Genomic DNA, 107,158 nt, shown 5'->3' on the forward strand with positions numbered 1-107,158 from the left:
ATCAGTAGTTTGGGAAAAATTACAAAGCTTGTAAGAAACACAAAATGATGACTATCACATATGCATAAAGAACAGGTGAAATACTGATGAAAGCACCACCTGGATGATTTTAAATTAGCTTGCAGTGGGAGGAGGGGATCTTTTTCACGTTTTGATAGGTACTTTTTTAAGAAAAATAAACTTAGTCTATCAAGTATGAAGTCCAAATAGGGTATCATTTTTGAAATATATTGGAAAAGGTTCAAAAAATTTTTTTCTGCAGCTCTAGATGGAATAGATGACCCATAAGTGAATAAACTCTGCACAAAGCAATGGGGAAGAAAATAAAACCTATGTAAAGATACGTTTGTGTTTGTATTGTTTATTTTTTTCTGTGACTAGGAAACAAGACAGATACTCTGCGGCTGAACCAAATTATTTTAACAACTTTTTCTCTTTCCTCTAAATGCTGTGCATGTATCTGTTAGCTTGAGAAACCAAAGCAATCTTAATTTTAAGTGTCAACTTGATTGGGCCAGAAGGTGCCCAGATATTTGGTGAAACGGTATTTTAGATGTTCATGCAAGGGTGTTTTGGATGAGATTAACATTTGAATCAGTGGACTAAGTACATTGCCCTCGACCATGCAGACCGGCCACATCCAGTCAGCTGAAGGCCTAATACCCCAAAAAGGCTGAGTAAAAGGGAACTCATCCTGCCTGACTGCTTTTGGACTGAGATAATCAGCTTTTCCCTGCCTCCAGACTCAAACTGAAACATCAAATCTTCCTCGGTCTCAAGCCTACTAGCCTATGGACTGGAACTACACCATCTTGGGTCTCTAACATGCTTATTCACCCTGCAGACCTTGGGACTTTCCAACTTCCGTAATTGCATGAGCCAATTCCTTATAATAAGTCTATATCTATAGATATAAAATCTATATTATCTATTTTAATATATTAGATAGATTATACATACATAAATAATTTATTATAAATAAAACTATATAATATAGATAATATAGGTATAGATTTGTATGCCAATAGATAGATATAGATATCTTCTGCTGGTTCTTTTTCTCTGGAGAAACTAATACAGTCACAGTTGGTACAGTGGAAACCCTTAGGATGCCTCTTGTAAGTATCTTTTTTTTTATTTAAAGATTTTATTTATTTATTTTTTTATTTATTTATTTATTTATTTATTTATTTGACAGAGAGAGAGGGAACACAAGCAAGGGGAGTATGAGAGGGAAAAGCAGGCTTCCCACTGAGCAGGGAGCCCGATGTGGGGCTCGATCCCAGGACCCTGGGATCATGATCTGAGCTGAAGGCAGACACTTAACGGCTAAGCTACCCAGGCGCCCCTTGTCAGTATCTTTATAAAATACAATCTACTCTTCAGTCTCCGTGCAAAAAACAAACAAAAGCCAAACCAAAACCAACTAAAGTATTGAGAAAAAAATTGAATGGTTAAAAGGCCTATAATTAAGCTACACTCTAGGGAGGGACAATATATGAGAACTTAAAAAAGAAAACTTACCAGGAAATTTGATATAAGCCCAAATCACAATAGTCTATTTCATTTAAATTTGAGGGAGAGAAGTATTTCAGGACTTTCGTTCACAAAACCCAATGAATAAACGTTTAGTTATGGTGAGCGTACGAAGGTATGAGTATATACGGTATATTATTCACATCTCTTGGAAGGTACTTGGGATGATGTGCATTAAAAATGAAATATCCCTCCCTAGAAATCTTAAAATGTGCTCATTTCCATCCCACTATTTTGTAAAGTTTAATATAGATTCCCATCTTGATCTCAGGTATTTTCTTTCTAGTGGCGTTTTTGTACTTTGATAGTAAGAAAATTTGAAGCAAGGTGCACTTCTTGAGGGAAACAACAGATTGCAGTATTATTATGATTAACACTTTCCTTCATCTCTCTGCAGCACCGAGGCTCGATTTATGTAGCTTCCCACGTCCTTTGCACTTCCATTCCGTAGTTCTTCCTTAGGACGCTGGCCTGAGCACGAGCTCCGTAAAGTCAAGGTTCCTTCTGGTTGTGCTTGCCTTATGTCTTGGGCATTTAAAATAGTGTCCAGGGGCGCCTGGGTGGCACAGCGGTTAAGCGTCTGCCTTCGGCTCAGGGCGTGATCCTAGCGTTATGGGATCGAGCCCCACATCAGGCTCCTCCGCTATGAGCCTGCTTCTTCCTCTCCCACTCCCCCTGCTTGTGTTCCCTCTCTCGCTGGCTGTCTCTATCTCTGTCAAATAAATAAATAAAATCTTTAAAAAAATAAATAAATAAATAAATAAATAAATAAATAAATAAATAAATAATAAAATAAAATAAAATAGTGTCCAGACCTTGGGAAAAGATTAAAAAAAAATTATGGGTGCATAAGTGGCAAAATAGTGCACAAGCAAAATTCAGTAGCATCTGGTAAGGCAGACTTGTATTAGAAGATAGGACTTGAGTGAAATCTTAATTTGTGAAATTTTGCTACGCTATCTAAACCTTACAGGTAATATTAAGAGTCAGATAAGGGTCAGGTATTTCTAAATATACCTAAACCAATATACATTTTTTTTTATCAGAACCAATCAATGGGATCAGAGATCTTACTTAAGTGCAACTTTTTCTTTTTGGTAATATAGAACTTCCTTAAGAACAGAATCTCTGTTAACTTTTAAATATCAAACATGTCATACTTAACACCAAAAATTTAAGAAGATTTTTCAACAACTAGAATGCCAATTGTTTTTTATAGAACTTATGCACGTCTGTGGTAAGAACAAAAAAAAAAGTTTTTGAAATTGTGTGGTTTCAGAGCAGAGAGGAAGAAAGCAACAAACTTTAGAAGTTCCTCATTGCCCATCTTTTGTATAAATTTGCAGGTTTCAGCCATAATTTTTCACCTCGGTGGAAAAAGTAAAGATTTTTCCTCCTCTAGAATTATCGACCATGTAAAATATGTTAACAGTGTAAATGACTGAAACATTTAATTAAATTAGAGAGAAGTGCAAAATTTTTAAAAAATTAAAGTAAAAACTGCATGAGTGTGTCTGGTGGTTAGATGTTTGAGGTCTGGTATTTCCTACTGGTTATCTTGCTAAATCTTTTTTTAAATATGGTTCCTGAAGAATAATACAAAGAAAAATTCTAATGTCCACTTCTTACCTATTTATCTTTTAACCTCTTGAGTATCCAACTTCTTGGATCTCTTTATCTGCTTTCTTCATAGAGTGAGAGTCTCTTGTCTTGGTTTCTGTGTTTTTATTCCTCTTCAGTACAGCGCCTCCCTCCGTTTCATCATCTGTGTCTTGTAGAGAGGATATGCAGTTGCAATAATTCAATTGTGGATTTTGATTTATACTTTATCTCCTATCCTCTGGTAAATTAATTGACTAAAACCTCGTATGTAGTCAGGTCTTAGTGTGGTGCAATTTAAACGAAGATCTGTTTCCTCATTTGCAAGTTAAGGTGGAGTGGATCTTTAGTCAAGAAATACACCTGCCCCATTATTCCGACAAACCAGATCTCCTGCTAGTGTTTCTTATTTTATTTTATCTCACTTTATCTAATCTTATCTTATTTTTTAAAGTAATCTGTATGCCCAATGTGGGGCTCGAACTCATGACTCTGAGGTCCAGAGTCTCACGCTTTATCAGCTGAGCCAGTCAGGCACTGTCCCTCACCCCCACCAACCTCCTGCCCCTTGTGTTTCTTATTTTAGAAGCATGGCTGCACCACTTACTGAACTGCCTGGCCCCAAATGAGAATTTCAACCTCAGTTTCTTCCCTTCTGTCCCTTCTACCCCACAGCTAAGTAACCCCCAGTTCCTGTCTATTCTGTCTCCTAAATAACTCCTGAGTAAATCCATTTCTTTCCATCTCGTCTTATTTATTCCAGTCCATTTTCCACAAAAAGGCCACATTCATGAACCCTTACTGGAAACTCCCATCTCTTCCTCTCCTTATGTGAGAAAATAGAAACAAGCCCCAGAAGACCTTTTAGATTCTGGCTCCAGCTTTCCTCCTTCGTCCCAGATTTCTCCATCATTCTCCTCCCTGACCCCACCACTTTCTAGCTGTGATGCAGTTCTTTCAGCTCCTTGAACGGGCTCATTCTCTTGCACTTGTGCATTCGTTTTCTTACTTCCTGGCCTTTGCACATGCTTCCCGCTCCAACTAAAACACTCTTTTTCTCAACTCTTCCTCTGCCCAACTCCCAGTTATGCTTCGGAATTCACCCTCGATGTCATTTCCACTTGTGAATCTTAATGCAGTCTCCAAGGCAAGTTCTCTGAGGAACCCTATCTTGACCCATTCATAGTACTTACACACCATTTTATTTTTAAATGAGTCGCCCATCGTGCTGCTGTGTCTTACTAGGAGAAATATTTTGTTCACTATTTTGTCTCTTATACTTAACATTATACCTTACCATAATAAGCACTAATAAAACATGCTGGAATCGGTGAGCTCACGCATTTCCTTTTAGTATTATTATTTTGATTAGGTTGGGCCTTTCTCCCTTCTTGTTTTTTCTGTTTCTTCCACTTCCTTTTGTCAGAAAGTAACAAACCAGGCATTAGCCGAAGTGGTAAGGAAAATTATAATCAGTAATACGCTGCCACATAGAGAAGAGATCCAGTGTGAACTCACCTCAACTTGGATTTGTACAGAAGTGACTGGGCGTTTTAAAAGAAGAATGAGTGAATCGGGAAGAGAGTGAACACGGGCACAATAGAATCAGGGAAGTGGAAAATTACGAAGTGCGCTGGAAGGGTTGTTCCTTGTGAAACCCACCTGGGTTTGCAGACTGGCTCGTTGATGGAGGCGAAGCTCCGCTCCTCCAGCAGAGGCGGGGAGACAGGAGCGCCCTCTTCAGGTGTTAACTGGAACAAAGAGTACATTCTTTTGACAGCTTTGCGTTTTCTTAGGCCAACTTCAAGGGGGTGCTAACGTCATCCTGGGGATGTGGCCTTGAGCTTTTAGAAACTATGCTACTCTTTGTTTAAGCCTTTCTAGGCTTGATGATTAGGCAGGGGTGTGGGGGGGATGAGTGAAATAGGTGAGGAGGATGAAGGAGGGCACTTGGGATGAGCACCAGTGATGTATGGAAGTATTAAATTACTATATTGTACACCTGAAACTAATATCACACTGTATGTTAATCAATTGGAATTAAAATTAAAACTTAAGGTAGAAAAAAAATCTTTAGAGGCTAAGGCTCAGGCTTGTCGAGAAGAGAGGTCAGAGGAGTCTGGCTAGAGTTTGGTCAAGGAGGGTACCCTTGTCACCTCTTCGAGTACATCTAAAATTTCCTCTTTTTAATTTTTATTTTGCATTTGCTAACGTTATCATCCAATAGAATTGAAGCAAATTAAATGTATTAAATAAGCTTTGATTTTATTTATTTATTTATTTATTTAAAGATTTATTTATTTATTTTAGAGAGTGAGTGGGCAAGTATGGGAGGGGCAGAGGGAGAGGATCTCAAGCAGACTCCCCACTGAGTGTGGAGTCAGATGCAGGCCTCAATCTCATGACCTATGAGATAATGACCTGAGCTGAGATCACCAATCAACCCACTTAATCAACTGAGCCAACCAGGTGTCCCAAGCTTCAGTATATAACATTGGGGGATCTGGCTGGCTCAGTCGGTAGAGTGTGGGACACTTGATCTCAGGAGTCGTGAGTTCAAGCCCCACCTTGGGCAGAGAGATAACTTAAAAAAAAAAAAAACTTGATATAGAATATAAATTTAACACAGCTATATTAGCTTATACTGATTACACATGTAGAATTTGGAACTGAGAACATGTTGATATGAATTGGCACCAAGGCATTGATTTCTAACACTGATGCTATTTATTGCCCAACAATAGCTGCTTATGAACCAGGTTTATGAATATTCTTGAAAAGTCATTTTTGGCCACTTCTAGAGTGAGTCTCCTAGCTTTTGAAGTGAGCAGTCAGGTTCTCCCTTCTGCTCTTATCCTTCTCAGTCTACGGTAATGACTATGATCTTACATCTTACATTTCTGACATCAGAAGGACATGTCTTCATTATTTCACTAACAGAAACGAAGGTGATAAAACTTTCTTTATGGCAAGCATTTTTCCACTCCAAGCTCAGAGAAAGAAGTTTTAGGGAGCATGAAATAAATGTTATCAGTCACACCGAACAGACTCGTTAAGCCAAGAGTTTCTTTCTTTCTCTTATATTTATGGTCTTATCCTGATCAAGGACAAAATAATGTATGGACAAATTAAGCAGTTCAAGATCATTTTTTGAATATTTGATCCACTCACTAACTCATGTGGTTTATTACCTAGTACAGTTCTCCAATTCTCCTATCTAACTTTATTTTTTGGTTTATAAATAAAAATAGAAGGTTTTTCAGATAACTCAATTAATTTCTTACAGTTTTATTAATCTATCCCTCTTTATGATATGTCTAGTTGATATAACTCTATGGTCCAAGGTAATATTTTTAAACTCAATATAAAGAGCGATGTTGTAAAAACACCAAAGCTTTGTTCTTAAGAATGCCAGTCAGGGGGGAAGCTATGCATATATGGGGGCGAAGAATATATGAGAAATCTCTGTATCTCCCTCTCAGTCTTTCTGGGAACCCAAAACTGCCCTAACAGTCTTTAAAAAGAGGGAAAGAATGCCGGTTATATTACTTATATTCTGATACTGGGAGAAAGGGGAAATGGGCAGATGCTGGCTAATGGGTACAAACTTCCAGTTATAGGATGAATAAGTTCTCAGGACCTAATGTATAGGACAACGAGGACAGTAGCAAGACTGCACTGTATTCCTGAAAGTTACTAAGAGAGTAGATCTTAAATGTTCTCACCACACATACAAAAATGGCAATTGTGTGAGACGATAGAGATGTTAACTAATTCTATTATGGTAATCATTTCACAATATATATGTATATCAAATCACCATGTACACATCTTAAGCTTACACCTAGTTATATGTCGATTATATCTCAGCAAAGCTGGGGGAAGAAGGAATAATCTGTTTTATCTCTAAATTCAGATTGACAGTAAGGATATTGGAAAGGAGGTTGTGTTAAAAGAAAGGGAAGAAAGTGACAGATTTTTCAAGGCAACAAATACCTTCAAGTAAGTATCTTTATCATCCTTTGATTAAATATTTCAATAGCTTATGGACGCTACCATTCTATTTTTAGAGCACTGTTATTTTTGGAGGTAAATGCTTACTTTTCAGGAAGCAGGGAGAGTAATACCTTTAATATAAAAATTTACAGGACATTATATGGGTGGGATCTCACAGGTAAATTCAGGTAAAGAAAGAGCTCTTGTTTCTAGAGAAAGGGTTTGCTTTTGGAGAGCTTTCTTAGATGATAAATAGGCACTGAAAGGAAAATTCCTTTTGAAAAACCATCCCCGAATTATTTCTTATCAAATTCATTTAAAATTGGTTGCAAATTGCATGCAATCATACATATATCAGATGGCACTTAAAACAATTTGGGCTTAATAAGACTAGGGAAACAAACTGAGTTTATACATGCAAGAACAAGAATTTCCTTTAAAATCAAACAAAAAAGTCATATTTGAAATTACCACTAGAGGGCAGAAAATGGGGGAAAAGGAAAATAAGAACGGGTTTCTAGAATCAGAATTTTCAAGCTCTTGGAACCTCTGAAAACAACTGTAAAAATAACAAGAGTTAATATTTGTAAAGTGCCTACTATGTGCTGGCCAAATGTAAAGATTTCCATTTCGTAAGTGGGGAAACGGGTTAAACGATTAGTGCAAGGTCATGCAGTAAGTGAAACGTAGCACTGGATTCAAATCCAGACAATTGACCTCAAAGCCTTTCCATGGAATCACAACGTCTTTCCATGGATGACAAGCTCTTTCATTTGGATGTACTGTATTAAAAAGAAAAGCGTGTGCAATCGTCCTCTGAACTGTGAGAGGAAGCACGATCAATTTTCTAACTTGCTTCTACTGTGCTACCTGACAAACTAAGAATTTTGTGGGGGGGTCTCCTATACACACACTGGAAAATAAAAGTCTAAAAATGTGTTTTATTAATGCTGCAAAATGCCAGCACTCTGAAGTTTTCTGAGTCATCTGAGCTAACAAGCAGGACCTGTGCTGGTATCATTATTAACAGAAAGAGGAGCGGCATTAACCCAACAGAAGACCAGAGGCCCCAGCTTGTCCTTCAGCCACATTTGTGCCACGAGGGGGGGGAGGTGCAAATTAAAATAGAATGGGTGAGTCTTGATTGTTAAGACACAAACTCTCTAAAAAAAAAAAAAAAGGCACAAGCTCTCTGCACTCCATCCCATTTCTAAAGTCACCGGTTGAGCACAAGGTGGGACCTGAATTTTACCCTCTGACCCGGCACATATAACTAGTTAAGGTGGCTGATATTCTAGTACCAGTGCACGGAAAAAATCAGGAGACTGTCATCTCAGTGCTATCAAAGCAAGGCAGTCAACTGAAACCCAAAGTCAGCAGGACCAACGGACCAGACAGAATAAGGGTCTAAAATATGCATGGTTAATGTTTTCAAGAAAATGCTATCTTATTTTCAATTGAAATTCAATCAGACATTTTTGGAAGAATTTAGTAATTGTATTCAAAAACATATACAGAAGAATAAAGGCTCATGCATACTTAAGGCATTTTTATTTTTCAGAAAGAAAACAATGAAAACACATCCCGCTCGGTATGACATAGTACAAAGCCATATTAACAATAATAATAATTGTGGTAGTTGTCACAAACAGAGATTACAAAGCATAATGGAGAGCTCAGGAATATATATACGCACACACAATTATAAGTGTGTTGTATGGTATTGCTGAACTATAAGTGAGTACAGAAAAGTTGGATTATTTGGTCGATGGCATTGGGAAGATGATATAAATCCAAAAAATTACATTGGAGACATAACTTATATCATAAATAAGATACTCCAGAAACTGTAAACATGATAATAAAAAGTAAAATTACAAAAAGAAAAAAACTCAGGAGAATATATGCTTTATCTTGGAGTAGTGGAAAATCATAGTGATTAAAACTTTAGGAGGACAAACCACAAAGGAAAGACAAAAAAGTGAGACAGAGAGAAAATGGATTTAACTACATTAATTAAAACGCTACTTTACTGGACAAAAACCTAAGTTAATAAATAGTTGATGAGCTGGGAGAAGATATTTGCAATGCGTAAAATAAACAAGGGGTTGGCATCTAGAATATGCAAGGAATTCCTAAAAATCAAGATGGAAAAGATAGGAAATCCAGTTTAAAAAAGGGGCAAAGAAGATTAATAGACAATTTCCGTCCAGAGAAAACTGCATGGTTAAGAACTTGGGGAGAGTTGTTCAGTTTCCCTTATAAGCAAAGACAGGATGAAATTAACCATGAGATAGGACTTTACTGTGTGGCAAAATGTTGAGAGCTGGACATCACCAGGTATTAGTAAGGCAGTGGGAAAGGGGGTAAAATGTGTAACCACTGCAGAGAGCAAGGTGACTTTATAGAATAGAATTACTGCGTACAACTTGTATGCCGACTGTATTTCAATAAAAAAATTTTCTAACAAAAAAACGAATCCTGAAACCATGTATAACTTATGCTCTAGTGATTCCACGCTTGGGTGTTTCCCAGAGAACCTTCTATACAGATCCATAAGGTGACATGGATGAAGACATGTGTCCATGACTGCATTGTTTTGAAAGGAAGAAGTAAGTTAAACCTTGCTGTTCTTACCAAGAGGGTGAATAAGGAAGACGGCACAGCAGACCGGGACTACTGGTGCTGCAGACAGAAGCACTGAGCTCGGTGCATTTGAAGAACATGGAGAGATTTTTAAATAATGTTGACTGAAAACAGCAAAAAAACAACCAGACTGGTAGAATACAATCGTTTAGTTAAATTCAAGACACCTGTGCTCCCAAAATACAATTTGCAGAGTACAGGTAAGCTTGGGTATATTGGGCTTCACTTTATTGTGCTTTGCAGATACCAAGTTTTTATAAATTGAAGGTTTGTGGAAACCTTGTGTTGAGCAAATCTATCCAACAGATCCAACAGCGTTTGCTCACTTCCTGTCTCTGTGTCACGTTTTGGTGATTCTCGTAATATTTCACTTTTTCATTATGATAATGAAAATTCTGAAAAACAAATTGAAAAATTTGTTATAGTGATCTGTGATCACTGATTATGTCTCCCTGAAAACTCAGATGATGGTTAGCTTTTTTTTTTTTTTAGCAATAGAGTATTTTTTTAAGGCATATGCATTTTTTAAGACCGAATGCTATTGCACACTTAATAGATACGGTACAGTGTAAACATAATTTTATATGCACTGAGAAAGCAAAAACATTCCTTTACTCCTTTATCGTGGTGGTCTGCAGTGGAACCCTCAATGAGACCCAGGTGGGCCTGCAGAGGGGAGGAAAAACTGTTCTCCCTCTCCCTGTCTTCTTTTCATTGACCGGGGCCCTAGACATTAGACTAACAAAAGACAGAGTAACAGGAGAAACACAGAAGTCTATTAACCTGTGCATCCTGGTACTTACGGAAACACCCAGGGATGAGTGACTTGAAAGAGGTGGTTAGAAGTTGAATTTACACAGCATCTTAACAAAAAAGCCAATACATTTTTGGAGAAGTGACAAGACGAAAGAAAAAGACTTTGAGCTTCTGCGGCACAAATTGCGGGAAGGCAAATCTGTGGGGAAACTAATGGTAGATAAGACCTCATTGCGGAAGATTTGTGCTGTAGATTCCTCTGGTGCTGTCTTCAGGCTAATAAGGCCTTGAAGTTGTCCTCTGTGATTAACATCTTTTCTTCCTGGTAGAGAGGGTGAGGGGACACCTTTAGAAATTGATGTCCTGCTTTTAGGCAAATAGAGGGAAGGTGGAGAACTTTTCTTATATCTGCTTCTTCTCAACTTACCTTCAGCTCAAATAATCCTTATGTTAAAGTGGCGTATTTAGGAGTGACATATTCTGCTACCCTTCAAGGGATTATCTATGTATTTAAGAACAGATATTCCGCAGTGAGGTGGGAAATGTGAGGGGGGCAGGACCCAGAGATAAAAGGGAAAAGTAAATATAAACCAAGAGAAGGTCTTGTATGTACTGATAATACTTTCCAGAGTAAAATTTATTCAATTTCTAACAACTTAAGTTTAAAAAAAGAAAAGAAAAACACAACAGTTTGAAAAGAGGGATATGGAAAGTTCTAGAAGGAGAATTTTGTTTTTAACGTAAATTAAATTCACTTTTATATGAATGTTTATAAATATATATAATATTACTAATTTATTTTGGAAATTACTGTTGAGGAAGTACCTTGAAGAGGAATTTTTGTTGGGTATTTTAATTTAAAAATTTATGTTTGAGGTACTGGGCGGAAGGACCTTTGGATTATGAGATAGTTTGTATGGCTGTGGAAAGCCAGAGAGCATGGTAGACATGCTGGAGAAGTCTTTTCTACAGTGCAGTGTCTAAGTCAATATACTGACATCTGAATTACAAAAATTAACAAAATAAAACTGTAGGGGCCCAAGGCAGGCTGCCCCCAAATGCGCCACAATAGCATATTGATTATTATGAATCGAAGCTACTTGGGAAATAGCCAGTGCAAGGACATTCAGACTCTCCTCTGCCACCAGAAAACAGGAAATAAATCTCTCATATGAAAGGTACCCTTCACGTATTAAGCGGAAAACGGCATCCTTATCACCAAACGTAGGGACTTTAAAGCAGAGAAAGCTGTAGAAACAAACTTTGTTACTTTTTACTAATCTACTATCTCAGTCCAAATTCCACTTGGAATTCCTCACTAATGACAACTCCCACACTGTTTCCTTTATTCTGTCAAGTCCTCGCAAATTTACTGTCTCTTGGTCTAAAATGTATAAAAACTTGTTAATTTCTTTGGGTCTCAATTTCATCATTGGACCTGTGTGCATACATAGTAAAACTTTTTTTCACCTGCTTATCTGTCTCAGGTCAATCTAATTATTAAACCAGCTGAAAGAATGTTGTAGGGTAAAAGGAATTTTTCCCCTCCCCTACAAAATCAAAAGTAGAAAAAAAGGAAAGGGACTTATTCATAAAACAATGCAGAACATTTCAAAATCCTTGAGCTTTAAAGAGAAAAGAGTGGTATTCTTATTGTCTCTATAGGTCACCGTGAAGGACACAGTCTCCCTGTGATGGAAATATTGGTGAATATACATTTTTACATATATATATATATATATATTGCTCAAAGGATGCCAGTTACCTATACGCAAAACCATAAACATCCCCAAGTGATCGCTATTTTGTCTCCTCAGTGTTTTTATCTGTGAAGCAGAATTAGTCACATTCAAATGATTGGTGACTTCCAAGCCACTGAAAGTAAATGAAAAATGATATCACACTTTTGTCTATTATTGCACGTGGAACTAACAGACATTACTACCAGAGAAAATAGAAACCTTTATTTATCCTCCACCCAGTTTTAGAATTCAGTAGGCACATTCAAGCTGCCCAAGAAAGTGTAAAATATTTTTAGTCATTGTGCTATTTTTATGATTTTACTAAACTGTAATTTCTCAAAGATCTGAGATTTTATGACTCTTTTATGGAGATTGCTTATGTTTTTAAACTTTCCCGTTATCTGATTTTTACAACCTTGAAAGAACATATGCTTGTGAGGAGATGGTGTGTTTACTCTGCTGTGATAAAATGGAATTATGTAATATGTACATAGTCTATTTCACAGTTAGCTAGTTCAATTTTATTTTAGAAAATTGTCCCAGTTGTCCATTAATTAATTGACTAATCCAAGAAACACTTTATCACTTTACACATATGCAAATACATACTGAGCATTGGAAATTAAAAGTGCACACACACACACACACACACACACACTCACAATTTCCTGCCTTTGTAGAGCTTGTGGTCTAAAGGGATTTTCAGCTTTTAAATTGAACCAAAAGTCTACCTTCCTGTGACATTTTAATTGCTGATTCTATAGCAATGAATAGCAATCCAAAAAATAGCAATCCAATAGCAAATCCAAAAAAATTTATTACCTCTTCCACATGAGAGCTCCTTAAAAATCTTAAGAATCGGGGCGCCTGGGTGGCTCAGTTGGTTAAGCCTTCGGCTCAGGTCATGATCCCGGAGTTCCAGGATTGAGTCCCCCATCCACCTCCCCACTCAGCAGGGAGTCTGCTTCTCTCTCTGACCCTTCCCTCTCTCGTGCTCTCTCTCTCTCTCCCTTCCCTCTCTCGTGCTCTCTCTCTCTCTCTCACTCTCTCTTGCTCCCAAATAAATAAATAAAATCTTAAATAAATATCTTAAGAATCATCAGAATCTTCCTTATTTAGGTGTTATGCGTAAATCTTCAGATCACATTTCATTTTCTCCAAGACCCTCTTTAAATGCAGTACTCAGAACTGAATGTAGACACTGTCTGCCGAATATAGTAAACGGCTGATATGTATTCTTTTAAAAGAGCCTGGTATGTCAACGGTTTGTCACTCTTGTTTCCTCTATGCTGCACTACATTTTCCATTCCCTTTCTTGTATGCTAGGGTGGACCCCAGGGGAGATACCTGGGAGACTGGAAAGGCAGAGGGGAAGCAACAGCTCTTTCATAGCTCACACACATTGTTTCCGATCTGCTAAACCACCTCCTTGGGGTGAAACAGCATCTGGGTCTGCAACTGTTCTAGTTTGCCCTGGACCCAAGTTCTATTTCTTTTCCTCCTGAGTCAGGTGTTTGTTAGCTCTGTGACAAAGGACCCTGGGAATTTTGCAGGATACCCTTGTCGACAAGATCGAAGGCAAAAGCTGTAGCATGGTTTCGTGGCGTCCCTCCTGGGTTCTGGCTTGTGCTCGTGGGTTCCAGCTGTCCCTTGGTCTCCTCCACTTTGCATCCACCTTGTGTCCTTCATGCTTCAGCACTAGGAGCAGCCACAGTCGCCTCGCCACAGGTGCTTGACTGGCTCCCACAACTGCCCAATTCTCTGCAGCAAATTATATATATTTGCCTCCTAGTGATTCTGCTTTTCTTGAATGGATACAATTACTGTCTATTTAAGTTTTTATTATTTTCCTTTCAAAATTTTTTGTTTGTTTACTTATTTATTTATAGAGATGAGGGAGGGGCAGAGGGAGAGAGAGGATCTTCAAGCCGACTCCCTGGTGAGTGAGCAGCCTGATGCGGGTCTTGAGCTCACAACCCTGAGATCACGACCTGAGTCAAAACCAAGAGTTGGATGCTTAACCAACTAAGCCACCCAGGCACCCCAAAGTTTTTATTATACTCAAATTTAATTTTGAAATAATTCACACACACACACACATGCATGCACTGATATACTGGTTTATGAAGTGAGACATTACTGATCCACTTGACACTGGTACCCTTTTGCTCCCATCCATACTGCATTTGCATTGCTCCACATGCCCCCTCTCCCTTAGGTAACCACTATTCTGAATTGTATGCTTATCATTCCTTTGCCTTTCTTAATGTTCTAATGTATGCATTATTTAATTTTGTACATTTTTGAACCAAATAAATGGCATAACATTAGACAGCCATATGACAGTGACGCCTTCTAAAAGTTATTTTCTTAAATCTGTGTATCTTTTGTTAAAAAATATGATCTGGATAGCCGTCTTCCATCCCATAGTGTATGTTTCCCTTGTTCAGTTTGTTTACATTGATTTTAGACCATCAACCTAGACTGTTGACCTTCATTTGGGTCTTGGTTCAGCTCTCTAGCATATTAGATTTCTCACCTGCTGGGTTGCTTTCCCTCAAGTCTTGCTGAAAATATTTGCTATGTTTCCATTCAAATGATAAAAATATTAAGAGGAAAGGTTCAAGAACAGATTGCAGACACACATTACTATTAGCTTCACCTTAGTATGGCCTTCTAGTTTAATTTATAGGTTGCTTTGTTGTGTTAGCAAAGTGTTCTTAGCATTATTCTTATCATACTTGCTGTAATTGTTTATTTACTTACCACTCTCAACAGCTAGTCAATAATATCCTTGGCGAAGGGACAAAACCTAGTTCCATTTGTATTTTCTGTGCAAATCACAATTCTTGGTACTAAATAGGCACCCAGTAATTAAATTATCTACTGAATGTACCAGTTTCATTTAAAAGGATAAATAGGAATTCAAGAAATGAATAAGGTGGGAAAAGGTGTTTTAGGCAGTGGAAGCAATTAAGGGACAGGGTAAATGGAACAAAATTAGGGACAAGCTTGGTACTGTTAAGTTTCCTTTAGGGAATTTGTATTATAGAAACATAAATAGGAAAATAAGCCAATGATCAGACTGGGCCTGCAGCTGAAGCATCTCCGGAAGTTTCAATAACATACTATAGGAAAGTGAAAGTGGGGACCACTGACTTTTGAAAGCAATATCTTTATTTTAAAAGGTATAAAATGGGGGCTGCCTTTTCTGGTCTTATAGTTTGTTTTGAATAGTTTGGTATGACTTTTAAATGAGCTGGATAAACTGCCATGTTTTTCACTTGAAAAAGAAACTCAGAGCTATTTGAATATTTGCTTTTGTTCACTTAAGCAAGGATTTTTTGAGACTGATTTCTTCTTTTTTTTTATTATTTCTTTGTTTCTCTCTTCTACCTTGCACCAATGGGTTTTGTTCCTATGATATGCCTGAAGGGAGGGAGAGGACAGAGGAAGGAAAGTAGGGTGGGAAAGTGGAAAATGGAGGAGAAAGGGGGAGACGGATGGGCAGAAGGAAACAATTTGTAGGTTTTCCTCCCAAAGATTCTGATTCAGTGGGCTGAATTAGATGGTACTGTAAAACTGAGTTTGAGTTTGGAGACATTTCCAGAATCGATGGTGATGTGCAACTAGGTTTGAGAGCCATTGTTTAAGGGATAAGGTCATGGGCTGACAAACAAACAAACACACAAGCACAAAAAAAAATCATCTATGAGTCTAGTGTACACCAACGATCTGCTATTAGGATATTAGTGACGCCTATCGTTGCGACTGCATCAGCAAATACGGGCTCTGGTTCTGTCTCTGGATCATATTTTACTGCTCTCCCCTTGGGTCACCTGTAAATCAAACACCAGCAAATTGTCTGAGTTGACCCACGTTCAACAAATTGACCATTTCCTTGAAAAGATGTTGACATCTTAATTTCAGAGTTCCTCAATGGTGTTTTTTGAAATTAGAACAACTTTGAGTCAGTAAGACCTTCCAAATTATATTTCTATTGATTAATTTCTCCTCTGTATTAAATAGATTATAGGCTTAGAAATTCAATGGTATACATGAAGGAACTATATTAACAAGGGTTTTTGTAAGAAAAAGCAAATTGTGGAGGCTTGAAAATGATGCGTGGTAATGGCAGAAAGACTCTCACCAAAGTGGGGGGGGGAACCCTGAAAATTGGAAGCTCGCGTCCATTCAGCTTATTCTCACAGCAAGAATCACCGGGATATTGTTCCAAATTATTCCATAACAAAAGTTTAAAGATAGAAAAAGCCTAAGAAAAATAACTACACAAAATCTGAAGTCATAAAAAATTTTGCAGTCAATGCTGACTTGAATGCAATATAGAAGTATTAAAGGAGAACACTGTATACCCACAGTTCTGATTTTTAAACCAAATTCACTACAATTGAGGACACTGTTAAAATTGTACTTTCCTGCATTGGCCGTATTTTGAGACACCTTCATTTTCAGTGGTTTAAAATTATTTTCCAGTAAAATACTCACAAAAATCAACCACTCCTTCACAAACATGCAGTTTTCAAACTACAGTGCATTTTTTGTCTTGCCTTTTTTTTAGTATATGGCTTGATTTGAGAATGAGAGGGATTGAAATAAACTCAGGTTCGATCCTAGACTGGGAAAATTAGAGTTAAATGGAATAGCTACTGCTATTTGACAGGATTATGTTGCTATTTGACAGGATTATGTTGCTATTTTAACAACACTAGTCGGTTCACATCCAAAAAAGTTCTGGTGACTTCTAAGCTGTATGAATAGTTTCATATTTTAAAGAGCAATACACATCACGTTTTGCTTTTGCATAAAGAATTTGTACTTCCAGTCAAATATTTCTGACTTTTACGTTCACATTTTTGGGGATACAGACTTAAACTGAAAATTTTGTCATATATATGAGCTTGAAATAATATATATGAATATATATGCTATGTACATACCTATACAGGTGTGTATGTATATCTAGATATCTACATGTAGTTATATAGACGTGTGTGTGCGTGTGTGTGTGTGTGTGTGAGAGAGAGAGAGATTGAAAACAAAGTTATGTACCTTAAAGGCATATCATGTACTTCCATTCCAAGAGGGCACTAGTGTTTTGTTAACTCAGACTCTCTGAATATTCTTTCCCGCAAACAAAATAATCAAAATATTTTTAAAGTGTTTTATATGATTAATTATAATTCAGACTGATAGGAGATGTTATATAGAGAATAAGAAATAATACTGAAAGCTGTGTTCCAAAGGTATGAAATCACTGTAATATAGTATAATGTTGATGAAATTCAAATTTTAGAAAAACATTTGGCTCTAGGTGTCAAGTACACAATTACGGTGACTGCAGAATTGCTAACCCAGTCTAGTACTCATTCTAACGGAAATGTATACAAAGTCAGTGGCATAGCTGAAATCATGGAAGAAAGCGAATTCTACCTAGGACGTTCTTTAGTGATAAACTGGCAAGTGTTTATCTTCTTTTCCACCTTTCTCTTCCTTTGTGTTTAGATGTTACCCTTTCTTCCTGTTTATAGACTTGAGTTAATTACAGAGAAGTGAAACTGAAGGACAGGTGTCTAGAATTTCAGTTCCTTGAGGAGCAGTATCTGATCTCACATACTCCACTTCAAAGACAAAGGCTTTGTTGAAACAGGAAACAGGTAGTGTTGGGTCACCCGCGGGCCTAATCAGTTATCTGAAAGTACTCCAGAAATTGCCAAATACTATCGCTTTTAAAGTGAGCTGGGGCTGGGGTGCCTGGCTGGCTCTGTCGGTGGAGCATGTGACTCTGGATCTTGGGGTTGTGTGTTCCAACCCCATGTTGGGTGGAGAGATGATTTAAAAAATAAAATCTTTAAAAATAAATAAATAAATAGAGTTGGGGCTAATTAAAAAATTTTTGCTATATATTCAAAGAGCAATTTCTGATAATACTCTAAAGTGAAATGTTTGCTTAACTTTAAATGTTATCTTTATAGTTTCTAAAATTTTATTGTTATATAATCTTTATTGAAAACTATTTTGTAAAGAAATGACAGTATTTTTTATAAATAGTACACATAATAATTGTAAACTGTAGACAAATTTTCGCACTGCCAACCTATGAGGAAACTAGTCTTTCAAAATGTGTTCATTTTCAGTTTTGGAGAAAAAAGTTGAATAAGTACATGAGTGTGTGTGTGTGTGTGCATGTGCGTCCACAAGTGTCTACACGTGTATCCAAAATGTCTGTGCTTTTTTAATACTCACATTCATATACGTGACATGAATCATTCATCAGTGTATTTAACTCTATTCATGAGTAACTTTTGGGGTAACTGAATATGTTTCTTTAAGATCTCTTGACTCATATGTATACAGGAAAATAATTAAATATTGAGATACAATATGTATTTATTATATGTACACTTTAACCTCTTAAATTTGATAGATTACTATCAAATAATCTTCATTAATAAATTCTGGGTGAAAGAATGCATCACCTTTGAAATCAATATATGTAAACTATCTGTCCTCATCTGCACTTACACTGAAAATGATACAGAAGGAAGAAGGGGTAACCCTTGGATCATTTTCCTTTCAGTTCTTCCTTACTCATCAATAAGTTGAAGGTAGAGTGTTGGTGGAATGTGCATGTGTCAAGAAGCAAAATAAAAACAAAAGAATTACTTTTGTGCAACAGTTTCACTTACTTGATAAGAACCAAAAACAGGTGTGTATAAACTATGACATATGAATTGTGTCATTTCAGTGACTGCGTATGAATTACGTATCCTATATTTCCATCTAATCAGGTATTGAACAGTATAAAGATGAACAGTAAAATTCTTCCTAATAATTAATATCCTTTTCTTTACTTAGAACATTATATAACAAATAAAAAAGTAGGAGAAGTCAAGAGAGAGACCACAGAAGAAAGGTAAAAAGTTTATAGTTTAGTACTTGTAACAGAAATTCTTCCTGCTTTTTGAACAGGGACTTCACACTTACATTCTGCACTGGGTCCTGCATATTATGGAACTATCTTTGCCCGGTTTGTGGAGGCCCTGAAGAGGATATCACCATGGCATAGAGATCAGCGACACTGTCTTCCCGGTGCTTCCAGCCAGTGTTTTGACCATCCTCCCTGATTCCACTATGGTGGCAAACCCTTCCACATTCTCTCTGCCAGTGTGTTGGGGCACACTCACTCAGGCTCACACCATTTCCCTGGCCTGCCCTGTGTCTTTGCTTCAACAACAAAGGGACCAGCATTTCGAAAATGTTTTTTCAAAGCATCCCAAGACAATAGAGCTCTTCTCCTTTGGCTAAGGAGCCTGGCTGGGCTACAAACAGATGGAGAATGTAATTTGTCTCCTCAAAGGCCTGAACGATGCTGAGACTCTGGAAAGACTTGTTGTACACCTGGTCCTCCAAGGGCCCCCTGATGTGAATGAACTTGCTTTTCAAGCTGTCTCTGTGCCACTGACTTTGCTGATGGCTCTGTCTGTTCTTTCTATTTATGGTCCATGCAGAAATTTACTGCAGAAGCTATGAACTGAGATCTTTGTTGTTTGGATACTCACAAAGAAAGCTGAGAAAAGACAATAAACTCTATTTTCTTACCCAGATTTTTTAAGACTAATCCTGATCCATTTATATATTGCCCCAAATGCATCCCATGCCACTTTTTTTTTAAGTGGAGTCCTTATCTTTTATAATGATTTATTGGTGCTTTTTTATTTAATTTTTTAAATTCAATTGCTTTTATTTTTTTGAATTTTAATGATTTATTTATTTAACCCAGCATTTGTCTAAAAACATTATTTCAATGTTTAATCAAGTATAAAAAATATCATTATTTTTAAATTTAAATTCAATTAATTAACATATAATGTATTATTGGTTTCAGAGGTAAGGGTCAGTGATTCATCAGTCTTATACAATACCCACTGCTCATTACATCAAGTGCCCTCCTTAATGTCTATCATCCAGTACCCCAGCCCCCCAGCCCCCTCCCCTCCAACAACCCTCAGTTTGCTATGATTAAGAGTCTTTTATGGTTTGTCTCCCTCTCTGATTTTGTCTTGTTTTATTTTTTCCTCTCTTCCCTTATGATCCTTTGTTTTGTTTCTTAAATTCCACATATCAGTGAGATCATTTATGATAATTGTCTTTCTCTGATTGACTTATTTTGCTTAGCATAATACCCTCTAGTTCATCCACACTGTTGCAAATGACAAGATTTCATTTTTGATGGCTACATAATATTCCATTACATCTTCTTTATCCATTCATCTGTCAATGGACATCTGGGCTCTTTCCATAGTCTGGCTATTGTGGACATTGCTGGTATAAACAAAGGTTCAGGTGTCCCTTTGGATCACCACCGTTCTATCTTTGAGGTAAATACCGAGTAGGGCAATGGCTGTGTTGTAAGGTATCTCTATTTTTAACTTTTTGAGGAACTTCCATACTGTTTTCTAGAGTGGCTGTACCAGCTCGCATTCCCACCAACAATGTAGGAGGGTTCCCCTTTTTCTGCATCTTCCTCAGCATCTGTCGTTTCCTGATTGGTAAATTTTAGCCATTCGGACTGGTGTGAGATGGTATCTCATTGTGGTTTTGATTTGTATTTCCTTGATGTCAAGTGATGTGGAGCATTTTTTCATGTGTCTGTTGGCCATTTGGGTGTCTTCTTTGGAGAAATGTCTGTTCATGTCTTCTGCCCATTTCTTGATTGGATCATTTGTTCTTTGAGTGTTGAGTTTGATAATTTCTTAGAGATTTTGGATACTAGCCCTTTATCTGATATGTCATTTGCAAATATCTTCTCCCATTCTGTCAGTCGTCTTTTGGTTTTGTTGACTATTTTCCTTTGCTGTGCAAAAGCTTTTTATCTTGATGAAGTCCCAATAGTTCATTTTTGACTTTGTTTCCCTGAAGGCAAGGAAGAAGTTGCTGTGGCTGAGGTCAAAGAGGTTGCTGCCTGTGTTCTCCTCAAGGATTTTGATGGATTCCTGTCTCACATTTAGGTCTTTCACCCATTTTGAATCTATTTTTGTGTATGGTGTAAGGAAATGCTCCAGTTTCATTCTTCTGCATGTGGCTGTCCAGTTTCCCCAACATATTGGTGCTCTTTTAATATTAAGGATATTAGCTTTATAGATGATACACTGTATGTATTTTCTCCTAATATGTATTTTGCTTTTATTTTGTGGTGTCTTTCATCATGTATAAATTTTCTTTAAAATTTTATGTAGGGGCACCTGGGTGGTTCAGTCGTTAAGCGTCTGCCTTCAGCTCAGGTCATGATCCCAGGGTCCTGGGATCGAGCCCTGCATTGGGCTCCCTGCTCAGTGGGGAGCCTGCTTCTCCCTCTCCCACTCCCCCTGCTTGTGTTCCCTCTCTGTCTCTCTCTGTGTCAAATAAATAAATAAAATCTTTAAAAATAAAATAAAAATTTATGTAGTCAAAAATGTCAATCTTTTTCTGTATTTCTAAAGTCCTTTTCTATCCCTAAAATAATTTGTAAATATTTCTGTAGCTTTTTTTTCAATTTGTGTGATTTTCTACATCACGTCACTTTTTCAAAAAACTATTAAAAAGAGCCAAATAATTTAGTAAGGTGACCAGTTAGAAGATACTATATATGATAATACTTTTTTTTTTTTTGAAAAGCAAGCTGGTTTTTATTCTAAACAGTGCCAAGGTGGGGTGTGGTGTAGGGAGGGGTTCTCCTGTATCATACCGCAACGTTCAGCGGACAGAGCTGGGGCTTGGATAGACCACCCACTCCCAGCCCAAGCCTCTTGTCACCTGAGGGTCTGCATGTGCCGTGGAGGACCAGGGCCTTTGGGGGTGGGTGCGCAACCCCTCCCCTGAGTCACTAGGACCTCAGTGACCAACTCACCCCCCCAACCCCCCCGCAGCAGCAGTGACACACAACAGTGAGCCACAGCTACCAATGCCACTGCTGCCTGCTCTGTGGGGAAGCCCATGTGCTCCAGCTGCTGCAGCTGCAGAGGGGACAGTGGGCTTAGGCAGCCATAGTGGGCTCTCAGGACGCTGTGCAGGACCTTCACGAGTGAGACCTGGATCCCCTCTTGCAGCATCTAGTCATCTAGGGCTGCCCACAGTGGAGTCCCTGGGGAGAAGCTGGGCTAAGCCTAGGCAGGTTCCCCTCTGAGGAGCCCTCCCAGATCTGCAACACAGGCCCCAGGCCTGGTAGGTTCTAGCCTGAGCCTTCGCTGTGGGACCGGAGGCCATGGAAGGATGTCGAGGGGCAAGAGGCCTCACTCCAGCAAGATGGGGAATAAGCAGGCAGCTCAGCCAGGCCACCTGGGGTAGGAAGGAGTCAGAGTGGCCAGTACCCTGCCAGGGCCCTGCACAAGATACCTTCTTGCAGTGCTCACAGCTTCAGCTCAGAAAGCTCCAGCCACTGGAAGACTCCAGCTGCCTAGGCCAGGCCAGCAAGGAGGCCGCAGAATAGCTGCAGGAAGGGTGGCTCGGAGCTGCACAGGGGTGTCGAGCAGAGGGGCAGCTGTAGCAGCAGCCACAGTGATAGCATCCCCGGGGGAGGTTTAGGGTGGTAACCTCGCTCTGCCAGCATGACCAGGTAGACGGGCGTGGAGGCGTAGCCACCGGCTGCACTGGATACCTTGAGGCCGTCAGCAGCACACCTATTAGCCGAGCAGCCAAGCGGGAGCAGGGTAGAGGCATGCAGGAACTGCAGTGTGCCCAGCAGTCCAGTGTGGGTAGGAGCGGCAGGCTCAGGAGCAGGCCAGGTCAGGCCATGTAGCCCAGGGCGTGGGTTGTCAGCCAGTGAGCCTGCCAAGGGTCCAGCAGCAGCTCTGGGACCAGGGTAAGGCTAGGGCCAGTCCCTACCAGATATACGCTGCTCAGCGGCAGCGGTGGGATGGAGGAGGCAAGAGACAGCACCGGGGAGAGTAGGGGTGTGGGGGTGTGGGGGGTGCTCTGGCATGCATAGAGCGGCTGCAGGTGTCAAGGGTGGTCTTGGGGCTGTGTGCTTATTGAGAAGCTGGAAGACAGAAGGAGAACACAAGGATGGGGAAGATTCTTCTGAGTGTTAGCGAGCGGGGCGGGGAGGGGGGTCTCACTCTTTTTTTAATTTATAGAAATTACAAAATAAAAACATTAAAAAAATACCTTTAACAAAGATAAAAACAAAACAATGCTATGAATTACATGCTCGTGAATATATTTATTTATTTTAAAGACTTATTTATTCATTTGAGAGAGAGGAGAGATATAGCGTGAGTGGGGAAGGGGCAGAGGGAGAGGGAGAGAATTCTCAAACAGACTTGCCACTGAGCATGGCTCCCATGTGCGGCGCCATCCCAGGGTCATGACCTGAGCTGAAATCAAAAGTTGGTCATTTAACTGACTGAGCCAGCCAGGTGCCCCCTTATGAGTATATTTAATTAAAATCATATAAAATTTACATGAACGAAAAGTTAAAATTTCTAAAGACTCAATAAAATGGAGATAACAAAATAGAGAGGACTCAACATTACAAAGATGTCAACCCTCCCCAAATTAATCTATAAATTTGATGCAATTTCTATTTAAATTCTACTTTTAAAAGTAACTGATCATGAGAGGTTGATTCAAAAGAATCTGTTACGCACAAAAAGTTTTAGTAAGCTAGGAATAAAATTAACTTCCTATGTATAATTATGTGTATCTACCAAAAGGTATATGATCAGGTGTATATGACTAGCGCAAAGGTCCCCAAAAACCTTTGAGATAATCTTCAAGTAGGGGTGACTGGCTGGCTCAGTCAGTGGAGTATGTGACTCTTAATCTTGGGGCTGTAGGTTGGAGCCCCACGTTGGGTATAACCAAAAAATAAATCTTATTAAAAAAACTCAAGTGAAATTGGAAGTCAGGAAAGTCCTATGTATGTGCTCAGAGTGATTAAAATAAACTTTTAATCCCCACAATCTGGAACAAGAATAAACAGCTAAAGATCACCCAAAACCCAAGGAAAAGGTTTCCTATAGAACGAGAAACCAACAACAATCATATTTAACAGCAGAATACTATAGGATTTCTAATTAAAGTAAGAAAATAAATCACACTTTCATCGCTACTATTCAGTATGTTTTGATGAGTCTGAGATACTTTTTGTAATTTTTTTTCATCCTAGCATCTCCCTTCCTGTTCCCACATTTCCCCCTTTAATTTGATTTACCCTCTTGATCTTGAGGAGGACTTTCTTCAGTAGCTTGCTGCGAAAAAGTATGGATGGGAGATAAATTTTTAAAGATATTTCATACTTCAGCATGTTTTTACTCGGTCCTCATATTTACTTGACATTTCAACAGGGCCTACAACTCTAGGTTGGAAACATTTCCCTGAAAAATTTTGGGGGTGTTTCTCTTCTATTAAGAATGTCAAAGCCATTCTATTTTTTGACCAGTTCCATATCCCCTTCTATGGAACGTATAGGACTTTCTCCTTATCTACAGTGTTCTGAAATTTCACAGTGGTGTGCCTCAATATGCATCTATTTTCATCCAACTGGTGGAAACCTTCAGCTTGTATTTCCTTCAGTTTCAGTTAATTTCAGTTAATTTTTTAATTATTTCATTGTTGATTTCCTCCATTTTCTTTGTTCTGTCTTTCTATTATTTGGATATTGGGCCTCCTGGACTACTTAAATAATATTATCTTTTTTCTCTTCTTACAGCCATCTCTTTGTCCTTCTGCTTTACTTTCTGTGAGGTTTTCCTCAACTTTATTTTCCCAAACGTTTTTCATTTCCCTTATCATGTTATCAAATCTGATCTTTTCCCCCTTGAATGTTCTTTCTCATAATAGCTTGTTCTTTTCTCATAGATGTGATATCATTTCTTAATCTGAGGATTTTTATGTTAATTTTCTATTGAAATTTTTTTAAAAAAGATTTTATTTATTTATTTGACAGAGAGACAGCCAGCGAGAGAGGGAACACAGCAAGGGAGAGGGAGAGGAAGAAGCAGGCTCCCAGCGCAGGAGCCCGATGTGGGACTCGATCCCAGAATGCCAGGATCACGCCCTGAGCCGAAGGCAGACGCTTAACGACTACGCTACCCAGGCGCCCCTCTATTGAAATTTCTTATCTTTGTATAATTTTTACTAATAAGTTATGTTTCTTCTGTTTTGGTTTCTCTTTCCATATTAAATCTTTTTCTTGGGTATTTGGTGATCTTTTGTTATTTATTCTTGTTCATGACTGTAGGGATTAAAAGTTTATTTTAATCATTCTGTACAAATATATCAGGCTTTTCTGACTTTGAGATTCATTTGACAATAATCTTAAATGTTTTGGGGGACCCTTGGGCAGGTCACTTACACCTGAAAATATTCTTTCCATCTCCCATCTGGAGAGTAAGGGTAACAGCCAATTAGTAAAAAGATACAGGCTTTCAGCTATGGATTGAAAAAGTCATGGGACTAAAAGTTACAGCATAAGGAATGTAGTCAATGTATTATAATAGCCTTATGGTGACAGACAGTAGCTACTCTTGTTGTGAGCACAGCATAACGTATAGAGTTATGAAATCAGGATGTCGTACACCTGAAACTACTGTAACACTGTGGGGCAGCTACAGTTAAATTAAAAAAAAAATTAAAAAGCAAAGAAAAATAAAAAAGGGGGTTCTTAGCATCCAGCATTCAGTGCGGTGTGGACCCTGATCTTCCTGTTTTCGGAGAAGTGCCCAAGCCGCCAGCTAGACAGAGGCAGAACCAACTTGCACAGCCACACTGGGTCCTAATCAGGGCCAGACACATGGTTTAGTTCTCTATGGAGTCATCTTAAAATGAGTAATTTTTGAACAATGGATCTGCATTTTAGTTTTGCTCTGAGCCCCACAAATGAGGGGTCCAGTCCTGAGTACTCACACCCTCAACTCTACAGATCCAAGACTAAAGACCCTTCGTTTTCATCTCTTCAGTTTTCTCTGAGGGTGAGAGCAGGGCCTTTGCCCAACAACATACAATTCAGGTGGGGGTCCAGGCATCTGTTTCTAAATCAAGCTTCACACACTTCTCTTTATTCTAGCACTACTTTTCGCCCTTCCTTCCTTTCCCTCAAAAAGTAACTGTGCCTACATGTAGCTTTGCATGGGCGCCAAGGTCACAGTATATTGGAAGCTGATTTTTCTCTACCACTTCTGTATGTGCTGGCCACAAAATCCATAGAAAAGGCTGCTGTCTATGAGCGGTGGGATAGGGTCCTTCCCTGAGTGCTAAGCCTATGTTGTGTGTCCAGTAGAGTACTCTGGTGCTAGTGTGACTCTTCACAGTATTGTGGTATATGAGGGGAGGTTTCGGACCACTTGCACCTTTCTTTCTGGTGATCGCGTCCATTATAAGTTTTGCCAATACAATCTGTTCCTTAATCCATTAGAGTGACTTGGTAGCATTTATTCTGAGCTCCAAGGCACAAGGCAGAGCTCCAAATTGGATGCATTTTGCACGAAAGTACCTCCAGGAAAAAAACACGGCTATCGTGCAATCCATAACAATAGTAGCAATAACAACCAAATCACTACAACAGCCATCCACGTATTTTGTTTTATGGTTTGCAATCCTGCCAAAACATTTATTTTTATTTTTACAACCTTGGCAGACATGTACTATTTCCCTGTTGTATAGGAAAGGAAACCGAATTTTGGAGTGGTGGTTATTTCTAGATTCACAAAAAGATTAAATGGTAGTGCTGTGACTCAAAACCACTGCCTTCAAATATTCTTTCAACCAGTAAGAATCAGCAAGGCCATCTCATCCCCACACAGAGGCTTCTCTTTTTCATATACTATCTCCATTTTTGCTTATTTTCTACACGGAGAAGAACTAAACCTTCTGCCTTTCTCTTTTGGTCAAAAGTTCCTTAACAAACGAAACCTACATTTATTAACTAAACACTCTCCTCAGCAACCATTAATCTCCCAGAATGCATACAAGGCTGCTCTGTATCGGAACCCAAACCCAGAGTTACTACTGACTGATTTCGCCCATCTTCCAAAGGCATTCATATGGGGCGCCTGGGTGGTACAGCGGTTAAGCGTCTGCCTTCGGCTCAGGGCGTGATCCCGGCGTTATGGGATCGAGCCCCACATGAGGCTCCTCCGCTATGAGCCTGCTTCTTCCTCTCCCACTCCCCCTGCTTGTGTTCCCTCTCTCGCTGGCTGTCTCTATCTCTGTCAAATAAATAAATAAAGTCTTTAAAAAAAAAAAAAGGCATTCATAGAACACCTAACATGATGGGGATCCTAAGACAGAGTATGCCTTCTCTCCGCCAGTTTAATGGAAGAGAAACAATGACATCACTACAAATGGCCAAATATCTAGTTGTGGAGATGAATTAGTTTTATCTGACCTTTAATTCTCATTTTTTAAAAAATTAACAAAACAATTAACTTCATGGGAAGTAATACATTGGTTCTATTCTGAGATCAAACTGTGCAAAAAGTCAAATATTCAGATAAAAATTGAAACTTTTAAATCATTTATAGTGAAAAATGTTCTCCCTCACCATCTCCCCCCCAGCACTGGAAATGTTGAGGTAAAATTTTAGGAATCAGGGCTTTGACATCTCAAATTTGCCTTCTATAAATTGACTCATCTCTAAAATGTGAACATGAGCTGGATCTCTTGAGATTCAGTCCAGTATGACATCTATACTTCAGCCGGGCATATATTCAGATTATTTAATTTTCCTTCTTACTCATGGGTTTGGTTAGCCACTCCTCCCCATAATCTTAACTAAACATTGTCACTTCTTTGACATAGCTTGAAATATGAGAAACAGTCAGGAATATTAAACAAATAATAAATGAACAATTTATTTAAATGACTGGTTAGTTTATTGCCAAAAATCAAACATGACATAAAATTCTAAACTAAAAGATGGCTGAAAATGACAGGAAGATAAGTCATAATTATTACCATAAATTTACATAATAATTTTACATTTTTAGAGATTAACATTTATATTAACATAAATTTCAAACATAAAAAAGAGCAGAAAATACTAGAAGAAAACATAGGACGACTTTTTTTTTTTTTAAACAATGAAGGCTTTTCTAGGTATGACAAAAACAAAAGCTAATTTTTAAAAAGACTGGTTAATTTGACGACATAACAAATAATATTTGGTGATAATGTCACAAGGCAAAAGGCGTACTGGGAAAAGTTACTACCAAAAACTAAATAGACAGTGACAAATGATTGAAGCAGATTTGGATTCTTCGGACACCTCTCTCCTGGGCCTGCAGATGGCTGCCCTCTCTTTACGTCCTCACATGGCCTTTTCTCTGTGTGTGTGTGTGTGTGTGTGTGTGCTTCCTTTGGTGTTTCTTCCTTTTTTTTTTTTTTTTTTTTAATGTAGGCTCCATGCCCAGCGAAGAGCCCAACACGGGGCTTGAACTCACGACCCTGAAATCAAGACCTGAGCTGAGATCAAGAGTTGGATACTTAACCAACTGAAACCCCCAGGTGCCTCTCTTCTTCTTATAAGGGTACAATATTGGATTAGGTCCAAGACTAGTCATATTAGATTCTGGGCCTACCCACATGACCTCATTTACCTTAATTACCTCTTTAAAGACTTATCTTCAAATACAGTTACAATGGGAGCTACTGAGGGTTAGAGCTTCAATATATGCATTGGGTGGGGGGGGGATACAATTCATCCACTACATCTTTGATCTGGCAATGGCATCCTTTTCCCTCCTTCTCAACTTAATTCTGGGGCCAAGTGACCGTAGGGTATCAGGATCTGGTCTCTGATTCTTCACCTTTATGTCGAGATGCCCAGAGACTCGATTCAGTCACAGTGCTAGTTGTCACGCAGCAGAAGGTCTGTATACATTTTAAGCCATTTCTGCCTGGGTGGCAAGCGATCACTTGGCCCTATACCAAAGGGACTGCAAACGCAAAACTGTATTATAATAAATCCCTATGAAATGTATCCTTAACTCAACTTCCTTTTCGCAGGATCCCAAAAACGTTCACAGTATGCCATCTGACATGTGGGAAAGTGAGAGGCAAGAGCAGCTGGAGTAGAAATAAATGGTCATATTAAATAATTCCAGTTAAAATGTTTACTTTAGCAAGTTTTACAAAAACATATGTTAAATGAACATACTACTAGCTCCTGTCCCAGAGCCTTAGAATCTGCATCTGTACAAGTCAGGGATCCAACTTCCCCTTCCAATGAGACAGGCCTCTTTCCGGATTGAATGGGGTGTCTGCATTTGAAGCGAGTACATGCTGTATTAAGTTGGGGAGCATCTGCTTTCGTTTCAAAGACTAAGTATGAAGAAAGGTTGCCTGTCCTAGTGCGGAGGACTGGAGTGGATATTCAGGGCTTCCTGTTGTATTTTGACAACCTTCTATATTTGGGGAGATTTTCACATTACAAATCCTGCCTTTTCCCATCGAGGTCAGAGTTCTCTTGAAGCTAGCAGTCAGGCATGCGCTCTAGCCTTGGACACTCCCAGGGGAGGGAGACTGATTCGGAGAGGAGCAGAGGAGCAGAGCAGGGCTCCCATCTGGCTGGTGAAGGTGGCAGCAGGGATTGCAAGGGCCAGTGGCTGACCCGCAGGTAGCCTGAGGGATGGGGGCAGCTGGGGATGCAGGGCATTGAGAACCATCCTGTTTGATGGGGGAGGCATCAGCGGTATCTATATTTGGTGAGTTTACTGCATGAATCCTGGTGTCCCTGAAAGTTTATTCCTGAGTCTGTTTTATCAACAATCCCAAGTAGTACCTAATAACATTTAAGTGCTTATTTTTCTGCTAAAACTAGTCAGGCTGGATCTTGTTGTTGGCAACAACAATTGGACATGACATTTTCACATATAAAAAATGCTCACCCCAACTTACAATAAAACAAATACAAATTAAACTGTAAATGCATGCTGTTTGTCAACTGTCAGATTGACAAAGACAGACATTTTGATTTGTTGGCATTGATATATGGAAACAGGCCCTCTCATATATTACTGTTTGATATAATGTTTTCTTCAATAATAATTTTTTTAAATTAAATATTGCCTTCCATAAGAGGTAACCCACATGCACATTCCCATTCTTATTTCCACAGCTGTCTAGTACCCTGTCACACACTTTTCTCTCAACAACAGCTTATATCCTAAAAGAAAAAAACAAAGTTTTTACGGTATTATTCTACAAACACAAGTTTTAGGGAAAAAAGAAAAAAAATTATTTCCTAATTGATTCTCTAAAAAGTAAAAAACAGAGCACACAAGAAGTACTATTTTTTTTTTAAGATACTGCAGGAAATACAAAGACTTATAGAACTATTTGAGGTACTGCAAAGAGTTGTAATGGAGTTGGGAAAGAAGATATAATCACATAACAAGCTGAATACTAATAAAATATTTAAATGTAACTTGAAGCCAACAATGAAGATCACATCACAAGGCTATAAATTATTAATTGTCAAATTAATCCTGGGGACAGTATGAGTTCAGAGGAGCAGTGACACAAGCTACCCTAAAATTTAGTGGCTTAAAACAACAGTGTTATCTCCCAGACGTGTGGGCCAGGAGTTCGGGCAGGGCTCAGCTGGGCAACTCCCCTCTAAGGAGTATCAACTGGGATCACTGCGTGGTACTCAGCTAGGGCCTGGCCTTGCCTGAGGCTTCAAGAAGAGACTCACAAATCTAGCACCTTGCCGCTCTTTGGCCCCTCTGCATGTCATCTCACTGTTCCTGTCTCTCTATGTGGTTTGGGTTTCTCACGGCATGTTGATCTCAAGGTAGTTACACTTTTTTCCTGGCAGCTCTCTTGTAAGAACAAGGAGGAAGGAAGTGGGTGCTCTTGTGGTTTGCTTTAGGAAACTCACACAATGCTACTGTTGCGACATTTGTTAGGTCAGAGAGGTCACAGAGACCACCCAGCTTGAAGAGAGGAACCTCTTTCCCCCTCATGACGAGGACAGTGTCAACGTATTTGTGGCCATATTTAACTCACCATGCAAGGAAAGGTCAATTCGGACTGGAAAGGTCAGAAAAACCCATACAAGGAGGGTATCATATAAGCTGGTTTTAAAGATAAAAGATTAAGGGGCGCCTGGGTGGCTCAGTCGTTGAGTGTCTGCCTTTGGCTCAGGACCTGGGAATTAGTCTCAGCTTGGGCAAGTCACTTTTCCCTAATTCATGAACACATTGATTGGATGGAGAAGATGATTTTTCTTTAAATGAGGTCAGCTCATTTGAAGTAAAGTGAATTTGAGCTTATAGGACCAACTGGGGAAGGTTAGTCAATGTTTAGCTTGTTTGGGGAAGTGCTCACTGTTAAAACTCTGAAGGTATAAACAAATGATTGTAGTTAATCCTGAGACAGGGTGCAGGGCAGCGAGTTGGGTGTGATTTAGCAACCATTGGTCAGGCAATATGGGTTTAGCAAGTCTGGTTAAGGTCCTAAGAGAGTCCTGATGTAAAATGTTAATCCTACAGGGTCTCTAAAAAGGCTTTGTTCAGAAAGGGTTAATCATCATAACCATATTTTTTTCACTGAGAAGAGGCTTTCCTGAGATTTGTAGTTCATAGATAAACAGTTCTCTAGATTAGCGTGTGTGTGTGTGTGTGTGTGTGTGTGTGCGCACGCATGCATGTGCATACTTCTTGCAGTATCTGCAGCCTCTTCTGAACCCAGTGCCTGACACTTGGCAGATATTTAACATTAATTAGATATTACTATGCTTAATGAATTGTATTACTCATATTCTCTTAACACCAATTTAAATAATCTACATTCCTCTGAAATTGTCCCTTTATAATATTGAACCGGAAACAGGCATATTTTAGTAATACCTACCAATTAAAAATTAACCATTCCTCTGTGAAGTGAGCATAGCTCTTGTTTAGCACTTCAGCTTTCAAAATTTGTGTCTGGGATCTTTTAAAAGATTTATTTATTTATTTGTCAGAGGCAGAGGGAGGGAGAGAGAACACGAACAGGGGGAGTGGCAGGCAGAGGGAGAAGCAGGCTCCCCACCAAGCAGGGAGCCCATGCTGGACTCCATCCCAGGACCCTGGGATCATGACCTGAGCTGAAGGCAGATGCTTAACCAACTGAACCACCAGGCATCACTGTGTCTGACATTTTCTTTCAATTTTTTTTAAAGATTTTATTTATTTATTTGAAAGAGAGAGAGAGAGCAAGCTGGGAGGGGGCAGAGGGAGAGGGAAAAGCAGGCTCCCCTACTAAGCAGAGGGCCTGATGCAGGGCTCCATCCCAGGACCACGGGATCATGACCCCAGCAGAAGGCAGCTGCTTAACCAATTGAGCCACTCAGGCGCCCCTCAATTTTTTTTTTTTGACACTGGTATGTAATGAATTTATGAATATCAAACTTGGCATTCTAAGAACAAAGGAAGAGGGAACAAGACTTATGAGAAATGCTTTTAAAAAATATTTTAATGTTATAACACAGGGTGTTATAACACCCTGGAGAATCATCAGATCTTACTGCTCTTTTATGTTAGAACGGAGATTTCTCCTCCCCTCTCTGATAGCTTTTAGTTTTATTTGGTCGGGAGCACTGAAAATTGCGAGCTACAGCCTTGCGGGGTAGGAGACAGTATTATCTTAAACAGTGTTTAAGTTTGACAAAGGTCCGCAGGCTTGTGCCGTTTACACAGTTATCTACTTTCGGTAGTTTTTATTTCTTGACCTCTAGGTGGCTCCTTAAAAGCCGTTAGGCTAAGCAAACAATAGGAAAAGAAAAACAGACACCGTGGGGCCTTGGGGCTCTGAAACCTTAATCTAGAGAGAACCGGTTAAGCCTTCAGAGACTAGAGGGGAAGGTGTGTGCGTTTGGTACGGAGAGCAGAGAAAGAGTCGTCCAGGATGCAGGGCAGCTGGATAGCGCCTTCCACCTGCGCAAGCATAAATCTCCTTAATAACCCAGGGATGTCCCGGGGGAGCGGAAAAGTGTTCTCCTTCCTCTCATCTGTCCCATCGAAGTCAATAAGGGAACCCTGCCTCAGACGAACTGCAAAGGCAGATATAGATAGATAGATATCTACACACACACCCACCCACCCCCCCACCCCCCACACACACACGGAGTTTCAAGCTTTCCTGCAGGAGACGAGCTAGGCATCACCTGCCGCGTCTTAAGCAAGCTGGCGCCCAGACCTGCTCGCGCCGGGAGGGCGGAGGCAGGAGACGATGCGGCGCGGCGGTGGCTACTGCACATCCGGGCCCGCCCGCGGCGGCCAGCGTGCTGCATAATTGATGGAAGACGGGGCGCAGTCCTGGGTCGGCTTCGGGCGCAGAGAAAGCGTCTCAGGGGAGGAGGGCAGGCGGCCGGGCCCCTCCCACTCTGCTTTTTGTCGCGTGTCCCGCCCCCGGGCCAGGCAGCCAGCGCCGGGCCACCGGCGAGTGTGCGCAGAAACTTCGGTCACCGACGGCGGTGCGCGAGGACCGCTGCTGACCCGCCGGCGCCATGCGTGCCCTGCCTGACCTGCCGGGGCTCCGGGAGCCGCCGCCGCTGCTGCCGCGGCTGCTCCTCCTGTGCCTCCTCGCCGCGGTGCGCCGGAGCTGGGCGGACGGCAATACCACAGGTGCGAAGGCTGCAGTGCCGGGTTGCGGGGGACGGTGCGCAGGAAGGAACGCGCCAGGCTGGGTGCCCGTGGGCTGAGGGTTTGGCCGACGCGCCGGGGAAGGGTTGGTGGGGAGAGGCGCGGAGATGCTGGCGATGGTGGGTGGCGAGCGGCGGCCGCCTCCTCCCATTGGCCAGGCTTGGGTTGTCTAAGCTGGGCGAGGAGAGTGGAGTGGATGGGGCTCCTCCGCTCCAGGGATGGAATCTGGAGCGAAGAGCGCCCCGCGAGTCGGGGGCGTTGGTAGTAGGGCAGTGTCTGGGTGTTCCAAGGACGAGGGCGGCAGGGTGTGAGGGTGCGGGCGGGAACAAGGTAGCGACTTGGTTTCTGAAAAAGCGGCAGGGTTTCTGAAAGCCACATTCCCCAAGGCCAACTCCCTTCTCTTGAATCGATAGTAGGTTTAAATATCACCTCCCTGCCTGGCAGGTGGGTTGGCTTTGAGGATGTTTTTTTTAGAATTGAGTTGAAATAACAGCAAACCACAACCAACTAACGAAGCAAAGTCCACAACTCGTTGGATAATGTGTGTGTGTGTATCTTCTTTTACACCATGGTATTTGAAAGCGAATTTTTTGTGGTTTTGTTTTGATTGTTTAAGAAACTTTGAAAGAGGGATCTATGTGCAAAACATTACCAAAACCAACACCAAATTTGCCATTTTAGCTTCACCTGTTTATAATTACTTTTAATGTTCAAAGTATTTCATCCGATCTACTTTCTAATGCAGGTTTTTTTGTTAACATTTTCAACGTTTAGCAGCTAATTAGGACAGTAGACTGCCAATCAGGTTAGCAAATAGCGCCTATCAGCAACTAAAATTAAGATACTCTACACAAGATTTTCAGACTTTCATAGGAATTCACTTTTATGAACTTAGAATATGTAGAGTTTTTGTATCATAAAGATAGTAAGATAATCAAAGGATAAGATCATTCAGTTTTTACAACTGTCCTTTAAAAGGCCTAGGTGTTAACAACTTAGACAAAACATTTTGGGCTGCTTCAGTTCCTAAATTTCCTTGTCCCGTTTCCTGGCCACATGCCTCTTTTTCATTTATATTATTTACAAAGAATAAATTGGGGCTTTTCCTAGATTCACTTGGGGCTTGGGGCTATTCCTAGATTCACTCCTCTTTCACTTTACACTGTGGCAGCTCTGAGGACCATTGCATTCTGGGTGAATTCGACAACTGGGGTTCTCCCACTTGGCTCTATGTTGGAATTATCTGGGAGCTTTAACAACTGCTAGCTGGATCCTGTCCTCAGAATTTTGATTCAGTTGGCCTGGGATTTAGCCTGGAATTCAGGTATTGAAAGCTCCCTTGTGATTTTAATCACGTGATCCTAAGCAGGTTGAACACCATGCTTTAAAATTATAATGGCGTAGCGATTGCACTGCTGGGTTATTTATACTGTTGGTAGCAGGGAGTCAGGTTTAAATTGACATTCAGAGCAGACTTCTAAAGAGGAAAAAGGTAGGGAACAAATGAAAGTGGAATAAATGAACAAAGTTGTAAATAAATGGGATGATGTATGTAGTATGGCAAGTGTCTGTGTGTGTACACAATGTCAGTCTGGCCTCTTAGCTCCACTTAAGTTAAAATTGTAGAATGATGTGCTGTTTGAAAGGTATGAAGTTAGCACCTCATTTTAAGGCAGAACTAAAAATTGTGAAGCAACCCTACCTCATTTTATGGACTCTTTGTGGATCTCTGTGAGATTGTTTCCTCTTTGCTAAAGAGGCTGTTATGAAGTTTACTTGGTGTTTTTTTATCTAGGTCCTTTGAACTACTTGGAAATAGGTGTTCTCTAAGCCTAAGACTTTGGGCCAAATTTTAATAATAAAAATGGTTATAATTTATCATATGTACTATATAACCACTGTGTCCCAGGCATTGCACTGTGCAGTATATAACCCTATGGGTTAGCTTTTACTGTCCCTGACTTTCAGATGAGGACTTTGGAATTTAGGGAGATTAAATAATTGCCCAATATATAATTATTTAAGTAGTAGAGCAGGAAACTTAGCATTGTTCAGTCTGACTCCAACGCCTGTTTTCTTTATTTTTTTAGGTAAGCTCTGAGCCCAATATGGGGTTTGAACTCATGACCCTGAGAGGAAGGGTAGTTTGCTCTTCTAAGACAGCCAGATGCCCCCCCCCATTGCCTGTTTTCTTAAACACAATACTCAGTTGTCTGTCCGAGATAAGCTGGCTACGTCTATGAAAGTTTGGAACCACTGACCGAGCGTGGTGTATGGATCTAAATGCTTGATTGGAAGGGAAGGGCATACTAACACACTTGGAGTTCTAGAATAAATTTACGCACAGTCTTCGCCTTAATTCTTTTAAGCAATTTCAATTAAATAAGAAAGGTAAAGTAACTTTATAAAAGCAAATATTAGATAAATTGGAATATTTAAACATCATTATTATTACTCTTAAGTAGAATAAATTGAGGGAAGGGGTCATGTTTATTTTTTTAAAAATGTGTTTGCAGGGGAGTCATTTGAAATCACTTTTAGCTTCTAGAGAACATTGCTTATATACTCTCTTGATCAACCACCTTCCCTTCTAGAGACACTCCCCATCCCACATACACACACAGCACCTGCCTAGCAATAAATATTTGTGAGAAAAATATTATTCAAGTACCTACACGCTTTGACACTGTGTTAGTTTGTGCCTAAGTAGAAAACTTCAGCAGCGTTTAAGCAGTTTCAAGTCATTTAAATTGTTTAAAGGAACAGATTAACTATAGCCTTATCTTTAATGGAGTTGTATCTGATGCATCAAAATTGTGACCCTAAATTATCGTCACATTTAAAATTATATAAACGTTTGTTAAGAATTAGTTCAATTGGCTCTGCCTCTTCCTGTTCTTTTGTCCCCATCTCTTATTCCTGTCTCCTTCTCTTCCTTCTGGGAATCGGTCCTATAATCATTAGGTTGGGGAATGCAGGGAGGCAACCTCCCATGTTGGAGGAAGCCAGAGGGTCCCAGATCAGGGAATTAGAGGCTGAGCCCGGTCCGGAGGGCGTCCGGGTAGGGGAGTGGCCCCATGTGGAGTACTAGAGCTGAGCACAGTGAGGTGGGTCCTCCTACAGAGGTGGCACCTAGATCTCAGCCTCAGAGCTGAGCAGAGTGACAGCTTCTACATACGGGCAGCCCGACACTGTGGTGTCTCATCCTGATCGGGGGTGTCGGTTAGGCATGCAGAAGAGCAAGCAGTGAAGGATGTCGGAGCCTGAGTGAGTGTGGAAGACATTTCTTTGGGGTCAAGAGTGGCAGTGGCAATGGGAGATTAGATGCATACAGGGATACTGAGCAAATAAGTAAAGCTAGTAAGGGTTATAAGATTCGGGTTGTTCTCTACAAGAAGGAAATAAAGAAGGGGAAAACTAGAAAGAATCTTGTGCTGTTGGATTGCAATTGATAGCATTAGCATAAATTCATGATTTCAGATCTGTCATGATCTATTTTTCATGTCTATATCTATATAAACAGATATAAATGCGTATGTGTGTAAATATATGTATAATGCGTACATGTCATATATTTATATATACGTGCGTGTATATTGATACACGCACGTATTAGCTCTGCCCACTGAGGTGGAGCAGTGATTTCCCAATAGTGATGAGTCAGGTCTTGATCTTAATCTACATACCATTCTTTACTGATGGTAACTAGGACTTCCTGGAGAAATGGCTGATTTTATGAATAGGGAGGAGAAAGTGTAAGACAAGCCCTGAACCTCTTGTGCCAGAGAGCAATGAAGTGCTCAAAGAATGATGGGCCATGTCAAAAAGATACAAGAGTGAGAGGGCTTCCACTGGACAAATCTGGGACAAACTGATAATAATATAACATAATATATTATACATAAATAATAATACTAATGGACTTGTATCCATTAGTATCCACTGAATAATGCCCATTGAATAATACAGGTATTCATGAGTACATACTGATATAAATTAATTAAATGAATCAATTGAAAGTTTGATGAGGCACAAAATACTACATACGTTTGAAGTGAGTTCCCACAAAATTCATAAAGTAGTATTGATGAAAAGAGAAAAAGAACGACCTTATTGTGGAGAAACCTGGCAGACATGGCTTTAAACGAATGATCAAAGTAAAAACCATCAGCAAAGAGAGGAATAAAAATTATGGACCGTCTGATAGGATGTCATGAGAACACATCACCGTTGTGATATATTTGCCAAAGGTCTACTCCAAATCTAATTATATTGCAGCATAACCATACTGGAACTGTCCTGGTCCTAAGGGTCAAGTATGTGTAAAGCTGAGACAGAGCGAAGGAGAATAGAGGGGACATGAGGGCAGCGTGTAATTCTGAACTGCAGCCTTTGGCCGAAAAGTACATCTTTAGGACTTTTGTTGAAACTTCGATGAGGTGTGGGATGCAATGGTAATGCATAAATGTCAATTTCCCAACTTTAATGGCAGTGTTGGGGTGAAGTGGAGGGGTGGGTAGGCAATGTACAATCATGTTTTAGAGGGGAATGAGTCACCAGGTCAGCAGCTTATTCTCAGGTGGTTCGGGGAAGAATTCTTTATTCTGTACTCAAAATTCTTTTGTTTCAGATCTTTTGAAAAGAAGCAAGAAGAATTTCAACTCTTTCTGAGACAGCTTTATTTAACATAGACATTAAGCCATAATGAGAGTTGAGAAACTGTCATCAGTTTATACAATTAAGTACCATTTTCGAAAGGAGTATTTGTCCTCAAACAGATTATAAGTGTCGAGGCTGTTTGTCCTGGATTGTACTCTTTTGAAATTACTTTCGTATCATTGGCCTCCCATATTTCACAATATAATGTGACCCATAGAGATAAACAACTTAGGACACACACGGTGACATAGAAGAAAAAAAACCTGGGTGGCTCAGTCAGTGGAGTGTGCGACTCTTGATCTCGAGTTTGTGAGTTTGAGCCCCATGTTTGGTCTAGTAGAGATTACTTAAAATCCTAAAAAGAAAAGAAAAGAAAAAACCTCACAACGTTTTATTAAAAATAAAGCTCCCTAGGGGGCGCATGGGTGGTTCAGTTGGTTAAGTGTCTGCCTTTGGCTCAGGTCATGATCCCGGGAGTCCGGGGATCAAGTCCTGCCTTGGGCTCCCTGCTCAGCGGGGAGTCTGCTTCTCCCTCTGCCCTTCACCCTGCTCATGCTCTCTCTCACTCTCTCTCTCAAATAAATAAATAAAATCTTAAAAAAAAAAAGAAAGAAAGAAAGAAAAAAATGATGTGTGCTGGAGCCCTAGGTTCCCCTTATAAAAAGAACAAAACCCCCAAAAACCAAAAAACTACTCCCAATAAATATAGTCACTGTTCACGCAAAAATAAAAGATCTCAAATAATATATTGTCAGTGTAGAAATAATAGATGTTATCTTTGAAAATGGTGTTATTCTTTTAATTGAACATAACATTTTTCTACAATTTTTCAAGTCGTGATTATATCGTTACTAATGTATCTCTACCTCCAAGATAGAATCTTTTTTTATAGCCTTATAATGACATAGTTCTGAGATCCTGAAAGGGACTGCAGATATCTCATCTGATTGATCTTGAAGCCCAAAGTGCTTTCTTGATGTAGCAGAGCGTCTGGAGCTGGCTAATAGCTGTAACAGATTTCCTGGTTTGCATTTCAAAACTCCATCCAGCACTTAGTGCCTCTCCCTGAAAGGTCCTCAAAATAGGCCCCTGGTGGGAGGGTGTGGCCGGCAAAAAGGGTGGCCAGAAATGTTCTTGCTTTAAAATATCTACACCTACCGTATATAGAACAGGACCTTAGGGCCACAGGGCCATCTGAAGATTATTAAAAATCATCCCGTTGCAGTTAATCAGAACAGTTGTGGATGTACCTGCTTTGAAATCGGGGTTTCTTGACCTTGACATTATTGACATTTGGGGCTGGATGATTCTCTGTTGTGGGGGCTTGTCACTGCAGAACACTTAGCAGCATCTCTGGCCTCTCCTATGTAGTGACTGAGCTGTGTCTCCAAAAAAGTTGTGTTCGAGTCCTGACTGTTTGTACCCACGAAAGTGACCTTATTGGAAGGCAAGTTCTTTGCAAGTTAAAATGAGGTCATCCTAGATTAGGATAGACCCTTAACCCAAAGACTGTGGTCTTCATGAAAGAAACGAGAGGGAAATTTGGATACAGAGACAGACACTCAAAGGGAAGATGGCTGTGTAAAGATGGAGCCTGAGATGGGAGTGATGTGGCTTCCTACAAGCCAAGGAATGCCAAGGAGTGCTGGCAACCACCAAAAGCTAGGAGGAGGCAAGGAGGGATTCTTCCCTAGAGCCTTCAGAGGCGGCAAGGCCCTGCACCTTGATTTCGGGCTTCTGGCCTCCAGAGCTATGAGAGAATAAACTTCTGTTGTTTTAAGCTGCCACATTTGTGGTAATTGGTTATGACAGCCCTAGGAAACTACTGTAACCGATGAGATGCAAGTAGTAGCCTCCTCCAAGTTGAGACATCCAAACGTCTCCAGACATTCCTAAATGTCCTGGGGAGGGCAAACGTCAGCCCCAGTGGAGAACCACTGAACAGAATCTAAGTCTTATCAAAGAATAACCTAGTGGGTGAGACATCTGAAATACCCACAGTCTAGAAAGAGCAGAAATTCTAGTCAGACCTTTGGGGTTTTATTTTTTAAGAGTTTTATTTGGCCTAAGATTCACTGTTAACATATCTTAATGACTGTTTAGAGGTAGTTTGAAACAAGAGTTTTTATACCGCCCTTCAAAATGTATTTTATTGGAATAATCCTATTTCAAAGAAAAGATCAATTTGTTTATATTTCAATATGACCAAGGTTTAAAACCAGTTTTACAAGGCTTTGTAAAAGTGCACGCTGTTCTTGTTATTAGGCTTTTTAATTGTTCTTCAGGGGTTTTTTTTTGTTGTTGTTGTTGGTCTAAAAATGGCCTTTTTTTTTTTTTAAAGAGAGTATGCGTGCATGTGTGCAAGTGGAGTGGGGGAGGGGCAGGGAAAGAGGGAGAATCTTAAGCAGACTCCATGCCCAGCGCAGAGCCCCATGCAGGGCTCAGTCTCACAACCCTGAGATCATGACCTGAGCTGAAATCAAGAGTTGGGCACCTAACGGACTGAGCCACCCAGACGCCCCTAAAAATGGCCTTTTTGCCCAATGGTTTTCATTTTATGTAGAAAAAATATGAGCTTCCTGTTTGTTTTTTTAATCTGTCCCTGACTTAGAAAGTCTGACTTATTAATGTCCCCATCAGGAATTTATTTTCTTGCCAAACCTTCTTTTCTCTTTTCTTGACAAACTCTCTGTGTATTATAGTGTCTGGGAATCAATATAGCTTTATTCTCCCCTTCTCTTCTTTCTACTACTGCCATTGCAGATGGGATAGGAATACTGTATTCCTAGATTCCAGAAGTAGAACTCTAAAAGCACTTTTGATTAGAAATATTGGTAATTAGATACCTTAATGCTATTGTTTAGCCATATCATGGCTTAAATGGCTTTTACAATTTGCCATGGGATCTCATGGTTATATATAGCATTGCTTCCATGAGGAAATATATTCTGAATTCCAAACCTCTGTTTTATAAATAGTATATATTATCCATTCCTATAGTATTTTTGTCATTGGGCTCCACATTGATAATACTGTGTATCAGAATGCTAAAATTAAGATTTATTAAAAATATCGTTAATTATACATATTGGTAGCAGTCAGTGCATTATATGGAGGAGAGAGAAAAAGAGAGAGAATGATATTTATCCTAATAATAGCTTTTACTTACACCTTTCTCTAAATGAAGTCCAGACCCTTCCAAGATCATGAAATATAATGAAGATGTTTGGGGGGGGGGGTTGAGAGAAAATGCTTATTCTTAAAAAGAGGTGTGGTTGAACTTATTTTTGATTTAGAGAAAAGCAAATCTGAAGACCCAATGCAGTGTTCTACTGTTACTTACCCTCTTTTTTTCTTCCCAATTTACTTCAATTAAAATGCAGCTCCAGAATTAAATATGTAAAAATGCTACATTAATATTTTAAGTAGAAATTATAGCATGTTTATTTCTTTTAAAAATCTTAACAGCATGAATTATAAACCCATCTATCGATGTCTATTTTAAAATGTAATACGTGAAAGATATTTCAGTAGAGGCCATTTTGCTATTTCACACGAACTAATAATAGGTGAAGATTAGGTTGTTATTCAGCTCTTTGACGCAGCACGCTCATGCCCCATTGCCCCTGCAGAGGGAGAAAAATCTTTAATCTTTAGAAAAGCTGTTAGATGTTACTCTTTTATGTGGCATTTTTTCACTAACTGTAAAAGAAGGCCGGGTGGAAAGTTTCCCGCAATGATTAAGAGAGGGGTGAGCACGATAACTTGAGGAATGTGTGCTGTGATCTTGGCACCATCACTCAATACTAGACTCTTCTGATCCTTCCTCTTTTCTCCATGAAATGAAACCCCGAGTAACAAGTCAGAGGCAGAGCTTGGATTAAGGATCCCAAATTCCAGCCTCTCCATTTTGTGTTTTTTTTGGTGACTCAGCCTAATCCTTTTGGGGAAGTATTCAAACCACATGTGCCTGACTCTCCTGCCAGTTTCCTTTAAACACCAATCTCTGCCTCCTGCCACTTGCCCTCCTACAGAAAGCAATAAGGTTTACATTCCTACTTCTTTGATTAAAAAAAAAAAAAAATCTTGGCTAAGCAAAGAACTTCTCACTTTTACTCTTCTAACACCTTCTGTAGAGGGCCCTCCTTTTTCCTCTCCAGATGGGTGTACATTGCCTCTGGAAGGGGCTTTTCCCGAGGCAAAAAAAATTGCAAGAGTGATACATGTGCTTTTGCACTTGGGGCTTGTTCAGGGGAATCTGGAGCCTGATCACGATAAATGCTTTAGAGGGGATATGAAGTTAGGGGACAGGTGGTGGCCGATTTATGGATGTCTGTAGTTTTAATATATGGACTGGCCGCGGGAAGTGGTCATAACAGTTAGTATATTCTGGAGCTACCCAAACTTCCCTACTCTTGAAGCTTGGCTTTTCTTTTCCCTTCTATTCTGTCAGCTTCTGTAAGCTTAGATTTTGTCCAAGCCAAGTCCGGACCTGCCTTCTCTTGTGCTAATACAGGTAGGCTCTCCCAGCCAGTCCTGATACTGAGAAATGGCAAAATAACCCCAGCCTCTGAGCTCATCTCTGTGGCATTATCTCCGCCTCTGTTCCACCTCCAGAGTCTCTCAAAGATGTAAATCAGGCTTCGTCCTCCGCAGCTCACTTGCCAAGTTGGAAAATACACGGGCTAGTTATAGTCAATACTGTGAATGGGTGGCCCTCTGAAATTTTAATGACCCTCAATTACAAATTGTGGGCCTAAATCAATATTATTATGATCCATGTGGCCCTAAAGGGATCAAGTTTACCTAGCTTCATACTCTGTACCAGCATCAAGCATGTATCAGCTGCTCTCTGTATTCACCTATTTAAATGAAATAAGAAGAAGGAATAAAACACATTTTCAGCTTATGTCACTTTCTTATTGCTGTTGATAGTGTGAATACTGCTACTAATAATATGAATAAATGATATTAGGCCATCTCAAAGGATTATGGGGTTGTTTTAGGGATAAAGAGTGTGATGAGAACCCTCACAATTATAGTCAGCTCTGCAGGAGGCTAAGCCAAGAAAAGAGAACTCCCTAGCAAGGAAGCAAAGACATTAAAGCTTATGTTTTGCGAGTTTCCCAGAACGGATGATACAGAACAGCTCATTCCTTCCCATCCGCACCCTCCTGGCTTCCTATCTGTAAGTCAACAGCATCTGCTTTCATCTTCCAGAGATATTTCCTCTTAAATACAACTTCTAAGTGAGCTATGCCCAAGAATGGAAAAACAAATTTTTTTCATCAGAAAAAGAATGTTGATAGGAGCCTTTTTTGATTCTGTGTGTGTATGTGTTTGTGCACGTGTGCGTGCACGTGTGTGTGTATGAGAGAGAGAGAGAAAGAGAGAGAGAGACAGAGAGACAGAAAGAATATGAATGAATGAATGTTAGATGTGAGTGGAAGAAATGTTTTGTATTCTTGATAGCCCAATGAGAAACTCAGGGCATATTTTCCTGTGTAATCACTCTCAGAGGGTGGTACGATTTACATATTAAATTCGTTAAAGGATTACTTCATGAGAAAGTGCACTCCACCTTCCAAAGCTGCTTTAGAAGTGATCAAGCCTTTGGAACACGGCTTACTGGAGAGCGGGCTTCTGCTAGATAGATCTTTTTATTAGGCAATATTGTAAAAGTTGTGCATAAGCTGAGGCAACAAAGGTGATCATTAACTTTGATAATATTTTTCGTACATGTCAGAAAAGAACTGGAAATCTAATCTTGCACCAGGAGTGAGTTTCTGAGCAGAGTATTAAGAAAATGAAATTAAAAAAGGCTCAGGTTTAATTTAAATGGAATGAGAAAGTTTTAAGAGTGCAGCCAAGACTATAATCATAAGCCTTTCCCCTTTTCTGACTTATTTGATAGAGTCGGGGTAGTTTTTACGGGAGGAAAGTTCTGGTACCCCACAAAGAACAGTAGCCAATGTACAGAAGAAGGAGAAGAAGGAGAAGAAGGAGAAGGAGAAGAAGAAGAAGGAGAAGAAGAAGAAGAAGGAGAAGAAGAAGGAAGAAGAAGAAGGAGAAGAAGAAGTAGTAGTAGTTGTTTCGAGCAGAGTGGGAGGGAGGAAATGGAAACTTTTTTTTTCAATAAAGGTTTTGAAAAGATGAGAAGCAACAGAGGAGAACCAAAAGTCAGGTTGGTAGAGGGTTGCCTGGTGTGTAACTGAAGCTGAAAAATAAACAGCAGAAACTCTCACTGTGCATCCGTTTTTTCTTCTCTGTCCTAATTTTATGCCCTTTATTATGGTCTCTCTGTCTCTCTTTGTTTACTCATCTTCTTTCTGCCTCTTCGTGTCTGTCTTCTTTTTGGCACTCTTATCTCTTCTTCAGTGTCTTCCTTTATGTTTTATAAAGAAACTACAAATGGTAGGCTAAGACAATATTTTTTTAAAAGCTACTTGTAGATCAGTAGGGATTTTTCGGTAAAGAAAAGAACATAGAAAAAGTTGGAAATTTGGTCACATTTAATAGCCCAATATATTTCTGAATATCTGTGAATGTATGAGATCTAGTTCCTCGGAGATTCCTGAAAACGTTGTTTTTCATGAATTGTGTACAATATAGGATTTTAGCTGTTACAAACTAGCTTGTAGTCATTTCATCTTGATAATAATATGCAATCACGTTTTCTTTTTCTTACAGGTTCACCTCTTACAAGTCTACCCATCCGAGAAGAAATGATGACAAAATATTCTAACCTTTCCGTGGAGAGTCATAACATATCACTGACTGGTAAATGTGTTGCCTTTCAAATAATACAATGTCCCCAAAAGTTTTTATTTTTAAGTAAGCCATTGCATTTGCCTCATAAATTATTAATCCTTGCTCATGGTCTGGTGGGAGAAACACGCTAGTACCTCATAGAATTAGAACACAGTATGTGGGAATCTACTGCAATGAGGGCAGTGTGCTCTGTGTGCTGGGAAGGGGTGGCTGGCCAGACGTGGGAAGCCTAAGAAGGACTCTCTAGAAGAGGGGCACCTGACAAGAAAGGAGGGTTCATTTCGATTGGCAGATACTCCTGTGTTTTCATCAGTTCTTGCTGGTGCGTCCATTCAAATCTCCCTGCATCGAAGGGGGAATTTGTGTATCCACTGGAAGACCTTTAGGCAGGAAAATTAAAGATGCTATCAAATGAGTCGAGACAGTGCTATGGAAAAATAAGTAAAGCATTCTGTGCTGCAACTCAGCTCGGCTTTCTTTTTCACAGTTTTGGATTCCAGTAGTTCAAAAGTAATCTCAGATTTTTTAAATGAGTAAGAATAGTTGTCTATTTTAGGAACAATGTTACAGGTATAATTAGAATTTAAAATATTGTAAACGCATTTACTGAGCCAGTAACATGTTTTATCCAGTGATTTGTCCAGTCTTTAACTGTCCTTTAGTCTTAAGAACTGTTTCTGTCTTTCTGATAAGAATGAAAGGTATGCTCCCCCATCTCCCACCTGATACTGCACTGCCCTTTTTTGGTAGAACAATTTTTTACGATTTTGTACAACTGTTTGTTCTCAGTCCCTATTCCAATATTTGGAGTTTCTTCTTTTTTTTTTTTTTAAGATTTTATTTATTTATTTGACAGAGATAGAGACAGCCAACGAGAGAGGGAACACAAGCAGGGGGAGTGGGAGAGGAAGAAGCAGGCTCCCAGTGGAGAAGCCTGATGTGGGGCTCGATCCCATAACGCTGGGATCACGCCCTGAGCCTAAGGCAGATGCCCAACGACTGCGCCACCCAGGCGCCCCTGGAGTTTATTCTTGATTGTAAAAAGTAATTACAGGGTACCTGGGTGGCTCAGTTGGTTAAGCATCTGCCTTCAGCTCAAGTCATGATCCTGGGGTCCTGGGATTGAACCCCAAGTAGGGCTCCTTGCTCAGCAGGGAGTCTGCTTCTCCCTCTCTCTCTGCTCCTCCCCTCTGTTTGTGCTCTCTCTCTCTCTCTTTAAATAAATGAATAAAACCTTAAAAAAAAAAAAAAAGCACTTACAACACTCCTATGTTATTTTTTAAATTAATTTTATTTTTTCATTAATTGTATACCATATAGCTTTTTAGCTGTTACAGACTAGCTTGTAGTCATTTCATCTTGATAATAATATGCAATCACATACTCTTTCTTCTTACAGCTTCACCTCTTACAAGTCTACCGATCCAAGAAGAAATGACAACAAAATATTCTAACCTTTCCTTGGAGAGACATAAATTTAACGTATCACTGACTGGTAAATATGTTGCCTTTCAAATAATTTTTGAAGCCATGTTTTCATGTTCTTGTTATTGATTTCCTCTGTCAGATGAAATTTTTCTTTAAGAGCGATCCATTTGATAACATAAGTTTGCAAATCCTTTGGCTATCCAGGTAATGTTGGCAGCAGCACACCCCTGACGTACCCAGTAAGGACCCTGGGGAAAAAAGGGTTAGGTGTCCAGGAAGAGAGGAAAAATGTGGACATTTTAGTTGATATGGGGCTTGTTATTTACCTTAACCTGTTTGGAGGTTTAACTCCTAAGTACTCTTTTATTGTAATGCTACTATTAAAACCAGTATTCTTGCTGTTATGAAGAGACCAAGTATTCACAGTTGTCTGTTAGTTACCTTCTGCCTTAGCTTGATCAAACGTTAGTCAGGCTTTTTCTTCCTCCCAGGCCCCTGAACTTTGGTTTGCCCCAAAGCAAGCACTAATGCTTGACCCCCAATTAGTTTGTCCCATTTCCTCTCAAAAGTTCCTGCTAGCCTGCTTACCCCTCCCTATAAAAAGAAAGCATTTTCTGTTTGATTTTGAGATGCTTGCAGACAAATCCAAAGTTTGGAGGATCTTCCTTATTGCAATAGGTTTTTTGAATAAAATCTCTTCTTATATAAATCTGGATTTGTTTTTATTTGACGAAAGAAAAGATTTGACATGCATTTTGAAAGACTGGATTTCCAAGCTGCGGCCTACACGGTTGCATTTTCATGTAGTCTGTTGTTCTGATTGCCTTCCCATCAAAAAGTTTGGTCTTAGGAACTGCCTTCCAAAACATAGAAGTTAAATCTGAAGATATATTTATGCTTACGAGGAACCATAGGCTTTCTTCTTTCTGCTATCACTAGGATTTTTAATCTCCTTTATGAATGGAATGTTTTCATGTTGTCATATTATTGTTCACTTGAATTGCATATATTTCTGCATTGTCCTTACTATTTTCTCTTTCCCTCAGGCCCTTTTAGAAACTGGAGATGAAATGTTTCTTGTAGAGAGATTCAAGTATAATACAATAGTTGCACATTTTGGACCAGCATGACATTGGCCCAGTTCTTATTTACCAAGCATGCTAGAGACTGGGGGAACACAGGGTCCTGTGCCTGGGAGAAGGGGAAACATGACCTTTGGTTCATGGAAGCCGGGTTGTTTACTTATTTTATGTTTTTAAAATGTTGCTAGTTATTTACTTAACAGACACATGGGACGGACTTCATACAATGTTTATATTTCTAAATGTAACTTAATTTAGTCCTCATAACAACCCTGTGCAGTGGGTACTACTACTATTTGCAATTTGCAGATGAGGAAAAGGAGGCATAAAGAAATTAAGTGAACTGACCAAGGTCCCAGCTGATAAGTCAGAGCTTGGTTTTGAATCCAGGCGGTCTAACGCCAGGGGCCATGCTGTTACTCTTTATACATGCTGTCTTTCTTCATGCCCAATTAGTCATTTCCTTCAACAGCATTATTAAAACAATAATCTATTTTAAGGAAACTCAGATTATTTTTGAAACCATGTAAAAAGTTTCAGAAACAATGAAAACAAAACTATTTTAATTGCCTTATTCTTAAGTACGTTTGTCTTAGAAATTGCATTTGCAGAGACAATGAATATATTGGTGAAAGTATAATTGACTTGACTAAGAATAAAAGGGTTTTTTTTTTCTTTCTGTTATCACTGGGTTTTAAAACTCTTTTGATAATGGGCTTTTTTTTACATCACTGAACTACATTTCCTATTATCAGTATTTGAAATTCATTGCTTGCGTTATAGCAATTAGAGCGTCTCTTTATTGTTACTTTTATTTTTCTTTCTTTCGCTCTGCATATTATAGTGTTTGGTATCTCAATCAGTGTGTTATAGTTTAACCAAAGAGGTTAAAATCAAAACGTCAGTGGGCAGTTTTCTTGACCATCCTGGTAATGTTGGGGTAGGCCCTCCCAATGACAAATTTTATTTACCATGTTGAAATGTGAGCAGCTGGCCTAGTGAGGTCCTGGTGAGACAGGGAGTTACACACAGCAGTCACTGAAGGAAGAGATATTCAGATTAAGGTATTGAGTGAAATTTGGGAGGACTAATTAAGGTCAGGAAAGGTAGTCATGTTGCCTAGAGCCAGACAGGCGAGAGTTAAGACCTCTCAGACTCCAGCGCCAGGTACCTGGTCCATGACATTGAGAAAAAGGGTTAGGTGTTGAGGAAGAGAGAAAAAGAAGTGGGCTTTTTAGTTGAAAAAGAAAAAGAATAGTGAATCCCTTACATTTGGCTACTTGACACTTTGTGGCAGAGAAGAGCCTAGAAGGACTCCAAGGAGGTTCGGATGTGTATGATGTTTCTCAGAGGCAGACTACCAGTCATCACACCTTATGAAAAGACTGCCGATGTACAGAGGGGAAGAAAGTGAAAACTACCATTCACAGAGAGTAATGGAAGAGGGGTCCTCCATAGTGATATAAATGGCAGTAGCTGCAAGCCACTTTTGTTTTTCACCATGGTTTCTCAGTAGCAGAAATACTGTCCTCTTGAGCTGGGTGATTCTTTGTTGTGGGGGCTGCAGGGCTGTCTGGGGGCACTCACTGGAGGATGGTTAGTAGCATCCCTGGCCTCTACCTGCTAGATCTAAGTAGTTCTCACCAAGTTGTGATAGTGGAAAACCTCTCCACATATTACCACCCACATGTCCTCTGGGGAGGCAAAAACTATACCCAGTTGAGAACCATACATAAAGAATAGCTGTGTGACAGTTCCCCATCCCCTCAACATGAGAAGATGAATGATTTAATAATCACGTGGTCATTGGGGCACATTGGTTGAGTATCCGGACTGATTTCAGCTCAGGTCATGATCTCAGGGTTGTGAGATAGAGACCCCCATCAGGCTCCGTGCTGGGTGTGGAGCCTGCCTAAGATTGCTCTCTCCCCCTCCCTCTGCTCTCCCACTCATGCATGTCCATGCTCTCTCTCTCTCAAACAAAACAAAACAAAACAAAAACAGAAAAACCCAAAAAAACAAAAAGCCCAAAACAAAAAAATACATGGTTGTGAGCACTGAATCTCACCAAAAAGTTAGATGTTGGTGCTAAGTGGCCAGCACGGGACCTCCTAGGGAAACTGATCAGTTATAATCCCATTCCTTCCCTTGTCTGCTGCTTACAAATCTTCCTAGTCTTTAAGAATTAAGTCAAAATCTGCATCTTCAATAAGGTACATACAGAGAAGTACTACTCTCTCTGATATGTATTTAGCATTTTTAATTTATAAGTAAAAGTGAGTTGATGTTTAAAAATATTGAAACATTTTATTTCCAGTAATATAATTTAGAGAACCTGAAAATCCTCCTACCACACGTAGGAAATTTAAAATATTGCAAACGCTCTTTTAAATATATAACTATGTACACAAAAAGGCAGTTTTTGCTGACCAAAACTGGTGACCAGGCCTCACACCTGTGAATTGAAGTCCTGTTCGTGTTCCTTGTGTTTGTAGACAGGGCATCCCGAATTCTAAGAGCCACAGATCTAAGAAAAAGGCTTTGAATCTAGGCGAGGAGGGGAACAGGAACTGAAAGTCCCCAGAAACCTGATCTTTCCAGAAAACTGGAACTGAAAACCCCCAGAAGCTAATAAACACAGTGAAAAAGGTTTGACCTTGTAGGGGGGTGGGGTGGGGAACAACAGTGGGTCAGCACAAGGCCATGATAAGTTCGCTTCCTGGTTTTAGCTTTGTTCTGAATCAAAAACAAAGACTCCCCTGAGTCCTCAAAGTCAAAGGCCTGCCCTCAGTGGCATTTAGATTGCATATTTACTTTACCTGAGGTATACAGGAGCCTGCACGCTGAGAAATAACACAAACATGACCCTGGTTCCGCAGGAAAGCGAATAAAAAACAGTTATGGAAGGACACATTGCCAGCTCTGGCTATGGAATCTGCATTGAGGACTTGCTCACAAGACAGAAATATAAAATACAATGACACAGACCTCACGACTGAGAGCTAAGGAACAGTAGGATTAGATTGTCCAGAACTTCAGATTACAGAAATAGTAGATGGAGTTATGAAAGAAGAAATATGAAAACAGGAGAAAAGACTATTATGCTATCCCCCCCCAAAAAAGAGGGGTCCCTGGGTGGCTCTGTTGGTTAAGTGGCTGCCTTCCGCTCAGGTCGTGGTCCCAGGGTCGTAGGATTGAACCCGGCGTTGGGCTCTGCTTAGCGGAGAGCCTGCCTTTCCCTCTCCCTTTACCTGCTGCTCTGCCTACTTGTGCTATCTCTGAAGAATAGCCAAATAGAATTTCTGGGGATAAAGACTCAACTTCTCAGAGGAAGTCAAAGCCCTTTTGACCACTGTCTACTTCTGTCTCTGCTGAACTCTTTCCAGGGGTAACCTCTGTTCAGTGTATGTATGCCTAGAAACTACTGAGTACCAAGTAACATTGTTTTGTATTCTTTAATATTAGAGGTTTAAACAAACCCATATGTATTGTTCTGAATATTTTTGTTGTCAATCAGTGTGAATTCTTGAGATCTAGCCATATTACATGGACGTACCTTATTTCTTTTGCTTGTGTGCACAGTATAAACATACCAGCTTTCTTAGACATTTTCCTCTAAATGGACCATAGTTTGTTTAAATTTTTTTCTATTGCAAACCATTCAATAATGAACGCTTCTTTCTACGTATCTCTCCCTGGGCATGACTGTGTGTGTTCCTTTAGGATAAATGCCACACTGTAGAGTTGCTGAATTAGGAGTTATGTGCATTTTAATTTTAATACATACTTGCAAATTGCCCTCCAGAGTAACAGTTTACCTTTGCCCTCACTCCTGTATTGGACTGTAATCCTCCTTAGTTCCTGACCAGCACCACTTGATATTATTAAACTCTTTCATCTTTGCCAGCATGAGTGCTAAAAGCTATCTCCCTGGTGTTTTAATTTGCGTTTTGGAGTTGGACACACTTGTATGTGTGTGTGTGTGTTTGTCTTTTAATATCCTGTATCCATTTTCCGGTTGGGTTTATATAGTTTTTAATTGATGTGAGACAGCTATACATTTTAAATACTGATTTGTACTTGTTATTGAAATTGCAAATATTGTCTTCCAGTTGTCTTTAAACATTTACATGGTGTTTTTTGTTGCGAAGAAGTTTCACTGTTTTTGTTTTCTCCTATCATTTTTACAGAAGTATTTTCATAGGAGTTTTTTACCCTTCACTTTTTTTTTTTTTAAGATTTTATTTATTTATTCGACAGAGATAGAGACAGCCAGTGAGAGAGGGAACACAAGCAGGGGGAGTGGGAGAGGAAGAAGCAGGCTCATAGCAGAGGAGCCTGATGTGGGGCTCGATCCCAGAACGCCGGGATCACGCCCTGAGCCGAAGGCAGACGCTTAACCGCTGTGCCACCCAGGCGCCCCTACCCTTCACTTTTTAATCCTTTTGAAATACAATTTTATGTGCTGTGTGTGATAGGGCACTAACTTTATTAAATTATTATTTTTATATAGATAGCCAGGGTCTCAACACCCAGTACTGAATAGTTCTTTTTCCTACAGCTTTGAAATATCACCCTAATCATATTCCAAATTCCTATGTGCTATTCTGTTCCTTTATTATTTCAATGTTTTTCAAACATTTTAGAGAGTTGGGCAAAGTAAGAAATAAATTTACCTTGTAACCTGATTTACCACCCATGCACACACATGGGCAAACACACACACACACACACACACACACACACACACACTAAACAAAATGTTCATTAAGCAACACCCACACCTCACAGGTGTGTTACACTGATAGTTTCTCTTCTTTTTCAATCCATTAAAAAACAAATTTGGTGATAACTATTAACTTGACAATTCCTGACCACTAATAGTTTCCAACTTGCAGTCCAGAAAATTTTACCTATTTTATTCCATTAATTTCTTGGTATTTTCCAGCATCATTAACACATTATTTTTTTGAAACATTATGGTACATCTTTATGTCTTTGTTCTTTTTTAAAAAATAGGTTTTTCAGTGTCCTACATTTTCACTCTTTCATGTAGATTTTTTGGAATTAAGTTCCACACCAAATACTTCTTGGATTTTGACTGATTTTTCACTGAATTTGTAGAATAATTTGGAGGAGAATTAATGATTTTATGATATTGTATTATCACCTGTAATTTAGATCTCATTTGACTTAGGATTTCTATTATAGTTAATTTTTTCCTTTTTAAAAAGTGTTAAAAAATAAAATTTATATGTACTTAAGGTGTCCAACATGATGGTTTGACATACATATATAGTGAAATGTTGCCACAGTCAACTAATTAACATATCATCTCACAAAGTTATTGTATTTTTGTATGATGAGTTTACCTGAAATCTACTATCTTAGCATATATCCAGTGTTCAATACAGTATTACTAAGTAGAGTCTTCATGCCTATACATTAGCTCTCTAGTCTTATCCTACATAATTGCAACTTTGTACTTTCTGACCAGCATCTCCCTATTTCCCCCAGCCCCCCAGTCCCTGGTAACCATCCCTTTACTATGTCTGTTTCAGTAAGTTCAACTTTTTTTCTTTCTTTTTTCAGATTCCACATATAAATGAAAAAATGCAGTATTTGTCTTTCCTTGCCTGGCTTATTTCACTTAGCATAATGTCTTCCAGGTTCATCCATGTTGTTGTAAAAGGCAGAGTTTCCTTCTTTTTCATACCTGAGTAATAGTCCGTCTTCTTTACGCATCCTTTCTGTGACCACTTGGGTTGTTTCCACATCGTGGCTTTCATGAACAATGCTGCAGTGTTCATGACAGTGCAACTGTCTCTTTGGGATCCTGATTTCATTTCCTTTAGGTATATACCCAGAAATGGGATTGCTGGATCATATGGTAGTTCTATTTTTAGTTTTTTGAGGAAGCGCTAAATGGTTTTCCATAATGGCTGTACCAATATACAGTCCCACCAACAGTGTATAGGAGTTCTCTTTTCTTGTATATCTGTGGATCAATTGTATCTCTTCTTTAGAGAAATGTTTATTCAGGTCCTTTGCCCATTTTTAAATAGAGTTATTTGTTTTCTGGCTTTTGAGTTGGTTGTGTTCCTTATATATTTTGGATATTAGCCCCTTATCAGATTATGGTTGGCAAATATTTTCTTCCATTCTGTAAGTTGTCTTTTTACTGTGTTGATTGTTTGTTATGCAGAAACTGTTTTAGTTTGATTAATTGCACATGTTAATTTTTGGTTTTGTTGCCTATGCTTTTGGGCTCATATCCATGAAATCACTGCCTGGACAGTGGGGAAGCTTTTCCCCTATGTTTTCCATTTCCCTAGTTTTATGAGTAGGATAGAAACCAAATTCTAGAATATGCCAAAGACCTAAGGAGGAAAGACAACAAGAAACCCTGACGTAGTCTGATTAAGATATTGTTGCTAGTACTGTACTCTTGATATCAGTGGCACGTAGTAGATTTTTAGTACCATCATGAATGGGTGGATGAGTGAAAGGCATGTAGCAGGTGTTCAGTAAATAAGTTTTGAATGAATGCGTAAATGAAGAAATGATGCCTTATCATTGCTAGACATTTGCCATTCCTGTTGTGATTAATTTCTCAATTTTTGCCTAGGTCCTTAAGTCATTCCCTCTAACTTTAAGTCCTGGGTGGGAGGGTATGATTAGTCAAGTGGCATTGTCCTTAGCCTCAGAGAGTTAGAAGGAATATTTTTGCCTTACATGGTGATTGAGGGGGCTTTGCTTCTCATTAAAACTTACACAGAGGGGAAGGGTGTTCAGATTCTGGTTATCCAAAAATATAATAGTCCACTACCACAGTGTTGGATTAACTTTGTGTTATTTGGAAATAATAGTAACTTTGATTACTAAAACAGTTTAACTATTAGTTGCATTTTCTCTCTAATTGATATGAACAGTTGTTGCAATACTGTCCTATTCCTTATGTTGTAGAAAAATGTATTAAATTATGGATTATTACTCCATGCTATACCCTCAAATTAAATACCACATTGTTGAAAACAAGAAGAAGTGTGCCTCTCTAAAATTCAAATGGAACCATGTCCCTTTTAAATTTTTCTTTGAAATAATTTTAAATCAGCTTAGAAAGTCGAGAAATAACCATTATACCTGGTATCAGTGGAATTGGAGGAAAACTGTGACCAGCAGGAACTTTGTTTAATGATTTTCAGCCAGCATCTTTTTTTTGGCTAATGTGAGAACATTCTCCATAATATTGCTGAACCTTTGAAGTATGTTTGGTAAACCCGTCTTCATTTGCATAGAAGCCATCCATGTTTTCTAGTATTTCCCTTTCTTTTGATGCTGCCTGCATGAAATTCCCAAAAGTTTGAGAACAAGCTGTGCTTATAGGACGCCAGCTGCATAGTTCCTAAGTCTTGAGGGATTCCCAAGGGAGGACTTGGAGCTTGTGTGTGTATATGTGTGTGTATATATACAGACACACATGTACATACAGACCGTACACACTTTTATATTCAGGTTGGGCTTACAACCTTTTGTGTTTCTTGTGCACTTTGGTGATTTGGTTCTAAGCTATGGAATTCAGGAACCACAGGCATTTTAGACTCTATCACGTCAGTATTATGCTGATCAGATGGCATGTAAATAACTTGGTAGATTCGGTGAAAAAAAAATGATCATGAATGGAATTTAATTTGGGAAGAGGTGAAAATTATAAGACTCAAGCAGCAGTTTTCTTTGTACAAATTTTGAATATGAAGTTTAAGATACTGTATTCTATTCTTATTCAGAGGAGTTATTTTATAAACTCAGTTAATCCGTATGGTAAGGAGCCTCGTATCAATGGAGCAACAACATGTTAAAAATAGGATTGAGTGTTTCCCTTTTATATAGGCGTGCTGGTCTCATCTTAGAGCGGCCATCGAATTATTTCTGTAAGGATTTTAGGTGCTCCATCTGTATTTTATGATGTAATGTGGGACCTCATTGACTTCTATGATAAAATAAGGGAGAGCTCCGTATTTCCTATCTCTGCCACAGCCAGAATTGTCCCATTTTACCAGTTTTTTATGTTGTGGTGCATTTAACTCTTATAAATAAAAGTTTCTGCTTTTCCAGCATGTTTGGAAACACTGTCCAATGCAAGAAATTTGAATTTGCTTTCTCTACTTTTTTCTTTTTTTATAAAGGACCAAAGTAGACTTTTATTTCAAGATATATGATTCCTAAATGGACCCATTAAGGTCTAACTGTTCTCATTTCTTTGAACATTTCAGATGGCTTACATGTCCATAGACTTCTAAAATTTTAATTATGAAAATAAGAGAGTATTATGAAAATAAGAGACAGATGGAAATGACCATATGACTTTAAGAACAGTCTTTTAAAAATAGAGTTCAGAAACTGAGCAAGTAGGTATAGTCTTAGAAATGTCGATATCATGGATGTTTTTGCAATACTCTAAAATAGCAGAAATGCATTTCGGTTGTGGTTTTGGGGAAGTTGAAACATTGCCCATTGAGTTCAATGGACATATTAGTTTGTTGGCTAATTACAAAATATTTTAGAGGTGAAACTTTTTATGTATTTTTGATTTTCTGATAGGAAAGCAAGCTGCAGAAGCATCTGCAAAGTAACACGAGAAACACGGACATAACAGTTGGGGCTTGGAGCCTGGGCTGACTTACAGAGAGGCTACAGTGCAGTTTTAATAGAATCATGTAGTTGAAAGTGTGAATGTTTAAAATATGTTGATTATAGCATTTAGCATTTGTCTATCATCACATTGCTGTGTTGCTGCATTATAAATTTATTTCATCTTCTATTAATATCTTCTTTCATTTAAAATCTCAGTTCAGGGATGCCTGGGTGGCTCAGTCGGTTAGGCATCCGACTCTTGATTTCAGCTCAGGTCATGATTTCAGTGCCATGAGATCGAGCCCTGCATCAGGGTCCATGCTCAGTCTGGAGTCTGCTTGTCCCTCTCTCTCTGCCCCTCCCCCTGCTTGTGGGGGTGCACTCTTGTGCTCTCTCTCTCTCTCAAATAAATAAATAAAATCTTAAAAAAAATAAAACCTCAGTTCAGTAGTTTGAAAGCGATGAGGAAGTTAATTCCATTGTCAGGAGAATTTCATACCTTTGAAAGTTGGTACACGTAATTGGTTATGAGAATCTGGACTCAGCCACACCCAAATGCGTATTCGCATCTGTCATTATCATGATGGATGATCTAGGGAAAGATAGTTAACCTTAGATAGTTAACCCTGAGTTAAGCCTCAGCTTAGGAGTGATAAAAATGATACTATCTCATAGAACTGCTGTAAAGATTAAGTGATATGAACAACATGGAACTTCAGTCAATACATGATAGCTTTTGTTATATTCTCCATTAAGATCAATATTGAGCGGAAGTTAAGTGGGAAATTTTTCAGTAATTAATATATCACTAAAAGTTTCCTTACGATAGCTCATTTAATCCTTTCTGTAGTTTCATGAAATATGTATTGTGCCATTTTACAAATGAAGCAACTGACGTGTCCAACACGAAGATACTTGGTGTTGCCCTGTGAGTCACCTCAGGCAAAGAACCTGACACGGGGCTGCTCCCTTATGAAACGGAGGGGATTATTCATATTTTAACTTCCTGATGTTTTAGGAGGCTCCAGTGAGCAGCATCACTGAAAAGAGCGTGGTGCCCTGGAGTCCTCTTCTGGAATGTAAATACCTCTGTGATGCCTCCCGCTAGGAGGGGTTATGCTGCCGTGTCTTCTTGCCAGTCCTCCAGCAAGAAAGATGGTCTGTACTCAACCCCACAAGGTGCCCAAGAAATAATGCAAGAGAGCCTCTAGAATCTCTATGGCCTACGGCGAGGCCTGGGTCTCCTCAGTTCTGAGCTGGCTGGCTTTGCCAGCATAAACCCAGGCTGGACAGAGGCCAGCAGTAATGAGTGACACTCCGCTCAGACCCGGGGAAAAGACTCAAGAAATCTGCAAAGTCTGTGTCCTTGAAGCCACACTGAGCAGAGTTTTGCAGGATGTGAAAGAATTTTCCGTACACTTTGGTAGATGGTCTGTCTCCCACAAGAAAGGAAAAGAGGTAGTCAGGTTAGGCGGTTAAGGCCATTTTTAACTTATGATAAAGCACTTTCTGTATTGTGGTAAGATACCAGGATATGCTATATTGGGGTGAAGACAGAGACTGTATTGAGAACGCCTTCATGAAATTGACTAATGAAGTAAATTTCTTTGACAAAGAGACGGGACTAGGTTTTCAGGGTACCCCAGAGCTAAAGCTGAAGGAGGAAAATTTGTAGGAAACAGAAGCTCAGGACCAAATATGATAAATCTTAAAACATTTTCTCCTGTTACTAGTGCCTAGTATAATTTCTGGTATGCAGTAGGTGCTCAGCAAATGCACCAAAATATACAAATTCCTTCAGTTTGACCCACTCCATTTTTTTTCTCTGTTATAATTGAATCTTAAGATCTGTCTAGGTGTTTTTTTGTGGTTTTTTTGTGTTTTTTTTTTTTTTTACCTTTCTTTTTGCGCATAAAATTCAACTCAGTACTTCTGTAATTACGCGAGCAGTTATTTCGGGCATGTGCTCACAAAGCACTTCACACTAGCACGACCTCACTGTTTGCAAACGTTGCACTTGGTCATTGCTTAAGGAAGCATTTCTATAAAGTTTTAAATGTAATTAAAAGTGACATTATGCTACTTAGGTTCTGGTTTTTTTCTTTCTACATTTTGGCTCTGCATTCTGCTTTTACTGATACCACACCATCGAGCCAGTGATTGAGAAATGTGTTTATATAATGCAGTGCCCTCTCTCAAACACAACCCTTTCATTTCCCTTCAAGAGTAACCACCACTGTTCCGGTTTTTATAGAGTCACGTCCTTGCTTTTTAAAATCGTTTTATCACACTGATGTACATCCCTAAATATTATAGTTTAGTTTTACTTTTTTTTTTAAAGGCATGTTTCTAAAGTATCTTTTCATTTTTAGGTTTGTTTCTTTCCCTTTTCTAACTTATCTGTTGAAAACTCCAGATCGTTCATCTTGTCGAGTTTTCTCACACTCTAGATTTGGTCGATCACTTTCATAGGGTGCCATTTAACATGCTTTTCCCGCCCCTATATTTCCTGTAAACTGGTAGTTGGATCTAGAGACTTAGTTTCAGGACCCTCTTCCCCTTTACTTTTTTTTTTTTTTTTGGACAAAGCGATTGCCTAAGTAGTGTGTCCGGGAGTGTTGCAGCGGCTGATGTAAGCTGCCGAGATCCGGCGTTCACCGGCAGTTAGAGCACCATCGTGTCAGATTCCTAGAGCTTCTTCACTTACTAGCTGGAACTGTGTGAAAAGAAGTTTTCCTCCGCTATTTTCTGGTTACCAGTGGCACATTTAGTGTAGGAAGAGCAGTGTACCTGTTTAATATTGTCCCTTCAGTTACTACTGCTCAAAAAAAAAAAAAAAAAGAAAGAAAAAGAAAAAAAAACCTGGCTCTTAGGTGTGTGCCGTAAGTGGGATATAGATAGCTATGTATTTATATATGGATACGTGACCTCATGGCTTAGTACTGGAATTTCAAATTCAGTGAAAATTCAGAAGTACAGGATGAGTGTTTGAATTGTGCCATTCATCTGTATCTTTATCCAATCCCTGCAAGTTTTTAAGGATGAAGACTAGGAATGACAGAATTAGTATATCACACAAAGCCACATTTTACACAAAACCTTCTTGTAATAACTACAAATAATACGATTCCTTAAAGGAGTCAAAGCAGTTACTCCCTTCTGTCCCTTAGGTTTTGTTTGTTTTCAGAGCTGGAGTCTTTCTATACAGTCAGAGCATATGGCCCTCCTTTATACAGTGCTCTTTCCCCTATGTCCTTGTCAGCTGGAAATTTTAAGGAGATGAAGATTATAGCCTTAGGCTTTTGCTCTTCTGGTAACGTAACAAACCCTTTCTTCCGCTGTGACTATGAAAGAGAATAATAAAGGGAACCAGATCTATGTCGACAGAGGAATAATTCTTCAAAGGAATGTTGCATTAAGAAATTGTTGATAGAGCATTATTATCGATGACTTAAAACTGCTTTCTATATATTGGGTCTCCCCTAAATGTAACTTTTACAACATTTTTTTTGTTTTGTCTTGTGTTCTTTTGTGGCTAATAGAACATTCCAGTGAGCCCGTGGAAAAAAATATCACTTTAGAACGACCATCTGATATAGAACTCACATGCCAATTCACAACATCTGGGAATGTGAATTCAATAAATCCGACTTGGAAAAAAGGTGATGAACAACTTAAGGGTTACCGCGTCACTGCCACAGGAAATATCCTGCATACCCAGTACAGGTGAGTACATAAAATTTAACCTGCATGGCTCGATGAAATTCATCAACTTCTAAACATTTGTGATGACTGGGCATTCTTTCCTTTACAGTCTCTTGAAGGTTATGCTAATATTCTAATTTGCATATTTACAGAATTTTTCTATTTTAGAATTTTGATTAAATGCTAAGTCTTTTTCATTTTTATCAAGAAGTGTTTTGAGAACTAAGCCTATATTAATAAATTCTCTTTAGGTTTATCATCGATAGTAACAAACAAATGGGAAGCTATTCTTGTTTGTTTGAAGAGGAAAAGGAACAAAGGGGCACATTTAATTTCAGAGGTTAGTACTAATAATTTATAGAGTAATAACTTCAGCATTGTATTTTTAGAATTCTCAATCCCTGAATTTTTGAATTACCATTACAATACTAAACATAATGAGCTGGAAGAAAAATCATATACTTTCTACTGAATCTTAAGTGGTGACCTTAAAAATGGAGCTTCCCAGTCTTCCTAGTGGTAGCATTTGCATTTCCCAATCGAGTCCCACTCTTGTCCCTCCCCTAGCTTAAAGTGAGATTTCAGGATGAAAGTTGGGGCTGCCAGGTTATTTGTTACAGTCCCTTGAATTTATTTGCTTATTTATTTGTTTAGCCCGCTAAACTCAGAGCTTTTATATACTGTCCCTTTAGGTGTCTGATTTACTGTACCCCTGGACTGTGAGACGATGCTTTGGTGTTCTGTACAGTGGGTCTGGGACTTGGGGGTTTTAGTGAATCCATAAAATTTAAAAATAATACGGAGATGCACAAAGTGTTGCCTGTTTTTGGTCTTCTCAATTAAGGACAAACCCCAGAATACAAGCCATAGCTCTTTCCCTGTGGAACAAGAAAAACTAAAGTCAGAATATTTTACTCTGTCATTAAACCAAAACTGTAAAGGTCTCAATCTCATAATAAAGACTAGTCACTGAGCTGGATACTTATCTTCATGAAAAACCCCTATTCTGTGATAGATTAGTGAACCATGGTGTCCATGCTGGTATCTGGGAAATGTGGTCTGTTGCCCTATTAACTATTCTGGGCTTTGCTTCACATTGATTTCCCAAGGTACACGAGAAATTGTTCTCTATTTTTCCTGAAAATTGTGAAGTCTGGCTAGCTGCCCTGACAAAATATGGATACTGCCTCCAAGGCCCCATCAAGAGCAGAATGGCCTGCTGCAACAGTATCATGATTTAAGTTGGTTTGCTCCTATATCCCTCCCTATTTTCCCTCTGTTCTCACAGACTCATTTCCTTCATGTGGTTTTGTAAGTGTTCCTACTTGGTAAATATAATAAATCCTTGTATTTGTGCAATTTGGTCTTTGCGAAGGCAGAAACTATTCCCATCCTTTACTTTGATCATGTGTGTACATTCTCTCTTAATCTCCTTTCCTCTGTTTGCTTAATTTAATTTAGTGAAGGATAGATGCACTGTATATTTCCTGCCCTTATTCCCTTCCTTCCCTTGTCTTTTTCTTTCCTTCCCTCCCTTCCCATCCCCCTCCTCCCTTCTTTCCTTCCTAATAGCTAAAAGGATATTAAACACATGCACAGACACATTATCCTCTACTAAACATTTTATTGTGTCTCCTTTAAATATGTAAAGAAGACCTGTAGATTTTGAGGGAGTACTCATCAAACCTTGAGGCTTTAGGTGATTCCAGGAGATTCAATTTTAAAAATTGCTTTCTTCCCCATCTAAATAGGACTGTTTTCTAGAAATATGTACTAGTTACACCTGTTCCAAGTTTAAATATTGAATATATTATGCTTTTTCCTATTAGCTCTCATATAATAAATTACTTAAATTATTTTTTGGCCATAATCGGTCTTGCCTCTAATGTGAAGATTGACAGAAGCATTTTACTTTTCAATATACCAATACATTTAATGCCCTATGGTCTTGGAGAAAGCCTCTGGATTCCATATCTATTTTGAAATGACTAGGCTGATTCTGGCTGGTGTCGGGAGCACAAACACTGGCTTAGGTTTGAAATCAAGTGCTTGAGGAATGCAAAAAGCCACTGAATATTTACTGTTTTTTTTCTTTTCAAAGTTTTCTTAAATTAGTTTAGTTCAGTTTATTAGTTTGTAATGCCCACTTAACATTAATATAACTTTTAAGTATGTACTATGTCTCAAAGACATTTATAAAATTAATAAGTTGGGCCTTTCCAGATCTTCTTTGGTGAAATAATAATTTCCTGTAATTCATCTAAATTGAATATTGCTTGGAGAAATAATTTCATTTGATTACAATTTAAAGGCGTCTGCAGAACAATTCGTATTATAGTTATTATTTAATTAGATCTATAAGGCTTATAGGATGGCATCTATTTTTATAAATATCCTATTATATTATGTCTCCACATGACTTGCTTATGGGTTTTCCTAAGAAGAAGGCTAATTTTTCTTAGCAATCCTACAGTTGAGTGTGGTTGAAAAGCCTTTTTTATCCTTTATTTTAAATTCAGCCAAAAAAAAACCCCCATTCTGCCATTGACTATGAGTCAACTACTGCATGAGCCTGAGTCCTTGGAACAATTCATCAGCAAAGCCCCGGCTTCTGCCTTTATGGGAGCTACAAGATTGTAAAAGGGCCTCAACATCACTGATTAGTACAATGCAAAAACTGCTGACTTTTTGTGTTTGGCTGTTGATGGCGGTACAGGAGAGAGAGCAAAAGTCTTGCTGGAAGCTTGCAACATGCCGGTGATTACTTTTCATTCAAGATAGAAGAGTGGTGGGCTACAATGCTTCTCAGCAGCAGGTCAACTATTCTGATGTAGTTGCTGAAAACGTCTATAACATTCATCAATGTTAAAATCTCTTAGTAGAAAGATGCAGAAATTTAGTTGGTGAAGGATAAGTGATGGCACATAGAACTTTTTATAAGTCATGGTAAGATTTTGATGGTACCAAGTGCTGTGAAACCTCCCTTGGCCTAGCCATCCGTCTTCACTAGTAAGTATCCAAGGAGTCAAAATACGGAATAGTACTATAGTAGAATCAGTTGGAACTTCAGCTTCAAGCCCCGGGGTTGAAGTCTAGTTAGTTGTCTTTGTGTGGAAGAATCTTTTCCCTAATTTGATTGTACCTAAATGTCCTTGAGCCAAAGTGGCCCAGGCTGGTTTGTTTCTAGTTCATGATATAAATCTCTAACTTTACAATTCCATACAGCTTTTACTGTCACCAGGTAGATCCTGGACCCCATCTTAGACACTATGTGAATCAGCAATTTCACCATCTTCAAACTTGGATTCTCTCAATCCCAAGACTCTCACTACTCCTGCCTTATCCAAAGTTTCAAAAGGTCAAAAGAACACATTAGAATACTGTATCACTGTGCTTCTTTGCATAAATATTTCCAAACATAAGTAGCAGCCCAGAACCAACTGGGACCTCTGGAGAAGTTCCAGCAAACGAGTGTTTCCCGACCATGGTGCATTTTATAATTTAGCTCCACACTGCTGTTATCAGCCATGGAAAGCAGAGCAGAGCAGTGGCTAATGTCCTCTTGACCATTAATCTAGGGCTAGTCAAGAAAATAGAAGTTTGGGTTTGTTTCCCTGTGGCATCAATCACTAAGTCAGCCCAGTCTGTAGTCTATCCCCTGATCTTAATATTTCATTGGAATAGTTTAATAGCATAGCCCTATGTTCTTCACCCAAACCCCATGAAATATCCAACATTTTCTTGAAAAGCCCCTTTCAGCTACCCCTCATGCTTTTTAGTCTGGTGCCTCTTAGAGGCTTACTGAAAAACTGTGTAGCTTCTGCTATGTTTTCCCCCCAAATGTTGCCTTTCTTCTACTTTTGATTCTTAGCCTATGGGTAGATTCTAGTATTTTGATCGTATTTCAATACACATTTTCCTGATAAAGCATGACCTAATTAATTTCCAGAAAGAGTCATGCAGAGACGGAGAACTAGGGTAGGTATCTGGGATTGGAGATCAACACGCTGGGAAAGCAGAAACTGCCCTTGACTAGTGGCCAACACAACCGGTTTCAAATTCTGCCTTCAAAGCAGTGTTTGTTTCGAGGCAAGCCTCACCTGGTTCTAGAAGTAACTATAGCAGACCTGCACTGTTGGACAATGGTGCCAGATATGGACCTGTTGCACCTTTTCACGTGGAGCTCAAGAAGGGTGGCTCTGCTTCATCTGAGGTTTGGAAGGAACTTGGTGGCTTCAGAAAAGAATCCTTATTTTAGCCAAGCTTGAATCTCTGCTTAATCTGCAGGTCTCTAGTTGAGGCCTCCCCAAAAGTAGGGTTGACCTTTCCAGGAGCTTCTATGTTCTCTATACTTCATTTAACGTTTAACAATAAAGCCACACCAGGTGTTGGGCATACTGGAATGAAGTATGACTAGGACGTGGTCTTGAACTGATAGATTGATAATGTTTTGTCAGGAGGCCCTCGAATAACTTCCTTCTCACTTGGTCTAATCAATCCTTTTCCCAACAAAATCTCAAGTAAGGAAATATACACAAAAAAAGGGGACACTAAGGCAAAGTAACATTTTATTATTGGCCAGCCTTGGCCACGAACATTGCTGAAATTCTTGGAAGGCTTTGCCTCATGGAAGGCTTCTTTTTCCTCAGTGAGGTCGTACTAACCTTAAGCCAAAGCAGAGCCATGAATTCCTTCCCAGCCCAAGGTCAGTTAGGTCTTTACTCCTCTAGACAGGAAGATAACACCCTCCTGAGCCAGGAAAAATATGCTGAGCATGAGGCTGAGTTATTTATACCTCCAGATTTCTATCCCTCGAAAAGAGGGCCCAGTCAGTGCCCTGGACCATGACTAATCCAGGATAATCTCCTCTCTAGGACTGGAAAACTGGAGGGCTGAATGAGAGGAGGGACTTTCTAGTGAGGTCACCAGGTACTTCAGTGCACAGGCCACTGCTCAGCCTTTAATTGCCACCAGCTCCAGTGTCTAGTGAGGAAACCATCTACCGCAAAAACAAACAAACAAACAAACAAACAAACCAGAATGGGGGCGCCTGGGTGGCTCAGTCGGTTAAGCATTTGCCTTCAGCTCAGGTCATGATCCCAGGGTCCTTGCTTGATGGGGAGCCCGCTTCTCTCTCTCCCTCGGCCTGCCACTCCCCCTGCTTGAGCTGTCTCTCTCTCTGTCAAACATTATAAATAAATGAAAAACAAAATCTTAAAAAAAAAAAAAATGAAATATTCTGTGGTTCAGCGTAATTTAGGCCTGTAACATTTTGATGCTGAAATTTATTGTCTTGTTTCTCAAGAACTTAAAATATAGTTACATTAATATCGGGACAGATGGTCAGCCTGTTCTCTTGGATCCTAGAGTTGCTTCCAGTTTTCTTGTATTGGTTATTTTCCTGCAGTAGACTGCTATCTGGGTCCCCGGATGAGCCCAGAGAGGATAGCCACAGACTGCGGAAATTGAACAAAAGTAGCTTGACTTAATAGGGAGAAGATTTACATGAGAGACACAGTCTTTACTTTTATTTAAAAAAAATGCATGTGGATAGCAGTTTTTCTCTTATTTAAAAATTTCACTCATAGGTATGTCAAAGTATCACTTGCTTTATTCTGCTTTTTCTTGTTAAAATCAGTATGTGGTGAATGAGCCCTTTTCTTTTTATTCTCAGATTTTATATAATATGTTAAGTTACTATTATTCCATGTGTTTTTTCTGCTCCATATACTACACAGGTGTGGAAACAAGATTTTCTTTTTAACTTTTTAACCAGTTTAATTTCTTGTTATGGTAAGGAGCAGTCATGTGGCACCCTAACTTAAATTTTAATTTATACTGAAATTGTAATCCTCACACAAAAATCTTATTCAGCTGCTTTCGCCAAGTACTTGAATGTGTGTTTCAAGCAGTGGAATTTGTTTTACAGCTTCACTAAGTTGTTTAATAGATCTTTTAATAGAAGGATCTCAAAGCTCCTTTTTCTTCTTTCTTTTGGGCCTTGTCTCCTGGGCATTCATCCCCTTGAATTTTTCATCATTTTACTCTTTTAATCTCCTTTCTCACATGGACAGGGTGGTCTATAAAGGATTCAGTTTGGAGCCTTACCCATGTTTTGGGGTGTTTTTTATGTGTTCTGCAGTTCTGAGATGTATTCAGATGAATTTCCAGTTCTCTTTTTTTATTCTAAGTCTTATTTCTTCTCTGTTCCACATGACTGGCTGACCTGGAAACCATTCTTGCACACGATGATGACCTATCCCAGTAAGCTGGCTCATGACCTCTATGTAATAAGGCCATGGGCATTACCAGTTGTAAGAGAGGTCAGTTAAGAAGAGCGGTACCGGTACATGATCAAAATTTTGTGGTGTTTACTTTGCACCAAACACTTTATTTATTATGATCTCGGTCCTTTACTACAACATGGCAGGATGGGTCATGACCTACCTAAGTCCTCAACGTTAGTAACACTGAAACTGTAATTTGAGTGTATGTCTTTCCTGGACCCAAATCAGTTCTTTGTCACATCATTGTCACATTGTGCTGACTTCTTTCAAACACTTAATGATGTGACCTTTGAAATGGACACATATTAACCACATATTAACTAAATATCCCTCAGCCTGATGGTGACCGATGGGGAGTGTGGGACACTAGTGGCCTCAGTCAAAAAGAGTGCTCAGGATATCTCCTGGCTGGGATGTCTTAAATCAAGGTAGTCACATGTGCTCCCTCTCCCTTCTCTCAGGAGTGCCCTAGTGGTACCTAACTAGGTCTTCATAAAGTATTAGTGGGTGATTATAAATTCTGATCAGCAGTTCACAGCTTTGGTTAATGTAAAATTGTAACCCATTCTGTTTCATCAAAACACGTTTCCTTGGTTATGAAAAGTGTGAGAACAATTGATTTACAGATTGCTCTATTATCTTTTGTATGAATTACTCGAAGCATTTATGCTGTCATGGGTGACATACCTTCCTCTTAATTGCATCTCTTTTTTTATTACCACTGCCTCATTCAACAGCAGCAGCCTTGATGAAGGAGAGGGTGATATGTGCGATTGTATTTAGGCACATTTTATTTATTTTTAAAAGATTTTATTTATTAGAGAGAGAGAGAGCACAGGTGGGGGGTGAGGAGGGGCACAGGGAGAGGGAGAAGGAGACTCCCTGCTGAGCAGGGGCCCCTGAGACCCTGACCTGAGCTGAAGGCAGACGCTTAACAGACTAAGACACCCCCTTTAGGCACATTTTAAACAATAAGGAAGAAAGAAGACTTCCCACACCCATCATTGTAACCTTAATCACCTGAGGACAGAACCCATAAAGAAATCCTATTCTCCAACCCTATTTTTACCACTTCTCTGGTAAAAGTCAGAATTTCTTTTCTAGTCATTACCAATTATTTCCCCCTTACTCATCTTTCTGATTCATACATCCAGCAAATGCCCAATTATCTTTGGGTAGTACAAAGCCAAGAGCACTTAAAAATGTATTTAATCTAGAAACCTAACTTTAGTACTTAAACCTGATCTTTCTGTTTCTGCCCTCGCTCTCCCCAAAACAAAATATAAACATAGGATAACAAGTGAATATCAAGCAATATTTATAAAATTTGTCAATATAGCCTTAAAAATTTGGACATAATTTTATACTTTCTGTTGCCAAACAAAAAAGGGAAAAACATAAAACTAAAAAACTGCTCAAATGAGTAAAAGAAAAAAAGTAATCTTTGTTTTTCAGTCTACACTTCCAGTATAAGTGCACACACAAGTATATCCTTTGAGGTCAATGAGAAGAAACTGATTCCACCATGGAGCTGTTGGCTGTCTTTATTGCTTTGCTTATGTTCTTATGTTTTAATTTTCTTTACCAAGTTATTCATATCCTTAAAACTTAATTTTTCTAAATTCAGCGGCCATTTTTATTCTGTTACTTATGGCACCTCCCTCAGACTTTCTTAGGAAATATATCATCCAAAACAAGTAAACAAACAAAAAAAGTAGAAGAAGAGTCATAAATGGAGACAACAAACTGGTGGTTGCCAGAGCGGTGGGGTGTGGTGGGGGAAATGGACAAAATGGGTAAAGGGGAGTGGGAGGTATAGGATTCCAGTTATGGAGTGGATAAGTCAGGGGAATGAAAGGGACAGCATAAGGGATATAGTCTATGATATTATAGTAGGATTTCATGGTAGGTACACATGTGGTGAGCATGGCATAACATGTAGACTTGTCTGATCACTGTGTTGTCCACTGGAAACTAAGGTAACACTGTGTGTCAACTACATTCCGATTTAAAAAATGGTTCCATGTTATATGAAACTACAATTATGTAAAGAAAATCATATTGATGAGAAAATGAAAGGAGAATTTGTCTTCAACTTGAATACATTTCCCTATTCAAACTCTTTCAGTAACATATATTTCTCTGAATTTTTGTTAGTCCCTGAAGTTCAAGGAATAAACAAGCCATTGATCACATATGTGGGGGATTCAACTGTCTTGATATGTAAATGTCAACACTGTTCTCCTTTAAATTGGACCTGGTACAGTAGTAATGAAAGTGTACAGGTAAGATCATATTTCTGTGATTTGAAGAAAACAAAATGAAAACTTTTATTTCATAAATAATAAGATTATTAACAGACTCGGAATTCCTAGGACTATGTGTACTTCTGTTATCTTACTATGTAATATGTCTCCATAAAGAAAGAACCGTGGCGTTGTCATTTCATGTTTTTAGCGTATTACATTATACATCTGAAGACACTTTTAATGTTTTAACTGGTACTTTGTTTTTTAGATTTAGCAACTTATTTAAATTTTTTGAAAGGAAGTTATAATTAATTTTTAGTTGATGAGTTTAGAAATAGCCCTAACAAAAAGATTCTTTTTTCTTATTCCATGGAAGTATCTAGAAAAAAAGGTAGTTTTCTTTTCCAGCTTCTGTCTCTGGAAACATTTGTGAAATAATGCAATACGGTGGTGCCATTTGAGAAAAGAATGAAGATTTGGTAACTTCAACTTAGGTCTTGGGTTTTTTCAGTAAGTGTCATTGGCCTCTTTTGGCCTTCCAGAATCCTAAGGGAAGCCAAGGACTACATTCCTATTACAGAATTAATGGCTATTCAAAGAGCTGATAATAAGGAAAACATGAGAATTCAGAAAATCACTTCTCACTCTCTTTCTTCCTCCCAAATAGCCTCTAATAGCAGGGAAATTTAGGACATTGTCCTTCATGGGACACCTGTCTATTGCTGTGGTACTAATTAGCATTGAAATTAAAGTCCTGCAAAGGCAAGCTGTAATTCTAGGAGGGACGGACAGTATGAGACAGTGTAGATCTTACAATGAAATACTACGTTCCTTCTTAGACAGAACTGATACCACCATAGACTGTTGAAGGGAACTGATTCTGTGATAACATTGGTTAGACTTTTCAAAGAAAGCTCCAAATCACTGAGGAGTAGACTTAAACCATTAATATTTCTGCTTATCTTCTTATTGATGATTAGGAAAGGCAATCATTTTGTGTAGATATATATTTAAAAAACATGTATATAAATTTATAAAGATAAATATCAGTTGTAGTACTTGAAATAGCCTTATTTATATGTGATACGAGGCAAAAAATAACCTAAATCTAATTGTATTAAACTCTTAGAATGTAGTCTGTGCTTCTCTCCATTTGCTATAGTAATTTTCTCTCAATTTGGCCCTAAGCATGGGTCATGTTACGATGTGAGGGAAGTGTAGGGAAGTGGGTACAGGTCACAACTTTAAGTCAAGTGTTTTTTCAAAATGTAGATCGACCATCTGCATTGGAATCACCTGGAGTGCCCATTAAACATGCATTACTTTGATTTATCAGCTTCGAGTTAGGGTACGTTTGAACAAGCATCACAGACAGTACTTGTGCACAGGGAGCCAGGTTGCTTTAATGGGGGGGGGTGCAAATAACAAACTCACAGACAGTTCTTCATCAGATAACCTCCCAGAATATTTGTATGCGGATTAGTGTTATTGAGCAGTGTAGTTGAGTGATAGCACAGTGAAGGCATCAGATGGCCTGAGAATATGTTTTAATTTAAATGGATTAAATAAATCAGCTCCAAAATAGCTTAGTGTGGCTGTTGAGAGGCTGGGGAACATCCAGTGAATCTCAGAAGCCAGCTTGCCTGAGAAAGAAAGAAATTCAGATATGAGAAGACAGGTGTGCAGACAGCCACGTATACCGGGCTCACAGGGGATTTCTACCATTCCCTCTACATCATTTTCGAAGGCCTGGAGATTTCATCCTCATTTCCGGTCTGAGGAACTCACAGTTTCAGCAGCCAATGATCTTCCTTTGTAGGAATGATCACATCTAATAGCTTCATTAATTCATTAATTCAGGAGTTGATTTGTTCTGTGCCTGATCTTGTGAAGGAGGAAGTACTTTGAACAGCTAGTCGGGGATTAGATCGAGAAACCCAGATGGCTGAAATTTTTCTGTATCTTTAATTCTAATATTTACCCATGATGACCTACACTATAGTATCAAACACTGAGTGCTTAGCACTTAAAATATCCCTTCCCTTTGCTACCTTTGGGAGATGAAGCTCTTAGACTCTGTTATGTAAACTTCTCATAAACTTTAATATGCCTTATAGCTTTTGCTCAAAACTTGATCATTTAGGACATGTGTCTTTTAAGCAATATGATAGGAATGGGTTTTAATGTTTCCTTATATTAGGTTCCTGTTGATGTTCGTATGAATGATAAGTATGCGATCAATGGAACAAACGCTAATGAAACAAGGCTCAGGATAATGCAACTTTCAGAAGCTGATAAGGGATCTTACTGGTGCCATGCAGTGTTCGAGTTGGGCGAGAGCCAAGAACGCGTGGAACTTGTTGTGCTGAGTTATTTGGTGCCGCTCAAGCCATTTCTTGGAATAGTTGTTGAAGTTGTTCTTTTAGTGTCTGTTATTCTGTTTTGTGAAATGTACACCCAAAAGAAAAAGATGCACACAGGTAAGGTTTCTTTTTTTAGATAATGTTCTTATGTTATGACTTGATATAGTGGCTTTAGAGTTTGGGGGAAATATTAAACTTTTGTTATTTGGAGGGGTATTTATTTAATATTAACGGTGACAGTGCTGTGAACTTATATTGATGGTCTTTGCTTCCTAAAAATTTTTAGTATGAAAATATACTTTTTCTCCTTTTGCTTCTGTGTTACTTGTACCTAAACACCAAATAATAGGTGATATATGCTTTGGTACTAGAATATTAGAAGATTCCATGATAGCTTAACATAAAAGATCTCAAAGACAGTCTTTCACTTAGATAACTCACTTAAACATATTTTGTCCAACGCTCTGGAGTTCTTATAAAAGAGACATTGTTTGGTCAGTTCTCTATTTTTGTAGCATGTGCTTGATCGATTGCAGGTTGAGAAACCAGTGGTACCCTAAGAAAATTTATCTTACATTCTGTATTCTTCTCTGATTTTTACTAAATTTTTAGTAACTTAAAGAATTACAAACCAATCAGTCTGATTTTGAAAATCCCAGGCACTAGACTATACTTGATCAAAATTGCAGGTAAGGTCTGGAGAACAGGGAAAGNNNAGAGGAGAATGTGATGGATGTGCAAGCATCTCACGTAGTATGTCTCTCTCTCGTTCCAAAGAGGGAAAACCACACCATGCGTTCTTAACATGGGGAAAGTTGAATTCAATATACATGCTCTGTAAGAATAATAAACCAATCTTAATAAATCCCTCTTTTGTTACACAGATGATGGGAAAGAATTTGAACAAGCTGTACAGTTGTAAGTATTATTTTTTACAGATTAATTTTCACTTGAGTAAAATACAGATAAATATGAAATTGAACAAAAAGTTTGCAGTTAGACTAGGTATTTACCCCAAAGATACAGAGGTAGTGATCTGAAGTGCACCCCAATGTTTGTAGCAGTAATAGCCAAACTATGGAAGGAGCCAAGATATCCATTTTTTAGAGGAATAGATAAAGCAGATGTGGTATATATATTCAATGGACTATTACTCAGCCATCAGAAAGGATGACATCTTACCATTTACACCGCCATGGGTGGAACTGGAGGGTAGAGTATGCTGAATGAAATAAGTCAATCAGAGAAACATAATTATCATACGGTTTCACTCAGATGTGGAATATAAGGAATAGTGCAGAGGATCATAAGGGAAGGGAGGGAAAACTGAATGGGAAGAAATCAAAGAGGGAGACAAACCATGAGAGACTCTTAACTACAGGAAGCAAACTGAGAGCTGCTGGAGGGGAGGTGGGTGGGGGGATGGGGATTAAGGAGGGCACGTGATGTGATGAGCACTTGGTGTTATATGCCACTGATGAGTTACTGAAGTCTACATCTGAAACTAACGATGTACTGTATGTTGGCTAATTGAATTTACATTAAAAAATAGTTTCCAGTTAGGCAAAAACACAAGAGTATATTATGTGTGTGTTATTTTCTGTACACATGCATGTCACGGAGAGGCATGTGGAGTTCGCCTGTCTACATTTAGTCCCCCCCCATTCATTTTTTACCGCTCTGTGCTTCAATTTCGTCAGCAATAAAATGGCTTTAATGATAGTATTTGCCTTATAAGGCTTTTGGATTAAATGATATTCTGTTTGTAAAAATGCTTAGCATAGGCTTTGATGCACAGAGGTATTCAATAACCATTAGGAAGTATTATTTGTGTAAAGAAAAGCAGTATTTCTTAACCCTGGCTATATTTTGGTCACTTAGAATGTTCCTTAAAAATACAGTTGCTCAGACTTTACTGGATCTCCTGGATCAGAACCTCTGGGATTGGTATCTGGGCACCTGTATTTCTTTAAAATGTCTATCACTGATTCTCTCTCATATGGAAAATCGCTGGCCTAGAATTTTATTAGTCACTATTTTTGAAAGAACACATATTGTGCCCTAGGTTCTTTTACAGCCCCTTTGTTCAGAGTGGAACATGAGGAGGGCTGAGAAGAAAATTATCAGGGATATAATTTAGTTTGGTGAAGACGGGAGTTACTAGTTTCTCTAAGCCAGAGGACTGAGCTTGGAGTCCAGTGATGGAGGTGCCCAAGATTGGGATGAAAGTCTGAGTCACACAGCCAAGGGCTGGACCAGGAAAACAAGATCAGATCAAAGCAGCTGAAAGAAACGTAGGAAATGGAAGGTTTGAGCAAATACAACCAACGCAGAATGGCACTTAACTTTATCTTCATCAGCCACCACCAGTTCTGAGGTGTGGTCTCTCGCCATTGTGAAAGAACAGGAGTGGGGTGGACAGCTGTCATTCAGATATTCGTAGACATTATTCAAATAGTTATTTTTACTCAGTTCATATATGGCAGGTAAAATAAATCAACACGATAGGAGCTTCTGAAGTAAGGGCATGAAATAATTATATCAGGAGTTCCATAACCTCCGATAGGAAAAACAAAGCCAAACAGTGTTGTCTTGGCATAAACTCTTACAGTTGGAAGGAGACTGCACCTCTTTCTGGTGAACTTGGACATCTTGTTTATAGTGCTTTGAATGTTTATCTTTCTGGCTCCCAGGTACTGATTCCCATTCTTATACATGGAGTCATATAAAAAACAAGACAGTTGTAGCCTTACCCAAATGCTGTTGTCCCAGCTCAGCTTCCCCAGTGTTTCTGGCCCTTTATTCCCCTGCAGTCACATTTGGAGGCTGCTCCTGTCTCCGTGGATTCCGGTTTGTTAAAGACACACACTGAAACGGCGGCACCAGAACAGTGTGGAGTAGATGTACCAATACTTAATTTTCATTTATGTAGCTTACCCTCATTTAAAAATATTTTTAAAATATTTTTTTCTAGAATATTTTAGGAGCAACGTCAGACTGATTCAATCTATAGTATAAATGATTTGCTTTCTTTTATTGATAATTGGGATAGTGTACATAATATTCTCTACCCTGTACTGTTCACAGAGAGTGCTGGTAGTGTTTATTTTTTGTTTATTTTTATTTCAATATTTTCAGATTTAATACAAGTATCAAGGGCACTTGAACTCATTTGCAGCAACCTTTTACCAATGTTCTTTTAGAATTTTTAGTTAGTAATGCACTTTTTTTTTTTTAAAGTAATCTCTACGCCCAACGTGGGGCTCTAGAATTTTTAGTTAGGAGATAAATTTTTCTTGACAGTGTGTGTGTGTGTGTGTGTGTATAAAATATTATATATATATATAATCATTATGTTTTACATATAACGCTTATATGTTTAGATGCCAGGAAGAGTCATAGAGTTTCTTGATGAAAATAAATCTTAAAAATAGTACTAAATGTGTAACATCAAAACAAGCCTGTCACTTCAACTATTTCAATGAGGAGCTCATTTGTTTATCTGACCACTCATATATTTAATCCATATAATCTCATCTGCCAGCCCCCCCCCTGCCAATTTGGATTAGGTGGTTGAATTTATTATCTGGTGGTGATAGCTTAATGAGCTCAGGCCTCCCCATAACACCTGGAAGGGTATTCATTGTGCACTCTTATTACCTAGTTTAGTCATTCTTGTCTTAAGAATCTGAAGGCCGCATTTGTAGCCTTGCCCTGAGACACATTGGGTAGACAACCATGTTTAACCTCTAATTCATTGTAATAAACATGTCAGATTACAGCACCAGTATCTCACATGTTGGCTGAATTTCTGATTGGCTATTATCTTGAAGGCCTCAAAACTGCTCACAAGTTATGGTCATATACCCAAGTCCTCACTCATGCTGGGGGAGAAGCACTTCTCCCTCTGTGTAAAATAAACAGGACTGGTCACTGTCCTCTGTGGCAACAGTTCTCTAAGCAATGGTAGAAAAACAAAATCAACATTATGAGTAAAACATTTTTAGGAAAAATGAATTGTCTTTATTGACCTTTTACATTTTAACCTGATGGCCACAATAGAGAAAATGTACTGACTTGATTTAATGTAATATAAATATCTAGTGATTTTCCTTTTTGTTTTCTGTACAGGAAATCAGACGATAGCAATGGCATAGAAAATAATGCCCCCAGGAACAGAAAAAATGTAAGTTACTTCCAAATGATATTCCAAATAAAAGGTAAAATCCACTATACATAGACTAATATTCCAGCTACTTTTTTTAGTTTCACATGAAACCTAATCATTCACATGTGTTTGAATATAGTTGTTGAGAATATTATAGGAGAAAATATATAGTTATACAAAAATAAATGACATCTTTTTTCTATCAGAGAACATGTAGCAACCAATCTAAAAATAAATCTTGCACTACCGATATATATGTGTATATATTTGTCACCATGGGCTAGTTCCTTTTCCTACTTTTCATGTAGTTTTTTTTTCCCCCTCTCTTAGGTTTTCTGGATTCTCCTTTTTTTATTCTCCTATACTCCCATTTATTTGGCATGATGAACAAATCCATAGTAGCTTATTTTCTTTACTGATTAGAATCAAAATTTTCATAGTTGATCAACATTTTTTTCCAAAGCATTTAGAAAATAGATACTGTTAGTTTGGGCAGTGATTTAGATCACTCCTTCCTTTAGCTCTGCTAAAGTGATAAAAGTTATAGAACAATCAGGACATACTAATTATGTTTCATTATGCTTTATTTAACTCAGGAATCTATGAGCCAGTGAATGAGAAACGTCTTGTCAAGAGTCATGGGAAGATGTACAGTTTGTACTTCAGCTTTGTTTATGTTTCCTGTTAAGAACATCTGAGTTTTTATTTTTAAAAGGATGACAAGTTTATGCAATATGCTCAGCAGTAGCTTTGTAATAATATATGCTATCTCAGATCTAAAGATATATTTTCCTTCTGTAATTATTTTACATTAAAGCAAGGTAAATTATATTAAATATGTTCTATGAGCTATAACCCAGGATAATTAATTTCATCTTGGTCATCAGGGGATGCACAGAAGAGATACCAGCAAAACCAGTTAATACTACATAGAACTAATGTCGTTCAAGACCTGTTTATAACCAAAGAATTCATTAAAGAGAAAACTTTTGCCATTTGCCTTAAAAAGTTTTTTTTTCCTCCAATCATGCTTACTATGTTTAGAGATATTTGTAATAATTTTCATGTAATGTTCACCCTCTGTCATATTGGATAAAAACATCTTCAGTAGGAAATGAATACTTTCTGCCTTTGCTAATGATTTACAATCTCCACAAGAAGAACATGCTTTTCCTCCACAAATACTGGTTTAAGGAAAGGAACTATAACCACATACTTGCCCCAAATCTCCCATCACCACAAAAGCGTGTTTCCCACCCTTTGTTCTCCTCATCTCCACTGCTTTCACACACCAGGCAAAAATGACTTTTAGTCTTTATGTAGAGCATTTTTTAAATGCTGTGGGTTTCAGATTTCATAAGTTGCACCTGGTGTTGATGCTGTGGGTACAGGTCCATGTAGTCATAAGATAGCCCTGCTACAGGGATGCTTCTGTGGTTCATGGTTTCCTGGTATCTTTGACTTGATATCTGGTGTCCTGATACCCATGGGTGGCTAAATATCTAAAAATGCATTATTAGTGCTTTATAGTCATGATTCCTTTGTTTGAAATCCAGAAGTACTAAAGTACTTCTGTGTTGTTGCAAATGCCTTAGAATTTTCTTCAAAACTAGGATAATTTCTATTGCATGTATAACTGAAACATTTTATAAAATCACTGTAACCAACACAAATGAAATACGAATAGGCACAAAACATTGTCAGTGGCTCTGAGTAGACTATTAAAATCATACTACAGTATACTAGATTGGGTTGAAGACAATGATGTGAAGCCTGCTGGGTGTCCTTAGTGCTGGTAGGTCCAGTATAGCAGAGTTCAGAATAATCAGAAGCCAAAGGGGAAGAGTTTGGGATGGTGGCAAGGAACCCACAATTTTTGGTGACTAGGAGTTCAACATTTGGAGAAGAGGAGTTCAATGCTTTGGGTAAAAAATACCCTATAGAAATGTACACTATGTACTGGCTGAGAAAATAATAAAATTGTGGTAATGAAAGTTGTAATCTATATGACATCTTAACTAATGTTAAAAAATATTACTAATAGGAATAATACACATAAAGTGGTGACTTGGAAGCTGCCCATGATTTTGTTGCAGCACTCTTTTGTGAAAAGCGTGTTAACTATACCTGCACATTTTATTGAACTAGAATATATCCCTTAAGTAATGGCAGATTTCATTTTATTCTTAGTCTCAGAGCCATAAGCCATGCATTGTATTGGTTTAAATCATTATTTGATAACATTCTCTTGGATGGTATCTATACAATGGCAGACAACCAGTCAGTTCATTTAATTAATATAAACAATTTGAATTCAGTGAAAAATTAGACCTCTTATTTGACTAAATCCAATTCAAAATGGTGTATTTATGATTGGGTATGTATAAAACCAAAAATAATCTGTAGCTCATACGCGGTATGTACCCTTCCATTTTGCCGCACTGTTTAGGCTAAGATATTTTTTCAAGCAAGAGAAATTGCTGTCCCATGGTAAAATAATCTGAAATATTTGTATAGTAAATTGAATTTTTAAGTGTCAATGCTTGCTGTTTTTCCTAGCAAAGGCAATTCTTTTCAGTAACCTTAAGCAGAAAAAGTACTCAGAAAATTAAAGTTGAGTTTTGGCTTTTTAGATTCTCTCTGGAGGAACTTCTGGAAAATTACTTCAGACTCTTAGATTAAAAATGGAGTGCTTTCATTAACTAACCTCATGTGGAAGATAAATGGATTAACTCATAATAGCCAATTGTAAATTGATTGAAAATACTAAGTAAGCAGAAAAGCTGAAGTAGGAAAACTGCTCCATGTTTATGTATTAGACACCCTGGGAAATTCTGTTAATCTTTCCAGCTAACAGGGTTTTGCAGAATAAGTAGATTTAATGTTTTAAAACTCCCAGATACTTTCATATTCAGTTTATATTTTAATGTAAATCTTCTCCCATTTTATCTTTCTCTTTTTCCTCAGCCTCTGGTTACTCAGGTCAAAACCCAGAACTCATGTTTTCTTCTTCTCTATTAACTAAGACTCATTAGTTATGAATCTTTGTTTCTTTGACCTTCTCATTGCTCATTGCACCCATTGCCTTCCCCACCGCACTCACAACTGCAACAGCAACGGTCTTGATTTTCTTACCTCTGTCTCATCATCTCTTAATCCATTTTTTTTTTGATTTTTGGTTTACTGAATATCTACTATACTACCTTACAGAAAATGAATTTTTCTAATTGAAAAAGGCTATGCAGTGAATTAGGGACTTACTCCCTATTGCCATCATTCATCTTCACGTGGGAGTAAGTTCAAGTATGTGTTCTGGTATTAATTAAAGGCACAGTGACCTACTTGTAGCATGCTCTGAATTAATATTTATTGGATGAATGAAAAATAGATGAGTGACTCAATTATTTTGGAATCTTAAATTATACATATTTACATGATAGCTACTTTAATTCACATTAACTGTGAATATATCCTATCTAGAGAAAAAGAAAACTGGAACTGCCTATCTTCAATTCTGTGATATTTAGGAATGTATTTGCACTGAATCTAGAAGGTCAGTTACATGCCGAATTGAGTTCTTCATTGAGAATATATAATATTAAATAATAATAACTGACATTTGTCAAGTGCTTAGCAGTGACAGGCACTGTACTAAATGCTTTGACATGTTACCTCATTGAATTCCCACATCGCATCATCTATGTTACAGCAACTATTATTATCTGCTGTATTAGAGAAGAGAAAACTGAAGCTTAGAGAGATGAGGTATTTGGAGCTGGGATTGAAATCCAAGGAGTCCTTCTCAGGAGTCTAGGTTTAACAACCATGTTGAACAGCTTAAGCCTCTACTTACTTGCGTCTTAGAAAATGAGGCTATTATCTCTATCAAGCATCTTTTAAAAAAACTTTTACTCTTTTAGATGGTCAGTTAGATAAGATCCACAATCTTATCCTTACGTCTTGTATGACCTGTGCTAGGGCGTACTGTGTCCCCGCAGTGGTGTGGAGAATCATGATACTTTTGTTCATTTGGAGAGGCTTTCTTTCTTCCGGTACCCCCACCACCACCATTTTACTTCTCAATAGCTAGTGTGACTATTAACTTTATCATCCAAACACTGAGAACGAAAGAAGGTGCTATGTATGTATCGTTTCACCAGGACAACAGACAGAAAACGGACCTTATGGTCACATTTTCAGTCGGCAGGGAGGAGCTAAGTACTCTATGGATGTTCTAGCCTGGGCCCAGCAATAACATCTGTAGCAAGTTTGAATGATAAACAGAAATTCACTGTCAGGGAAAGAACTATCTTTAGAAAATGCCAGGTGAGGCTCACTAGAGAGAAAAGTCTAGAATGAGACAATTCAGTAAGCTTAGAGATTTATTACTTTCCAAAAGTAATATGATTAAAATTTATTATCACTCAAAAGTATGATTCCCAGTCATAAGAGAAGTTGGAAAGAAAGTCATGTTTTTGATAACCTGTGAAATGAACTGGACAGTTCTTTGCACTTGCTTATGTTCATGATTAATGTGTCAGAGTAATACCCATGTGATTCTCAATGAATCAGGAATGCCTGATTACGCTTTTACAATAAAATTTACTTAAAAATCAGAGAGAATCACTCATGAATAACATTGTCAAAATTACTTATAGTCACACGATTAACTTTTATAACATCTATATTTCTTACTCTCTCATTTTCCAAAGGAGAAAATGCTAGGGCAACTTGTTTAGGGTATTGGTTAAGATCTATATATTATTTTGGTGTGTTATCTATTATGTTTAAGAAATTTGTTTATAAAATTGATTTTGCTATTTAATTTTGTAATTAACTTCAAGAATAGCACAAATTCTTATTTTTCTAAGTTTTATTTGATAAATGAAAATATTAGACTTATCACATGTAATTATGTTATTTAATACTACAAAAATGTCACAAAATATGATTATATTAACTGCTTTTGTATGTCTTAAGATAAAAATTTGACCATAAACTTTACTTTTTTAAAAAACAAGAACCATGGGGGGCGCCTGGGTGGCACAGCGGTTAAGCATCTGCCTTTGGCTCAGGGCGTGATCCCGTGTGCTATGAGCCTGCTTCTTCCTCTCCCACTCCCCCTGCTTGTGTTCCCTCTCTCGCTGGCTGTCTCTATCTCTGTCGAATAAATAAATAAAATCTTAAAAAAAACAAACAAACCAAGAACCATGGATTTATTATGACATATTTCCTAATAATTTTAATATTTTCTTTTTTTTAGCATATGTGTCTAAATTCTACTTAATGCCTTTCTGTATTATGTAAATAGCACAGAAAATATCTGTATTGGAATGTTTCAAAAAAACTTTTGTTGCATATAATTCAAAGACTGTATCTAATACACAATTAAATTCAATAAAATGTCCTTGAAATTAAAGATTTAAGTGAGTATTAGAAAATATATTTTGCATTTTAAACTTTTAATAATGGCTTAAAGTGAATTTAAAGGCACTAGATAAAAGAAAAAAATGTTTTCCTTTGATTATACTCACAGAAAAATTCAAGTTTTGTAAAACGATTCATCCTTCTCAAGAGAGCCCAACAAAAATGTGTGCCTGTAGTTATCTCTGGCTGGGGGTGAGGGGTGGGAATGGATGGGTGGAGGGGAGGTCTTTAGTGGGTATAGTTTCAATCCTGCAAGATGAAAAGTTGGAGATCTGTTTTACATCAGTGTGAATATACTTAATGCTACTGAACTGTACACTTAAAAATGATTAAGATGGTAAGTATTCTTTATGTATTTATGGTAATTTTTGTTACAATTTTTTAAAAAAGTGATAGGATTTAAAAAAAAAACAACCTATAAATCCTTTAGCAGAAAAGTAAAATAAAATCTTTGGGACCTAGGGCTTGGTAAAAGAATGCATAGGCATCAAAACAATCCATAAAAGAAAAATTTATACTTCATCAAAATTTAAAAGTTTTACTCTGCGAAAGATCCTCTTAAGAGGATAAAAAAACAAACTACACACTGGGAGAAAATATTTGCAAATTACATATCTGACAAAGGTTTCATATTTAGAATATATAAAGAACTCTCAAAATTCAATAGAATAAACAAAAATAATCCAATTAGAAAATGAGCAAAAGACACAAAGATGTTTCAGCAAAGAGGATACTCAGAGGACAAATAAGCACATACAAAGATGTTCAACATCACTAGTCATTAAGGAAACGCAAATTAAGACCACAATGAGCTATTACTATACATATATGAGAATAGCTAAAATAAAGAATACTGACAATACCAAATGCTGGCAAGGATGCATAGAAATGAGATCTCACATACATTGCTTGTGGAGATGTACAGACATTCTGAAAAGTAGTGCAGCAGTTTCTCAAAATAATATATGCTTCCCATCTGACCCAGCAATCACATTCCTAGGCATTTATCTTTGAGAAATGAAAACTTATGTCTACACAGGAAACTGTACGTGACTGTACATAGCAGCTTTAATCATAATAGCCTCAAACTCCAAGCAACCAAAATGTCTTACAATAGGTGACCATTTAAACAACACTACATTCAAACCATGGAATATTATTCAGCAATAAAAAGGAACAAACTATTGATACATGCAAACACTTAGACAAATTTCAAGGACATTATGCTAAGTGAAAAAAGCCCATCTTAGAAGGTATGATTCCATTTATATGACATTCTCAAAATAAAATCATAGAGATGGAGAACAAATTAGTGTTTCTTAAGGGTTAGCAATGCTGGAAGAGGGTGCGAATGTAATTAGCATTTGGGAAAACTTTGTGATGATACGTAAGTTTTATAGATTAATTTTGTTATTTTGGTGGTTCCATGAATCTACATATGTGAAAGAGACATTGAACTATATATACACATCATACCAATGCCAATTTCTTTTTTTGATAGTGTACTACAATTACCTAAAATGTAACCACTGGGGAAAATGGGATTAAGGGTAAATGGGAGTTCTCTGTACCATCTTTGCAATTTCCTATGAATCCATATTTTTTTCAAAATAAAATGTTTTAAAAATGTTTGAATTGACTGAGTAGTCCAGGCATTAAATGATTAGAATCAGAAAGGAATATGGTAGAAACTTTTACTTTTTAATTATAGGTTAACCTATAATTAGGTTAGAAAATCAACCTAAAAGTTCAGCTAAAAACCAGTGAAAAAGTAAAGAATAGGAATGGTTATAAGCCCATGAGCTCAGATTATGATGTCTTATCAGATAGTCCTGGCCAGGAAAAAAGAAACCTGTTTCTTATTTTATTTAAATGACAATACATGTTTATAATTTTCTTCCCATCATTGATTGGTTGATGGTGTTTATGTACAAACTTAAGAAAGATCATCTGAGCATAAGAATCTTTATTCTGAACTATTTGTATCTATGTAAGAGATGGATATTAAATCTTTCATTGTAGCTAACCATACCTATGTGAGTGCCGACCAAAAAAAAAAAAAAAAAGGTTGCTTTATTTTGGAAATAAATCCATAATTGGGACACCTGGGTGGCTCAGTTGGTTAAGCATCTGCTTTTGGCTCAGGTCATGATCCCAGAGTCCTGGGATTGAGTCCATCATCGGGCTCCTTGCTCGGCAGGGAGTCTGCTTCTCCCTCTTCCTCTGCCACTCCTGCTTGTGCCACCCCCCCCCAACAAATAAACAAATAAAATCTTAAAAAATATATATTTTAAAAAACCCATAATCAAGGTAGAATCAAAACCTTTCACATTTATAAAATATATTTGCACATGCCAAATGCCAGAATAAATATTCATATTCATGTCATCTCCCTATCATAACTATATTTACTCATATTTGTTTCTTCGAATAGGGTTGTGGAGCCATTCTTGTTGCTACCGTGTAGAGCAGGAGATAAGGGTGATCAATCAGGGGTCACAGTGATTTGCAGTGGCAGGAGACCGTTTGTGTCTAGAGCTAGCATTAGGTTGCGCATGCTTCGTAGTGAGGCAGGCACCTGCCTCTCATGACACCAGGAGCCAGCCTGTTTGCTCTTCTATGTTAGCTTGCTCAGGAAGCAGTAAAATTCTATGCTTTCAGAAACAATGTCTTCAAAACTTCTCCTGACATTCTGAAACTCATAAATTACATTTTAATTTTGCTCCTAGTGAAGCCCTGAAGTTTCCTGAGTCAGAGCAAACAAAACCTGTAGTTAAATACAAAATAAATGAGTGCAAAGCATTATAACAAATATGTCTCATCTAAACAGAAACCAAAGTTTTGCATTTTTTAAACATGAAAGTTCATGAAGAGATGATAGAAATGATATAGATCTATTTATATGGGGGAAAACACAAGAAAACGAATCCTTGGTCATGAAAATTAGTCTTCTCATCTCACACCTATTAAGTAGTGTCTTGCTATTTTCTATGGTATTATTTAGAGCTTAACAATTCATGGTGAAAGTACACTTTGAGTTCATGATTCAAAAACTTGTCCAATAAAGTCAGTTGTAGAGAGAAATGGTGATGTTCCCTTGTGAAATGGCAACTAACATGATCTCATTTTCGGTTCTTGGTCTGACTTTAAACTATGTGAAATTTATCTGTCATTCTTACTTTTCTGTTCTAATCATAGGAATTTGCCAAAGTACTAATTCCTTTGTATCTTTGTCCCTACCATTGTGCACACAGACTAAATGGGCTCCAATTACTGTAATAATATGTTTCAGAAAAACAATCAGTATCCATAGGATTGAGCTTAGACTGGAAGCTTCTCAGCCCAAAAGAGAGCTATTAAAAGACAGAAGCTGAAATTCAGGCCTTGCATTGGGCTGACCTGAGAAAGAATGCTGCCAAAGGAATGAACTAGGACAGTTGATTTTTTGCAAAATCCTGGGAGCTGTGGCAAAATGTTTTACATTCATGAGCTTTGAACCACTGATATCATAAATAAGAACTTACATGTTCATTTTTGTCAATTTCCCCTTCACACCACACATAATAGAATGTGGTGGAGTTTACTAAGTTTTATCTGGCAAAACTGATGCTAAATGAGGGATAAAACTGGGTACCAGCCAGCACTTCCCCTTTGCTTTAGCCTCAGAAATCCAGGAAGTTACATTTAGGAAGGAAGCTGAGGTATTTAGGGAGATTATAATTTGAAGCTAGTTTACTTTCTCAGAATTAGGTCACAGTTGGGCTGAGAGGATAGGACCTTTTATTTTTTAAAAGATTTATTTGTTTGAGAGAGAGTGTGTGCATGAGTGGGGGGTGGGGGGCGGGAGGGAGAGTGGAATCTCAAGTAGACTCCCTGCTGAGCGTGAAGCCTAACATGAGACTCGATATCATGACCCTGAGATCATGACCTGAGCTGAAACCATTTCCTTTTTTGGTTTCTTCCCATCAAATAAAACAAAAACAAAAACAAAAACAAAAACAAAAACCCAAAACAAAACAAAACAAAAAAAACAGGGCGCCTGGAGTGGGGGGTGGGGGGCGGGAGGGAGAGTGGAATCTCAAGTAGACTCCCTGCTGAGCGTGAAGCCTAACATGAGACTCGATATCATGACCCTGAGATCATGACCTGAGCTGAAACCATTTCCTTTTTTGGTTTCTTCCCATCAAATAAAAAAAAAACAAAAACAAAAACAAAAAAAAAAACCCAAAACAAAACAAAACAAAAAAAACGGGGCGCCTGGGTGGCACAGTCGTTAAGTGTCTGCCTTAGGCTCAGGGTGTGATCCCAGTATTCTGAGATCGAGCCCCACATCAGGCTCCTCCACTAGGAGCCTACTTCTTTCTCTCCCACTCCCCCTGCTTGTGTTCCCTCTCTCGCTGGCTGTCTCTATCAAATAAATAAATAAAATCTTAAAAAAAAAAAAACACAAAAAAACCCCAAAAACAAAACCAACTAATCTTAAGGTCTAATCTCACCAAACTTCTTCCTATTCCCTGTGTGTCAAATGAAACCAACAACCTAATTTATGTGCAACTTCGCAGGCTCTTCAGGAGACCTTTAACAAACTCACCATTAAAAAAAATGACCAGTGTCATATCAGCTTATGAGCCTAACTATCTCGGTATAATAGATAGGATATATACTTCATGATAGTGTAAGAATAACAGATGAGCACATAGATGTATAATCAGTTATTCATGCATTTATACATTCAAGATATAGATATATATTGTACAAGTGTGCCTATAATGGTTCTTCATCTGGGAGATGGAGTGGCGAACAAAGTGATGTGCTTACCTCATGGAACCTACCTTCTGGTGGAGAAGACGGAAACAAAAAGGCAAATAAAATATGTATTAACTGGGAATAAAGAATGCTATGAAGAAAAAACGCAAAGATTAACTTGTGCTTTTATTTAAGTACAGTAGTTAGAAGGCTTTTCTGGAGGAGGTCCAAGCAGAGACCAGACTAAAGTTACATATATATCTGGGGAAAGCATGACAGGCTGGGGGACAGAAAGTACACAGACCATAAGATAATAATGTGCTTGATGTGTCAAAGGAGCAGCCAGATGTCCAGTATAGCTGAATGAGGATGCAGGGTAGGAAATGAAGGATAAAATTAGCCAAGGAACATGTAGGCCATGGAAAGGATTTTAATTTTATTCTCAGTCATGTGAAAAGTTAGAATTAGGTACAGCTGCAAGTGATGAAAAATTTATATTTAGAACAGCTTAAGAAAGATAGATGATTACTTCTTTTTCACATAAAGACATTAAGATATAGGCATCCTGTTCAGCTTCAAAAAATTTTCATGGACATAGCTCCTTCTATTCTTACTGTTCAATCATTCTCAGAATATGGCTTTAGCCTCAGGGGCTGAGATGGCTGAATGAGCTCCAGACATCAGCTCTACATTTCAATCATCAGAAAGCACATAGGAGCAAAGCAAATGCTTCTGTTTATAAGGTTATATCCTGGAAAGTGTATCTTATGGCCACACCTCACTCTGCAAGAAAATAGAAAATGTAGTTTTCATTCTAGACATTTGCAAATATATTGGGGGTTAAATTCTCAAAGAAGAATGGTAAATAGGTATTGGTGGAAAATGAGTTGGTTCTGACATAAGAAACTATTCGATGGTGTTGAGCGGAAGCATGACAGAATCTGATTTACATTATTAAAAAATTACTTTGCTGTGTGGAGAATGGAAGATGTAAGAATTGAAACAAGGAGACCAGCTTAAAGTCTACAGTAGTAATCTAAACTTTATCAAGTCACCTTAGTAATGGCTTATTAGATTTGTAGTGGTACGGTTTACTTTGGAACAAGCCAAGCACCAGTTGTTGGTGTTACTTCCCCAAGTTTATCTTTCCTTGATTATTCATTTAATATTTGTCTCAAAAAATATGAGTCAGTTGACAATATAGAGGCCTTTTTCTGTAACCCTATTACAATGAGGGGCACATCAAATCTCACTGATAGGAAATGCTATCTTTATATTAAATATATAAATTTGTGCAAAAATTATGACAAAACAAATTAATGTATGTTGGGTGAAACCTACGTTTAGAGAAATAACTGAAATTAATGTTATTCACTGCAGAGCATAATCTCAGGACAAAGCATTTTGCCATCATTTTCCTGACAGTCCAGATGAACCAGATTTTGAAATATAATTTCTACTTAGTATAAATCCCCTTCCAATGAGAAGCTAAACTAAAGTCGAAAGAACAAAACAAAGGAGAGAAAGAAAAAGAAGTAATAGCCATTTTTATGGAGGGTCCTGGCTGAAAGACAGCAAGAAAGATAATCTGGTAAAGTACTTATAGTTTTTACTGTTTTTTTGTAATTTTTAATATTAACCATTCCTACCAAATATTTTTAATAATGTATGATTATTTTCACCAAGGAGAGAAAAACCATGCTTTGTTTCTGAACAAACATATCTTCCAACTTGGCTACGGAAATGCAGGTTGTGTTGTGTATGCTTGAGAACAAGGTAGAAAGAGAAAAATATAAAAAGGAAAAGCCAGGAAACAAGTCATTATTTTTTCATCAGCTAAAGAGCATTAAATTTGATTTCCTAAATGACGTGTTTGTTATCTTGCTGTCAAGGCTAGCTCTCTGTGCTGTGGTCTGATTTGAGTAGTAGTAGGAAAATTCCACAAATATTTCCTCCAGTCTTTCAGTGAAATCATTCATTTGGGAAAGCACTACTTCAAAAAGCAAGGGCGCATAAAGAGGGGGACACCAAAAGTCGATTTTCTAAGGGGCAGTATGGTGGACAGTGCAGTGTCTGCTAATATACAGAATAGGGAAAATAATGTTTCAATATTTTTATGCTTCATTTTAGTATTCTTTGGAGTTTAACAGAATTATTTCAAGAAGTTCCTCAATAAACATATGTGCCAAGTCAGCAACAAACTTTCACTATCAAGTTGGATTTATACAGGCCATGTAAATTTAGTTTAACTGGACTAGAACAATCCCCACAATCTAAGAATGGATATGAACTAAAATGCAGTCATTGTTTCAGAAGTTTTCAATAGAGTCATTGTAGATTGTTAGTCAATAAGGCTTCCCCAGAGTTTTATTGACTTCTTATTCTGCGGTAAATTTTTGGATGTAACTCCGAGATCACAATTGGTCCAAATGAAGGTGAAGGTTAATCTTCACGGTTATGAACTGGAAAATATCAAAGTGTCTTCTTTTTTAAAATGCTTGGCTTTTTAAAAAAAATTCAAAATGGGCATGCAAAGTCCTGATTCATGTCTCATGTAATAGTTAATCAAGAATAGAAAATATTCAAGCTGTGAAATAAAGAAAATCAGGTCTTTACTAATTTAAAACTTCTTATATCTTTAAAATGTCTCTTTGGAAGAATATGAAATATTACAGAAACTGAAACTTGATAATCATAATGTTTATCAAGGAAAAGTTCACCATATGTTATTAAAACGCTAAGTGGGAGTTCAATTTTAATAAATCATAAATGATTGACTTAGTTGAATTTTTTCCTCCCATAATAATTATCTTTGAAATAGAAAAGTATTCTCTTGCTTCTATGTTTGCTTCTAGTCATCCTACTAAGTGGTTCCAGTCCCAAGAGTGAGAAAGGACTCCTGATTTGACTTCTTTCCTTATAATCATAGAGTAGGCATTTAATTACAGCTGAAGAGAAAGGTAGAAACCCAATGGACAAATAATGTTTTCAACTAGAGGATAATTAATGGAGAGAATTTTTCAAGTTAAGGAGAGTACATGCAAAAGCATAAAGATGGGAAATAACAAGACAAAACCAATGAATTTGCTAAATTCTAAAATGCTGAAAAGTGTGTCACCAATTATTAAAATGGAGGATAGATATGGGAAGCTAGGGGTTAAGTGGTTTGATGAATCTGCAAAAGTAAATTGGATCTATACTGTTAAAAATTTTGAATTAAATCTTGAAAAGTTTTATTTTCTTCTATACATAATTGAGAGTTTATAGATGAAATCAATGAACAACAACCATTCTCTACATGACATACATTGATTCTGGATAGCCAAAGTAATGGTGGCCACCTAAATTTAAATCTTCCAGCATGTCCTTCAAAACTATACAAATCAACAAGAGCAACAAAGAAAACCACACAAACCTCAAGCTTTCACTATAAGTAGAAAACAGAGGACACTATAACTTCAAATTACTTGTTAAATAGACAAACATCATGTTCTTGTGGAGCTATTTCTTGAATTTGAACCAAACCTTTGCAGAAAGTAGAGGGTAGACATCTTGAAAAGCTGTCTAGAAGACAGGAAGAAGAAACAAAGAGGGCTTAAGATTGCACTAAATCACCAAGAAAAAAGAAGAAAGTCTATCTAAGTGCTAAAATACTGAAAAAGAGACCTTATCTACCAGAGCACTGGTTATGGGTAAAGGAATTAAAAGTATGCAGTTTGGAAAGTTATTACTTCTGGAGAGAATAGGGTAAAAAGGAAGAGAGAAATGTTCTCTGGAAATTGTGCAGTGATGAGAACAAGGAGCTAGTAGGGAGAAATTTTGAAAGAAAAAAGAAAAAAAATTCTAGAACTCAAAACTCAAAAACTATCTTCCAAGTGCCCCTGATATTAAAACTGCATTTTCTGATACTGAGGGGAAAGGAGTCACGTTTTAATTAAGAATATTCTAAACAACCATATACTAGTAGACTTGTTCCTGAAATGCAAGGCAAAAGATGTTTTGATTTCCAGAAATCCATTGTAAGAAGAAAACCATAAATAAGAATAAAACTATTTTAGCTAATGCAAGCTCTCAACACACACACACACACACACACACACACACACACACGCGCGCGCGCGCGCACATGCGCGCGCAGACACAAATGCACACAGCAGAAGGAATCTAATATTCTGAAATAAATAAAATTCTCAAACATTTGATGATAAAAGAATACCCCAATAACCTTAAATTAGAAATTTAAAAGAGGAAAGAAACTACCAAAATCATAAAAAAAGAAAAAAAAGGTAGTGGATCTATCTTAGGAAAGAAATAGAAGAAAAAAGAGAAAATCATATAAGTGAAGATGAAATTACAAGATGCCTGAGAAATAAAAGTAGGAAAACATCAAAAAGAATGAAAATTGAGATAACTTATGACTATCTATTCACCAAATAACTAACTTTATATAGCAGACACCACAGATAATGAAAGAAAACACTGAGAAGAAAACTTTTAAAAATAAGAGACTTTTATACACTTCTTTAAGATTCAAAGGACAAATAGGTGAGTATATAGAAAATCTGAATAACAGAATCAACTAGGAAGACCTTACAATTATATACTGATCTTTTACACCATGATAAAAGAGAAGACACTGATAACTTTTTATAACAATGCAATAAAACAAGAAATTAGTTATCAGATATAAACCAAAGGGTCTTTCTACCAGGAATAAAAACTTTCTATTAAACACCTCTTTATTCAAAATATAGGTTTTATTATTTAGCTATGGTAAGGCCTACAGATCAGAAGACAACTGTCATTGAAAAGATAATCTGTTATGCTCACAGATCCCAAGAAGAAGAGTCATGCTTTATAATGGGGACCACATAGGGAAGCACACGGGTTGGCTTTCATTGCTTTCTTAGAAACAACTTGTGGAGTCATTGTAGTTTCTACTTTTATAGTTAATTATTCATTCACATTTGGTTGATAAACAGGCTTCAGTTTCTGCTATCTGCTATTCTAATACTAATTCTAGCAATCAGACTGTATGGTCAAGTGCATCAGCCAGAATGATGGGTTATCTACATATACAAGAAGAATCCAGTGAAGACACTTTAGATACATGATTTAGACTAAAAAACAAAAACAAATTCAAATGTCATATACTCAGACTTCTGAAGAATATAAACTACTCCATGGAAAAAAAAAAAACAACAAAAAAACCCCACAGAAAACGTTATTGGTGCTTCCCTGTGTGGAAGGAAGCAGAGGAGGCAAATAGTGGCCAAGAGTTGGAAGCATGGGCTCTGGATTGGTTGATTTGCATACAAAAGACATAGTCTCAGTGAGCTGTTTGTTATCTCTAGGAATTAGCTAGATTTAGGAGGGGCAATCTCTCCAGCGTCACCAGGACCAAAACGTGAAAGCATCAAAAATACAGAATAAAAAAGACATGATTTATATATTGGTGAAAGGGGAAATATGAAATAAAACTTAAAAAAAAAAAATGATGATAAAAAACACTACGGCCAGAGCAAAAGGTAAGAAAAATAATATAAATGCTTATAGGTAGAAAGGAAGAAATAAAAACATTTCTATTTACAGATTATAATTTCTTTAGGTGTAAGCTTAGGTTGTGTATTTGAGACTTTCTTGCTTCTTGAGGAAGGCCTGTATTGCTATTCTGTCCTCTTATGACTGTCTCTGCTGCATCCTAAAGCTTTTGATTGTCGTATTTTCATCTTTTCCCAGGTATTTTTTTATTTCTTCTCTAATTTTCTGGTTAGCCCATTCATTCTTTAGTAGGATGTTCTTTAACCTCAATGTATTTGTGGTCTTTTCAAATTTTTTCTTGTGGTTGACTTCAAGTTTTATACTGTTGTGGTCTGAAAATATGTATGGTATGATCTCAATCTTTTTGTATTCGTAGAGGCCTGATTTTTTGACCCAGTATGTGATCTATTCTGGAGAATGTTCCATGTGCACTCAAAAAGAAGGTGTATTCTGCTGCTTTAGACGAAATGTTCTGAATATATCTATGAAGTTCATCTGGTCCAGTATGTCATACAAAGCCATTATTTCCTTTTTGATCTTCTGCTTTGATCATTGGACACACCCCTTTCTTATAATATAGTGCCCTTCTTCATCTCTTATTAAGTCTTTGGTTTAAAATCTAGTTTGTCTGATATAAGTATGTCAATCCAGCTTTCTTTTGATGTTCATTAGCATGACAGTTGGTTATCCATCCCCTTATGTTCAATCTGGAGGTGTCTTTGGGTCTAAAATGAGTCTCTTGTAAGCAGCATTATCAATAGGGCTTTTTTTTTTTTTTTTTTTTTTTTAACACCCATTCTGATACCTTGTGTCTTTTGCTTGGAGCATGTAGTCTTATTTACAGAGTAATTACTGATAGATATGAATTTAGTGCCATTGTACAACCTGTAAAGTCACTGTTCCTGTGGGTTTCTCTGTTCCTTTCTAGTCTTTGTTGCTTTTGGATTCTCCTTCCCGCTCAAAGGGTTCCCTTTAATAGTTCTTACAAAGCTGGTTTAGTGGTCACAAAAGTGTCTTAGAAACTCCTTATCTCTCCTTCTATTCTGATTGATAGCCTTGCTGGATATAATATTCTTGGCTGCATATTTTTCCCATTTACCATGTTGACTATAGCATGCCACTTGCTTCTTGACTGACAAGTTTCTGTGGACAGATCTGCTGCTGACCTTGTGAGTCTACCCTTGTAGGTTAAGGATGTTTGCTCCCTAGTTGCTTTTAGAATTCTCTTTGTATTTTGCAAGTTTCACTGTGATATATCTTGGTGTTGACTTGTTTTTGTTGATTTTGAGGGGAGTTCTCTGTGCCTCTTGGACTTGAATACCTGTTTCTTTCCCCAGATTAGGGAAGTTTTTAGCTGTAATTTATTCAAATAAACCTTCTCCCCCCTTTCCCATTCTTCTTCTTCTGGGACTCCTATGGTATGGGTATTATTGTGCTTTATGGAGTTGCTGAGTTCCCTAAGTCTACATTTGTGATCTAGTAGTTTTCTTTCCCTCTTCTTTTTAGCTTCATTATTTTCCATAATTTAATCTTCTATATCACCTATTCATTCCTCTGCTTCCATATTATGTCCAGTCAGTTTTGCATCTCAGTTATAGCATTTTTTATTTCAGCCTGACTAGTTTTTAGGTCTTTTATCTCTGCAGGAAGGGTTTCTCTGGTGTCTTCTCTGCCTCTCTCAAGCCCAGCTGGTATTTTTATGACTGTTATTCTAAATTCTTATTCAGCTATATTGCTTATATGTTTTGAGTAAATCCCTGGCTTATATGTTTTGAATAGATCAAATTCTTGATCTTTCTTTTAGGGAGAATTCCTCCAACTTATCATCATGTCTAGGTTTCTGTCTTTTGTGTGTTATGAAAGATTGCTATGTTTCCTGCTCCTGAGAGCAATGCTACATTAAGAGGGATCATACAATGTCCAGGGCCTCATGCTTCAGGATGTATTTCTAATGTATGCTGTGTGAACTCTGCTGCTGTGTTTTGGTTGCTCTTTCCCACAGATCAGTCCTCTTCAGAGTTCTTCCTTGCTTGTAGTGGGGAGTATTAACTAAGTGTGCTTTGATTTCTTTGTTAAAATAAGCTGGGGGAAAAAAAAGAAAGATAAAAAAGCCTGATCCAAAAAAAGAGAAAAGGAAAAGGAACATCAACAAAAAACCCAGACAAATAAGAAACTATAAGCCTGATTTCAAAGGGAAAAAAAGAAAAATAAAAAAGAAAACTGATCCAAAAAAGGAAAAAAATAAACAAAACAAACAAAAAAACTGTAACTCTGACGCCAAAGTGGGGGAAAAAATAAAAAGAAAGAAAGCAAGCTTGGTCCTATTTCCACCAGAACTGAAGCTGACACTTTGGAGCACTCTATGATCAGTAGGCTTGGTGCATGCGGGGGCCTGTGCAGGTCTTCTGCAAGAAAGGCCCTCTGTGTTGGCCCACAGTCAGACCTTCCCTTGGACTTGCAAGGCATAAGGAGGCAGGGTTTGGTGTAAGGGGCTCCAGCCTTCACTGGGGGCTCTGTGCTGCTCACTGAAGTTTGACCATGCTGCCACATTCTCTCTCTCTAATTGTGCAGATTGTTTTCTTAATCCTCAGAGCAGTTTCCTAGGTATTCAAAATGATTTGATGTCAATCTAGATGTGTTCAAGGGATGAGGCAAGCCCAGGGTCCTTTACTTCTCTGCCATCTTAACTTCCTCCCTTATATTATTGTTTCTGTAAAATATTGCAAGAATCTATAAAAAGAAATTCCTAGAACTAACAAGTGAGCTTAGGTTACAGGATATGAGGTTAACAGACAAAAATTAATTCACATACCAAGAATGAAATTTTACTAAGAAACAGTATCACAGGTGCTCCAAAGAAAATAAAATTCTTAGATATACATTACAAAATGAACAATATATGTAAGGTTAAAATTATAAAATGCTGATGAAAAAAATAAAAAAGATCCAAATAAATGAAAAGGCATACTGTGTTCATTGACTAGAGCCTTAATATAGTAAAAACTTCAATTCTCAGGGTACCTGGGTGGCTCAGTCAGTTACGTGTCTGACCCTTGATTTCAGCTCAGGTCATAATCTTGGCATCATGAGATTGAGCCCCGTGTCAGGCTCAGCGAGGAGTCTGCTTGAGAGTCTCTGTCTCCCTCTCCCATTTCCCCTCTCCCCCTGCTTGTGCGTGTGCACGCACACACATACACACACACACACACACACACTCACACTCTCTCTCTCTCTCTCTAAATAAAATCTTAAAAAAAAAGTCAATTCTCCCCAAATCAATCTATGGGTATAATACAATTCTTTTTTTTTTTTTTAAAGACTTTATTCATTTATTCGACAGAGATAGAGACAGCCAGTGAGAGAGGGAACACAAGCAGGGGGAGTGGGAGAGGAAGAAGCAGGCTCATAGCGGAGGAGCCTGATGTGGGGCTCGATCCCTTAACGCCGGGATCACGCCCTGAGCCGAAGGCAAACGCTTAACCGCTGTGCCACCCAGGCGCCCCGTATAATACAATTCTTATTTAAAAAAAAAATCCCAGCAAGGTTTTTGTAGACATACATAAACAGATCCTAAATTTATATGGAAAGTCATTGGACCTGGAATAGCCAAAACAATTTTGAAAAATAAAAATGAATAAAGTGGGAGGAATTATTATACCTTATATTAGGGCTTTCCAAATAGCTAGAGTAACAAAGACTATATGGTATTGTCAGAGGAATAGACATATATTTTTGAAAATTTTGACAAAGATGTAAAAGCAGTTCAATGGAAGAAAGATAGACTCCTCAACAAACGGTGCTGGAGCAACTGAGCATCAGAAGTAAAAATAAAATTTGATTTAAATCTCACAATTTTATATAAAAGTTAACCAAAGTAGATGATGAACCTACTGTAAAGTATAACACTGTAAAATTTTAGAAAAAAACATAGGAGAAAATATTCAGGACGTAGGGCTACATGAAAAGTTCTGGGACTTGACACCAAAAACACGATCCACAGAAGCAAAAATTGATAAAATGGACCTCATCAAAGTTAAAAATCTTCACTATATAAAAAAGTTTTGCTTTACAAAGCCTTTGCTCTATTATGTGAAGAGGATAAAACAAGCTACAGGTTGGGAGAAAATATTTGCAAACCACATATTTGAAAAAAGGACTTGTATTTAGAATATACAAAATAAAATTCCCAAACCAAACTCTAAAAAAAAAACAACAAAAAAATCCTATTAGAAAATTAGCAAAAGACATGAACAGACATTTCACTGAAGAGGATATACAGATGGCAAATAAGCAGTGAAAAGATGTTCAACATTGTTTGTCAGTAGGGAAATGCAAATTAAAACCATACTGAGATAGCCCTATGCATGTATCGGGATAGCCCTATGCATGCATCAAAATAGCTAAAATCAAAAATGGTTATAACACTAAATACTGATGAGGATGTAGAGAAACTGAACACTCATATATTGCTGGTGGGAATGTAAAACGGTATAATCATTCTGGATAAGAGTATAGCAGGGGGGCGCTTGGGTGGCTCAGTTGTTAAGTGTCTGCCTTTGCCTCAGATCATGATCCCGGAGTCCTGGGATGGAGTTCTGCATCAGATTCCCTGCTCAGTGGGGAGCCTGCCTCTCCTTGTACCCCTCTCCCCACTCATGCTTGCTCTCTCTATCTCAAAAAAATAAAATCTTTTTTAAAAAAGAGTATAGCAGGTTATTATAAAGCTAAATTTGTAATGAATGTACAACACAGCAATTGAACTCTCGGATATGTATCCAAGGGAAATGAAAACTTACATTCATGCAAAGTCCTGCACAAGAATGTTCACAGAATGCTTTATTCATAATAGCTTAAACCTGGAACCAATTCAGATGTCCTTCAATGGGCCCGTGGTTAAACAGAGTGTGGTTTATCCATACCATGGATACTAATCTTCAGTAAAAAGGAATGAGCTATTGATAGAGTAAACAACTAGAATGGGTCTCAAGGTATCAGGCTCAGCAAAAAAGGCCAATCTCAACAGGCTACATATTGTATGATTCTATTTATATAGAATTCTTGAAATAACAAAATCATAGAGATGGGGAATAGATTTATTTGTTGTCAGGAGTTAGGGATGGGGAGGAGAGCTAGTTTGTTGTGCTATAGAAGGGCAGTATGAGGAATCTTTGTAATGGAACTGTTCTGTATTTGGATTGTGGTGGGGATCACACAAATCTATATATGTAATAAAATTGGTAAGAAGAAAATACACATATACAAATAAATACATGAAAACTGGTGAAATCTGAATAAGGCTGACAGATATGGAAATTATTACTATTGTGGGAAGCTAAATGAAGGATATACTGGATTTCCATGTTATTTCTTAAAAGTATATGCGAACTTACAATTATTTCAAAATAAAACGTTAAAAATATCACAAAAATTCAGAATTTAAGAAATGCATTTAAAGCACATCAGTAGAAAATGTATAACCTTAAACTTGTATTAATGAATATGAAAGAATGAAAATTAATATTATTCTCAACACAAAATCTAGAAAAAGACCAAATAAAGCAATATACAAATACACACAGAAATCATAAATATAAAAATAGAAATTAAATGAAGTAGGAAATTGAAATTGAAAACATTATATGTAATTAAATCAAAATCCTATTTTTGAAAAAAATAAAATAAACAATTAACAGACTTAGAAAAATAAAAGAAAATACCAATATTCATTTAATGCAAGGGATAAAATAAATTTTTAAAGAGAATAAATTAAAAACATATGAAACTGCTAACGTTTCCAACAAATAAGTATGAAAACCTTGATTAAATGGATATTGTTTCTAGAAGATACAGCAAGTTTTGTAGAAGAAATAGAGAAAATTATCTAGGAAATACTCTACAAAAAAAGCACTAATGTCAAATATTTTCACAAAAAAATTCTACAAAACCTTGAAAAACAAGATGGTCCCAATGCTGTAGGAATTATTCCAAAAATAAAATAAAGGACAATTTCTTGATTCCTTTTTTAGATGGAAATATAACAATGATGCCTAAATCTGATGAAGTCACTACAATAAAAGAAAATCACAGAGCAATGTCACTTATGAATATTATTGTAAAACTCCTAAATAAAACACTAGTGATTAGAATTTAACACCACATTAATAAAATCATACATTATACACAAATGGGACTTATTCCAGGAATTCGCAGTGGGTTCAACATTTAAAAAATCTATTAACAAAAAAGACCCAGCAATCCTGCTTTTAGGAATTAACTCTGAAGAACAGTTACAAAAATACAAAAATTCATACGCTTAAATTTGAATGGACACATTGTTTGCAATTGCAAAACATTAGGAACAATCTAAAATACTCTAATGTAGGTGATTAGTTGAATAAACTATGGTATACCCACACATCGAAGAATCATGCAGCTGTATAAAAGAATGAGCAAGCTTTCCAGGAACTGATATGGAGGGATTTCTAAAATATAGTCTTAAGTTAAAAAAGTAAAGAGAAAAAGTTTCATGGTAGTATGCTACTTTTGTGTAAGAAAAAAGCAGTAATAAGGAAATATACATATTTGTGTTGAACATTATAAAAAAAAACCACACCAGAAGAAATGCCAAAAACTAGTGAGATTGGTTACTTAGAGAGAATGGGTGGGATCAGGATGGGAGAATTGAGGGTGTATCAATGGGAGAAAAGGGGTGGGGAGAGGAATGATAGTTCTCTGGGTATGTATTCTATATAGGCTTGACTTTTAGAACCATATTAATGGTTTCCAACCCAAAAGGAATAAATGAATGAATGAAGGAATGAAGTAATGAATAAAATGAACAATTAAAGATAAACATCTTAAAATGAAATACAAAATCCAACGTCTCAAATGAATACCATAAACATGCTAAAGGGATGAAAAAACAATGAATACTAGTAATCTTTGAACACAGTATTTTAAATACGTACCTTAAGATGAAAAAGATAGCTAAACTGGCTCTCTGCTCCTCCCTGTTCAACAGAGAGCCACAGCTTCTGGTGCAGTGCCAGCCACTTTCCCAAGACACGATGGTGAAAGTTGTAGTAAATCGTTTTGGCTGTATTGGGCACCTGGTCACCAGGGCTGCTTTTAACTCTGGCAAAGTGGATATCGTCACCATCAGTGACCCCTTCATTGACTTCAACTACATGGTCTACACGTTCCAGTAATGATTCCACCCATGGCAAATTCCACGGCACAGTTAAGCCTGAGAATGGGAAACTTGCATCAATGGAAAGCCCATCTCCATCTTCCAGGAGCAAGATCCTGCCAACATCAAATGGGATGATGCTGATGTATGTTGTGGAGTCTACTAGGGTCCTTCCTACCTTGTCATGTACCATCAATAAAGTATACTGTTACAACCCCCCCCCCCCCCCCCGGCCAAAGAAAAAGATTGCTAAACCAATACTGAAATTTAGTTACTAATTTTCCTCCCCCAAACTCCTAATGGGATGGGTTGGCAATTTTGAAACAATTTTTAGTGTATTCTAGCATGAGCAAATAAGTAAATATACAGATAGTAACCTGATTCAGAGATCTGTGTTGAAGACAAGGTCATAGTGAATACTATGTTAAGTTCCCAAATCCTATTTTAGGACTGAAGGAATTTTTTCCCTGGCTGTTAGGAATGCTGAAAGTTGATAGTCCTCAGCTGTCAGCAATTGATGGGAATTATCCTTAGCTAAATAGTCGTCTAGTCTTTTACAGAGTGTATGATCCCAAAACCAGCATACATCCTTTATAGAGCTATTTGATTCTTAGTTTAAATAATATACGTGAACGGGGTGCCTAGCTGGCTCAGTNNAGCGTGTGCCTCTTGATCTTGGGGTAATGAGTTCGAGCCCCACTGTGGATGTCGAGATTACATAAATAAACTTTAAAAGTAAAAAAGGAAATTATTAAAATAATAATACAGATGAAAAAATAATGTTAACCAGGGATGCAATCTATGACACATACGCCAAATTCAGACCACCACTGAATTTAGCGGCTGCTTCCCTCTATATCTGCAGAGCTGAGAAGTTGCAATAGATACCACATGGCTCACAAAACCTAAAATATTTATTATTAGGTTCTTGTCAGGGAGTAAGACTTTCTTCTTCCCTTTAAGGTCCTTCTACCTGGACTTATTATTTTTTTTTTAAAGATTTTATTTATTTATTTGACAGAGAGAGACAGCCAGCGAGAGAGGGAACACAAGCAGGGGGAGTGGGAGAGGAAGAAGCAGGCTCCCAGCAGAGGAGCCTGACGTGGGGCTCGATCCCAGGACTCCAGGATCACTCCCTGAGCCGAAGGCAGACACTTAACGACTGCATCACCCAGGCACCCCTTCTAGCTGGACTTAGAATCAAATTGACATGAGACAGATTAACAGGAGAAAATAAAACTTATTAGTGTACATATGAGGAGTCTAGTTAGGTTCTAACAGAGGCCTGGAAGCCAGGCAAAGAAGAAGTCATCGCCAGCTATGGGGAAAGTCTGAGGCCTGTCCTGGCAGCACTCCCAAACAAAGTTGGATCAAACCAGACAGGCCCAAGATGGCAGGTGCCATGACAGGAAACCCTTGACTAAATAAGGAAGAAAAAGTGTGATACTCTGCTTCTAAGAAATCTCTGCCCCCAAGTAATGAATATTCTACCCCCTTGTTAACAACTTTCAATAAAAGAGAAACCGAAACTCTGGTGTATGAGCTCTCTCGCTCTCTCGCTCTCTCTTGAGCTTGCCTGCTCTCATATGTCCAGAGCATACTTTCACTTTTATAAACTGCTTGTAATGCTGATCCACTGTGTTGTGTCTGTCCTTGAATTTTTTCTTGCAATGAGACCAAGAGACTTCAGTGACATCTTTGGGAGACTGGGTTGAGGCCTCAGGGCCTCAGGGCCTCAGGGCCCAGGGTCTCCGCAGTTCACAGGGCAACAAGGCTGCTGGAAACTCTGTAAGCAAGATATCAGGCCAACATCCCCAGGGGGCTCTATTGGCTCCCTAAAGTCAACCTTAATTTCTTAAATCTATCTGGACATATCTGAGTCTATGCAGGTCTCAAATATGACATTCCAGTCAAAGCCTTGATAATATAACCAATGTTTCCATTGGTGTCCTCTTATAAGGAGAACAGATTCTTATTGAACTTAAGCAATATATTGCCATAAAATGTAAGAATACTCACTGAGTTTTTTAATTCTGGAAGTTTCAGTAGGAAGAAAAGATAAATTTTTCAGTTCTACTTATAATAGTAAAAATTATCAAATTGCTATGGGTCAGCTTAAGAGAAAAGATTTCCTTAGATCTGGAAAAAGAGAACATTTTAAAAAGTTGGCAGGGCACCTGGGTGCTCAGTTGGTTAAGTGTCCGACTCTTGATTTTGGCTCAGGTCATGATCTCAGTGTGATGAGATCAAGTCCCACACTGGGCTCCATGCTGAGCACGGAGCCTGCTTAAGATTCTCTCTCAACCTCTCCGTCTCTCTTTGCCCCTCCCCCTGCCCTCACTGTCTCTCTCTCTCAAAAAATAAAGAAAGAAAGAATAAAAATTTAAAAGCTGACAATATTTTTAAAAAGTCATAAAAATTATGATTATCTTCTTCAGTTATTTCAGTCCATGTTACTAATTTTTGTTTTGTTAGAATCCAGCTTTTTCACTAGTTTTGGAAATTCTTACCTAATTCAGTTTTATGATCTTAAGGTTATCAGAAATCTGTACTCAAGAGTTCTTTTTATGAGCCTCACTGAAGAGGAAACAGATTTGCAATAGCATCAGTGTAAAACAGTAACTTAAAAATGGCCATGGTTAAAGATCTTATTAGAATTCATTATGATACAATGGACATTTGGCTATTTCTGTGACACACAACACCTCACCTTGATATCAGATTTCTAGTGGTTTTATACAGTTTTTGGAACACTTATTTTAATTACAATCTACACAAATATGATCTAACAAAGTTTACTATCACTTATTTGACAATGCTTTCCATTTAATTTAACATAACAAATATGACTAATTAGTTTAATTTCTACAAAATCTTTTAAATGTTCCAGAGAGCTGGAACATCTCAGATTGTGGTCAAAGGATTTCATTTTAGAATTTGACTTTGGGAAGTTTGTCAGAAAATATTAAAAGGTTTGAATATTTGATTAAATAGGATCATAGATGATTATGAAACAATATTTAATTATCCAACAACCAAAGACAATAAAAAATGTCAAAGACAAATATGTAAGGTTACATAGCTGTGAGCAAAATTTGGCTTCTTAAAAATATTTAGACTTTAAGTAAATCAAAGATCTGATAAACATAAGAAATTATTTTGGTAAGCCATAGAATCCTTGTATTCTAGGCAGATAACTTTATTTTTATTTTTTTAAAGATTTTATTTATTTGACACAGAGAGAGACAGCCAGCGAGAGAGGGAACACAAACAGGGGGAGTGGGAGAGGAAGAAGCAGGCTCCTGGCTCCCAGCGAAGGACGGGCTGGATCCCAGGACCCCGGGATCACGCCCTGAGCCAAAGGCAGACGCCTAAGGACTGAGCCACCCAGACGCCCCTAGGCAGATAACTTTAAAGATAAAAACATTACAATGTCTTATTAAAAGCAGATCAACAGTTTAGGAAAACTTTGATTTTTTAACAAAGAGAAAACAAAAATTTAACTTTTCATCAGTGTATTTCTGATATTAAAACTTATTTACTTACTTAAATTTATTCCAATCTTAGCCAGTATTAACCATACACAAAATTCCCTTCTACGGATTCCCTCTCCATAGACCTTCTACAACTTTACTTTTTACATTCAGATTTTGTCCTAAGTTTTCTTTTTAAATAATTTGTCTCACTTTAGGATAAAATTACTTTCTTTTCTCAAAACAAAAATGTATGCCCATTCTTCATTTTTTTTTTCTTCAAAAACTCGGATCTTACTTTTCTTGCATACAGAGTTGTTCACCTTATTTCTAGTAGTCTTAGTTACATTCATTAGAATTCTTAACTCTTGGAAACCTTAATTTCTAGTGAAAACTAAGTAGTAAGCAATTGTGGTTTGCTATACCAGTGTTTTTGAGATTAGCAAATTTATGAATACATTTTATAATTTCTAGAAATGTGTTTTTATCTTTTTAAAAAATATTTTATTTATTGATTTGTCAGGGAGAGAGCACAAGCAGGGGCAGCAGCAGAGGGAGAGGGAGAGGAGGACTCCCCACTGAGCAGGGAGCCCAACGCTGGGCTCAATCCCAGGACTCTGGGATCACGACCTGAACCGAAGGCAGACATTTAACCGACTAAGCCACCCAGGAGCCCTGAAATGTGTTTTTTTTCAATGTACAATTTTTATTAAAGCACAAATCAGTTTCACCAACAAACCCATACTTATTTTCAGTTTCTTGAATAAGACAAAAGTAGACAAATGTATATTTAGTATTCAGTGTTTCATTATCTTATCTCATTTGGAAATGATCCAGATATTCAACAAACTGAACTTCTCATCTAATTCAGGAAACTCCAAAATCAGGTTACCAAACATTTTGGAGGCCACCCAACAGTTTACTCATAAACGTTTTAATCCTACTTACGTCTATTTAATCTACTTATTCTTTTTTTTTAAATATATTTTTTTTATTTATTAATTTGACAGAGAGAGACACCCAGCGAGAGAGGGAACACAAGCAGGGGGAGTGGGAGAGGAAGAAGCAGGCTCATAGCGGAGGAGCCTGATATGGGGCTCAATCCCAGGACGCTGGGATCACACCCTGAGCCGAAGGCAGATGCTTAACGACTATGCCACCCAGGCACCCCTATTTAATCTACTTATTCTTAACAATCATGTTTAGATCACCCACAAAACTTCATGAGACATTGACAAAGTTAACCATCATTCTAATTTTTCTTTTTGACAAATCTGCTACAGAGACAATAAGGACCCATTCAATGTTCATTAAGCACAGGTAAAATAAAAGTCTTACATTTAATGCATAATTCTAAAGACAATTTTATTTTAATTAAGCCAAACCTTAAATTAGGTTTGGTACTGAATATTTTCCCAGATCATATAAATGTGAAAAAACATTTTGGTTGTTTTCTATCTTTCAGGGTTTTGGAATGCCCAATTCTTACAAGTGCTTGCCTTCAAACCAACTAAATAGTAGGAGGTCTTTTGCAAATGAATTTTAGCAATCCCATTCAGAGGTAGGAAAAATGTCTCACATTTATAGCATATACAGATACATACACAGACAAGATGCAAACAGTCATCCAGCTTTTGTTCTACTTGTGGAAAGGACCTTAAAGGCCCAATTTCCAAATACCTCCCTCTTCTTTTTCTCCTCTTGTGAAAAACTTTCCCTGGAAGTTCTCCTTAATTCTTATGTCCTTGAGAAGAAGGGTGGGGGGTAGAAAATTTACATCACAGAGGCAGAGAAAGTAGTCATATTTTCTCCAAAGTGCAGATGTGGCACATAACTACCTGTTATAGGTGCCAGAGTCTAGACACAAAAGTCTTTTTAGCAGTTTGTATTTTTTTTAAAAAAAACCATCTTTTCCCCCTCTATTTCTTTGGTTTTGGGCAATTGTGGGCTGTGTCTACCTTTTAAAAATGTAAGATTTATAATTTCAAGGGAGAGAAAGAATGACTTTTTTGTTTGTTTTCAGAGTTTCAGGGTAATTGCAGCTTAAAATTTACCTCTATTTTGTTAAGTACAGGACACTCATTTTAAGATCTTGATCTTTCAAAATACCCACAAACATTTTGAGAGGAATAGGTGAGGTCTGGGGTTTGGTAAAGATAGGTGAGCTCTGACTTGTTCCTAGAGTTCCATTTCTGGTTTTGTAAAGATTTGTAAAACAAAGAGACATTTTTTAATTCCCCGAACAAGTATATTACAACCTGAATATCAAGCAACTGGCCTTTTTAACTATATTTGCTTTTTTTATATTGAGGAGATTTTTTAACTAAAATTGGAATCAAAAGATTTTTGATTGTAAAATCTGTAGAAAGCATTTTATCCAAAGCCTTCTTTCTGGGAGCATAATTCAAATTTGGCTTTTATTAGTCCCTTAATATTGGCCTTTCACAGATCATTTGTAGGAGGGCCTAGGAGAAACTTTTGGTCCTGTTTCCTATGAAGGGGGTTTGTAAGTAGCCATTAATCTTTTTAATCTGTACATTTGGTAGGATCTTTTCATTGTATTAGTACAAGGGCTTTATAATTTAAAAATTTTGCTGCTATCCAGGAGACAGGAGTTCTTTGGCAGTGTGGGTCACGGATACACCTGTGAAAGACATTGCACAGGAATGCCTGAGGCTGGAGAACAGGATTATCAATCTCTGGAAAGGAGAAGCAAAGCAAGGCTTAATGCCATTATCAGGTGCTTTCATTAAATTTATTTCCCAACTTTAGCATTTGCATGAGCAATTTAAACACTTTGACCCTACAGATTAGGCCTCAGTGCTCCCTGTATATCTTATANNNAAAGATAACTTAAAATAGGCAGATAAGGCTAGATTTTAAAGGAAATTTACATTAGATTTGGACATTTATTTCTAAATCTTAAGTCTAATTTCTTTGATTTCATTTTGTCAAGGGAGTCCCTTAAGGCTAGCCATTATTGTCCATAAGACTATTGAAAGCTTTCTATACAGAATATTTTTCTTTTAAATATAGCTAACTTAAAGGATCCTTCATCTGGCCATTGACAAATAGGATCTAATAGCGACTCAACCAAATAAGCCTTAATGGCTTAACGAAAGATGCAAGACGCATCCAGGGAGGACACGTGTGATTGAGCCCCATGATATAAAAGTTTACTCCCAAAACTAGCCTAAGAAAGGAAAGATCTTCATTGTACAGGCAGTAAGGATGGTTTGGTGAAAACGGTGTCTCAAGTCTCCCACAAAATTGTGAGATACCTTCAGTCACAGCCCTGCTAATCTGTGACACCAGGTAAGTGATACTGGAGTGGGACCTTCCAGCACTAACAAGCAACAAAGGTTGAGACAACTAAGGTTCCTATGGGCTAGGACCTCTCATGACAAATACTTCTGAGAGCTGGCACAATCAGAGAGAGAGAGACACAGAGAGAAGGACACAGAGAAAGATACACACACACACACACACACACACACACACACACACACAGAAAGAGAGTGAGTTAGAGCCAGATCCCTACCTAGTCTGTTTGGCCACCAAGGTGAACCCCAGTAAGTACATCCTCTGAATGATGGAGACCAAAGGCCAAAGAGAATGTTCTCACTATTCACAAAGCCAAGCTCTGAGGACACAGAACAAGACAACAGGGAACTATATGCACATCAATAGCCGTAGTTAAGCCTTGCATCTTTTGGAGCCACACTAATACCTAAGAGGGATATGCTGTGGGGTTGGAGACCATGTCCTGGTTTACAGTCTCTCATTGCATGGAGATTTTCTTGAGGTTGGCAGGAAACTGAGTGTCAATCTAACCTGTTCTGTGACCAACTGATCCTATCACGAAGTCTTCTTGAGGTGGCAAGCACTGTAACAGCTTTTAAGTACTCAATCTGTGCCCACCAGTTTTGTGACTTTGAATTTTGAGATGTCCCTTAGCAACAGCCTTTAACTCATGTGCACATCAAACACAGATGAGAGAAAACAAAGACCATCTCTGGGAGAAAATGGATCAATATCCAGAGTACTCTACCAAATTTAACCAAAGAGTTGCTAGGCCCAAGGAACTAGTTTCACAAATATTTTCTTCTGCTAATCTAAATTTAGAAAGAGAGAAAAAGGACTCTCACCACTTTTGCTCCATAGGATCCACACACAGAGATTCTGGAGTCTGACTTGGTAAGAAATCTCCCTTTCTGCTGGCTGCTTGTCAGGTGTCCCAAGGATCCCTCAGCTGTAGCAGAGTCTGGAAGAGCAGTGTCCAGCAAGTTAAAGTATCCTGTCAACTACGCCAACTATTCGGGAGAAAGACCTTTCTCTCCCCTTCAAAGTCCTTTTACCTGGACTTAGAATCAAATTGCCATGAGACAGATTAACAGGAGAAAATCAAATTTAATAACGTATGTATGGGGAATCTACACAGACAGGAAATTCCAAAGACAATGAGGCCACATGAAGCTTATAGGAGCCAAGGAGAGGGGTAGAGTCTGAGGATATAAAGCGGAGGAAGGTCATTAGCAAGAAGGTGAAAGGAGATGTTTTTAAAAAAACAAAGGGTATCCTATTGTGCGGATATATCTATTAGTTTAAAGGGAGTCTCAGTTAATAGCTCTCTCTCTCTGGTACAGGCTTTCTTTTTCAATGTAAATTTAGATCAAGAGCATGGGACTCTTGACCTTGGAGTCATGAGTTTGAGCCCCATGTTGGGTGTAGAGATTAATTACTAAAAATAAATAAATAAATAAACTTTAAGAAAATAAAATATGCATTAAGGTAAAAGGACTCATAGGACTTAAGTCAACTGCATTTTATAATCTTTTAATTAACAATAAGAAAGAACCCATTTAATGAATATTTTTACTGACTGGTGAAGTCAGTTTTTTAACCTTTCCTGCATGGAATATTGGACTCTGTGGATATCATTTTTTAAAAGTTCTGCAGCTAAACACTTTTGAAACATGTTGTATACCATGTTTCTCTCCTGGGAAGTCTCCATATTCATTGTTGTATTAAGGTCTTCAGTAGCCAGACTTCCTATTTTCTTTGTGTGTGGAAAATAAAACATGTATGTATGACTTGTGACTTTTTTAAAAAAGCACATAATAGTCCAAAAAGGAAAACACTTAGAGCCTCTAACTTCACTGCACAGATAACACTAATGAAAAACAATTAAAAACAACAGTATTGGGCACCTGGATGGCTCGGAGGGATAAGAGTCTGCCTTCCGCTCAGGTCATGATCCTAGGGTCCTGGGATCAAGCCCTGCGGCCAGTTCTCTCCTCGGCGGGGAGCCTGCTTCTCCCCTCCTTCTACTGCTCCCCCTGGTTGTGCTTGCTCACTCTGTCAAATAAATAAATGAAATCTTTTTAAAAAACCAGTATAAACTGTACATATACAAGTGCTGAGGTCAATGTAGAGCATGACATCAGCCATGATACCAGGCTTGCAAAAATGTAACACAGTGGTGGCTGGGGGTGATCGAAGGTTTCGGAGAAGGGTGTAGGCCTTTGGAATGCC

General features: G+C 38.0%; 1 protein-coding gene, 1 long non-coding RNA gene and 1 pseudogene across 3 annotated transcripts; 2 read left to right on the forward strand and 1 right to left on the reverse strand.

Annotated features, from left to right (window-relative positions):
* The first annotated feature begins 17,876 nt into the window (after positions 1 to 17,876).
* Positions 17,877 to 19,900, forward strand: LOC103664642. Its single transcript, XR_569109.2, has 2 exons — positions 17,877 to 17,950; positions 19,266 to 19,900. It is a non-coding gene; the product is annotated as an uncharacterized LOC103664642 (long non-coding RNA).
* Positions 19,901 to 22,084: 2,184 nt separating this feature from the next.
* LOC103664839 lies at positions 22,085 to 33,767 on the reverse strand (annotated as a pseudogene).
* On the forward strand, positions 33,611 to 76,238 carry EMB (embigin). Of its 2 annotated transcripts, XM_040630448.1 has the most exons (10): positions 33,617 to 33,883; positions 45,251 to 45,340; positions 46,731 to 46,826; positions 60,018 to 60,201; positions 60,432 to 60,520; positions 68,625 to 68,752; positions 70,917 to 71,196; positions 71,964 to 71,997; positions 75,211 to 75,265; positions 75,844 to 76,238. In XM_040630448.1, exons 1-10 carry the CDS (start codon positions 33,766 to 33,768, stop codon positions 75,859 to 75,861), a joined length of 1,092 nt encoding a protein of 363 aa, XP_040486382.1. In that variant the 5' UTR covers positions 33,617 to 33,765; the 3' UTR covers positions 75,862 to 76,238. The 2 variants fall into 2 exon arrangements, with proteins under 2 accessions (XP_040486383.1, XP_040486382.1); XM_040630449.1 differs by lacking the exon at positions 46,731 to 46,826 and having other exon boundaries at positions 33,611 to 33,883.
* The last annotated feature ends 30,920 nt before the right edge of the window (positions 76,239 to 107,158 follow it).

The sequence above is a fragment of the Ursus maritimus genome, unplaced genomic scaffold (assembly GCF_017311325.1).
Source record: "Ursus maritimus isolate PB19 unplaced genomic scaffold, ASM1731132v1 scaffold_15, whole genome shotgun sequence".
NCBI classification, from domain to species: domain Eukaryota; kingdom Metazoa; phylum Chordata; class Mammalia; order Carnivora; family Ursidae; genus Ursus; species Ursus maritimus.

Bases quoted from the DNA above. Each gene is read 5' to 3' on its own strand.
- EMB (XM_040630448.1), top strand. From the start codon at position 33,766: ATGCGTGCCCTGCCTGACCTGCCGGGGCTCCGGGAGCCGCCGCCGCTG. The intron at 68,753-70,916 runs GTAAGATCATAT...TCCTTATATTAG, and splicing joins GTAGTAATGAAAGTGTACAG to GTTCCTGTTGATGTTCGTAT. The intron at 71,197-71,963 runs GTAAGGTTTCTT...TTTGTTACACAG, and splicing joins AAAGAAAAAGATGCACACAG to ATGATGGGAAAGAATTTGAA.